Below are 142,465 nucleotides of genomic sequence, written 5' to 3'. Positions count from 1 at the left end.
GGGCCGAAGGGGCGGCCTCCCCTGCACCGTCCTGTGTGTTCTGTGGTCATTCATTCAGCATTCGCTCCACGAATATGTAATCGAGCCCCAACTGTGTTCCAGACGCTCTTCTAGATGCTGGAAGTAATGGCAGTGAAGACAGATTTCCAGAATTTGTTCATATAAATTCTAGAGCTTGCATTCTAGGGCAGTTGAAAGGGCCAATGAACAAATACTGAAAATGCATACTAGAGGGTCCTGCCGTTAGGTACGGGTGGTGCCCTGTGAAGAACAGGCAGCAGGGGGAGGTGGAAGCTGGGCCGACGGTCGTGGAGGGGCCTCTTCCAGTCAGTGGTGGGAGGAGGCGTGTGGGCAGAGACTTAATGAAGACAAAGACAAGCTGCACCAGTGTCTGGGGACAGAGACTTCGGGCAGAGAGAACAGTAGGCCCGGTGGGAACAAGCTTGGTGTCCTTCACATCCTGCGGGAAGGCCCGCCCCGGCCAAACAGAAGGAGTGCAGAGAAGGGGCAGAGATGAAGTTAGAAAAACCCACGCCTGCCTCTTAATACACCTTCAAAATAGCTGAAAAATAATTTACAAAGCCTTCTTCTCTTTCTGGACCCTCCTTTTGCTAAAGAGAATAACGAAGTCAACCTACAGACTCGACCCACAGCTGGCCAGGCCCCCTTCTCACCCCAGGGCTGCAGGTTTAGGACAGCCTTGGAGCTGGAAGCTGCGAGCTGCGTCATCAGGGAGAACTGAAACGCAGATGAACATTTGCAAAATTATGCCGTTACACTAGTAAGTTTTTACCAAGCATTACAGGAGATCAGTGGAGGTGATGGCTTCCTCCAGGAGGGGCCAGCAAGGCAGCTTTGAAGGGTGACTTAGGACTGAGTCTGCAGTGATTGACCAGAACTCCGTGAAGACAACGTAGAATTGTGTCTGGACGGTCAGAATGAGGTTATAAGAGTATAGATGTTTTACGTCGTTACAATAATCTAAAACACACACACTTTTCATTGGGTTCATTGTAATTGCTGTGGACACAAAGTTCGGAAGACGTGCCTTTAACACCCAGGGCCCGGCCTCTGCCGTCCGTGGCTGGTGACTCTTCCGCGGACCAGGCGCCCCAGAGCCCCCGGTGAGCTCGTTGTAACGAAGGCTTGGTTCTCTTCTGTTCTCCACGAAACTCACGACTCCCTTTTTGTTTCTCTGCCCAATGCAGGTCCTGGGGTCCCAACGGTGACCGTGCACAACACGACAGATAAGAAAAGTAAGTGCTTTTTGGTCTTTCCTTAACTCTTCCTGCGACTATGGAGGAGAGAAGCAGAAAAGCTTTATGAGATAATCTGGGCAGGGTTTCTGTTTGGAGGCCGAGATGGGTCATGTGCTAGCAGTTCAGAATGAACCCCGCGGTCGCCAGTACTGACTCGATGTGATGGAAGTGAAGGTCCGGGCCTCCCAGCCAGAAGGCCCCGCAGCTCCACCAGTGCCGAGGCCTGGGGGCCACCGCAGGGCGTGCCGGCCTTGCCTGCGACACTCGGAGCAAAGCCCCAGCCGCACGGACGTGCGTGTCCAGCGCCGGGACCTGGAGCCCGGCCGGCCCAAGTCCTCCCTCTCCTGAGAATCTCCCCGCAGGGCCGAGGCTCCATGGGCGCCTTGAGCCCACCTGTCTCCATGGCTCTGGGGGCATCTTCCTGGCACACGGGGGACCTCGCGTCCTTGCCACTGCAGGGACGGAACTTTCCAGAGAGTCTCGAGGACCCCACACACGTTGGGGGTGACGTGTGCACATGTATAATTTATACGACAAATTGGAACGGTGTGTGCGGTCCCAGGCAGACCCTCGGGAAAGCTGAGAAGTGGAGAGAACTTGACCTTTCTCGGCCTTACTCTGCCCGAATCCGCGGGTTATCCTGAGACTTTACAGTCCCACCTCTCCTTCCCACGGTGCCACCGCCCCAGTACCGCCTTCCCTGCAGGACCCTGCTCAGCATTCTACCTTCATACACAGCGTCAAACCTCGTGGCAGTTTCTGTAATTCCCTCGGGAAGCCACTCTGGCTCCTGTCTCGAGGGCAGGGTTTCAGGCCCCAGGGAGAGCTGGTTAGGGGGAAAGTTCTGAAAAGGAGATCTCCAGCAGCGTATTAATCACTGGTTAAAAAATGGTTAAAGTGTTCAAATGTCGATAAGATAGATTTATTTAGAGACAGTGTTTAGAAAAAAATCCAAAATGGTAATATTCTGCAGAACTATCAAATAATTATCAGAAATTCAGAATTAAAGATAATTAATAATATAATCACAAGTAAATAATTAAATCATTTAAATGCAAAGAAAAAAAAAAGCCAAAAAATGGATGTCAGAATGGATACAAAGCCCACTGAAAACACTTGCACAGCATCAGAGGGAGCCCGGCTGAGAGTGAGCTGCTTCTCCTCCCCAGAGGAGGGGTGAGTTTTCCGGGTGAAGAGGTGTGCCTGGCCCCAGCCACTTCTCCAGTGTGGTCTACAGTGGGGGACCATTCTAGGAGGCTGTGCGATCCGGGGGTCTGGCCATAGTCCAGTGATTGCACTACAGTGACTGCACGGCAGTGACTACGGTACAGTGACTACAGTACAGTGACTGCACCACAGTGACTGCACCACAGTGACATGAGAGGTCACTACTGGGGAAGCTAAGGGTAGGGAGCACAGAACTCAATGCACTATTTTTGAAGCTTCCTGCGAATCCATAATTTAAAAAGTAGAGGTAACTCTGCTTAAGAAAGCCATTCAGTTAAATACTTTTACTTCTTTGGAGGGTCCTATTATTATTCTGTCCAAGTCAAGGGGTTAATACCTACCTTTTCAGAATGGATTTTGCTTTAGTCACATTCAGGCCTGGATGTGATGACAGCATTAGGGGTCCTGAGGGTCAGGAGCGTGAAAAGGTCCCAACGCCTCCTCCTCCCTCCGCTCCACCCCCTTGCCATTCCCACGGTGCTGGGTAAGGTCACCATCGCTTTCCTAAGGCTCGGGTGTGAGTGAAAATGAAGCAGATTTGTGTCTTAGGTATACAGAATAGCATCGACACAACATTTTATTTATTCCATTTATAAAATAACGTATGCGGGGCGCAGTGCCTCTAAAAGAGAGTTCTGAGGTATTTTACTAATTCTACGTGGGAAGCCAAACGCCCAGTTATTTTCATGTTTGGTTGGTTAGCTGCGTTAGCCCATCAACCCAATCCATATGGACAGACTGGAGGTTGTAGGTTGTCGTCCATACGCTATTGTGGCGCTCCAGACATAAGCAGGTATTTTTAAGCATTTTAAGCATTTTACTGTTGCAGTTGAACTGTCACTCTTGTGGCTGATTCCCAGAGGCAAAGAGAGAGGACCCAGGGAATAAGAAATAAAAAGCATTTTGCACACGGGGTGAGGTTGGCTCTGCGGTCGGTGTCCCGTTCTTCTCTGAAATTTATCAGAGAACCTGGAGGTGACACCATTGTGCTTCGTCTCAGCCACGTGCTGGTTAATGGGACACTGTGGACAGCATTTATGTCCTGTGCTGATGTGTGGAATTCTTTTTTGTCACCTTGTTGTACAAGCCTGTGCATATGGTTACATTTGAGCTCTGGTTTTCCTGCAGCCTAATGCAAACTCAGGAGATACTTCACTCTCACTTTGCCTGTTTCTGCATTTATAGTTCTCGGTGTAGCTCAAAATCGTTCAGACTTTTGACTTCAGCCACAAAATTAAGTTGGAAAAGGCATGATCTCAATGTGGCTGCTGGTGTGGTACCCACCACCCAAGAGAATAAGGGTGTTTTTGTTCAGTGTCTGATGTATGTTCTGAGATGGCAGTTTGAGGGGCTCCAGAAAGACCCCCTGGAGCACCTACTTTTCCCTGCCCAGCAGGTGCCTGAAATACTCCTGTTGTGTATTCATTCCTGTGGGTGTGGACGTCACACCTGCACAAAGGCTTCTTTTAAAATATAAAAATCTCTTACATCAGTTGGGATTACGTTTGGCTACGTGTAACAGAAAACTCAAGATAGCAGTTGCTGAAACTGGTTGGAAGACGTGTTGCTTTGTGATGCACAGTGGCATCGTGTCTGCATCCCGGGCTGGAAGACAGGAGGGCGGGTGAAGCACAGGGTGATTCCTGTAACTGAGCCCCTCAGGCTGTCTCCCCGCAGGGGCTGCTGACACTCTGCTTCCATCTAACGGTCACAGCTTGGCCGCATGTCCCACCAGGCTGCAAAGGATGCTGGGAAATGTCTTTTATCTGGCCTCCCCGCACCTCAAATAAAATCAGGATTTTGCTACTGAGTGATCACAGCTGCTGTAACAACCACCATCAAAATCTCAGCAGCTTCGTGTATGAGTTTCCTAGGGCCACCATCACACAGTAGCACGCACTGGGGGCTTGAACAACAGAAATTGATTGTGTCGCCTTTCTGGAGGCTGCAAGTCCAAGATCAAGGTGTCGGCAGGGTTGGTACCTTCTGAGGCTGTGAGGGAGACGCTGTCCCAGGCCTCTCTCCCAGCTTCTGCTGGTTGCTGTCGACCTTTGACATCCCTTGGCTTATGGAAACCTCACCCAGGCTCTTCATCGTCTCCCTGTGTGCATGTCTGTGTCCAAATCTGCCCTTTGTATAAAAGGACACCAGTCATACTGGATCAGGGCCCGCCCTAATGACTTCAATTTTAGCTTGATTTCTCTGCAAAGACCCTGTTTCCAAATGAGGTCACCCTCACCAGTCCTGAGGGTGAGGACTTCAGCATCTTTTGTGGGGATGCAATTCCACCCAACACTCAGCAGAACGAGGGTTTCTATTTCGTGCACACAAAATACAGCTTGCTCTCCTGGTAGGAACCCAGGGCTGCAGGCTCCTTCTAGAGTGTGGCCCCAGCATCTTCAAGGCTCTGCTTCTGGCCCTGGGGACAGGAAGAGAACAAATGGGAAGGTTTTGTGATGTTTGTGTTGAGGCCTAGCGGTGGTGTGCGTCCTTTCCAGCCAGAGCTCCCGCACGTGGGCCCACCTAGAAAAAGAGAAGCTGTGTGCCTGGGAACGGGGAGAAACTTTGATCAGAGTTAGCAGTCAGTATCACAGAAAGGAAAAAGGAGAGTGAATCTAGGAGGCCTGTCCCTGAAAGGAGTGACCTAGTGGGTAAGTATGGGCCACTCTTGTGTAGATTACTTTGGTCTGACCATGAAGGCCCTTTCCAGACAGGTGTGCTCAATGCCGGGGAGGCTCATAGAAGGGGGGTGACCCCACCAAGGAAGGTTCTCTGACTGTGGCTGCGAGCACCAGGGCCCAGCATGGAACCAGTAAGGACAGGGGGACCAGACGGCGGGGAGAAGGGCTGGTTGTAGAGGTGTTAAGACCTGACCCTACACCGGAAGAGCTTAGCATCACTTAGGGCATAAAAGACATAAAGCTGAAGGACAGAAAATGTAATAATAAACACAAACATCTAGGAGAAACCATAAAGACTTACATATTCATTAGTGCCTGGTTTGAGCAGTGGTTTGAGTTCTGGGTCTTTATCAAACCCAGAGACAAGGTCCCAGAAGACCTGAAAGAAGAGACCAGCTTTGATCTAAGGCTTCAGAGAAAATTGGTCAGGGTCTTTCAAATTTGGTAGGGATTTGAGATTTAGGTTATTTTTGTGATTTTTTAAATTGTCCTCATTTTCCCCACACTGCTGCGGGAAGCAAAACTGGTTTCTGGAGATGTCTCAGTGGAAAGTTGGCAGGTGATGCCAGAGAATAGGTTTCCTGTTGCCCTTCATGGCACCAGCCCCAAACGCAGAAATGCAGGGACGAAGGGTTGGCAGCTTGCGGGAGACCACACCGCTGCCTTCCTCCCCAGCAGGGTCTCCCCCGCCCCCTCCCCAGTTTCACCCAAACCTGGCCCTCCGTCCGCGTTTGGCTCTGACCTGTCCTCTTCTGGGAGTGTGTCCCCAGACTTGTGCGCCACTGCTCCTTCATCCCGTATCTGTCTTCAGCTGCAGACCACCGCCTGCTGCCCCGACCCTACCAGGTAGGCTCCTGACTTCCCCCCAAGCACACCTGCCAGGTGCATTCAGACACCTTTGATGCCCTAGCAAGTGTCTGGTAAACCCCAATTTAAGAACTCGGCTTAAACTAACATCTTATTTCTTAAGAAATGACCCAAAACAGTTAATTCTCAGGTAACAAGTGGTGGAATGTGGCAGGAATGGTTGGAATGGTGGGCAGGACACGTGACAAGGGATGGTTTATTTGTTGGCGGTACCGGGAGCTGTGAGGTGCTGCACACGCCGTGGCTCGCGGCAGAAAAGAAAGGAAACCTGTTCTGTGTGGGGGTCAGAGACTTCAGAGTGAAGACAGTGTTGACGGCGAGTCCAGCCTTTTCCTTTTAAAGACTGGGGCTCGGAGACCCCGAGAGGGGCAGCGTCTGCTCCATGTCACACCGCCCTCGGGATGCGCCCTGTGCTTACTCCCTGTTGGTCGTGTTCTTCCGCAAGGACTGTGCACATTGGTCCTGCCTGGCCGTCGGAGCTCAGCTGAGCGTCCCCCCGGCTGCCCCCATCGGGGAATAACCCGTGATCACCGCCCCTGTGTGCGTCGTAGATGCCAGACCCAAGGCCTGGATCTCACCTGCCACCCCACGTCCAAGGGCTACATCACCATGGTTACAGCCGGATGGTGCGTGACAGAGCGCGTTTACCACGTCCTCTTCCCCCCTCCCGCTCCTGACCCCCTGAGGAAGACCTCACAGGCAGCCTAGGCTCTGCTCCCCAGAAGAGAAAACCCAGGTTCAAGCTGCAAGAATACTGACAGCTAAGACTATTTCTTCTGGAATTCTCACTGTTCAAGAGCAAATACTCTCAATAAGAGGAGAAAGTGAGAAGAAATTTTTAAAAAGAGAGAAAGAGGAAGGAAGGGAGGGAGGAAAGGAAAACAGCAAAGCGTCGCAAAGTTAATCCACGAGTGAGCTCAGGTTTTTTAAAAGATTTTTCAAATGTTTAATTTCTTCAGTTCCCTCTGTCTGCCCATGAACGGCGTGCCTATCAGGTGCCAGTCACAGGGGTGGGGACAGGGAGACTGTGTGACTTGCAGCTGATGACTTGGGCAGGACCCCATGCCTCGGTCCCCGCCGTTTCTTGTGCTCTGTGCCGGAAGCGGACACCACAGGAGAGGCCTGGGGCTGCCTGGAAAATAAGAATTGAAGGTTGCAGGTCCCAATAGCGTGTCAAACCCAGAGTCTAGCCTCCAGGCCTTGGCGGCGGGGAGTCAGCCGGGGATTTTTCTGTGTGTTTAACTTCTGATGTGTCTGATGTCGGCTCTGGAGCCTCACTGGCCAACTCATCTCCAGCTGCGCCAGCACAGAACAAAGTGCCCTCAGGTTTTGGTTTGTCTGTCGAACTGGATGGGCCCCTCTCGGGTGAGGGGCGGAGCCGGTGCCCCCAGACCCTGGGCCCGTCCGAGCCTTGGGGCTCCTCTGCTGGGCTCGGATGCACGTGCGTCACGTGCAGGACCACACGGCTCACTGAGCAGCCTTCGGGCCTCAGGTGCGTTTCACATGGGCTGTGCTCTTCGGGGCTGAAAAGGCCGTGGAAACGCTCCAGGAGCGTCACAGAGGCAAGCGGTGGGCACTCCGTCCCCGCGGCTGCCCCTGCCTGCAGGAGCTGTCCTGTGAGGTTCGGGCTCCCAGAAGCCACGCCGTGTGCCTGTGCTGCCCGAGGCTGCGTCACCAACATCTGGAAACAGGACCTGGAGAAAGGCTGGAGGCCTCAGGAGTGGCGGTGACAGCGACATTGACCTCAGGCAGGTTACAGAGCTGGTTTGGGGCCAGCGCTGCTGCAGACACTCTGCGTGCTTTCACTCGTTCACCCCACCGCAGCCCGTGAGGCAGGAGCTCTTACTACCCCCGTTGTTCATGAAGACAGCCCAGGGAGAGGAGCGCGCCTGAAGCGTTGCCAGCTGGAAAGCGCTGGGGTCACGGCGAGCCCAGCGGCTGGGGCACAGCCCGTCCCTCCCCTAGGAGCGCCGAGCAGCGGGGCTGCTCAGGCCTAGCGGCTCCGTCCTGCGCCTGCCCTGAGCCGGGCCAAGGATCCTTTGCTCTGGGATGAACCCCGCTCAGCCACGGTGTGCCGCCTCGGGGAGGATTCTGGGGTCGGCAGGACCAAGCCCTTGAACTGCACCCCGAATGCTTAATCCCCATCAGCACCACATCCACCACTTTAAACATAACCAAGTAACCACTTAATACCAAGGACCAGCCTGCCTGAGGCTTCCCGGGCAGTACTGGGCGCGAGCCGCACGGCAAGTTACCTGAGATCACACGGCCACGGCCAGGCCAGACCTTGGTTCATGTGACCCTAAGCACAAGGTCCCAGACCCGGGCCCCAGGAGCCCAAGGCCTTTGCTTTGCTGTCACCTGAGTGACGTGCTCACAAGCGCAGCGTCCCTGATCACCGCTCCAGAGGCAGCCCCGGTTGAACCTGGCGCAGCGCTGAGTCCCTGATGGTGTTTGGGCCCGGCAAGCAGAGTACAGAGCTGCCTCACAAGTCGGGAGGGCGGGTCCCACCGGCCTGCGGATCAGAGGCAGGACATGGGGCCACCTGCCCGTAGCCCAGTGGCCCACAGGCAATCGGGCTCTTGGGGAGGTGGCCTTTGGGCAAACTGTGGAAAGCCTGGACGTCCAGCTGTGTATGGCCCACGTGGTGTGACAGTGACAGGCAAACAGAAGCCATGGGAACACAGCTCGGCAGGCGGCAGACGGACCCCCGAAGGTCCGGTCAGGGTCGGAAGGCGGCGAGCATTCCCTGGGTTCCAGCCCTGCTCTGAAATTCGAAACTGCTTCAGAAGTCTTTGTCTTTCCTCTTCCTCTGCTCCCGACCCCAGAGCCACCCGGGGAATATTGGACTTCTTTCCCTTTAGAAAATCTTATCTGCAGACAGAGCCGGCGGGTGTCACAGATGTGACTGAATTATTTAGAAGCTGTTTCCTTCAGAACGTAATTATGGTCGGGGCCAGAGTACGCTCCTCAGGTGCTGGTGCAGGAAAACCGGCACAGTCGCCGCGTTAGCAGTTGCCGGCTTCAGTGTGAGTGTGAGGCGGGTGTGAGCTCGGTGTGCGGACACAGTTCAGGCGCAGAGGCCTGCGAGCACCACGCACCTCCCTGCCCGGCGCAGCCCACGGGACAGAGCGCCGCGGGCGGTTTCGGCGTGGTCTGTGTCCCGGCGGCGCCCGCAGCGTCGTGACAGCTGCTCATGGACCCCAAGTTACTGGGCCCGGCGCGCCTCCTTCACCAGAACTCCTAGACAGGGCCTCTCCCTCCCACTCCCTTCAGTCGGGTTTTTACACAGAAGCAAAACCAACTCGTACGGCCGGCTGGAATCACAGGCAAGATCTTCTTTGAGATTGTCCCAGATACGGGCTCTTTGGTGTCTGTCCCCTTTCTCACTGCCTGGGAGACCCCCCCTGCCATCTTCCTCCCAGGGCCCACCCAGGGGACGTCACCTGTGCTGTCAGGCACGTGGCAAGCAGGTAGGATGGGGGGATGCCAGGAGGTGCCAGCCAGCGTGTGCCTGTCTCGGTCAAGTCCTCCGCTGTGTCTGGAGAGTCCTCCGGGTCCGCAGCTCCCCCCCACCACACACACACACACACACACACACACACACTGGCAGCCCTTCTGGAGGGACAGGTGACGGGTTTACAGACGGCTCACTCTAGGCCAAAACACGGCAGGTTTGGGGGAGAGCTGGTGTTCGGCTAACAGAGTGCAGAGTGAGCGAAGCACATGGCACCCTCTGCCCCGCAGGGCACCTGCCTCGGCGTCCCCGGGACGCTGGAGGGCCGGCGGGCCACGGCTCGGTGCCCCTTCCTGAGTTGGGATGTAGCTGATGGGGTGGGAGCCACGCACGGCCCCCTCACCAAGCCCGCCCGCCTGCTGGCACGGTGCCCACACCACAAAGGCACTCACATCGCCCTGCTTCCAGGTTGCTTAGAATCTGGCCGGAGAGAAAGAGAGACACGGCAAAAAGAACAATCACCACCCAAACTGTGTGACTTAACAGCTGGCCGTTGGGAGCTGGAGAACACAGTCTCCAGGCGAGATGGGGGTCTGGAGGGAGTCCGTGCCGGCCTCAGGCCGGGGTCCAGTCTGAGCCGGGCGGCCCCGGGTGGGCAGGCCGCGTCTGCAATGCTGCAGTCACCGAGCGGGGAGGACGGGGCCCTGATGCCGCCGGGCCAGGCGCACGAGAGGAAGCCGTCCGAAACACGCCGGGAAGCGCCCAGAAAATCCAGGCGGGCGGCCAGACCCGAGTGATGTGCGTGTGCGGTCCCCGCGCTCCCGCCCCCCTCAGAAACGTGAGAGAGGGGCGGCTCTGCTCTCCTCTAGCTCGGCTGCTTATTGGCTTCCATTTGATTCTGCTCATTCGTGTCCCCAAATCCGGCCAAGTGGCAATTCCTCCAAGGACCAGAGCCAGCGGAGTCTCAGAACGGCCCCGGTCACCGCCGCTCGGTGTCTGCCGCTGGGGCACAGCCGGGGGGCAGCCCTCGTGAGCTGCCCTGGCTCCTGCAGGCTCCGCATGCCCAGATCTGATAATAGCTGATTCCACCAAATATGAGAGGGGCTCACATCTGACTGAGGAGTGGCCGTTTGCATGCTTCAGACTGCAGGTCCCCACGGCCCCGATGTCAAAAGAAGACCCCTTCGGGAACAGGCCGGTCTTTTCTTATTTCCTCTGCCGTGCTTCTGCCGTCTCTGAATGCAATTATGGGAACAAATAAAATGGCTTAACTCAGCTCCCCTGTGGGACAGCCAGCTCTCTGCTGATAAAACCAGTTGTGTGGGCAATCATTAAATGAGAAATTTAATATTTAACTAAATTTAATAGTCTGTTGCTTTGGTGCCTTTCTGTGAAGGGTGGCATTTCAGTACAGAGGGACTAGCTATTCACACGCCATCTGCGGAGGCTGTGTGCGGTTAGAACAACCGTGTGAGGTTAGAACGCCGTGGGCTCCCGCACGAAGCCGCAGCTCCCGGATCCAGGGACCGGGAACGCAGTGCTTCGGGGGCAAGTCTGTGTTCTCGTTAACTCCACGCAAGCCTAGCTTGTAGGCTGCAAAGCAGCACGTCAAGCCTGAGCACGAAACTTCTCCTTCAGGCTCATCTGGTGTCAGAAATATCAAATCCCAGTGCAGACACGCGGAGAGAAGGTTATAACAGACCTTGAGAGGCTGCACCAGGTCTCCTTCGTTGTGAAGTTTGATCCTCCAGGTCGGCCCCCGCTGGGGCCTTGTCCACCCCCAGAAGCAGAGGCTCGGTGCTGCTTCTCTGACAGCACAGGGCTCAGCCTTGCTCTCGACCCTGAAGACATTCCTCCTGGGCTCCTGGTGACTCCCTCATCCTCACGAGTGTCCGTTTCTCTGGTCTGACCCACATTCGCACACCCCGAGTCCCTCACCTGTCTCCACTGGGACTTATCTCGTAGGCAGGCAGAGAGGTCCAGGTCGCGGTCCAGAGGGCTGAGGCTTCCAGAAGACCCTGTAAGGTCTGTGCTCCGGTTCCTACGCTAAGCTTGGATTTGGGTTGCCTCAGTGAATTCCCTCAATTCCCAGAATTAACTAAATAGTAACTTGGGTGTACCATTAGTCCTTCAAGCACTGTAAACTTTTCAATCAATTGAATAAAAATGTGCTTTGGTTTTGGGGTTTTTTGCTTTGTGCGGGAAGCAGTGGTTAATTGTCAGGCCTCAATCGCTTCAGCTCTTACCGCTAAGAGGTCTGAGCGCCAGGAACCTCTGAGAGCCTTCGGGCTTTCTGAAACACCCGGGAGGACCTCTCAGTCCTTCCCATGCGGGAAAAGGAAGAAAGACTTGGGTCAAAACCCAAACTCGGCCACTGTGAAGATGCATCATTTCCGGGGTATGAATTAGATTTCCACAAACAGCTCTATGTGCTCATGTTCCTGGAAACTCGTGTGTTTTGTCCCTGGGATGGGACTGAACACTGATATAGGGTCAGCCAGGCAGATGACCACATCTCTTAGGATTGGTGTTAAGTGCACCTGGAGAGGGGTGCCTGAGGTGAAGGGTCAGGGCTTCTCTTTGAGGAGGCGATGTTTGACTTGATGGAGGCGGAAGAGCCAGCAACATAGGACAGCAAGTGCAAAGGCCCTGAGGCAGCAAAGAACTTGAAGAATGCTATTCTTTTTCATTATCTTGTGGAGCTGCCTTCTAATCTTCCTCCCCTATAAAGTGTGGATAGAACATGGAGAATAGATAGTTAATATCTCTTAAACCAACTCCCCTCAACAGATTGTGTATGCCTGGAATGCTGTGTTAAAGGGCCGAGGGCATTTGGACTCAGGGAAACTAGTGCTCTCTCTGTTCTGTTAGGAGTGTGGGCAGGCAGTGGGGCATGCACACCATGCCAGGGTCGGGCATCCCCTCCCGAACTTGCATGTGTGACCACAAGGTCAAGGGTTCCTTCTGGCTTTCCACAAAGGACAGCATTTCTTATGTGCTATGTGGCAGGGGTCCCACTTCAGATTTCTTTTTAACTCTACCTGTTTGAGCGTTAGTTTCACCATTTCTCCCTTCACCTTTTCACCAAAGCTGAATATCCAAATACGTGTTCAGCAAACTTGAAAAACATCTTCTGTTTTGTTTACTTGCTTGTCACCAGCCCTGGGAACTTTCAGTTGCCTCTGCCCCCGTAGAAGTTTGCTGGTCCTGCTCAGAGGCCATCCTCATGGCTCCACAGATAAGACACTCATTGCTGGAGGTCCTGGTCGTGAGCAGTGACTCACCTGCCCAGCCTGTGTGGAGCGGACGCCCGTGCAGGGCCCGCTGTCCTCAAAGGCAGTTATCATGGAGGATGCTTGTGAGATTAGCTTATTCTTTAAAATGTTCACAAATGTTTCAAAGTGACTTGTCGAGCCAAAGGTCGAGCCCCTTAAAGATAAAACTTCCTTTCAAATAAACCACAAGTTGTCGCCAGGTAGGATTGAGGTGAGAGGGGAGAAAAGAAGTGGGGTGGGTTCTGTTACGTGTCAGATGGAGGAAGTCTGACACATAACAGAAGGGCCACTTCCGCAGGGGATCAGTGAAGAGGACTGATGGGGGTAGAGGGTCACAGCCAGGGCCTTTTGAGCTGCTGCAACCTAAGGGTCACGGAGCTGATGTGTCTACGGTGCGGGTCAGGGTAGAGCCGCCTCTCAGACTCCAGGGGAGATGGGCCAGTCCCCCTGCACTGCGGCTCATGTGGCTTCACTCCCAGCTCGAGTGACCGTCCAGACCAAGGTCCCCAAAGCCAGACCCCCTGTGACTAAGGCAAGAAACCCAAGTCCAACTGCTTTTCCTGGAAAACGTAATAACGGTCACGCTCCAGCTTCTACTCTCCTTTTATAGTGTAATCGAGGCCACTACATTTGTAAAACCGCTTGTCCTGACAGGCATGATGTCGGTCTCCCAAAACCAGCAGTCTTGAGACCAAGCACACCTAAAGCAACATGTGTGTGAGGGAGAGGGAGAAACGCTGTGGAGAGTGAGAATCACCAGGGGGCAGGGGCGCTGGACACAGTGGAAGAACCTGCCGTCTGCCTGGACCCCCTGCCCTGAGCTAGACTCTCCCCTCGCACTGGGACCTGAGCACACGATCTAATGTGTGCAGCTCTGGTCCCAGCCGTGGAACCAGTGGCCCTCTCCTCTGACGTAGGAGCTAGTGACAGGAGGTGCGTGAAGACTCACGGCGTCAAGAAGCGGTTACTGAATCTGAGTGTGTCATTTTTTTCTCTCTTTCAGAAATTTTTGACCTAGAAACAAATGAACACGTACAGAAAGCCATAAACGACCGGCAGATGCCTAAAGTCGAATACAGGAAAATCGAGATTGACGATTATAGTAAGTGCTACGTATTCTCCTTTGAACGGGAAAACCAGCATGTGCTCTGAAACAGCCCGACCATGATTGCCGGGTGGGGGGTTGCGGGGAGCACGGGCTGGAACTGCATCCTCACCAGCAAGGGGGACCGGGGCCGGGGGAAGTTCACGCTGAGCTGACTGCGCCCACAGCCAGGATGCTCACCTGGACACACGAAAAGACAGGAGCACGTGATTTCTGTCCTCCAGAGGCTGACAGTTTAGACAAGACCCCAGACGGAAACTCCCTCCTTGTTGGGGCGGAACAGGTCATGACACCATCCAGGAAACGTCTCCACCTGGAAACTCCCCTTCTGTGCCATTGATGTTGTTACTGCTTCATCATCTTACCTCTAAATGTTGCTCGTGGGCTGAGGGGCGTCCTGGAAGCTGGAGAAACACAGCATGAGGGATTGGTGGTCAGTGCAGCCCGAGACCATCCAGCGCTCTGCCTTGGCCTGTGTCCTTCTTCCTCTTGAACTGTCCGTTCAGTCATTCAGTGAGCTTTTACGAGCACTTGCTCTGCAGCAGGTACCCCTAGGCCCCGAGGACCCCAGAGCAGTGGCTGGAATGGGGCTTGCATCTCCTGGAGGGAAGCAGGGTTCTCCTGGCCTCCTCACCTCTGCAGACAGTCCCCCGTCAGCCCAGCCCGGAGCTTTGCCGCCACCGGGCGTCTGCCCTTGGGAACCTCAGATGCACAATGCCCCAAACTCATCTCACCGTCCTTCCCCCAGCACTGTGTCCCCCTCCACGCTCGCCTCCTTTTGAGGGTGACACCCTTCGGTTGTGTTGACTGGTTTCAGATAACTTAGATTTCAAACCTTGAAGTCCTCTTTGAGTCATCCATTCAGGTACCACTGCCCATCGTCTCTGAGGTTGGCGAATAGACTTCATCTCCTGAGCTAACTTAGAAGGTCGCCAGGGATCAATGGAAAAGAGTGCGGAGATTGACTAGTGATGCCTGAACTGCAGGCCTGGGGCGGGGGGCGGGTGGTAGCCCGAGCCTGTGTCTGCCGCCCCAGCCCATGTCTGGAAGCTCCTTGTCTGCCCTTTCCCTTCAGTGGGACAGCGGCTTGTCACTAGGGCTGGTGGGCCCTGGAGTATCACTCAGCACCCCTTGTTAGATTGGACCCAGCCACCTGACAGACCGTGAGCCCCTAAGGACGGGAACCAAGGCTCAGCTTGTGGAACAAAATCAAACCCACCCAGACAGAGCATCCCGTAAAGCTGTGTCCTTCAGAGCAGAAAGGAATGCCCAGGAGCTCAGGGGAGAGCGTGAGAATGGACTGGGGTCCTGTGAAGGTTCCCAGCAAGGTGGGACTTGAAGGGGTTCCTGGAGTCGCTTTCGGTTGGCAGAGAAGAGGGGAGAAGGAGGGAGAAGCGTCAGCGTGGTCGGTCGTGGGTGGGTCGGGAGGCTGGTGGAATTCCAGCCGCGGGGTTGTCCCAGGTGGCAGCGGACACGGGGGCCCTCACCCTCCAGCACCTTCATCCTGGTCCTATCGTTGGGCCACACGGAATCACACTATATCGGAACCTTTCTAAACATCGCTAGAGATACAGGTAGGGAGAGAGATTCACCTGCGACAGTCAGAAAAGTCGGAAAATAGGATGTGTTTCAACCCCTCTCCCCCGGGCCCACGGGTGCAGAGGCTTTCTCTTACAATGGCCCGTGTGCACTCACTCTGATGAGGGGCTGATGGAGGAAACAAGAAGGAAGGGCCTGAGGCGGGAGAAGAGGTAGACTTAGGAGAAGCATGAGTGGAGCCTGCAGTCGTGCCCGGCGGGTACATCGCTGCCCGCAGGCCAGGGCCATCCCCACCGCCTCTCCGGGTCTGGGTTTCTCTCAACGTCCCTGAGACGCACGCAGGTCCCACAGGATGCACTCGGCTCTGGAACCGAGGGCAGTTCTGCGTGTCCAGGGGGCACAGCCTCAGGTGGCTGGGTTCAAGCCCGTCCAGTCCTGAGCCGGAGAGGAGCTGTCAGTCAGAAGGAGGGAGACAGAGGAACTGGGCCGCCCACAGATGCCCATCCTCAGGGCTTGGGGGAGCCACAGACAGAAATGAGGGGCAGGAAGGACGCAAGTCCAGGCCGAAAGTGGGCTCAGGAGACCTGCAGGAGTCGCGGCCCTAACACGATAAGGAAGAGCGGGGAGACCCGGGGAACCCATCACAGGAGCCCATGAGCTGTTTCACTGGGACAGAAACAGGCAACCCCGAGTCAGGCAGGCCTGAAGCCGGCTACCCGCAGGCAGGAAGCAGAACCTCTGCTGCCCTGGGGCGTGTGCACTGGAGACGCGGCTCCTGACCTGTTCGTCTCAAGTCCCCGCCTCTTCCCTGCTGAGCTGCTTTCTGTAAAGAGAGTGACTCTGACCATACGGGGTGTCTTGTACAGACAGCCCCATTGCTGAGACTTCGTACTGCCAGGAAATGGGTCAAAGGAATGTCTGGGCTGCCCACGGGGATGGCATCAGTGACTGGTCCGAACTGCCATGCAGAACCTGGAGTCCAGTCACTCAGGACAGATCCAAGTTCATGAGAGCCCTCAAATTAACTGGATATTTATCTTCGTGCTTTCCTTTTATAAATAAGGAAGAACCAGAGGCAAGAAAACAAGATGACTTCCGATTGATAGTGGATGGAGGGATGCAGGGAAGGATGGTTGGATGGATGGAGGGAGGGATGGATGGAGGGATGCAGGGAAGGATGGTTGGATGGATGGAGGGATGCAGGGAAGGATGGATGGAAGGATAGGAGGGTGGATGAGTGAGCAAACAACCTCCACAGGTCTGGCCCCACCCCCTCTACCCTCGTCTCTATCTGCAGACCTCAGGCAGGCCCCGTAACGTGCAGGGCCCGAGCAAAATGAAAACGTGGGGCTCATTATGACAGCAGAGCTTCCAGTACAGCCAGGGCTCTTGCACAGGCCTGCGTGACTGCACGGGTCACGCCCCGTAAGGCCAGTCAACCTCCACCGTCAGACCTCAGCTTGCTGCCCGCCCCGTCCCCCATCAGCAGGTTTTCTCCCATCTGTCACTTCCTACCACAGCCTTGGAGGCCAGGTCATATTCCTTCGCAGGATCCTTTCTCAGCTCTAGCCCAGGGCCCTCCTCCATCCACTCTGCACACAGTGTTTCCCAAACCCCAGAGCACTAAGGGGTGCCTGCCATCCCCTCCTCCAAAAATGCAGAAAAGGGTCTTTAGAAACAAATAGCCAACTCCCGGCCCCCCTTGCTCATGAGGTTTCTTTCCAGGGTGAGGTTTTACTTGCGGGTAAACGGGGACGTAGATGCGAGGAGAGCAGGAACAGCTGTGTGCAGGGCCGGCATTTGCTCATCGCCCCTTGGGGTCCCAGGACATCTGAACGATGTCGCCCTATGGACCTGTTTTTATTTTGTTATGCTTTGTTTTTCATTTAATGCTACTGGAGGCTAAGGCTTTCCTTAGAGAAGCATTCCAACTCCAGGAACACTCTCTGAATGTATTCAGCCGCTTGTGGCCAAAGCCTGCCCATGGGCTTATCAGTGGCAGAAAGCAGCCCAGACCATGTTTTATGGATATTTCAGTGATAAGTCCAGGGTCCCTGGGCCATTGATCTAATTTGCAAGCCATTAACATTCAGCCAGAATCAGTAATGAGACCCTGGTCAGAGCAGGCTGCTAAGCCAACCCCCAGCCTGGGGTGTATCTACAGTAATTGTACTGAAAAGGCCACTAATTCCAATTTCATTGCTCATCTGGGCTGTAGTTAACATCAATAAACAATTTCTAACTTGGGCAGGAAGGTTGGTTTGGTGAAGAACAGAGAAAGCAGTGAGGGAAACGGCCCCCTCCCTCCCCGACTGGATCCTGGTTGCCAAGGACCAGATCCAAAGGACCTTGGCTGCAGGACCCACGGCTGCAGCAGCTCCCCCCCGCTGGCTCCGCGGGCAGCCAGACCTGCCCAGTTCCCGCCTGCAAACGGGGAGGCCCGCACAGCCCCTGGCTTTGCACGGAGGCTCCCCACAGCTCTAGCCTCTCCCTCAGGGCCACTGCCCCCTGCCTCACCCCACCCTGCCCTCAGTCTCCGCCTGTCCCCACTTAACTACTTGTTGGGGCAGTGCTGCCCGGCAGAGAGGTGCACGCTGCCCTGGGGGTTCATTCCCCCCACCCCACCCCCGCCTGGAATTTTGCTGTCAGCAAGCGCTCACAGTGGTCCAGGCTTTTCTGCTTTTCAACACTTTTCTGTTTGCAAGATTGCAGTTAAACTTCAGATGGAGAAACTAAGCCTCAAAGAGGTTGGGTGCTTTCCCCAAGTCCAAAGTGAGCCGGAGTCCCCCTGTCTGTCTAGGACCGGCCTTAACCCTCCAGGGTGCCCGTCTCCCAGGCCCCCGGGAGCACACCCCAGGGCGGGCACACCCACCCAGCACCCATCCCGCCCCTCCCTTCCTGGCCCCTAACGTACTGCCCTGTGTTCTGTTTCTGCCTAGACTTGCCCGTTCAGATCCTCAAGCCCGCGACCTTCACCGACACCGCCCACTACCCCTTGCTCCTGGTGGTGTAAGTATCCCAGGATGAAAACTCAAGAAGGTGGTAAGCGGGAGCCTGATACCCGTTGCAATCTAAACACTGGAAACAATTTAGCACGTTCTTTCTGTAACAACCGCTGACCCCAGACATCAAAGGAAAGTGGGGCCCCCGTCGATTTCAGGGGATTTGCGACAGTGAGTGCAGGACTTGAGTCACATTCCGGGGGTCGTGCTTCGGTGGCGGTCAGCGGCCCCAGGGACAGCAGGAAAGCTGACGGGGAGCCCAACCTCACCGTGCAGGGCGGACGCACCCGAGGTCACCCCGGGCCCCGGGGCCCCCAGAAACGGAGGCGGGCCTGGCAGGGTCTCACTGGGGCCAGCGGCTCCTCCAGTGCCACCAGGCGGCCTCGAACACCAGGCATTCTCCCACAGGATGATTTCAGATCTGCCTTGTGCTAACTAGCAAGCCTCTGGTTCAGATGTCGAGAACGACTTAAGAGCTTTCTAAGCACCTCTGACGGTGTCGGGTCCTGATTAGGTCTCCCGCTCGCTGGGGTGCGTGAGTGGCCATGGGACAGAGGAGACACTGAGCCTCGGGGCCTCTGGGGACGCAGCCCCGTATTCATGCGAAGGCTCCAGGGGAGAGCAGAGGCCTGCACTGGGGCTCTTGAGGGACCACAGCGAAATCGCCCACCCAGAGCCTGACTAACCCTGTGCTTCTTGCCTGGCGCCCGGCCTGGGGCCCAGCCCTCAGGGACGACGGCTGCATCGTGAGGACGCCTGGCCGCGACCCCCTGTGCTGCTGCAGCTTGTCACAAACCCGCTGTCCTCACTGTCTGGACTTTGCCAGCGACCACGCACACGCATATACACACACTCACACCCACATACACATACACTCTCACACACACACTCTCACACACACATACACACACACTCACACCCACATACACATACACACCACACGAATGTACAAAACAACAGCACACACACATATATACACACAGGCACACACACACACTCACACATATATACACACATACACTCACACATATACACACATACACACTCTCACACATACACACATACACACACACTCACATATACACACACACATACACACACTCACACATATACACACACACTCACATATACACACAACACATACACTCTCACACTAACACTCTCACACTCATATACACACACTCACACCCACATACACATACACACCACACGAATGTACAAAACAACAGCACACACACATATATACACACAGGCACAACACACTCACACATATATACACACATACACTCACACATATACACACACACACTCTCACACTCACACATACACACATACACACACACATATACACACACATACACACACTCACACATATACACACACACTCACACATATACACACAACACATACACTCTCACACTAACACACACTCTCACACTCATATATACACACACACACCACATGAATGTACAAAACAGCACACACACTCACATATATATACACATGCACACACACTCTCACACATACACACCACACGAATGTACAAAACACAAAAGCACACACACTCACATATATACACACGTGCACAACACACATACACACACTACACAAATATACACATCACACACACACACGCTCACATACACGCACAAACCACATACCACATACACCAGTATACACAGCACATACACACACACACGACACACCAGTATACACAACACATACACACACCACACCCACATATACACACACACACACGACACACCAGTATACACAGCACATACACACACACACACATACACCCCACACCAGTATACACAGCACATACACACACACCACACACCAGTACACACATACACACACCCCTTGCCTGCACTCCTGTCCCGGCAGAAGGCCGGGATGACAGTGGTGTAGTAGCTGTGGCCTTGGAGGGGCGGCCAGCCTCAGAAGGGGCGGTGCGTCTGTGGCCGGTTCTGAGCGCCCTGGGCCTGGCGCTGGCCGTCCCTCCTGCTCACAGAAGGAAAGTCACTTAGACGCTTCCCCACCCCCGTTAGTGCTAGTGAACACTCCACAGCCGTGTCCCCATCTGCAAGGCCCGTCGGCAGCTCTGGCCAATTCCCGGGTGACAACACGCGCCGTGGGTGACTTGAGCTCACACGGTCGTGTCCCCAGGCGGGAAACAGGGAAGCCACGAGAACAAGGGAACCCACACCCCACCCAGCTAAGTGCTTGGGCGACACTCTGCGGGGGACAGTGCACAGGCTGCCCCGCGGAGACGCGGACAGAAAGGCCGCCCAGGTCAGCCGCAGGCTCTGCTCTGGGGCGAACCCGAAAGGAGGGGATTCCTTCAAACCAGGTGCCGCCAGAAGGAGCAACACGTGATGGGGACCAAGGCGGCAGCCTGGGAAACTGAACCCAGGAAGGGCAGGCCGAGTCAGGCCGTGTGGGGAGGCAAACCAAGGGGGGACGTGGAAGGACTTTTCCAAGTTCCTCTCCCCGAGAACATGCCCCTCGGTGGCCTTGTGCTCGGGGTGGCCCTGGGAGCTCAGGTTCCCCATCGCCCTCCGGGTGTGCAGAGGTGTGGAGCCGGGCGTGGGGCCGGGGTCGCAGGCGCCCTGGGGAGGGCACAGCCAGCCCCTAGGGGAGCATCATGGGGCCTGATGTCGGCTGGACCAGCCGCTGCTACAAGCCACGTGCCAAGGCCTGGCCTGTCTTTCCAGGGATGGCGCCCCGGGGAGCCAGAGCGTGGCCGAGAAGTTTGAGGTGAGCTGGGAGACGGTGATGGTGAGCAGTCACGGGGCCGTGGTGGTCAAGTGCGACGGCCGCGGCAGCGGCTTCCAAGGGACCAAGCTGCTGCACGAGGTGAAGCGGAGGCTGGGCTCGCTGGAGGAGAAGGACCAGATGGAGGCTGTGAGGTGAGGACCCCCGGAGGCACCACTGGAATGGGGGGAGGTGGGGAGTGGGGCGGCCGCAGCTCCTACCTGGGCTGCACCATGGTCCTCTCCAGACGCGTGTTTCTTGTCAACACACATTTCACCTGCGATTTGCTCGTACTTACAAAGTCTTCGGGCAGTTCCGCAGTGAATTCCTGCTAGTAATCTTCTCCCGAAGACTTGTATCCTCGCTATCACATAGCTCGGTGGCCTGTCCGTTCCGCTGATTGAAACCGGGTGCAGAGACCGTGACGTGGGCGTGCTGTGGTTGTAGACCTTGGCCGCTGATCACGGGGGGAGAGCCGGGCTGGGGGCACGAGAGAGCGAGGACTGAGTGGGGCTGGAGCCACGCAGCGGGTCACCGCGTTCCTGAGGAAGGACCCCCTGCGCTTCCAGGCGGCACGTCAGAACCCCCGCTCAGCCCCACTGACGGGCACGTTTTGTCCCTTGGTTTCTTCACATCTCTGTCACCGAGGCAGCAGGACTGATAGAGTGTCACTGAGAACAGAAAGGGGCTTAGTGCAGGGGACCGATGCTCAAAGTTATTGAATTTTATTGTTGCCCCGGAATAAGAGACATCAAGAACCTGTGCCCGACTAACTGGCCTGCAGGCGCATCTGTAGAAATAGAGTTTTCACAGTTTTACGGCACAGCGGACAGTAGGGCCAAACATGACTTCACCCGGGAGATGCAGCCAGGCCCACAGACTCCGGTGCTCGGAGGGACAAGAAGGGCATGTCGCACGATTGTCATCCTCATTGTGAATCGGGGTGTGCGATGTTGGACGCTGGGCATCTGGAAAGGGCGGCATACGGCACCCAGATGAATAAGTGTTGACTGAAGGGCTGTAAGAAAGCTGGACACTGCATCCCATCTGTCATCATGACTGTATGCTCTGCAGGTTTAAAAGATTTCACTTTACTGACTTTTCAGAACATTTTCTTTCTTGTTTTTAAAAAGATTGATGGCACGTGGTGTGTACTCAGTAAATAATTTCTAAGTGGATGAAACCATGAGTGCATGAACGAATGGCCCACTCTGCTCAAGGGAGTCGTAAGCTGGTGAAGAGAGGCGACCTGATCAGACCGGCATGTGTTACAGGCAGAGAACAGGGGTGGGAGAGATGGCTGAGGACCCAAGAGTCTGGGAAGGCGCGCCCGTCAGGATGCTTTTGCCTGGAAGTTAACAACAGCACAGACACAGGCGCACACACACACACAGTGTTAAACGTGCTTTAAAAACACGACACTGTATTGGCGCTGGAAGTCCAGGGGGACATCAGGCCTCAGCTTGGTTGCTCAGGGACCCGACGGTGCCCCTGAAGGCCCGGCTCTCTCGTCTCTCCGCCCAGCCAAGCACAGGGCCTTGTGCTGAGCCTCTTCTCCTCACGCTCACAGGACGGCTGCCAGAGCACTGCCAGCAGGTTGAGCCACTTCCAGAAACCTCCAGGAAGGAAGGGAGGAGCCTCCCCAGGGCCACCCAACAAACTCTCCTTCTGTCTCCCTGCCAACTCCAGAACCCAGAAGCATCACCCAGGGGCAGTGGGGGCAACCCCCCGAGACCCGGTGGGCTGGGGACCGGTCCACCGCCCCGGGCGGAGGAAGGAGGGGTGGTGACAGCACAGCCGGGGAAGGAGAGGCAGCAGTGGCACGTGGGCCACAGGGAGCCCTCTGGGGAAGCACGTGGGCCCAGGTCAGGCTCGGGAGGGGCGTGGGACAAGGATGACCGCAGAGCCCCGTCCCTCGGACCCCCCCTCTTTTCGTCCTTCCCCACCTGCCGCCCTGCTCTGACTCCTCCCAGGAAGCCCGGAGTCCTCGCGGGCCCCCCGAGGCCCTGGGGTAGGACACGGCGTCCTTCAGACATCCTGCCAGCCTGGCTGGTGTGGCCGCCCCACTCTGAGCAGGGGACGAGAGGGCACAGGCTGTTTCACACTCACGGTGTTTCTAAAAATAAGGGATTGATCGGCCATCTGTTCAGAAACAGGGCAGAACCTGTTCCAGAACAACAGTAAATAATGTCAGCTCTTAAGCCACTGAGGCTTCCAGGAACAGGAACACAAACCTTCGCAGGCCTTACAGCCGTCAGCAGCCACGCAGAGCTTCTCCGGAAGCTGATGCCCAAGTGTCTCAAGCCCTGGAGAACTCTACGAAGCTTTGTTTAGGAGCTGGGTCTGTATTTTCATTAGAAAGAACTGGCCCAGTCTGTTCAGTTTAAGAGACCTTGAGACCAGCCCCCCACCCTAGCTCCCCAAAGCTCCCCACCCCCGGGCAGTTGTCCCAACGTCCTCCATCACCTGGAGGAAGTCCTGGAGCCCAGGGGGTCTCCGCCGACCACAGCTGCCAAGCATGTCCCTCCCAGGCCAGGCTGAGGGCCATGCGAACGGGTGGTCTGGGAGCGGAGGAGCACAGCCCTGCCTGGAGGGGCTTCTAGGGGGAGGTGGCTTTCTGCCAAGACCTCACCCCAAAGGGTGGTGGGGATTTGCCCACAGGAGTGCGAGTGTGCATTCCACACAGACAAAATGCTGTGAGCAACGGTCCTGGTAACACAAAGGCGCATGAGGTCCAGGGCCCCCTGTAAGCCCAGTGTGGGCCGTGCTGGGGCCAGGGGACTCCTGGAGACGTGGGGTGGGCTGAGACCTTCCCACACCATCTTCCGGAGCCGCCGCCTGCCCTCCCAGTAGCAGAGGTCCCTCAGGGGAGTTTAGCAAGGAGGTGACAAGGCCACCTTTATTTTTCAGAACCGTGATGCTGGTAGCGGTGTAGCAGGTTTTATGGGTCAGAGTCCTGGCAGGAAACATTCAAATGGGGTGATTTAAGGAGAGAGAAATAACGTGCATGTCTTCAAAGGCATGGGCGGGGTTAGGAAGATCCAGGGGATCGGTGGGGGGTTCGCTGGGGCTGAGGCCGGGCAGGGGCAGCACCATGCCGTGGAGGAAGCATTTCTGCAGCAGGGTCAGCGAGATCTGTAAGTGAATAGATACGGAGATGGACGTGGAGCTGGGCGGTGAGTTCTGTGTCCCTCACAGCGCTCTGCTGCCCCCCGCAGAGGGCAGGACAAATGTGCTGACCACGTTCCTCCCGCGGGCCCCACCTTGTTGCCCCACCGAGTCTCTGGCTGTGAGGCTCCCTGACTCCGAAGGTGCTGAGAGCAGCTGTGTGGTCCGCGACACCTGTGTCAGCGTGGGTCCCCAGGAAGCGGTGCCAACACACACTTAGACGTGCAGAAGGTGTGTTTGTGCAGGATGCGGGGCCCAGAGCGCAGCAGGGGCTCTGACACGGGAAAGGACGGGACACAGAGAGCGGGCTTCCCGTGGCAGCTGGGCTTTGAGCGTCTCTGCCAAGCTGAGGCGGGCCTCGGAGGACCCCGTGCCGGTCACTGGCGGGGACAGCTTGAGACGATGTGGACCCGTGGAAGGTTGGAAGGTGCGAGCACTGCTGCTCCCAGGGTGTCAGCCCACGGGTCCCCCAGACGCGCTCTGGAGGCCGGAGCCTCCCCCGTCCTCCCTCGGGGCCTCTGCGAACCCTGGCGTGGGGCAGAGCTCAGCGGTTGCTCCATCGAGAGGGACGCCGGGGTCTCGCCGCGCCGCAGAGCGTCCCAGCGATGGGGCCGCCCACGCCTGCATCGCGCTCCTCCGTCTCGGGGCTCCACCGCTCACCCGGAAACAGCCGTCACGCAGGCACTGCCCGGCTGATGAGTGGAAATACAGCAACACGATAATGACAGTATTTGATATTGGAAAAAACTATTTTCCTTGGGAGACTCCCGAGTACTTTACAAATGAGGATCATTACCAAGGCCTGTGGTTTTTAGATCAGGAAGTGAGTCGCCAGGTAATAAATGAAGGGGTTGCCGGAGACCAGAGGCTGCCTGCGAATGTGGAAGAAGGGCTGAGAATAAAAATCCGAAACGTTTTATGAATTGGCGTGGCGCCTGAGACCCCGGCCCCATGCCCTTTGAGGTTCACGTGGCTCACTCCACGCTCCGTGGCCTCCGCAGACTGCTACACGATCCCAGCAACTGTGGTCTGGACCTCAGGCCGTGGGGCAGAATCCTCATGGGGCCAGGTTGACCATTTCACCAGACGTTCCCAGACGCACGTCTGTGTATCAGGGATTTGGGTCATGAGAAGAGGATTCAGAAACTTGGAGAAACGTATTCAGTGGTTCCACGTGTGTAGGCATGCCTGCTGTGCTTTGAGGGTCAACCTAGGCTGTGTGTGAGTGTGTGTGTGTGTGTGTGTGCGTGTGCACCTGCACACACCTCCAACTCCTAAGCCTGGAGACGTGACTTGAAGTCTGCCAGGCTATCCTGTGATACCTGCACAATGTTTTTATTTTGTTTTATTTTATTTATTTATTTATTTTATTAATTTATTTATTTATGGCTGTGTTGGGTCTTTGTTTCTGTGCGAGGGCTTTCTCTAGTTGTGGCAAGCGGGGGCCACTCTTCATCGCGGTGCGCGGGCCCCTCACTATCGCGGCCTCTCTTGTTGCGGAGCACAGGCTCCAGACGCGCAGGCTCAGTAGTTGTGGCTCACGGGCCTAGTTGCTCCGCGGCATGTGGGATCTTCCCAGACCAGGGCTCGAACCCATGTCCCCTGCATTGGCAGGCAGATTCTCAACCACTGCGCCACCACGGAAGCCCTGAACGATGTTTTTAAAAAGCAAAAGTATTAAAGTGTTGTGTTAGTTTCCTAGGGCTGGAACGCCAAAGTCAAGGTGTGGGCAGTGCTGCACTCTCTCTGACACCTGCGGGGGAGGACCCTGCCTCGCCTCTTCCAGCTCCCGGTGGTTGCTGGCAATCCTTGGCTTGTAGACGCGCCCCTCCAGTCCTGCATCTTCGAGTGGCCATGTCCTCCCTGGGTCTGTGTCTCTTCCCCTCTTACAAGGACACGAGTCACTCTAGTGTGACCTCACCTTAACTTACTAATTACATCTGCAGTGGACCCTGTTGACAAATACAGTCCCATACCGAGGTTTGAGGGATTAGAAATTCAACGTATTTTGCAGAATTCAACCCGTAACAAAGGCTTAAATGATCCACACAAATTCCCTTGCCCTTCACCCAACCCCCCACCAGCCCTGCTTCGCGGAGACAACCACCCCCAGCCGCATGATCCCCTTCGTCAAACGTCCATCTCCGCTCTTCTGAGCGCAGGTGTCATCATGTCGCGATTTCTCATCACAGGACTTCCTGTTGTCGCAGGTGAGGATTTAGCTGCTCTGTACCAGCATCTTCCCAGAACTGTTACACCAACTGCCTGGTTAGATCCACAGTCTGAGGCACAGGCTCACTACGTAAACGGTGCTGACCTCAGACCCCGGGGGTCTCTTCGTGCCCTGCTCTCCTTTACATCACTTGATATTTCCTGAAGTGTTGCTTTGTCTTTGATCTGGGTAACTTTCTATGTGTTGGTACCTGCTCACAATACTCGCAGTTGTTCCTGCGGGCCGCTCGGGCTCCTGTTCGTATTCTTCCCAGATGCTCACACGCACTGGTAATCTGTCAGCGCCAGCGTTCTTTTCTTGCGCTGGAGTCCCCTTCCTTCTGGTCCACGTGGACCACGTGTCTATAGGGTCACTTTTGAGGCCCTTTTCACAACTCTCCTGTGTTGGCTCCTTTGCACACACCCTGGGTCATGGGCCAAAGAGCAACAGATATATGTCTCCCTTTTTATTTACTTTTTCCTTCATATATCTAGAAAGCATCTCAAAATGTCTTTATTCTATTCCCACATTTGAAATTATTGTTTATCTAAATATAAAATCTACAAAGAAAATAATTTCTATCTAGAAGGCCCTGGAATCGTCCACCATGTGTTGCTGGTGAGAAGAACGATGTCATTCTATTTGCTGATCCTTGTAGATGGCCTGCTTCTTTCTCCTTTTCAGAAGAAGGACGTCTTTAATCCTGGTATCCTGAAATTTCAGCCATTGGTATGGGACTTTTCAATCTGGGGAATAATTGTTCTTCAGTCTTGGAAAGTTTTTACTATAATGTGTTGATAATTTCTCTTTTCTCTGTTGTTTCTTTCTGGAACTTTTATTGTACTGTTTTGGTGCTTCCGGTTTATTTTCATCATACCTTTTCTCTCCTATATTCCAGCCTTTCTGTTGAATGTTTATTTTCAGGCATGACACTTCAAATTCCCTAGCCTTCTCTCTTCATCCAAGAGCATATTATTCTTGTCTGATTGGTTCAATATTTTTTGTCTTTCTAGATATATTAGGTCGAGTTTCTTCTGTTCACTGAATTATCTCTGTTCCCTCTGGATTCCTGAATTTTTCTGGGTTTTTTTGTTGTTGTTGTTTGGGTTTTGGTTTGGACTCTCTCATCTGGAAGATTCTTTACATTTCTGATGAAACCTGGCTGCCTCTTCATTCATAAGAGAGGTACTAACCGGGGTGCCAGTTCTGTGTGCAGATTGTGAGCTGTTGGCAGGTGGGCTTTACCGAGGGTGGTGGAGGGCATCCAGCTCTTCATTGGAGAGACCCACACCCCTTGATGTGGTGTGTATCCTCTCCAGGGGCGGTCAGCTTCTCCAGCCTGGGCATCCCATTCCCGAGTACCTGCATCTGGGAGAGGCCGAGGGAGGCCCATGTAGGATGCAGACTCGCAGTTGGCTTGCTTATTGCAATCCTGCACCTCACCCCGCACTGAGCCTGGCGTCCCAGCGTCTGGAGCCTGTTCTCTTTCTCCCCAGAAAGTTTCAGTGACATGTCTGAAGGTCCCACAGCCCCTTAGTAGCTGAGCAGGAATTGGACACAAGATACCCTGACTCTCAGAGTGGAAGCTTCTGACAATAAGGCCTGTGAATTAGCCTTTGTCCCTAAGACTTGGCACTGAGGCTTACAGATGACACACGCTCAAGGGATGGATGGGGAAGGGGTGGGGGGAGGAGGACGAGGAGGAGGGGAAGGTAGTAGGGCCAGTTTTCTTGCTCTCACTAGTATTCTGAAATGGAATCAAACAGATCAATCCACAGAATGAACATGCATGAATCATCAATTTTCCACAAATACTCTGGGGAAACTCGTTATATTAAAATAAACAGTAATACACAGTTGGCCCTCGTTATCCTTGGGGACCGGTTCCAGGACCCACGTGGGTACCACAGTCCTCGGATGCCCAAGCTCCTTCTGTAAAACGGTGGAGCATATGCACATAACCATCACACATCCTCCTGGGTACTTAAGATACACACATCTCTCAATCCCTTATAATGCCCCCTACGTGTAAATGCTATGTAGACAGTTGTAAGTACAATGTAAATGCTGTGTAAATAGTTACCAAGGTGCTGCAAATTCAAGTTTTGCTTTTTGGAATTTTCTGTATTTTTTTTTCAATATTTTCAGTAAGCAGTTGGTTGGATCTGTGGGTGTGGAACCTGTGGATACGGAGGGCCGACTGTAATAAAAGTACAAAAGTCACCTGAATTTGTATCATCGTGAGAAGTCAGGACAATTGCTGCTCCGCGCTGGGCCCTCCCTCTCGCCCCTCCCACCCCCAGGAACGGGGTCCGTTTGCTTCCAACATCATAATAGAAGCGCTGCTCCAACCATGAAGGGCAGGCCGGGTCCCAGGACGTGGGCGTCCTTGGAGAGTTGGCTGGAGAAGGATAGGGCACTCTCAGGGCCCAGGACCCGGAGGTTTACAGTCCCCCAGGCTGAGAAGGGCAGTCAGAGGGGATGGGGTGGCTCCAGACAGCAGACGCAAGAAAATAATCACCGGGCAATACCCAGACTGGGGTGACAGGAAGCTGGGGGAAGGAGGCTTCGCGGTGGTGACAGATGGAGAAAGGCAGCAGGAAGACTCAGAAAGAAGCCAGTTACTGGCCAGCAGGTGGCAGGACCCCTGCTGCCGAGTGAGGGTCCAGAACCCAGAAAGATTCCAGCCACTTTGGGGGGGAAACAAGGGACCACGAGGAGAGCAGTGAGATGCGGGCAGGGACAAGGCAGGACCGGGCAGCGCCAGCCTGGGCGCCGAGCTGGTGGCATCCAAGGCAGAGCTCAAGGCAGGAGTGATTCTGCCACCAAACAGGTCCAAGACAGGGACCCCTCCCAGGAGTTGGGGACAGAGGACTCTGCAGGTGAAGGGGGACCCAGTGCCCTGACTCAAAGCCGACTAGCACCCGGAGAGCCTTTTCTCCCTGCTGATCCCGGAGGACCCTCCCAGAGCCTGGTGGCTGGGAGTCACGTGGTCCAAGTGAGGGAGACGGGGACCCAGGCGGGCCTGCGAGTCTCCAGAACAGCCTCTGCTGCTTCGCGTTCCCGGTTCTCAACCAGCAAGCTTTACTCGCCTGGCCGCCCCACAGTGATGGCAGGGGCGCTTTGAGCTTTGCGTGTGGGCATACGGCTCACTAAAAAAGTAAAAGCAATGATCAATGATATTAGAATTCCAATATTTCCTTTGATTAAAGTAGGGGTTTTCATCGTTGAAATGGTTGGAAAACACGACTCTAGACCCCAAGGTTGCACGACTCAGCCGTGGCATGCACTAACTCCCCCGTCTCCTTGACCTTGCAGGTTGATGCTGAAGGAGCAGTACATTGACAAGACGCGCGTGGCCGTGTTTGGGAAGGTGAGGTTGCTGGCCCCTGTTTGCACACCCCCTGCTCAGGCCCTGACCTGCACCACCCCCAGGCCTGACCCTGATTCACTGGGAACATCTCTGCTCTGGCCGCCTGCGAGCCTTTTTTTTTTTTTAGCATCTTTATTGGAGTATAATTGCTTTACAATGGTGTGTTAGTTTCTGCTGTATAACAAAGTGAATTAGCTATACGTATACGTATATCCCCATATCCCCTCCCTCTTGCGTCTCCCTCCCACCCTCCCTATCCCACCCCTCTAGGTGGTCACAAAGCGCCGAGCTGATCTCCCTGTGCTATGCGGCTGCTTCCCACTAGCTATCTGTTTTACGTTTGGTAGTGTATATATGTCCATGCCACTCTCTCACTTCGTCCCAGCTTACCCTTCCCCCTCCCCGTGTCCTCAGGTCCATTCTGTACGGCTGCGTCTTTATTCCTGTCCTGCCCCTAGGTTCTTCAGAACCTTTTTTTTTTAAGATTCCATATATATGTGTTAGCATACGGTATTTGTTTTTCTCTTTCTGACTTACTTCACTCTGTATGACAGACTCCAGGTCCATCCACCTCACTACAAACAACTCAAGATGTTCAGTGACTCCAGCACAGGGAGCCCTCATCTGAGCAGCTCATGTATCAATGTTTTTTTCACACTGTCTGGAAGGAAAGGGAAAAAGAAGCCAGATCCTTGTGGGAGCGCTCTGTGAGGCTCCTGATTACTTTTCAGATGAGCCTGCCGTGGTTCTCGGGGTGGTGCCCCAGGAGAGAAGGGGAGGCAGGAGTCTTTATTTCTGTAGGTCTTTCTGTGCAGCAGCCGCGTTGATTTAGCAGGTTCACTTACGTGGTAGGGAGGGGTAGGGAGGTTCGTGCCCTGAACTGTCAAACCAGAGACGCTTCCAGGGGTGGCCCACGTCCGAGGGCCGTAGCCGGGTGTGGTGGGGCCGTGGCTGGGAGTTGGGTCCCTGGAGGACCACCTCCTATCGCCCTGGCCCCCTCCCCCGTTGCTAGGTGGCCTGGACCCGCGGCCTCTTGGTCTCAAGGCAGGAGCACAGAGAGGTAGACACAGACCTGTCTTCCCTCTGAGAGAACAGGCCCTGCAGAGGGGCCTCGCAGTGACCCCATGGCAGGTGGAGGTTTGAACAGGTAACCGGAGAGATACCTGTTACGTCATCACCTCTGAGCCCAGGGTTTCGAGGGAGCCGTGTGCATCTGAGACGAGGCATCGCCCTGTGGAGGTACCAGCACACGTGCTGTGTATCCCAGACCCGCACGGGAGGCGCAGCAGCAAAGGGAGGGCCCAGGGGATGGATCAGAGCCTGGACGCCGAGTCCTAGGGCTCATTCTGTGCTGGCGGAGGCCACTCCCGGCCTGCGTGGCTCAGAGCCAGTTGGATCACTTACAGCGTAACTTGGGGGGTCAGCTCTTACCTCCCGTCCCCATGGGAAAGTTACTGCCCCACAGACTGCCCACGGCTCAGGGCAGGGCGCCCGGGCCCAGGTCGGCCTCTGTCCAGTCTCGGCTCTTCCCCAGACATGCCCTCTGCTCCTGGGAGCTTGGCCTCCCTCCCCTGGCTGCTTGCCACGTGGGCACCTGAACATGGCCCCAGCGCCTGGACCTGTCCAAGGTCCCTGTGGACGCAGACGCAGGAGTCAGGGAGTGGCGAAGAGGCTTTCTGCACAAGTGGGAGGTTCAGCTGCCGGGGCGCCGTGTGCTGTGTGGACGGGGGCCCACACGCCCTTCAGAACGCGGCCCGCAGCCCCGTCCCAGAGACAGGCCGAGGCTGTGTGTGGTACTCTTTGCTGGTCGCCGCCCTTATCCACTCTGCCTGATGGGTCCCCGCCTCTTCGAATGGCGCCTCAGATACAGGGTCGTGGACTCCGTGATCGCTTCCCCTCCGAGGCAGTAAGCCGTCGATCCCTTTAGCTGACGGGCATTCGGCAGTTTCAGGCTCACAGCACGCTTGAGGTAATGCCCCCCGCCCCCCCAGCACGCACGGGCTCCCCCACTATCAAACCCCACCATTCGGCACCTTTGTTACGGTCGACAAAGCTGCACTGACACATCATCACCACCCAGAACCCAGAGTTTACGTCGGGGATCCCTCTTGAGGTTGTACCTTCTGTGGGTTTGGACAGATGTGTGATGGCGTGTCTCCATCATTACGGGGTCGCACAGAGCAGTCTCTCTGCCCTGAAGATCCTCTGAGCTCCACCTCTTCACCCTTCTCTCCCCTCCCCCAGCAGCCACTCCTCTTTTTACGTCGCCACGGCTGTGCCTTTTCCGGAGTGTCACAGAGCCAGAATCACACAGTGTGGCTCCTTCCCAGATGGCTTCTCACGTAGCATTTAAGGTTCCTCCAGATCTTCCCATAGCATCGTAGCTCATCTCTTTTCAGCACCAGATAGTCCACTGCCTGGACGCACCACAGTTCATCCACTCGCCTGCTGACGGGCATCTTGGTTGCTTCCTAGTTTCGACAATTACGAACAAAGCTGCTGTGGTCATCCATGTGCAGGTTTTTGTGTGGATATAAGTTTTCAGCTTCTTAGAGTAAATACCAAGGAGTGCAGTCACGGGATCGTATGGTGAGGGGATGTTTAGTTTTGTAGGAAATCACCAAACTGTCTCCATAGTGTTTGTACCATGTTGCATTCCCACCAGCAACGGATGAGAGTTCCTGTTGCTCTACATCCTCACCAGCATTTGATGTTGTCAGTCAACATATTTTAAAAAACAAACTGCAGAATGACTGGTAAGGCTTGGAGATTCCATTGACCATGAATATTATTTGCCAGAAACCATAAAGACTCTTATTGTCATTAAGATATTCCTGTTCTACTGAAGGAGCACTATTATAATATAACAAAATTAAATATATTGATCAAAAACAGTTAATTCTACAGTGAGTTTGGCATGGCATGGACATGACAGACAGTCTCCATCAGGTATGTGGGTTCTACACACGCCACCCTCTCACCTCAGCACACACGCACTCACACACGCCCACACCTTTGACAGTCCCCGTGCCACACCCTGGTTCTCTGGGCCTTCGCTCCTCTCCCCGCCCACCTTTGCTCAGCAGGACATCACATCTGTGCCCCCTTCCCTTTGGGTCTTGCAGGAAACAGGCGCATCTGGACCAGCCAGCACCCACGGCAGATATGGTGTAATGCTTTACTCTCTCTGGAAGGCTCATATTGAAATTGGGGTCTTCATGTCAGCCCCAAATAAGCGCAGTACAGGAAAGGAAGGACTGACCCACGTACACGACACGTGCGGACAGCTGTCCCGAGCAGACCCCTGAGCTGAGCATCATGGCGACCAGTGCTGGAGCCCTTTGAGATTGGCTCCTCATGGGCCCGCCCTCAGAATCACAGAAAACGGGCTGGCTCTGCCTGTAGGCAAGGGAGAGGCAGCAGGGAACGCTGCATCAGACGCTTGACAGGTGTCCCATGCTACACGCTGCACTCCAGTCCCCAGTCACCCTCCACAGTCCCTGCCACGTTTCATCCTCGTGTCACTCGAACACGAGGCCCAGGAGGGGGATACTTGCCTCACGTTATATTGAGCTGGAAAGGCGTTTGCTTTCATCTTTTTACCTCCCTTATAATTTTTCAATGTTAAATTTTTTTTAAAAAACGAACTACGTGACAGTGGTTGCTTGAGCCACTGACCTCTTTGTCTGAGGCTGTTTTCATGGGTGAGTTACTGACTTTGCTCCTGCCCCTCTCTCTGTCTTCCGCTCGTTCCCAGGATTACGGTGGGTACCTGAGCGCTTACATCCTGCCAGCGAAGGGCGAGAATCAAGGCCCGGTTTTCACGTGCGGCTCTGCGCTCTCCCCGATAACAGACTTCAAGCTCTACGGTAGGGGCCCCGACCGGACGGGCGCTGGTCCCATCCAGCGCCCCCCCCAGGCCTCCCTCCCTCGGCACCCAGTCCGATAACCCGCCGGGTGGCGAGGCCCGCGGTGGAACCTCACAGACAGGGCCTGGGGGAGCGGGGAGAGGGGTGCACGCCACTTGCTCAGAAAGTGGTCAACCCACCGCCGCCCCTCGGTCGCGTTCCCGACACACGAGGCCAGGAGCCAGAACGCGCCCAGCGCCTCTGCTCGTGCGTGCAGTGATGGGGGTGGCGTGAGCGGAAGGGAAGGGGACTCCGGGCCGCCCCCACCCCTCCTCTCTGACCCCGAGTGCGGCGGGGGCCCTGCGCTGGGTCTCTGTCCGGCGCGGGGTGTCTGGGGGCGGGTGAAGGGCTGGGGGAGCTGCTGCCCAGGGGCCTGGGTGGCTCTGGCCCGCCCTCCGCCCGCCTCCTCCCCGGCACCTGCCAGCTCCTTTCTGCGGCCGGACTCCCGGTGTGGCGGGCAGACCCCGCCTGCAGCTGCACGGACGTGGCTCTGTGGGCACTGCTGGGGGTCCTCCCTCCGGTCAGCCAGCCTCTTTTCTCTGAACGTGAAGGGCTTTGTGACGTCACCCTGCTTTTGAATATCGGCGAGGCCCTCTCTGTGGGCGCTGGGCGCTGGGCGCTGGCATTCGGGTCAGGGCGGCAGGGAGTCTCGGCCGTCGGCCCCAACTGCCGGCACCGAGGCAGGCTGACGGGGATCCGGGGGCTCCTGGTCGCTGGTGTGCGGAGCCCTGCTGGGGGCCTGAGGTCCCTTCGGGGCAGAGGAACCAGCGTCGCTCCGGGGCCGCACCCTCCCGCGCCCCAGCTCGGCACCCGTGGACCCCGCGGAGCCGTCCAGGGGCACCGGCGCGTCTGCAGCTCACCGGCTCTGGCAGCCGAAAGGCTCACCGCATATGTGCTGATTTTTGCAAGTGCTCAATGCACATTCCAACTCAAAATCCTACAGGAACTCCCCTAATTCCAAATTTTAATAATTTAAAATTATTGTCCCATGGGAATCCATGTAACATATTCTCTATTTTTCAAATTCAGTGAGACTTTCTCGGGGTTTTTAATCAAGCTATTTCAAATCTGCCTGAGTTGAGTGCACACAAATGCGCCCAACCCCGCGCCTTGATGTGTCACTGTGCCTGGGACAGCGGAGAGCCCACGTGGTCTCCTGGACTTAACTAAGGGTTCCCTGCACCTGTAGAAGGAGCTCGGTGCCCTGGGCTCCCAGACTTCCTGACGGGGCGGCCTGGGTCCTCACGAGACCCTGGACCTGAGCCAGGGGGCAGGCAGAGCGGAGGCAGCCGACACTTTCTGAAAATAAGGGAACCCTGATGGAAATTTGCTCTTCGTATCTGTTCCCCCTTCTGGGCGTTGAAATGAGGTGGGGGCGGGGTGTGAATCCTGTTCATTCCGGGATCAGATCAGTTCGGTTTCCGTCGTGCTGCAATCCCACCACCAACACTAGCAGGTCTAAATGTCACTGTGGCGCCGGCTGAGCAACCCCGTAAAGACCCACGAGGTTGAGGTGCTTCTTGAGAAGCAGACGTTCCCCGGGCAGATGGAAGGGAGTCCGGCCCCCAGCCCCGTCCCCAGGGCGGCCCCCGGAGCCCAACGGGGCCCCGAGGCCAAGGGCTAACGCTCTCCTCTGCTTCTGCGCAGCGTCTGCGTTTTCCGAGAGGTACTTGGGCCTCCACGGACTTGACAACAGAGCGTATGAGGTGTGTTTGGGGCAGAGGCACCACTTGGCAAACACGAGGAACCCGGCGACGATGACGCGGGCCAGCCTCTTCTCCGAACCGCTCCCTCCCTGCCCCCGCCCAGGCCCCGCCCCCTCTTAACTCCCGCGGCCTGCGTTCTCTCCCTCCCGCGTCATTCACCGGGGCGACGTGACCGCTCCGAGGTCGGTCTGGTTGCGCATCCTGGAACCGGAGGGACAAGGCGGCGGGTGGGGACGGCTTAGGGTGGAGGAGTCCGTCCCAGGGTCGCTAGGCTCGGGGGTGGATGGCCGCTGGCGCCCTGCCCCCGAGGCGGCTGCTGCCCCGGGAGGAGAAGCCGCCCTTGATGGCGGGGCAGGAAGCTCCTCTGACACCGCCTCCTGCTCCTCACCGTCGGTCGGCCGAGTGTGGACGTCACGCACGCATCTCCTCACTGGCCCTGAGGAGGCCAGAGGTGTGCTGCCGGCCGGGCTGCGGCTTCAGAGCTGGAGCCCGGGCACGGACACGGGACGGTCTGGCCAGGGCAGCACCTCCCAGTGGCGGCAGTTGAATGAAGGCCCCAGGCCACCTGCAGGGGGAGGAGACCCTCTCTCCCTGCTTCCTAGACCTTCTCCTTTCCCTTTCCTCTTTAAAAGGGGTTGAGGCTGGGAAAGCCCAGGCCCCTGAGAGCTTCCACAGGGCTTCCAGGAACTGTGCCCGCCACACTGCACGGTCCTCACCCTCCGGGTCACGGTCCCTGGGCTCATCCCCTACCCCCGCGGTGGGCGCTGACCCCCCTCTCGCCCACGTGCAGATGGCCAAGGTGGCGCACCGGGTGTCCACGCTGGAAGGGCAGCAGCTCCTGATCATCCACGCGACGGCCGACGGTGAGCCCCCGCCGCTGACCACGGCGCCTCGGCGAAAGCGTCGCCCTCCGTGGTGTTACGGCTTCTGACGCTTTCCTCTTTTTTTCTTTAAACAGAAAAAATCCATTTCCAGCACACCGCAGAACTCATCACGCAGCTCATTAAGGGGAAGGCGAATTACAGCTTACAGGTACAGCGCTGCACGCCTGGCCTGCCTCACGCGTGCCTTTCCGCGGAGGAGGGGCTGAGTGGTACCCGGCCAGCCATGACTGCACACACTCCTCTGTCTCGGCCATCGGAGATGCTCGGGGACACGTCAGATCAGACAGATGGGCGGTGCTTGCTTTTTCTGCCGATTGATGGCGGCTCGGTTCTGCACTCAGGCTGTGCTTAAGCCCCTTTAGGCTCCGCCCCCGCCCCCGCCCCCACCCCCCACCCCCGTCCCCGGCTGATGAGCAAAGGCGGGGCAGCAGCCGCACCCGCATGCTCGCTGAAGAGGGGCCGCTGTCCCACACCGATGAGCGCAGCCTGGGCTTCACTAGCCTCCCCCCGGAGAGCACACCTCTGCTAAATACTGGCTGGATGTTCCAGAACCTTCGGTGGTGCAGCAGTAGTTAGAGAGCACTGTCCTTCCCAAGAGCCCGACTCACAGCCTTGACCTCACTGGCATCAAGTGCTGACCCACCGGCTCTAGTGTAGGTGCTTTCCAGCGATGCATGATGCTGCTTCTGGAAACTTCTTCCACCTCCTTCCCGCTCTCTGGTTCACTTGGTGAGACAGGTGTGACCCCGGTGGTCTGCTCAGGTCCAGGATAAACGGGAGACTTCCTCAACCAGGGCCCCGTCCCTCGGAGCAAGGCAGCGCTGCCTGCCTCTGTCTCCCAGCCCTGGCTTTGCTGCGTGTCTGTCTGGTACAGGGCCAGTGTGCGCTGGCCGGTCGGGGAGCGCTTCCCGCAGGGAGGGAGGCCGGCTTGCGTGCTGATGAATGTGGAGGGAGGGGCTTAGTTCACGTGACACTGGAGTTCCTTCTGAGAACGCTCAGGTCACAGTACAACGCTAAGTACGTCGTATGCACGCGATGCAGCCGCGGTAGGTCCGATGGCAGAGCTCTGCCTGCCGGTGTGGACCACTCCCCAGATACAGGCGAAGCGAAGTCAGCAAGGTGCTGGGCGATACCCACCCTAGGTCCCACTGGACACTGTGCAGGCGCGGCGAGTGTCTGAGATACTCGATGAGCTTGTAAAGGTGACAACTCCAGGTGAGGTCTCCAGGCAACCAGGACCCGGGTAGGAGGAGACGTACTTCCGCTCTGTAATCCTTTGTACTATTTGATGTTTGAGGTACATATAATAGCTCAATGACCACCTTCATAAATACGAAAATAAAGGTGAGTGTCATCACCTGAAGACGTAAGAGGAAGACAGGGTTCAAAATGCAGGAAGCAGCCTGGTGTCATGGAGAGAACACGGGCTTTGGGGCCAGTTGGACTTGGCTTTGAATCCCTGCTGGGACCGGCCCTTCGTGTGGAAGTGGTGCAGTGCCCCTGGGTACTCAGAGTCGTTACATTTGGGGACGGAATGATCAGCTGCCGTCTTTTCAGCCCTGCCTATGTCCCAGGCCTTGTTCTAAGCATTTCAGAGGTATTCCATCATTTAATTCTCACAGAGCTCAATGAGCTAGATTTTATGATGAGGTCATCTGCATTCGACACCGGGATCCAGGAAAGCGCCCTGTGCACGGCACACGGTGAGTCAAACGCAGGTGCCTGTGGGAGCGAGGGTTTCCCCACACTCACCAAGGCTATAGAGGCAGCACGGAATTCTTCCCATTTCTTTGGGAGTCCTGATGCCTGGAGGCCTGGGCCGCTCGCTGCCTCTGTGGTCCCCGAGCCTGGATCCCTGTTGCAAATTCAAACAAGCGGAGCGAGCGAGGCATTGAGAGTCTGTTAAACGATGTGTTTTCTGATTCCTTCCCTGATTTGCTGAGGGCACCCTCCACCTGGCAAAGCCGCGAGGAGAAGCAGCCCTGAAATGCCCTCCAGGCTGAGAGTCCGGCTGTGCGGAGCCCGGGCTGTGGGGCTGGGAGTCTCACCGGCGCGCCAGCCCACGCGGAGGGCGGCCACGGGGGTAACTCCTCACGCCTCTCTTGCAGATATACCCGGACGAGAGCCACTACTTCAGCAGCGCCCCGCTGCAACAGCACCTGTACCGAGCCCTCATCAGCTTCTTCGTGGAGTGCTTCCGGATCCAGGACAAACTCCCGGCAGCCGCAGCAAAAGAGGACGAGGAGGAGGACTGACCGCGCCAGCCCGAAGCACAGCCTGGCGCCTCCTGGGACGGTGGCACCGACCGGGAACCCCGCCTCGCTCTCCCTCGGGGGCCTGGGCTGCGGGCGGGAAGCGCCGCCTTCCCAGCATGCGTGTTTCTGGTCCTGAAGGCAGTTTTGCCCCAGAAACAAGCTCCTTCCCGGGTGGAGATGCATCGTCGCTCACAAGGGCTTCCACGGAGCCTGGAACCATCGCCACCCCAGCGTGACGGGTACCTCCCCGCGACCCCTCCCCGAGGAGCAAAGCAAAGGATGGATGGCAGTGCAGAAGCTGGGTCTGGAATCGGAGCTCGCGAGCGGGAGCGTGTAGACCCGGCCTCCGCTCCACTCGAGAGCGTCACACCCCGTGTGACGTCACCGCGCCATGGACCAACTAGAGCACAATTATTTTCCCAGTACTTGTTCGTAGATTGGCTTGCTCCTTTCTGTAATTAGGAGATTCTGCATTTTAAGGGGCTGTACGAAGTGTTACTGTAGCTGCGCTAATGGTTAACCTTATGGAATTAATTCGTATTTTTCTATGGTTTTTACCTGACACTGTCTCTGGTCATGGGGTTGCTTTGCTGTGCCTCTTTTTTTTTTTTGCTTTGTTTTGCTTTGTTTCGTTCAGTCAGTATGTAGGCTTTGCACTTGTTTGGATAAAGAAACAGATCAGAAGTAACTAACTGCTCTCTCCTCAACGTCATCTTTAGACTTTGTGACATTTCAGAACACTGAGAGGGAACAAAACATCCAGTACTGTTCACTAAAAAAAGTCATAAAGAAAACCTGTCTCCCACCAGGCCGCATTAGGATCTGGCTTAGATTTGCATTGTTCATCTCCCTGTGCCCTTAGGCCCATCCTTTTCCTCCCTGATAAGCCGTCAAGTCTTTTCAGGTGATGTTTGGTTAAAAAACATGAACAGACAAAGTGTTGATTCCACCTCCAGGTCTGTCACGTGTGCTGGGGTGACAGGAACCCTGGAGGCAAGTGAGGCCCGCGCCGGTGTCACCCCCGCCCTGGGGTGGCTCTGTCCCTCCCTGCCGCACGCAAGCAGTGTCGTCGATGTCCCTAGCCTTGTAAGACATCCTCTGACCAGGTGCACAGCCAGCAGCCCGTGTATATTTCACTTTGTTGTAGATAAAGACGGGAATGCGGTCAGGCGTCGCACCGCATCCCCTGCCCTCCGCCCGGTTTTCGTCGTGTTTTGCCTGCATGCCCACAGCCTGGCTGAGCTGCTCTCTCTACAAGTGCTTGTTGGAAATACACTGACGACCGTCATCTCCTCTGGAGCTTGTTGACAACCTGAGTGTCCGTTCGGATTTCTCCAGCTCCCGGTCCCCCTGGGAAGGGGTGCTCCGTGACATTCTTATCAGCAGAGAAGATACGTCCATGTCACTTTTGGTGTTTGGGGGTTTGGGTTTCATCTACACGAGCTTTGAATGTCAGTTGTACTTAGTTCGATTGGAAGCTCTCCGTCCCAGGGTTTTTTTTCAGGGGATGCGTCACCGTTTGGGAAAAGGAGGAATGTGCCGACCTGCAGGACCACTCAGCGCTACGTGGCCATGCTTTTGCTATTTCAATGGGCTCGACCGACTGCAAAGCCAACTCAGTCTGAAAAGGGAGGCCAGCTCTGGCCACAAGATCTGGCAGGAGGGAGCGAGGATGTGGCATGGTAGTGTTTGTTCATCCGTGGAATAAAACATTATTTTACCACTTGGATAGCTCTTTTCTTGCTTATCCTCCACCATCTCACCTTAGAAAGTGTACAGATGTTCAAGAAGTCTTTCAAGTACTCATTGATGCGTCCTCAAGGGCCTGTGTGCAGCACATAAAACCTGCATCTGTGGTAGCAGCGGCTTGATGGTAGGAAGAACAGGACCAGTCAAATACATCAAAGTCCCAAATCAACCAGAAAAGAGAATTTGAGTTTCATCTTAAAAGTTTCAGTGTGAAGCCACAGAGGTATTCCCTAACACTGAGAGTAAAATTGGCTGTCAGTTGAGGCCACTGCATTGCCTGCTAGAAAACTTCAGAAAAACCTGCCTCTGTTGGAAATTCACTCACTTTTGTTGTTGTTAATTCAGTAAGTCTGATGTAGCCCAGCCTGAAAGCAGAGAGATTGGTTAAATAAACCCTTCCAAACCATCAAGCAGCTGCTGCCTCAGAGAAACTGGCTGTCAGTCCAGTCACCCCAGCTGAATGCTGTCACCCTTCTTGACCAAGAATCAAGAAGCAGAGGAGATAGAACGAAAAAGCCAGATGCAGCGGAGCTCACCCCAAGCCCAGTGTGTCAGCCTCCCACCCGCGGTCACGCGAGCAGCCCCGGCCTCTCCCCACTTGCCCAGGAAGGAGGCCACCTCCTCCCCGCTGCCCTCTGCCAGGACCGGCCCTGAAAGCAGACACTGGCCTTGATCACTGGGACCGCCCCAGTGCCACGCGGTGGGAAGCCGGCCTGGGAGAGCCCGGAGCCTGCACCTGCCCTGTGTGTGTGAGGTGAAGTGTGTGACACATGTGACTGTGGTTGCTTGTTTCCATTTTTAATTAGTTTTAAAATGTTTTAATAAGACCATGACGCTGTGGAACTCCAGAGCCCAGTACAGGGAGCACAGCCCTAACCCGGGGGCATCCTTCTTCCCGGCATCTCCTGGGACACAGCTGCCTCGTTCACAGGGGCGCCGTGTGTGTACCCCTGGCCTGAACACACGCTGCCCCCCCCCCTCTTGCCTGACCTGTCAGTCCCAGAAAAATGATTTCGTGAAGGATCAGTTGCCTTCCCGAAGCCCCTGTTAAAAATCTCAGTGTCATAGGAGAGGCTGGAAGGATAGTTCAGAGATGCCCTTGAGCCTCCTCTGTCAGCACGTGGCTGTGAGCTCTCAGGACAATCAAGAGGAAGGAACAGGAAGCCTGTTAGCGCGTGGTACACACACTTAGGATGTCCAGACCGTGTATACACGTAGAACTCTGCCCCGCGACCTGCAGCAACCAGCCCCGGGCAGCCAGGACTCGGTCAGCATCTGACAGTTTCCTAATGTCTGCCCCTGCTTCCAACTTGGGACCAACTGGGGAAAACCTAATACATTCCCTAGGCAGTAAGAGCCCTGCCCCAGCCCCCAGGGCACCCCTGAGGCCCCTCTCCCACCGAGAAGCTGTCCCGCTCCCCCGTCTGCCTTCAGTCTCCGTGGAGCACCCGTGAAGGTGGTCGGCCCCCACACTCCAGCCGGCTCTGGGGAAGCAGACTCTGCTTGCTCTGATTTGGGTGTGCATCAGTCAGCTAGGGCTGCAGAACAAAGCACCACAGACGGGGCAGCTTAAACCACAGGAATTTATTTCTCACGGTCTGGAGGCTGGAAGTTAAAGCTCAAGGTGCCAGCGAATTAGGTTCCCAGTGAGAACCCTCTTCCTGGTTCATAGATGGCCACCCTCTGGCTGTGTCCTCACCCAGCAGAAAGAGGGGGAGAGCGCTGGTCTTTCCTTGTCTTATAAGGACACTAATCCCATCATGGGGGCCTCATCCTCACAGCCTCATCTAAGCCTAATCACCTCCCAAAAGCCCATCTCCAAGAACCATCCTATTAGGAGTTAGAGCTTCAACATATGAATGGGGGTGGGAGGGAGACGCACGTTCAGTCCATAACACATGGTTCTCATCTTCACGCAGGCATTCTAGAGAGAAAATAGAGCTGCCGAGGAGCAGGTGGGGACCCTGGGGGCAAGTGGGAGGGAGAGGACCCAGCCTTGGGGACACTGCCTCGTGGGTGGGGCTTCTCAGGGGGTCTGGACGGGCAGGTCTCTGGGCGCTGGTCCTGAGAGGCCTGGGCTCCCTTCTGCAAACCACAGGCTCCAAATAGCCATTCACCATCTGAATCTCATCACTCACACTACACAGACAGGGGATCAGAAGCCCTGAGAAGGCAAGGGAGTTGCCCAAAATCACACAGCAAGGCAGCTACAGCCCTACGTTGCTTTCCCCTTGCATTGTTTTCTTTCAGGATAAGCGAAGCCCAGGCCTCCCTCCTGGGTCTAGCATGTTCCTCTGGGCACCAGCACTGGGCCCCAAGCACAGCCCCTGGCCAACACAGAACCAGGCTTGCTGGAAAGGGTGTCAAGGTCTAGATTCTGAGCCAATGACAAATCCATGGATGCTTCCAATTCCTGTTCAGTTCAGGCCTCTTTTCTAGGAAATCTCTCATTGGATCAGCCTGCCAGACATCCTCTGAAGCAGTATAAGCTGTGTCTTTAATGTTTCCCAGATGGGCTCTGAAGCCACTACAAGTATGGTAGCAACATTTGGAAACAGAACAGCCTGAACTGGTCACACCCTCTAGATCAAAGACCCTCAACTCTGATGCACATCAGAATCCACCAGGCCCTTTGTAAAGTAGACCCCTGAGCCCCAGGACGATGACGTACACGTGTACACACGCAAACACACACATGTCTGAGAAGCACTGCACTGAATGATATGGCCCCACAGAACCTGAGCAGGAGTCCCCAAGGCTGCCACGTGGCAGCTCCCACGACATCCTCCAGAGGCCCCTGTCTGTCCTCTCCTTCCTCCTCTCTGGTCCCTGAAGGTCAAGCAGACTCCCGGGTCACAAGGTGGGCACTCCATGCTGGGGGCGGCAGAGAAGGAGGGACATGTGCCTGGGCCCCCAGAGCATGTGAAATCCCTTCTCGGGCCACTTAGAAGTGGTGAGATTCCTGGCCGGGGACCCTTAATTGTGGCTAATGTGGTAAGTCAATGGGACGGGGCTTCTAGGGCCGGAGGATGTCAGCAGAGGGAGGCGTTACGGGCGGTTAACAAAACCACACTCTCCATCGTGGCCCTGTGTCTTCAGTGGCACCGGGGATCTTCCTGAAATAGAGCCTGACTCCTGCCCACCCGACGACAAACCCCTGGGGGCAGGGAAAGCGCTGATTTCTTCTGCGTCCTGTCCTCCCTCCCCGCACAGGGCCAGCGCTGGGCTGTGAGCAGCAGGGGACAGAAGGAGCTGGCAGGACACGATGTGGGGAGCTGCCCCCGGAGGTGGGACCACCACTTGCTCTCAAGCCTTGGGAATCCCACCCCACAGGCGGACCCTCTGCTGTTCTGGGAGGGGGGAGCACTTTGAGGGGCTGGAGCGTCTCTGGAGCTTCACTGAGCTCACTAGCTGGCACCAGGCTGTCCGGGGAGCCCCGTGCAAGTCAAAGGCCATGAACGGTGGATGGGGCCTCCCCGCTCCGGGGCCACAGCCTCTCAGCAATACTCGGGCTCGTGCAAAACTCTTCAGGCTTCATCAATCTCACAGCACGCAGCTGTGGGCACTTCAGCACAAACCCGGCAAATGTGTCTTCAGTTATTCAATCACTAGGCTCAGGGACCTAATCAACTGCTTGCAAGTTCCGTTTGTATAAAGAGTCAGTTACCGAGGCGTTTCAGTGCTGAGCTCCTCTGCCTGGAAGGGTAAGATTCTCTCTCTCCCCCTTTCACCACCCTCTCCCCAGAGCCGTCCTGCTGACTCCACAGCTCAGAGGGGCCCAGCCCGGCGGGAATAGGAGAGCGGGGGCGGGCACAGGAGGGGGCCCGGCGCAGGGGGTGCAGGGGTGGCAGCAGGCCTGGTGGGCTGTCCTTCTGGATCGGGGTGGGCGCGGCTCCACCGTGCTCTGGCGGCGGACCGGCCGCTCTGCTGCTCTTTCTGAACTTCCGTTGCATTATTTGTAAAAAATGAACGGCAGGGGTCCTAGTTGCCTGGGGCTGCTGACAACATAGTGCCGCAAACCGGGCAGCTTAAACAGCAGAAACGTGTGCTCTCCCGATTCTAGAGGCCAAAGTCCGGATGGGGCGTCGGCGGGGCGGGGCTCCTGAAGGCTGCAGGGAGGGATCTGAAAGCCTCCCTCCGGCGTCCGGTGGTCCCTTGGTTGGGGCAGCTGAACTCCGACCATCACACGGCATCGCCCCTGTGGGCCTGCCTGTGTCCACGCTTCCCCTTTCCATGAGGACACCCCTCCCACTGGATTAGGACCCACCCTAACGAGCTCCTCTTCACTTGCTCATCTGTGGTGATGAAGACAAGACCTCCAAATTAGGTCCCCTTCGGAGGCACTGGCGCTAAGTTAGGACGGGGTTGGGGGGGAGGCAGCGATGCGGCTCAGTCCCTCAAGCAGGGTTTCCTACCAGGGAATAATCTGGGCGTGGGGGGAGGAAGAAGGCAGCGGGGCTGGCGGGCGGCCGCAAGGACAGAGGAGCCCTCGGGGGTGCAGAAGCCTGTGGCTCCGGGAGCAGCCCTGCCCCTCCCACCCCGTCCTCGGCAGGAGAGGCAACTCCAGCGGCGAGGCTGCTTCTGGAGGGAACGGGAGCTGGGCCCGCCGTGTCCTCTGCGCTCCTGGGAAGGGGGCGGCCGCAGCACCGCCGGGCCCTGCAGGGCTCCCCCCTTCCTCAGGCGTCTCTGAGAGCCCGGATTCTCCCAACATGCACCTCGGGGAGAGCCGGGAGGCGCCAGGAACCGTCCGCAGGCCTGCCGTCGGCTCCCTGGTCGGGGAAAGGCCACAGGGCCGGCTGCACACGCCCGGAGGAGCCCGGTGCAGGGTGGGGCTGAGTGGCCAGCTCCCTCTCGAAACCCAGGCAAGTGCTCCCGTGTCTCTCAGGGGTTCACCCATGCCACTGAAGGCCTTTTAATTTTAGAAAATCGCAAAATGCAGCTTAATGGCAAAGGGGAGGCGCAGCCCTGCCCCCAGTTTGGCCTGGAAAAACCCTTCCCTGAAACCCGTCGGGGGCTTCCGGCTTTTTGAGCGTGAGTCGCCCATTCTCCTTCCTTGGCCCCTGCAATGAAACTTTCTCTGCTCCAAGTTCTGTTCGGCCTCACTGTGCGTCAGGCACACGAACTTGGGTTCGACCACAGTTTGTCCCGAGGAAGCCATCTTTACTACCGACAACTCGGTTTTACCGAAATATCCTGCCAGTCACGGAGGGTAAATGTCCTAAGAACACCCTTGGGAGAGTGGCGGGCTTTCTGCTGGTGGGGATCCGTGGCTCACTGGCACACGCTCTCCCACCTCCCAGGACCGAGTGGACGGACACAGTTCCGATGGTCAGCGAGTGAGGTACAAACCCAGCCAGCAAGAATGGTTTGACACCTGCTGCGCCTGGCAGGCTGGGAGCTTCTCAGAGGAGCTGGGCTGGCCCTGGACCAGCCATCCGGTCCCCTGGCCTCCCAGAGAGGACGACTCCGACAAGGAGAGGCCGTGAGGACAGAGAGGCCGGGCACCGCGGGCAGGCCACAGGCTTCAGAGTCAGATGGGCCACCCTCCACCTGCCTGCTGTGTGTCCGGGGACAAGTGTCCTAACTAAGCTCTCAGGGCCCAAGCTCCTCCTTCGTGAGGCAGAGACTAACTCAGAGGGAACGGTGATGTGAGCGTCGGTGGAATCTCCTGGGCTGCAGTCGTCAGTAAACTGAAGCTGATATTATTCAGAACGACTAGAATTCTTTTTTTTTTTTTTAACCAAAGAGCTGGAAAGATGCCTGGCCATTTGCATTTCAAGTTTCCTGAACTAAAACCTGAAAAATCTCTGGGAAACAGGTTTCCAGGTGCTGGAGGTGGGCGGGCTCTAGTCCGCGGGAAAGTGATGGGTGGGCCGAGGCTCCCCGGGAGCGCGGGCCGCGTGAGCCGGGCGCTGGGTCACCGGGTGGCCGCGGGGGGCGGGGGCCCGGGTGAGCCCCGTCTGCGCCTGCGCCGTCCGCTCCCACCGCGCCGGGGGCGCCGCAGCCCCCGCACCGGGAGGGGCAGGTGGGCCCCGGCGGCCGTGAGGCGCGGAGCCCGGATCAAGCGGGCGGGACTCCGCCGGGCCCCGTCCGAGACCCCGGGAGCCGAGGGCCGGGGTCACAGCGAGGCTGCGCCGGGGCCCTTCCCGAGGCCCTTCCCGAGGCCGGGGGCGAGCGGCGCGCGGGCGGGCTCGGCGCCTGCGGGGCTGCGCGCCCGGCCGGCCGGCAGGGGGCGCGCGGAGCCTGCGTTCCGGGGGACGGCCGCCCGCGGGGGCCACACGCTGGGAGCTGCAGGGGCGGGCGCGGGGGCGGCGGCTGGGTGAGGACGCAGGCCTGAGTCAGAGCTGCGGCCCGCGAAGCGAGCCCGGCCTGAGGGCAGCGGCGGGCACTTGGGGGCCACCCCGCCCCGGGCAGCGCCCGCCGGCTCTCGGCTCAGTCCGGCTCATTCTTCCCGGCCGCCGCCTCGTGCTCCGGAGCTGGGGACCCGGGGGCGGGCAGGAGAGGCCTCGCTCGCCCAGGACCTGCTCGGGGACCCCGCCCGCGCTGGTGATCGATCGTCGAGTCCCTATCACAGGCCTCCTTGGGGTGAGGAAACAGCTGGGGACTAAGGAAAACTCGAGATCCCAGCAGGGCAGATTGGCCCTCCACCCCAGGGCCGTGTCCCTGCCTGCAGCCTGAGCCTGGATTCCATTTCCAGGCCGACTGGTGAGCGCCCAAGGTCCCGGAGAACGCCTGGGGTACCAGCGGCGGGTCGGGGCCTTGGGTGGAGGGGGGATGCCCACACCCCCCCCCATGACCGTACAGCTGCCACAGGCCACCTGCAGCTCAGACATCTGACTGCGAATCCGTGGGTCACGAGTCAAATCCTTTTCACCTGCCCTCACTAATCAAGGTTAGTTAAGACTTGAGTGTCCACCAGGCAGCACGTAGCCTAAGCAATAAGCTGTTTGCCTGGGTTGTTTCCAGGCAACTTGGAATCAGCTGCGTCCAGTTGGAGCTGAGCTGGTTGGGGCCGGATGGGACCACCGATTCCCGAGCCGGGCCTGCGCGAGGGCCCGCCGAGCGCCCTCTAGACCGTGCAGGGGCCTGTAGCCCAGCTACGCCTGCGCAGAAGGAGTCCCGCACCTTTCTCCAATCATCAGTCACCTTTCCCCGCGCTCCCCACGCCTCAGGTGGCCCTGCTTCTTTATTCGTTATCGCGTAAATACCCCGAGCCCCTTCCCTTCCCTTCCGGGACGCAGAGCTGAGATCTGCCCTCCTATCTCCTGGCTTGGCCGCCTCGCCAACAGACCCGGGCGTCTCGGCGTTTGGCTTGCTGTGCATCAGCCAAGAGGAACCTGGTTGGGTACCAACTGCACAGGGACACTGCGCTCGGGGCCGCTGACTCTGCGCCACCTGAACCAGTTTGTGGTTTCGAAAACATCAGGTAATGTTGGCTTCAGGCAGAATTTCCTCATTTGGGGCTTCTCCGTGAATGACACGCCTTGCCCGGGTCTTGGGGCGTTCAGGGGGGGCCCTGCAGCCCTCCCCTCACAGGGGCTGTGCCCTCCGCCAGGGCTTCCTGCTCCGAGCTGTTCACTGACACTTGGAGTGCGTGGTCCCTGCGGTTTCTGTGGCTCTTCTTTCGGGACAAGCAGTGTTCTTACAGGCGCTTCTTCTCAGGGAGTGTGACCAGGGCTGTTAACTGAGCAGTTGACCAGCATCTGTAAACTCCTCCATCTGTGCTGAAATCTGGTGATGTAACCGTCTTCAGGATTAGCGGGTAGGCCCCCTCGTCCATGCTCCATTTTAAGGTATTATTCCAAAGAGGCTGCTTTTGTTTCCTGCGCTTCACTGATCCCAGAGCAACTGTGTTGCTGGTTTTCCTGGGCTGTTGAAATGAGCTTTACTAGCTGTGAAAAAGAGCTGTGAATTGTGCCATCTTGTCACCAGTTCTTAAACTCTGATACTTTTGTATCTACACTCAGAAAATAACTTTGTTTCTTATTATATACAGGCAGTGGCTTTCAAACGTTCAACTGTTTTTCTGGGGAAAATAGATTGTGTGTGTGTGTCTAGGTGCCAACATAATTAGCATGCTGTCTATCATTCCTTCTCTAGATAACTTTCCATAGAAAAGGACATTATTCTAAGGAAGGGAAGTGTCACTGTCCACAACCCAAGACTGGCATCATCTTCATTCTGTTGTCTAATGATACCAGGTGATGGTGATGACAGCAATCATACCTCATTTCTGTATTAGGAAAAAATCCAAAAATAGTAAATTGAAATAAAAACCAAGTATCTTACATGCATATGCAAAACAAAGTTTACCAATGATAAATCCCGACTAAAAATAATCAGGACAGCTGGGGGTGTTTTATTGGTTTTTTTTTTTTTTTTTTTTTTTTTAAGCAATTTCAGGGGAGGTGCCCAGTGCTCTGTTCACCATTACCCCTCCAGGGCAGGCGCTGCAATAAAGTCATCAGAAAGAGAAGACTACTGCTGGGAAAGTGTACAAATGGTGCTCAAACAACACGTTAGCAGTTGTCAATCCGTGTCAATACAAGCCACGCCCCTGTCTCTGACACACCTGTCCGGCGTGTCACGCTGGCGGCGAGTTAGTCTAAGGTGCAGGTGATGCTAGAGTTTAGGTCTCGAATTCTGGAAGGTCGCACTCAGGATGTGACTGGGAGGGGGGCCTGTTTTGTTGTTCTTGTTAAGATGGATCTGTGGGTCTCAGTAATGACCTTATAAAATCCCGTCTTTTCCCCAGATTGTGCACAGCAAGGCAGCTGCCTCGTTCTCAGAACTCTCCGGGCTTCTCCACACGGGCTCTGGGCTCTGGGCTCTGGGCTCTGGGCTCTGGGTCGGGCCTGCGGTGCCCTTGAGCCTGACCGCCCGGGGTCAGGGAGGCAGCAGAGGTCAGACGCGTCTCCTTCTCTGTTCCGCTCAGGGTCTGAGGCCCAGAGGGAAGCAGGAGGCCGCTGTACGCTGGCGGGGACAGTCCTCTGCTCGGTGTCGGGGACGAGGACCCGGGAGACGTGCAGTACGTCCGGTGTGATGCTCCTGTCACGCCGATGGGACGTGACACCGGGAACGGAGCCGTGAGGCCCCCGACAGCCAGGGCGGCGCAGCCCGTCTGCAGAGTCCCACCTGCTTCCCTGAAGCCTCTGCACATCCCCAGGAGAGCGGACCTTCCCTCTCTGTCCAGGACGCAAATGGAGGCACGTTTCCCCTGCCCGGTGATGGAAGGGAGTCCAGGAGCCGCGCAGGCTGCTTTCGGGTGGGCACCGGCCCCACGGAAGGTCCCAGTGGGAAGCTGTGGGCACATGGGGACCCGAGCAGGGCTGCCCGCGCTGCCCTCGGGAGGGGCCGGGCGCTTTGGCTGCCGTGGCTCCTCGGGACCACCAGGTCATCAGACGTTGCCCACGGAGTGTGCCTCTAAGATCTAGATGCATAACCTCAGAAGCTCTAGAGCTTTGAAACCTAAAACCAAAGCCCTACACGGCTCAGTGGACAGACAGCCCAGCCTCCAAAGTCTGAAAGTTGGTTTTGACCATTGAAAGTTGGTTTTAACCATTGATGTTTTGACCATTGATGGGTTCTCGTTGCTTTTGTGGAGCCCCAGCTATTCAGAGGGCCTCCTTCTGTCTCTCCAGAACTGCTTCTCCAGCCATTGTTCTTTGGTTTAGCACAGTAAATGCTGGCTCTTTTCTGGGTCAAAACCCTTTTCGGATGTGATGGAAGCTACAGAAAAATGTGGACGTGCACGCACGCGCACTCTCTGATACATTTGGTTATAATTTAATTCTACGTGTGGATTTGCGGTTTTGAAAACCTGGTTTAAGAGCGTTCAGTGACAGTCTCGAGGACAGAAGAAGGTGCCCACGGTAGAATCTTTCCGATCTCCACTGCTCACTGGCTTAACTAGCGTTGTCTCCTTTTTCTCTTTTTTAGAAATTATGAAATACACATAACTTCCCATTTTAGCTACTTTTAAGTGTACAATTAAGCGGCATTAGGTACAGTCACGATGTTGTGTGGCCATCGTCACCACCCATCTCCAGAATTTTCCATCGTCCCAAACTGAAACTCTGTCCCCATTTAAACACTAGCTTCCCCTTCATCCCCCACCCCCAGCCCCTGGCCCCCACCATCTACTTCCTGCCTCTGTGAATTTGACCTCTCCAGGCACCTCATGTGAGTAGAATCTTATAGCATTTGCCCTTTTGTGACGGGCTTATTTCACTTAGTATTACATCCTCAAGGTTCAGCCACATTGCATTTCCTGAATTTTTTCCTTCCTTTCAGAACTTCCTTCCTTTTTAAGGCTGAACCGTATTCTGGTGTATGTATGGACCACATTTTGTTTATACATCAGTGGGGATACACTCGGCTTGCTTCCAGTTTTTGGTTTTTGTGAATAATGCTGCTACGAACATGTATACATGTCTCATGGAGACGTTGCTTTCAGTTATTTGGGGTGCATACCCAGTAGAATTGCTGGATCATATGGTAATTCTTTTTAAAAAATGTGAGGAGCTACTATAATGCTTTCCGCCATGGCTGTACCATTTTACGTTTCTGCCGACGGTGCATAGGGTGCCAATTTCTCCACATCCTCACCAACACTTACTGTGATTTTTTTTTAATTAATTTATTTATTTTTGGCTGTGTTGGGTCTTCGTTTCTGTGCGAGGGCTTTCTCTAGTTGTGGCGAGCGGGGGCCACTCTTCATCGCGGTGCGCGGGCCTCTCACCATCGTGGCCTCTCTTGTTGCGGAGCACAGGCTCCAGACGCACAGGCTCAGTAGTTGTGGCTCACAGGCCCAGTTGCTCCGCGGCATGTGGGATCCTCCCAGACCAGGGCTCGAACCCGTGTCCCCTGCATTGGCAGGCAGACTCTCAACCACTGCGCCACCAGGGAAGCCCCTACTGTGATTTTTGTTTTGTTTTTGGATGGTGGCCATCCTGATGGGTGTGAGGGGGTGTCTCGTAGTTTTGCTTTTCCCTGGTGATCAGTGATGGTGAGCATCTTTTCTTGTGCTTAGTGGCTGTTTATACGTCTTCTTTGGAGAAATGTCTGTTCAAGTCCTTTGCTCATTTTATTTTATTTACTTATTTATTTTTTAACATCTTTATTGGAGTATAATTGCTTTACAATGGTGTGTTAGTTTCTGCGTTATAACAAAGTGAATCAGTTATACATATACATATGTCCCCATATCTCTTTCCTCTTGCATCTCCCTCCCACCCTCCCTATCCCACCCCTCTAGGTGGACACAAAGCGCCGAGCTGATCTCCCTGTGCTATGCGGCTGCTTCCCACTAGCTACCTATTTTACATTTGGTAGTGTATATATGTCCATGCCACTCTCTCACTTTGTCCCAGCTTACCCTTCCCCCTCCCCACGTCCTCAAGTCCATTCTCTAGTAGATCTGCGTCTTTATTCCTTTCCCGCCCCTAGGTTCTTCAGATCCTTTTTTTTTTTTTTTTTTTAGATTCCATATATATGTGTTAGCATATTTTTCTCTTTCTGACTTACTTCACTCTGTATGACAGTCTCTAGGTCCATCCACCTCACTACAAATAACTCAATTTCATTTCTTTTTATGGCTGAGTAATATTCCATTGTATATATGTGCCACATCTTCTTTATCCATTCATCTGTCAGTGGACACTTAGGTCCTTTGCTCGTTTTAAAATCAGGTTGTCTTTTTGTTGAGTTGTAGTAGTTCTTTTTATATTCTGGATATTAGCCCCTGATCAGATACAGGCTTGCAATATTTCCCCCATCCTACGGGTTGCCTTTTTACTCTGTTGTGCCTTTTGAAACACTAAGGTTTTAGGTTTTGACGTGGTCCGACTGATCCGTTTTTTTGTTGTTGTTGTTGCTTGTGCTTTGTCACAGCAGTGGAGAAATAGATTGAAGAGTAACTTAGTGCCATCTCCGAGGCATTTGTTATACTGTGTCACAGCGCTAAAGCTATGAAGAGGAAGAAGCTACAGAGACAGCCTGGGAGCATCAGGGAAAGCTTTACAGGCCTTAGTGAGGAGGGGAGCTTGCCAGGTGGGAATGGGAGTTCCCTCGTACAAGGAGCAGCGAGGAAACCCGTGTGACCGCTGGGAATGAGGGGGTGGGGTGAGGATGTCACAAGAGATTAAGAAAGATGTGAAACATCACAATTTGGGTCCTTCCCTCTTTCTAGCAGGCATGTGACAACCAGAATTTCAGATAAATTGCTCTTGCAAAAGTCTGGAGGACACTGGGAAAGGGAAGAGACCGGAGGCCCGGAGGCAACTAGAAGCCTGTTCAGATTTCCGGGAGGGACAGGAGTCCGCCAGCGGTGACGGTGACGGGGATGGAGCAGCGTGAACGTCTGCGCAGCCGAGTGAACGAAGCAGGTGAGGCACAGGCAGGAGGTGTGGGGAGGGGACAGTTGAAGGTGACATGCTTGTGGCCGAGTGTGACCAGGACACGGCAGATGAGTGAGTGAGGAGCGGCAGGAGAGAGCAGGTTGCCTGGGACAGGTTGAGATCCATGCAAGGTGCACAGGAGACGGCGGGACTCCCCACAAGCGTAGACCTTTGCTTGAGCGCTTTTCAATTCAACAAAATTAGGTAATTTCAGGAACTGAGTAGCACGTGGTTTAGCGGTGAGGGTAGTTGTCTCATCAGCCTCGTTCTTTTCTGCGCTACAATATTTAAGTAGTGTTTTGTGGCTGTTATTAAAGTATTTTTCTTAATTACTAAACATTTGCAGGATTAAGACATGTAAACTTTTCCTGATGAGACTGTAAAACCCCTGGAGGGCGAGGATGCTGGTTATTTCTTCCACGTTTCTCCTCAGTGCCTAGTCCGCCACAGGTGATCTGTCACGTACGAGGGGAAACGTACTTTTTTAAAAAAAAATTATCTTATGGAAACATGGTTGATTTACAACGTTGTGTTAATTTCTGCTGTACAGCAGAGTGATTCAGTTATACACGTAAATACATTCTTTTTCATATTCTTTTCCATCATGGTTTATCACAGGATATGGAATACAGTTCCCTGTGCTCTACAGTAGGACCTTATTTATCCATTTGCTATATAATAGCTTACATCTGCGAATCCCAACTCCCAGCGCATCCCTCCCCCACCTCCCTGCCCCTTGGCAACCACAAGTCTGTTCCCTATGTCTGTGAGTCTGTTTCTGTTCCACAGATAAGCTCATTTGTGCCGTATTTTAGATTCCACATATAAGTGATATCATATGGTATTTGTCTTTCTCTGCCTGACTGACTTCACTTAGTATGATAATCTCAAGGTCCATCTTTGTTGTGCTGCAAATGGCATTATTTCATTCCTTTTTATGGCTGAGTAGTATTCCACTGTGTATATATAGCACATCTCTATCTATTCATCTGTTGATGGACATTTAGGTGGCTTCCATGCCCTGGCTATTGTAAATAGTGCTGCTCTGAACCCTGGAGAGCATGTATCTTTTCGAATTAGAGTTTTCTCCGCATATATGCCCAGGAATGGGATTGCTGGAACCTATGGTGGCTCTGTTTTCAGTTTTTTGAGGCGCCTCCATACTGTTCTCCGCAGTGGCTGCACCAATTTACATTCCCACCAACAGTGCAGGAGGGTTCCCTTTACTCCACACCCTCTGCAGCATTTGTTATTTACAGACTTTTTGATGATGGCCATTCTGACCTGTGCGAGGTGGTAAATCGTAGTCTTGGTTTGCATTTTTCTGATAACTAGTGATGCTGAACATCTTTTCATGTGCCTGTTGCCCATCTGTACGTCTACTTTAGAGAAATGTCTATTTAGATCTTCTTCCCATTTTTTTTTTATATTGAGTTGTATGAGCTGTTGTGTATTTTGGACATTAATCCCTTGTCAGTTGCATTGTTTGCAAATATTTTCTCCCAGTCCGTAGGTTGTCTTTTTGTTTACAGTTTCCTTTGCTGTGCAAAAGCTTATGTTTGATTAGGTCCCATTTGCTTTTGCTTTTATTTCTACTGCCTTGGGAGGCTGACCTAAGAAAACATTGGTACCTTTTATGTCAGAGAATGTTTTCCCTGTGTTCTCTTCTAGGAGTTTTATGGTGTCATGTCTTATGTTTAAGTCTTTAAGCCATTTTGAGTTTATTTTTGCGTATGGTGTGAGGGTGTGTTCTAACTTCATTGATTTACATGTGGCTGTCCAACTTTCCCAACTGTCTTTTTCTCATTGTAAATTCTTGCCTCTTTTGTCGAAGATTGACTGTAGGTGTGTGGGTTTATTTCTGGGATCTCTGTTGTGTTCCATTGGTCCATATATCTGTTTTTGTGCCAGTACCATGTGCTGTTTTGATTACTGTAGCTTTGTAGTGTTGTCTGAAGTCTGGGAGGGTTACATCTCCTGCTTTGTTCTTTTTCCTCAGGATTGCTTTGGGAATATTTTGGGTCTTTTATGGTTCCATGTAAATTTTAGGGTTATTTGTTCTAGTTCTGTGAAAAATGTCATGGGTAACTTGATAGGGATTGCATTAAATCTATAGATTGCTTTGGGTAAGTACAGCCATTTTAACAATGTTAATTCTTCCAATCCAAGAGCATGGGATATCCTTCCATTTCTTTGAATCCTCTTCAGTTTCCTTCATTAATGTTTTATAGTTCTCAGCCCATAAGTCTTTCACCTCATTGGTCAGATTTATTCCTAAGTATTTTTTGATGTGATTTTAAACAGGATCGTTTTTTACATTCCCTTTCTGATATTTCATTGTTAATGTAAAAAACGCAACCAACTTCTGTATGTTAATCTTGTATCCTGCTACCTTGCTGAATTCATTTATTAGTTCTAGTAGTTTTTGTATGGAGTCTTTAGGGTTTTCTATATATATCATGTTATATGAATATAATGACAATTTTACCTCTTACCTACCAGTTTGGATACCTTTTTATTTCTTGTCTGATTGCCATGGTTAGGACTTCAATACTCTTTTGAATAGCAGTGGTGAGAGTGGGCATCCTTGTCTTGTTCCAGATCTTAACAAGAATGCTTTTAGGTTTTCGTCGTTGAGTATTATGTTGGCTGTTGGTTTGTCATAAATAGCTTTTGTTATGTTGAAATGTTCCCTCCATACCCACTTTTGTAAGCATTTTTTTTTATCATGAATGGATGTTGAATTTTATCAAATGCTTTTTCTGCATCTATTGAGATGATCATGTGGTTTTTGGTCTTTTGTTGATGTGGTGTATTACATTGATTTTTGCGTATGTTGAACCATCCTTGTGACCCTGGGATGAATCCAGCTTGGTCATGGGTATGATCTTTTTTTATATGTTGTTGGATTCTGTTTGCTAATGTTTTGTTGAGAGTTTTTGCATCATATTCAAACATATTGGCCTGTAATTTTCTTTTTTGGTAGTGTCCTTGTCTGGTTTTGGTATTGGGGTGATGGTGGCTTCATAGAATGTCTTTGGGAGTGTTCCCTCCTCTTCAGTCTTTTGGAAGAGTTTGAGAATGATTGGTTTAAGTTTTTCTTTGTGTGCTTGGTAGAATTTGCCTGTGAAGCCATCTGGTCTTGGACTTTTGTAGAGAGTTGTTATTATTATTATTATTACAGATTCTATTTCACTTCCAGTGATAGGTCTGTTCAAATTATCTTCTTGATTCAGTTTTGGTGGGCTTTATGTTTCTAGAAACTTGTCCATTTCTTCTAGGTTGTCCAGTTGGTTGGCATATTTGTTCATAGTATTCTCTTATGGTTTCGTATGGTTTTCTGTGGTATCAATTGTAATTTCTCCTCTTTTATTTATCGTATTTGGGTCCTCTCTCTTTTCTTGGTGAGCCTGGCCAGAGGTTTGTCAATTTTGTTTACCCTTTCAAAGAACCAGCTCTTGGTTTTATTGATTTTTTTTTCTATTGCTTTTTAATCTCTACTTCCTCTCTGATCTCTATTGTTTCCTTCCTTCTGCTGACTTAGGGTTTTTTTAATTTTTTTTTTTGACTTTAGGTTTTGTCTGTTCTTTTTCTAATTCTTCTAGGTGGTGGGTTAGGTTTTTTATTTGAGATTTTTCTTGTTTCTTTTTAAAAATTTTTTAATTTTTAAAAATTATTTAGTTATTTTTGGCTGCGTTGGGTCTTCGTTGCTGCGTATGGGCTTTCTCTAGTTGCGGTGAGCGGGGGCTACCCTTCATTGCCGTGTGCAGGCTTCTCATTGCTGTGGCTTCTCTTGTTGTGGAGCATGGGCTCTAGGCCCGCGGGCTTCAGTAGTTGTGGCTCGCGGGCTCTAGAACACAGGCTCAGTAGTTGTGGTGCACGGGCTTAGTTGCTCCGCAGCATGTGGGATCTTCCCGGACCAGGGCTCGAACCCTTGTCCCCTGCATTGGCAGGCGGATTCTTAACCACTGTGCCACCAGGGAAGTCTAAGATTTTTCTTGTTTCTTGAAGAGGGTCTGTATTGCTATGAACTTCCAAGAACTGCTTTTGCTGCATCCCATAGATTTTGTATGGTTGTGTTTTCATTGTCATTTGTCTCAAGGTATTTTTTAATTTACTTCTTGATTTCATCATTGACCCATCGGTTTTTTAGTAACATGTTGCTTTGTCTCCATGTAATCGTTTTTTTTTTTTTCTTGTTTTTCTGTGGTTGATTTCTAGTTTCATGCAACTGTGGTCAGAAAAGATGCTGAAATAATCTCTATACTCTTAAATTTGTTGAGGCTTGTTTTGTGCCCTAGTATGTGGTCAATCCTAGAGAATGTTCCATGTGCACTTGAAAAGAATGTGTATTCTGTTTTTTGTTGTTGTTGTTCTTTGTTTTTTTTTTAATCTAATGTCCTGAAAATATCATTAGTCTGTTCTATTGTATCATTTAGGATCTCTGTTGCCTTACTGATTTTCTGTCTAGAAGATCTGTCCATTGATGTGAGTGGGGTGTTAAATTCTCCAGCTATTTTATTGTATTCCTGTCAGTTTCGCCCTTTGTTAGTATTTGTTTTATGTATTTGGGTGCTCCCATATTAGGTGCATATATGTTGATGAGTGTAATATCCTCTTCTTGTATTGATCCTTTTTATCATTATATAGTGTCCTTCTTTATCTTTCTTTGTAGCCTTTGTTTTAAAGTCTATTTTGTCTGGTATGAGTATGGCTACCCTTGCTTTCTTGTCATTTCATGCAATGACAAGACATCTTTTTCCAGCCCCTTGCTTTCAATCTGTGTCCTTTGCCCTATAGTGGGTCTCTTGTAGGCAGCATGTTGTAGGCTCATGTTTTTTTTTAATCCAGTCTGCCACTGTGTCTTTTGATTGGAGCCTTTAGTCCATTGACATTTAAGGTAATTATCGATATGTATTTATTGCCATTTTAAACCTTGTTTTCGAATTGATTTTGTATTTCTTCTTTGTTCTTTTTGAGTTTGATCTTCTTTTATATTATGCTTGTGTTCTCTTCTTTGGTTTTTGTGAATCTATTATATGTTTTTGATTTGTGGCTACCCTGTTTTTCAAGTATGTTAACCCCTTCCAATATCTATTTGCTTTAGACTGGTAGTCATATAGGCTCCAACACATTCTGAAAAATATATATATACATTTTCTTACTCTCCTTCCCCACATTTTATGATTTTGATGTCCTCTTCTACATCTGCTTGCCTATCCTTTTGCTGTTCATTGTGGTTGTCATTGCTTTCACAGAAATCTTATTTTTTAATTTTTTTTTAATCTGTGTACTGGCTTATTTAAGTGATTTACTTTCCAGTTGTGATTTTCTCTTTCCTATAGATTCTTGCTTCTTTTCTATTTAGAGAAGACCTTTCAATATTTCCTTTAGGATAGGTTTAGTATTGCTGTATTCTTTTAGTTTTTGCTTGTCTGAGAAGTTATTTCTCTCTCCTATTCTAAATGATAATCTTGCTGGGTAGAGTATCCTAGGTTGCAGATTTTTCTCTTTCAGGACTTTGAATATATCTTCCCTCTCCCTTCTGGCCTGTAATGTTTCTATAGAGAAATCGGCTGATAGCCTTATGGGGTTCCCTTGTCATTAACTCTTTGTTTTTCTCTTGCTGCCTTTAGAGACCTTTAACTTTTGCCATTTTAATTATGTCTTGGTGTAGGTCTGTTTGGGTTCATCTTGTTTGGAACCTCTGTGCTTCCTGTATGTGGATGTCTGCTTCCTTCTTTAGGTTTGGGAAGTTTTTAGCCATAATTTCTTCAAATACATTTTCAGTCCCCTTTTCTCTTTCTTCTCCTTCTGGGATCCCTATTACGTGTAGATTGGCATGCTTTATATTATCCCATAGGTCTCTTATATTTCTTTCATTTTTTTTTTTTCATTTGGCTTTCTGTCTGCTGTTCTGATTAGATGATTTCCATTATTCTGTCTTCCAGATCACTTGTTCATTCTTCATTATTCAATCTGCCTTTTATTGCCTTAAGCTTAGCTTTCATCTTGGCAAATGAATTTTCTAATTTTTTTTTGGTTCCTCTTTATAGTTTCTAGTTCCTTGATAACAGTAATCTGCATCTCTATCAATAGCCCTTCTTAATTCCTTTAGTATTTTCATTATCTCCTTTTTGAATTTGGTGTCTATTAGACTGAAGAGGTCTGTTTCATTGTTCTTTCAGGGGAATTCTCTTGACCTTTTAACTGGGAGCGATTCCTCTGCTTTTTCATTTTATTTATGCTTCTCTATGAGTTTAGGAGAAACAATTATCTACTGTGGTCTTGGAGGGCTATTTTTATGTGGGAGATTCCCTGTGTAGCTTGCATAGGTTTAATATTTTTGGTGCGAGGACTGTTTTGAGTACGGATGCCTGCCTCCTCTTTCCTCAGTGTGTCCTGGCTGTTATCCCCTTGAAAGGGGGTGTGACTGGTGTTGTGGTGACCAGAGCCTGCCCGGATGTTGAGCAGGGCCCCCTCTTTGCTCTGTGGTTGTCATTGCCCTGTTGGAGGCAGGGTCTGCTCCCCAGCTGCTGGAGCAGAAGCCCCTGGATCTGTTTTTAAGCTGCGGTGTCGGGCGGGCAGGATTGCAGTGCTGCCACTGAGTACTCCCCCGCTGGAGCAGTCCCCGTGTGCAGAGCACACTGCCTGGTGGCACCTGTCACCCATTGCGTGGGCTCCCAAAATGCACTGTTGTTGGCACTCCTCTCGGCCTCGCCTCCATGGTGGGGATGCAGACAGTTGGCCCTGATGTCCCTCAGGCACTGTGTTCACAAAACCACCAGTGCAGGTCCACTGAAGTCAGGTACCAGGACTGCAGTAGTTACGCACCTAGACCTGCCGTGGGAGCTACGGAAGCAGCCCAGACCCCGGCCCCGCCCCACGTGTGCACCCACACAGAGCCCACAGCTGCTAAGGCCAGGCCTGTCCCAGCCACGGAAGCGCCCGTTGTCCACTCAGCACTGAGTTTGCAAAGCTGGCGGCAGTGGCACAAATCTGTGGATTGTACAGCCACAGGGAGAGGGCTCTGATTTCAGCCCCACCTCGGCGTGTGGACAGCCCACTGGCTCTTGCACGTGCTCCCAGAGCCGGTGAAGGCAGCGCCGTGTTGGCCGAGAGCGCGGAGAAAGAGGCTGCCCTGGGGGGCCCACCCCTCCCTTTGCACGCGTGTTAACAACGGGGTTCCAACGGCGGTGCGAGCTGGCTGTGAGCACGCAGGGTGAGGCTGCCCTGGGGCCCCACCCCTCCCTTCATGTGCCCCTTAACAGCGACGCTTCCCTTCTGTGGCGGGTTGGGCTTCCTCTGCGCAGCCCATACTGCACTCCAGCCCCTCAGGCTGTGTCTGTGCAGCCGACCCCAGCCCTCTCCCCTGGTCTGTCCTCTGAAGCCTGGGTTTCAGCCCCCAAACCCCGCACGTACCAGCAGGTGTGTGTTTCAGGCTGGGGTCTGCAGGGAGGTAGCACGGACCCTCTGTGCTGGTCTCTCTTCTGCCTGCCGCACACCGGCTGCCTTGCTCTGCTCTGAGCCTCTGAAGCCCCCTTTCTGTCCCGGCTGATCTCCCCGTGAGCGAGGGTCTTCCCGGGGTGCGGGAACCTTTCCTCTTTCGCAGCTCCCTCCCAGGGGCGCAGGTCCCGTCCTGCTTCCTTTTTCCCCTTCATCCTACGGGGTTACGTGGAGATCTTCCTTGCATTTCTGGGTGTCTGAGATTCTCTGCCAGGGCTCGGCAGGTGCTCTGTGAGAGCTGCTCCACGTGTAGATGTACTTCTGATGTATTTGTGGGAGGGGGCAAGCTCCATGTCTTTCTACTCCGTCATCTTGATTCTTGATTCAAAGTCCTGTGCTTTTGTCTGCACAGAGACACGATCCTGGGCTTATTTGGATGCAGCACGTATGTCGTCTTCAGTGGCGTTCACATTTCTTCCACCCTTGTTTGCAGAGTGAGACGGGATACAGACGGCTCACACTCCTCACAGGTGACCAGCTACACCCGGTCACCGGGCACTGGAAACGCGCCTGGCGTGAGTGAGGAGCTGAACTGTCGATCTCGGTTTCGTGAATTTTAACTTAAAATTAACACCGATGGAGGAAGGATAAATTGGGAGATTGGGATTGACGTACACACACTACTATATATAAAATATATAATAAGAACCTACTGTACAGCACAGAGAACTCTATTCAGTACTCTGTAATGACCTATATGGGAAAAGAATCTAAAGAAGAGTGGATATATGTATATGTATAACTGATTCACTTTGCTGTACACCTGAAACTAACACGATATTGTAAATCAACTACACTCCAATAAAAATTAATTTTAAAAAGTTGGCACTAACTCAGTTACTGGAAAACACCTTACCCTTAGAATAACGGGTATATAAATCTTTTTAAACTGTAAGTGGTATGAAATATAAAAAAAGAAAAAAGAGTAAAACTCAATTAAAAATATTACTTGTAAATGAAACAATATTTTAGATATATCAAATAAAATTTTAGAAACTAAATCTAAAAGCTTTTTTACTGTGGCTACCAGGAACTTTAAAATTACGTATGTGGTTTGCATTTCTATTAAAAAACCTTGAGCCAGACGAAAACAACAGGACTAAGTGAAAGACTTCTATTCCTAGGAGAAATAATTTTCTAATGTAATCAACTTCTCTAAGAAGTTGATTTACTTTATTCTTAAATGTTCACATGTAACTTCCTCTGAGCCACCAAATCAATGCTTAGCAGCTGTGCAAGCCAGTTGGCTGCAGACAGCTCCTGGAGTTTTTAAGGATTATTCTTGGCAGCTTTTGAAAAAAACACTCATTGAAAGGTTAATCAAATCAGTCATACTTGCATGTTGGTTAAACAAACCCCATCTCCACTGAAGACTGAACAGATGCATATACTCTACCCAGAAGGCCTTTATTCCATCATTATCTTCACTTTTCTTCAAGGTGTAAGGAGGAGGGCCGTATTCTGAATACTTTGCGATCAAGATTTTGTTCCAACTTATGAAACTCTTCTGTACTTCTGGGATTTTACAGATTCTAAATTATTTCATATCAACACTCATTCCACCTGTTGTACGTGAGGAGAAAAGGTCAGTTCTACAGGTAAGTATCCCTAAGTTTGCTTAGGTACAAAAGTATGAGCTAAAATGTACACACAGTTTGAGATACAGTTTGTTAAAAATACAAGTGCCAGCATGTGGTACATCTGAACAAAACTGCTGTTCGGGTGTATTTTAAAGAGCTCAACAGATAAATGTTTCCAGTAGACAATCAGCGTATCAATCACTCGTGTTGAGAGAGAGTGAAGGTGTACCCACACGGCAGCAGCTGGGTCACTAGGAAGTTGCCACAGGTCAAGGCTTTAGAGACGGCACAGGTAAGGTTGAAGGTGTTGAGCCTGACTTTAAAATTGTGAAGTCGTGGGTGATTTCCTTCCCATTGGTAGGAGTAACTCCATGTGGTTCCACCATCAGAGTTGGGAGAACACCTAAAGTAATGATGTCTTCAATGTGTGTAACCAACGTCAGAGCCTTACGGGAATGCTGAGAATTCCTGGGATGGGGAGTTCACTAACTTTTCTAATGCACGTGCTCCACTTAAACTGTGTTCAAGAATTAAACTGTAGAGACTGTGCAATTGGCGAGTAGACTTTGGAGTAGATCACAACTACTTCTAGGGAGACATCTCAGACATTGCTATGGAGGCAAATCCAGTGTTTCAGGAACACACCTGATGAGCAGTGATGTGAGGGCAGTGCTGAACCTCTGTGACAGTATCGTTCTTGAATATATTAATAAATGTAGTGTATTATATATTCATATGTTAGTGGTTACTGATAAGATGGTAGTCTCCAGTATGCTTCTGTACCTACAACCCAACAGGACGTGTATTAGAACCATACCTGGAATAGAAGCGGGATATATATATGGGTTTTTGTGGTATTAATGATTCTGGCTGGTTGGTGCCTGTTTGTTTGTAGTAATTGCTAAATATTCTGAATATGCCTCTGCCCAGGAATTTATTTATTACCTTGACAGAAAATGGCTACCTTCCAGAAATTATTTCTTTAGGAGAAAATTTACTAGAAAATATTTTGCCTTGAAATTACTTAAAATGGGATCCAGTTTAATGCAAATCATATAAATTATACAAAAAACGTGTAATAACAAAGGACCACTCAATTCTAAGTTCAAAAGTACATTTATTTAAAATGTGGGCAAGATATCAATATAAAAGAAAAGAGTGTAAGAAATAAAAGTACAAAACATTTCAAATCTTTAACATCCATAATTTAGAGATAGCAAGGTCTTTATTTACACCATTTTATTTGCAGCTAAAGTTCCATTAACAGTGTTGTGAAAACATTTAAAAACCCGGCAAATGAATCATAAAACCTAATCTGGGCTCTTAAAGTCATATAATACAAAACATAATTTATGTTTCATCAGAATAAAATTGCACATCTTAATAAGATGCAGTATATTTAATATATTTGTCTTCCTGCTTTAAAATGCTTGTCCCCGAAGAAAGCAGCTGGAAAACAAGGGCGTCTGTGAAGGGAGCGGGGGCCACTCCATCCGGCAGCTGACACAGCCAGACCCGTGCGCCGGGCTCCAGTCACCAGCGCAGGTACGTCAGTTAAATTTATATGTAAGCTTGTTGAGGAAAACAACTTCCAAACAAACACAATGCAAACTAGTGACAGCATCCAATACAGGCCGCTGAGGTGGTGCGCTTCGGGCGCCCAAGCCCTCGCCAACCCCTGCGACTCTGAGCCATCCACCCGGGCGGGGCTCCAACCATCCGGGGGCAGAATGACTCAGGCTCCTTTCAGGCTACAGACGCAAGAAAAGGGGCCCTGAGATGACACCCACCAATCACCCAAAGGTAGGAAAAAACCTGGAGAGAGGTAAGAGCAGATATCGTATAGAAACAAAATCTCCAAAGATGTAAGGGGTCTTTTATCACTTTTATCACCAACCCTGGCAAAAATTCCCTCATTCGTGGACACACGGAGCACACAGGCTCCGGTGTTAACGACGAGAGGCTTGCCGTGCCACACGTCTGTCTGTCAAAGGATATGATTCGTAGTCCAGTGTCTGTGTGAGCACGCCAGTCAGAACAAACTCTGCATTATGAACGTCTGAAAGGAGTGAAAACAAAAACCGTTAAACAAATGCGCTGCTGTGTGTGCACTGACACACTCTCAATACAGGGCAAGAGGAATAAACCGTACCTATTCCTCTGGCAAAATATTCTCGACACAAGTGAAGGTCATTTTCACAGGATATTAAAATTATTTCTGACAAACTCTAATGAAAAGAAAATCATTGGTTACTAAACAACGGCTCGTATACGTGACGATGATGAATTCAACAGCGTATTTTACTTCTGTCCACCTTATTTTGCTTATGTTCCATGAGTTTCCGGAAAGACGGCTGTTTAGACAGTACTTTCCCTCCTGCACATTCCACAATCGCTTTCATAGTTGAAAGACTCGGGCAGATTCCAGGAGTGATGTAAAAATATTTCGCCTAAAAATAAAATGAAAATATGGGTATTATGTTTTTTAAATTGAATTTTTAGTGTACGTAATTGCTCATTCTACCCTGGGATTTTTGACAGAATGTCTAATTTCATGGGGATACACGTACTAGCCCCTGCTAGTCCCAACCTGAAGTGGGCCTGGGAGACTCCAGGCGTGTAAATTCGGAAATAACTTCAGCACTTTCATATGTTAGGTACGACCTATACTTATTGATAGCAACTTACATTCTTACAATGTAAGCAACTTACAATTACATTTTAGGAACTTACATTCCTAAAAGACATGAAGTACTCTGCGGTAAAAGCAAGAATAGGGACGTTTTCTCAATTTCTGTAAAATTCTAAACTGTAAAGCTCAAACAAACAGACAGGAAATGATTTTGCTGGTTAAAATTTTCTAACAAACAAACACCCTTGCTCCTAAGTGTACCCAAAATACTATCTTGTTTTAAACTCCTCAAATACTTAGAAAAATCAGACTATCTTAGGTAAAATACTCTTAACTCAGTATTGCAAATCATTTCTGATTCCTAAATTGGCTCCTTAAGAAGGATAAAAAAATGATTATCTTTATTAATTTACTAAGCCACTGTTTGATACAAAGACAGTTTTCCAGAGTGTTCTATCTTATCTAACAAATATTTAAATATTCTAGTCTAGAATTATTAGGCACAGATTCAATTAATATGTTCCCAAGAATGGTTTCCATTCTCTAGCTGAGTATACATTTAATGAGAATAGTATTAAGTAATGTAAGTTGTTAAAAGCAAAAAAATCAATTTAAATGTCTCCTACCTATTCATACACATAACTCTTTGAACCGGGTATCTGTAATGCATACCTCTAATCTATTTATTTAACTCTGTATGGATTCTTTTAGCTGTGGTAAACAGCAGGACCCTGCAGGTGCCGAAGACCTCCAGAAACACCGTGCGCGAGGAGGCCCGCCCGTGCAGTGGGGACGGGGGCCCGGCTCCCCGGAGGCCCTCGCTGTCGCCCACAGCTGTAGCAGCTGTCGCGTCCGGGGGCCTCATCTCACTTCCCTTCCAAGCGTACCTTGAAGAGCGGAGACACGCGTGCCCTCCTCAAGGACTCCTCCAGACTGAAAGAGAAAAGCACCTCGGCCTCAGCGTCTCGGAGAAGGTAGTTCTGCTCATCTGGAAAAGAGAACAGCCCACTGTGCCAACAGTGCACGGCGCCCGGGACGCACAGTGCCACCTGCTCCAGGCCGCCCCCAGGCAGGTGCGTGTGATTCACGGCTCACAGTTACCTGTGACACCTGGGAACAAAAGCCTCATGTGTTGTATTTGTCAGTTACTTTTCTCCTGAAAACAGGCCGAAGACACTGTCCCTCCTCGGTCAGTGTTTCTTAGCATACTGAGAGCTCTGGCCCCTCCACACCCCTCAGCTGTAATGTCACACTGTCCCAGGGCGCTCACAGCTCTGCAAGCCCACAGACCCGGGGCAAGAGCTCCAGTCCTGGCTCCAGAGCCATTAGACTCAATTAGCTGAGATTTACCAAAAACACGTTCCTTTTAAATCTATGAATATGTACAGCGATTTATAAAGAATGTTTTACCAAATTTTGAAGATGTAAGAATTCTTAATTAAGAAATATCTAATTTGTCAAAAGGTAAAGATCACAAAATATTTTAATCTTCTTATGAAATACATCTCGTTCAGAAAATTATTTCTTCTTCATTTCATCATAATAACCAAACTGTGTAACACAGCCCAAAGCAGGGTGAGTCTAGGGTCAGGGTCAGTCGGGTGACACACATTGTAGGCCACATACTTTTGTGACATGCCCTTCTTTTTTTGAAACAATGCCTGAAAAATGTAAAAACCAGTCTGAGCTCAAGGACCACTGGGCAAGAGCAATCATGTCACTAAAGAAATGCTGAAATCTAACAACTGCTAGAAATACAAAATGGATCAGCTATCAGCAGATAAATACGGCACTAGCTCTACTGGTTCAGGTGGAAGACGGTAAGAATTCCTAAAACAATGAATGAAAAAATGAACAAAAACGTACTGAGGCATGAAGTGATGTATTTGTTTTGTTTTAAATATTTATTTATTTAGGGTGTGCCAGGTCTTAGTTGCAGCACGTGGGATCTTTTTTTTTAGGGATCTAGTTCCCCGACCAGAGATCGCACCTGGGCCCCCTGCATTGGGAGCACGGAGTCTTAACCACTGGACCACCAGGGGAGTCCCTGAAGTGATATATCTGAAATGTAAGTAAGTGTCCACGGCAAAATCAAGGTTGATATGCCTTCTGGAGAACTATGAGGGAGTACCAAGAAGTAGTTCATATTTATGATAAGAGACAATGACACTGAAATATAACAAAGTAGCTAAAACAAATCCTGTCCCAGAGGAGATGCTGACATTTTGGTTTTCTAAAAGGAGCAGCAGAGTTGCATTAACTTGCTAAGAATCTGTAGAAAGAGTCAACCTGAAAACTAAACTTTTCACAGCAGCACAAAGGACATGGGTCTTCCAGAAAGAGATTATAAAATTGGTGTCTCAAACTATATAAATTAAATGCAAAATTCCAAAATTACCCCCTACCCCTTGTTGAACAATCCAGCTTTAAAGCTGTCAGTCGGGCCCCGAGGGCGTCAGAGCCCAGTCGGGGCTGCAGGGCCGGGCGCAGCGGTGGCCGGCATGGGGCGGGCTGTGTACAGTGCAGCTGATCAAGTCACTTAACGTGTTCACTAGGACACAGGAAGCCGGGCTTCTCACTGTTGCTGGAGAAAGGATTACAGACAAAGGACGGGAGGAGACAAGGACGAAGCCTGTGGTGGCAGATAGACTGGCATCGGCCAGACAGACACAGGAAGTGGAAAGAGGCTGCAGCAGGAGCAACACCCAAGGGCCCCGAGCACCGTCCGTCCATGCCCAGTTTACACTGAAAGGACTCGGGGATCCTTGGGAAAACGCTGGTGCGGAACCAGGGCAGAAGAGCATAAGGCGAGCCTAGAACATTCTTGTTTTGCCAAAAGCTACCAGGTGGTCAACTCGACAGGAGAGGTGGACACGGAAGCCAGCCTGAGCGGCAATCCCTGGTCACGGTGGGGACCATGTGAGGGTCGGTGACAACAAGACGATAACAACGAGATAGAAAGGAGAGCGTGTGGGGAAATAAGGGAATAAATCAAAAGTCTGACAGGGAACAGCAGTATCTGCAAAGTTTCAAAGTGCTTCCCATAAATGACTCGTCAAGAAGCCTGGCCGGCTTGCACCTGCGCCGAGGGACCACCGTGAAACCACCCGCAGGACAACAAGCCCGCACCGTGCAGCCCCTGGCAGGATGCGAGGTGGGGGGAGACGGCAGCCATGTGACGGTCCCACCACAGACGCCACCTGCCCCCCCTCGGGAGGAGACAGCACACACACCAGACGGAGGGCGTTCTGTACAGTGACCGACCTAACTGACCAGACGTCGTCTTCTTCAAGTGACAAGAACAGACCAAGGGGCCCTTCCCAGACTCAAGGAGACTAAACGCAACGTGTGATTCACAACTAGGTCCTTCTCTAAGGGGCGACGCTGAGACAACGGGTGGATCTGAATGGGGATGAGGACGTCAGGATGAGGCGGCAGCGATGGATCGATGCTGATTTCCTGACTGACTCTGGCCGTGCCGCGCCATCTACGAGCACGTCCTTGTCTGTCTGTAGGAAACACGCGTTGAGGTGTTGGGGATAACGGAGCATTATTTGGGCAATGGACTCTCTAATGGGTCAGGAAAAAGAAGCTATGTCTGTACTATATAGGCAACTGGGTGATTGATGATTGATTGATTATTTCAAAAAAATTTTTTAAATTCAAAAGCCAAATTGGTTTTAAAAAAAATCCATAAAACGTTAAAAGATGGAAAAAAGTAAGAAATGAATCAGAATGCAAAATTTCAGATACTAACAACTGCCAGAACTAATAACCTAAGGTTAGTATTCTTCTTGAGAAATTTCAGGAACAACCTCAAAATGTCAACTTTTGGCAAAACAAAATGTCTCAAGTCTGTATTAAAAGTAAATGACTAGTGGATATCAGCTAAATGATTTTAAAGTTTATATGACAACACAAAAGGCACAGCACAGCCAACTCAAGAAGAGCAAAGCTGGGAGACTGAGGACCCGACTTCCAGACGCACTGTAAAGCTCTGGGTGAAAGGACAGATGGATGGACACCACGAGAGCTCAGTGCAGACCCCCACTCTGCCTACGAGCACAGGCAGCGAGCACAAGGGGACAGACAAGTGGATGTTCACACACACGCTGAATCTAGACACAGACCTTACACCTTCGCAAAAAGTAACTGAAAACAGACCACAGATCTAAATGTAAAACACAAAACTAAAACTCCTAAAAGGTAACAGGAGAAAACCAAGATGGCTTTGGGTACAGTGATGACTAGATACAAAACCAAAGGCATGACCCATGGAAGAAATAACTGACAACCTGGACTTCATTAAAATCGAACACTTCCACTCTGTCAAAGACAATGTCAAGAGAATGAGAAGACAGGCCACAGACTGGGAGAAAATATTTGCAAAAGATGCATCTGATAAAGGACTGTTTGTTACCCAAAATATACAAAGAAAGAACTCTCAAAACTCAACAATAAGAGAACCCAGTTAGAAAATGGACAAAAGATCTGAACAGATGCGTGAACACAGAAGATATACAGATAGCAAATAAACACATGAGAACACGCTTAACACGGTATGTCATCAGGGAAATGCAAATTAAAACAAAAATGAGGTACCACCACACAACTATTAAAATGGTCAGAAACTGACAACCCCAAATGCTGGCGAGGATGTGGAGCAACAGGAACTCTGCTGATGGGAAAGCAAACTGGTACCAACGCTTTGGGAGACAGTTTGATGGTTTCTTACAAAACTAAACCTACTCTCATATGATTCAGCAATTGCACTGCTTGGTATTTAGCCAAACGAGTTGAAAACTTACATCCGCACAAAAGCTGCAGACAGAATACAGCTTTATTTGTAATTGCCAAAACTTGGAAGCAACCAAGATGCCCTTCAGTAGGTGAGTGGATAAATAAACTGAGGGTATCCAGACAGTGGGATAGTCTTTGGTGCTAAAAAGACATGAGCTAAGAAGACACAGAGGAAACATAAATGCATGTGACTAAGAAGCCAACGTGAAAAGGCTGCATCCTGTGTAATTCCAACTATATGACAATCTGGAAAAGTTAAGAAATCCTGAAATTTGAGGGATCAAATATGAAATGTGTTTGACTATTCAATATTGAATATTGTTTATAATAAGACCAGAACCACCTCATAAACCCTCAGAAATCAACACAGCAAACATTAATAAGGCCATAAAGAAATGAAAGTCAGCTAAAACTGCCCATCAAATATGAATTGTTATAACTTTCATAAACAGGTAAAAAATGTTTGTTTTCACAGACTGGTATGCTTGATAAATTAAGCAACTCAAATTTCAATTAAAGAACAGACTCTCTCATTCTGAACTTTATAACTCTCATGCAAAATTGAGAGCTAATCTACTTTTATGGTATTGTTTCTACATTTTTCTTCTTCTGCCCGCATTGTTAGGTTTTATATTTCATAGTATCTTTTAAGAAAAAAATTTCTAAAATCTCAACTGAAAATTTCTAAACACTACATAATATAGTTGATCCTCGTTATTTGTGGATTTTTGTATTTGTGACTACGCCCACTCGGTACAATTTATTTGTAACCTCAAAACCAGCATCTGTGGTGCTTTCCAGTTCTCTGTGGACGTGGCAGAGCTGCCCACGTGGCGCTTCCCGCTGGGGCCGACACAGCGGTGCTCGCCATGGGTCAGCTCATTCTGAGAACACGGGTCCTTCTGTGGTCCGTTTAGTGCTACTTTCCTCACATTTTTGTGCTTTTGTCAGTGATTTTTGCTGTTTAATCGGCCTGCAAGCACAGTGCTGTCCAGTGCCCTGAGGGCAATGGGCTGTGAAGTGCCCTCACAGAGGAAACACACGTGAGACGAAGCTGCAAATCTATTCCGCGGAGAAAAGTCACTTGGAATCATATTCACTCTGTGCTGATTAGCAAGGTTCTAAAAACACTTGGGTGCACTGACTAATCTAAGAAAAAACCTATCTCTAAGTGTCACTGCCAGTAACAGGATTTCACTTTCGGTGCCCTGGACGGCGGGAGACGGGCAAGGGAGGGACACGCTGACCCTCCCACCTGCCCTGACGTTCCCAGGACGTTGCCGGGCTCCCCGCCGTGCGCTGTACTGCGTGTGGAACCTCATTCGACAGCCAGCGTTCCAAACAAAATACGCTCACATCAGGAAACAACATGGCAGGGATGCAGAGCTTATTCTTCCCCCAATACCTTCCAAATTACCAAAACCTCTACATTTCATGGTAAGATGCAAAGATATCAATCAGATGACTGGACCACGGAATAAGTTTATGAATTTACATGGATAAATAACAAAGAGTTGAAAAATGAACTAGATGTTTGCTGGGATGCAAATGGAGATAATGCCAAATTAAAAGGGTTTTTTCTTGGAGTAAGTTCACTGAGGTGCGGATGCTGCTACTCACCAATGAACTTCTGACACTTGAAACACTCCTCCAGCCACTCCGGAGTCACGATGTGCTTCACCACGGAGACGGCCGTCAGGAACTTCACGGTGCGCGTCACCTTGCTGGAGACGAGGTGGGTGCACTTCTGCGCAGACTCGGCGACCTCCCCGCCAAGAATGTAGAGCTTCTGGGGGTCACACACACAGACCAGAGGTGAGAGCTGGGCCTACGGAGCCGCACACGGCCTGGGACGCGTCTAAGACTATGAACAGGTTGTCGGCCATGGAAAATGGTGCAGCAGGTGAAACCAAACCCACGCCATTGTAGGCGGAAAGCGAAAACTAGGCTTGACGATGTACACTTCCCTGATCAATGCTGTGCAGATCAAGATTAAATAAGACATCCCTACAAATAAGTAAAATTCTGAAAACAACACAGCTCGTTTCATAAGGGGCAAATCTGCCCAGGCTTTCTAAGCTGAAATGAGTGTTATTGAGGCATGTTAAAATACTGTCTCTATTTTAAGAAATGATGACCTAAGAATTGACTGAGAAGACATAAACATATAAAAGATGATCTCTTTAACTATACTCAAATTTAAAAGTAAAGAAAATAAATTACACTAAACTTATAGCATTTATAATTTTTTCTTTTCCTTAAAAAAAAAAAAAAAGTAGACCGTATGAATCCATGTAATACAGGTCAACTCATATTCTTAACCATCACCCTCCCCTGTCCCCAAAATAACAAAACAAAATCCCATAATCCCTCCTGGTGTTACGTCCAAGAAGTTTATTTACCTAAATACACAAATACACCACTGCCTCTTGGGCCTACACTGCTACCCAAGAAAACAAGTCTTGAAAGACTGTAGATTCAATCAGAAAACCTGAAGAGGCACAACTACTCTTTTAAGCTAATGTCTTTATGAAAATGATGTCCGAGCGGCCTTGCTAATAATGTTCACATGATTATAGAAATGGTTCTCGGTCTACTCACCTAAATCGTTTTTCTCCTAATAAGAAAGCGAGTATCTAAGTACGAAGCAGTAGCAAGAATGAGGCGGGAAGTCAATGATGAGGTAATGATGACCCGCAGTTTATAGATACACACTGTAAACACTTATAACATGATATTCCTGATTAAATGTTAGTTTAATTAGACTGCTGGCCTAAAGCAAATATAAACAGAAAGGAACATTCCTAAAAATCCTTATGCAAAATAGAATAAAATTTCACCTTAATATACTGTTGAACTTGAACAGGCTCAAATCCAGTGAAAAGCACAAAAGGGGTCAATTCTGGTGTTAACTTCTTAGTGGGAGGTGGTATATCTTCAATTCTATAAAATACACATAGAAAAGAACGCCTATTATTTACTTAAAAATGTTCTTTAGCAAACGGGATTTTAATAGCTTTAACAAGCTTTAAGTGTGTGGGGTTTTCTTTCCTTAAAGGGAAAATGCAATGACTTACCTGCTCTTTTTCTCTTTCCCACCATTTACACAAAGCCACCCCCAAAAGGACTGTGTGTGGCACCTCCAAGGGCAGCAGCCAATCAACGCCCCACTTCCTCCTCAGTCCCGCCCCCGCCCTCTCACTGGCCTTGCTGGTCCTGAAGAGTGGGAGCCCCCCACCCCAGGGCTCTAGTCCCGTGTCTTCCACCTGCCCTGTCTCAACCCAGAAGGCACAGAACAAAGCTGTTTGACTCAAGCACACATTTTAAATTAAACCTCAGTCTTTTTCATTTCCTTAAATTTTCTCAAATCCTATTTTTAGCTTATATTTGAGACAGTCTATTCAATTAAAAAAAATTTACTTGTGGCATTTTAATGACATACATAATCACATAATTAGGCTTTTACTAAGAAATCCAACAATTCCCAGACTGTGTGGATGTGGGGAACGGCGAGAGGGAGAGCGGAGGAGCGGGGCGAGAGGAAGACCTCGCTCAGCGCGGCTGGAGGGCCTCTGGTTCTAACGAAACTGCCGGCTTCTCTCTACCAGGTGAGGCCAGCGCAGGTCTGCACACCGCCACTCCGCACCGACCCGCGGCCGAGGGGGCGCCGTCCCTCCCACCCCGCCGGGCCAGGGGTCGGGACGCAGGCTCCCGGGGCCACACCGAGGACGCCCGGAGCGGGTCCCAGTCCCCCACCCCCGTTCCACCACAGCAGCTCATGTTTTACACACCGGGGGTCCTGGCGCGCTTCTGGTTAAAGGAGACGATTCAACTGTTTTTTTAATAAGAAAGGAAAAAACACTGGCTATTCCCTGTTTATCTCCAGCAACGAAATGAGACGTGCCACGATAAAGCTGTGATGTAATCAGCAAATCCTTCCAAATCCTATTCACTGTGAACATTTCAGGAACTTTCCCAACTGCCACCATTTTCTAAAACAAACCTGTAAAAGCTCATCAACCATTAAAAAAAAAAAAAAAAAAGGCGATTGTTCATACCTGGCTCTTTTGGAAGAGGGCTGGATATTAGTTGCTTCATTCTGCTTCAGTTTGGGAGGTAGTCGTACACCCTGTGATTAAAATATGATTTCCTTTAATCAGTCTCCCCAGTCATACAGTAGCTCCCGAGAGCTTTCCACCTACCCCACCGCGTACGAGACACACGCGCCCACCACGCCTCGCCAGCCGAGAGACAGGCACATGCGAGCCTTCCAGGGAAGCCCTGGGCTGGCGCCCTCTTTATTCACCAGACGCAGCAGTTCTTTAAAACGTCTCACCCCTCTCTCTGTTCATGTTACGGATTTAATCCTCAACCTTGAACTTTTCAGAACACTTTTCACTTAAATATTTTGTCTTGTGTCTCAGTTTGGAAGTTAGAAAACATACTCATTGCAACTACATCCCCAAAACGAGACCCTTCCTGAACTGTCACCCATGAGGGTTCAGGACGATCGGGTCACAGTGCTCTGGAGGGCGGGGCAAGGTGCTGAAGGCCGCTCCGGTCCCCAGGCGCGGGGCGCCCACGTTCCTGGAACCAGCTGGAGCCCCTGACCTGCGGACACGCTGAGCCGAAGGGCGGGGGGAAGCCAGTGCCCCGGAGGAACCCCCCCAGTCAGCCTTCACCCCTGCCTCACCTCTATGCAGACCTTCGTCCACAAATACACTTTCTCTCTGTTTTACTACTTGAAGCAATGACCTCTCAATCTGAGATGAGAGTGCAGACGGCCCCCCTCACTTGTTGGGTAACAAACAACGGCTGGCCTTCAGGTCCAGAACGGACCCTCCTGAAGGTGCCCTATCAGAGCTCAGCCAGTGGGCTGGAACCCCACCTGGGACATGTGGGGACGGTCCCATCACGGTGAGGTCCGGGCTCCTGCAGAGTGAGCTGTGGGTCCAGGGCTACTGCACTAACGCCCCAGCTCTTGCCTCCCTGACCCTATGGAAACATGTCGTCTCACTCACTCAGCTCTCCAATTCTTTAAGCAATCGTATAGCTCTTTGAAGCGATAATGTTCCTAACGTGTACAAATATGAATAACTGACAATATCATCAATTAAGAAAAAAAAAGACGCAGGGTACACTAAACAGCTACGACAGGCGAGAAGGTACAGCCCTCATTTGTTATGGTGACAAACTACTAAAAGAATTTTTAATTTACAAATACAAATGTATCCCTCCTGCATGTGTATAATACACAGTAACAGCCAAAGTAAGGTTATTAGCTTGACATACCATCAGCAACTCTGCTGACACTTTCAATGGAACTCTCCAAGCATCTAAAGAGAGAAACGGGTTACTTTTCAGATATACTGTGTAAATAGATAAGCCGTGTTACAAAAGCCTTTTCATGACACATACACACACTACTATATATGAAACATAACTAACAAGGACCTACTGCAGAGCACAGGGAACTCTACTCAATACTCTGTAATGACCTACATGGGAAAAGAATCTTAAAAAAATAAAAAAGAAGATACACATATACGTAGAACTGATTCACTTTGCTGTACACCTGAAACTTACACAACACTGTAAATCAACTATCCTCCAATTAAAAAAAAAAAGGAAGTGTACCATCAACAAGAACAACAACAACACAAAAAGCCCTTTCAGGAGGCAGGTAATCCTGGACACACGGCGGCTTGGCGGACAACCTTTAAGAAGGGGAAAGTGTGAGGACTGTTACTCAGCAGCTGCAGTGAGGGGTGGCGGCTCCCGGAGAGCCCGCGGGGGCCTAGCTCTGCGTGCGAGGCAGCCCTGAGCGAAGCGGGCACGCAGCGCGGCAGAGGCTGCCCGGCCCGCATGTGCTGTCCCCCCGGCCAGTTCTGGGAGCCACACAGTCCGGCTTCTAAGAAACCGACCGCGACGAGGGGGCTGACACCACGGACCACAGCGCGCCGGGCGGCGACCGCGCTGAGCAGCGAGGGCGCGTGTCCGCGGAGGACCCGGTGGCGTCACACCAGCAGGTGCGCCACAGGGAAGCAAGCAGACCACAGCTCGAGATGAAGACGAGCTTTCTCGTGACTGAAGCCGTTCAGACCGGAACTTAACGGGCTCCTCTGAGGGACAGCACGTTAAAGCCGTGTTCGAACTGAACACCCATTTTCTGGAGTAACGTCCAGCTCAGTGACTGCAGTAACGTCGAGTGCTGTAGTGTGTACAGTCGGGCCACGGCTCACGGGGCGCCGTGGACAGACCAGAGCCGGCTCAAGACATATCAGTGGGCTTCTGTGCGTCCCTTCTACCTCTGAGAGCCCATTTAAAAAAAGCAAACCAAAATACACACCAACAAACACTCCTGGGCAGAGCGCAGAGGAAGACAGGGTGGCGAGGAAACGGGAAATGCAATCAGAATAATGAGAGGGCCGAAGCCAAGACCGGTGCTTAGCACGCAAGCCGGCGGCAACGTGGACCGGCCCCACTTACCCAGAAGGTTTGAAACCAAGTGCGGAGCCGGGGCGAAGGGGTCCTGCAGGCTGAAGGTGGTGTAGCGGCCGTACTGGATCTGCCGCAGGGCCTCCAAGTTCCCCAGAAGGATGTCTCCCAGCCACTGGGCGTTCACGCACGGGATCCTCCACTCTTTGGCTTTCTCATACTTTAAACCAGTTGGTCTTTTTTTTTTTTGGAAGAGAAAACACATTTATTAAACGTTAGAGTTCTCTGTGTTCAAATTTATATTTATATTCAGCAAAGCCAGTCCACATTTTCTCACGCTAGAAGTGGCAGGGATGTTTCTGCAGAGCCGACCCTGGCTGGGAAGGAAGCGTACACATGGGTCACGAGATCATCACTAGGCCTACCTTTACCTTACTGCTGTTACCTAGGCTAAACTGCACCTCATTAATTCATCTAATTTCACTCTTCTGCTAGCATTATCATAAATATCGTTGCTATCCTGTTAACAGACTTTGGTTTTCACACCCTGATTTCCGTCACAAAACTATGACATATTAAGAAATGCAGAATTGCTGAAACAGCCGCTACAGCGTGCATAAACCGAAGATCAAGGACGGCTTCAGAACCACGCTTACTCTTTACAGACGAGCACCGTGTTGCTGCGGCAGAGGTAGCCCGTGTACTTGGCACCTGCCAGGTAAGCCATCAACTTCAGGTCGTCCCTGTCGCGGTCGACAAATCCCGTCACAGAAATAATCTGAGGAGAAAGAGCAAGTAAGGCCAAAATACAACGACAATTTAACCCAGTTAACACAACTCTTTCTTCTACATTTTAGTTGTTTTATAGACACGTGTGTTTCCGTCCCTTCTCTGGCATCACGAGAGGTACCCAGTGACATCATCTCTAAGAATGTCAAAACCAGAACTTTGTTAACGGTGAAAATGTTACACACACAGCCAGCAAGGAGACGGAAAACAAACATACCAAATGTGGGAAAACCATTTTTGTGTTACTATGACACCGTTCAGATAATCTTAATGAAGTTATACTATTAAGCGTATAAATAGTAGTCAGCTCTCCTCACTGATCCCAATTTTGAGCTCAGCCGAGTGGGAGAAGCCACAAGTGACAACGTCTGGCCAACAGCAGCCACTTCTGGTGTAAGACGCTTGCTTTATTTCAGGAATTTATGAAACGGGGTCAAAAGACTTAGGAGGATCAATGAAAGAGCGACTCTGTGCAGGAAGCCACGACTGTTACAGGAGAACAGAAGGAAGTAAGATGCCTAACGTGCTCGGCACCGGCCAGTGGGCCGTTCGCAGCCCACGGAGGGCACGGGAGCAGACGGGCCCGCCCGGCAGAGGAGGAGGGGTGAGCCTTACGTGCTGGGAGCACGGCCTCCCCCCGGGCGGGAAGGCCACGGGGAAGTGCAGGGCCCGATGGGGCGGCACAAGCCGCTTCTTCTTCAGCACCGCGTTCAGCCAGTGCGCCGTGACACACCTCTTCCTCTCCTTCACCGCCTGCGAACGCAAGAGCACGGGCTGGTCTCGGGGGTTTTCACTGCAGGCTAAACACAGACTGTAAGGCTGGACAGCTAACAAGGCCACCTTTAATGGGAGTCCTATAAATAAAGGAATTTCACGAGCTTAGCACTCAATTTACTGAAGTCATGAACTACAAGGGTGTCGCAGGTTAATTTTAACACACCCCGAAAATGTTACTGGCCACCCAAGAACAAGAGCCGACCACGGGAGAAGAGCTACACGTCTGACAACCCTGGAAATAACTGCAGTCATGGAAGGAGATGACATTTCTGATCATCAAAATTAAAACCGCCCCATGAGAACACAGAGGGCCCTGCACACAAGTCATGAAAGAAGGTAACTGCTCATCTAAAATTAAGCACAGGGCACCTCCCCAGGGGCACCACTACCTACTCGGTAACAGGGGTTCCTCAGAGGCCGTGTGTCACACACACTGACACCCGTCTGTCTACAAATAACGTTTTTAAGCAAAGAGAAGAAATGAAGCTTCAGGCGATGAGAGCAGGCGATACTGAGGGGTAAGCTTCTGCTCTGCAGGGGCACAGAAGCTCGGGGGACGGACCGGGTCGGGCCTGCGTACGAATCCCCCAGCAGCTAAGAAATCCTGCTTCCGCCCGCTCTTCGTTCAGCGCGGCCCTGGCCTGGAGCGGAAGGCCGTCTACGCTCCCCTAGCACCACCTGGGACTTCCCCGTCTCCGTTCCTCAGACAGAGAGGCCTGGTGGCCACAGAGGTACCTATCTATCCCACCAAAGACCGCTGAGAATTAGTAAGACGTAATTTTCTGTTTTTAGAGGTAGAAAAGAGTCCTTTCCAAACACGATCATCGCTAGAGTCACTCAGGACGCTAACACGGTCCAGAGGAAGGGACAGACTGGGTCCCATCGCAGCTGAGCCCTCACTCACCTGTGCGAACAGCCCGCTCACTTGACTCTCACAGAGCAGATGCGTGCAGCGGTTCGAGAACGTGGGGTCCACGGCACCTCCGTGCGCCTGGATTATCTAGACACGCACAAGACCCAGAGTTACAGTCAACTGCCAGTGCCCAGGGGAAGGGAGAATTGTAATTTCAAATAAGACGGCTATTAAAAGAATCCATTATACATTTTCATAGTCTAGTTCCCCAAAAGTATAAAAGATACGTTATCAGTTATATCTACAGACTTTTCCACCCTGCACTGTACAATAAAAATGAACTTTAACACCATGTCATCTGAATTTCCAGAGGGAAAGTGGAATGGTCTTTCTAAAACAGGGTTTCTCAACTGGGCACTACAGACCTCTCCCCCCGAGACGCCAACAACACTCCCCCAGCTGCGACAGTGAAAAATGTTTCAGACATTGCCAATCGTCCCCCGGGGCTAGAATCACTGCTTTTAAGAAACTTTATTCTAAAAGGGGGAAGAAAAAAAAAAAAAGTCAAAATGAAGTCTGTGAACACCAGAAAATTATTTTTAAAAACAGATTCAGTTTTTTGGGGTGAGGGGACTGTCCCGTACCTCGACTGCAGTGGTTACGTAGTTGTGTGGCACTAAGGGGAACTGGTCAAAATTTAAAACGCTGTATACCAAAGGAGCGAGAATTTTATATGTTAAAAAAGACCTGCCCCACAAAACAATTCCATTTCATTTACGACTTCTTAAAATTTTTTATTAAAAAAAAGTTTTTTAAACTGGAGTCTAGTTGATTTACAATGTGGTGTTAGTTTCAGGTGCACAGCACAGTGATTCAGTTACACATACACATATACAAATCCTTTTCTTACAATATTCTTTTCCGTTACGGTTTATCACAGGACGTTGAACGCAGCTCCCTGTGCGCTACAGCAGGACCCTGCCATCTGTCCATTCTCTGCGCGCTCGCTTACACCTGCTGACCTCACACTCCCTCCCACTCCATCCGCCCCCGCAACCCGCTGCCTCTTGGCGACCACAAGTCTGTTCTCTGTGTTCATGAGTCTGCTTCTGTTTTGTAGATAGGTTCGTTTGTGTAGCATTTTAGATTCCACATCTAAGTGATATCATATGATATCTGTCTTTCTCTGGCTTACTTCACTCGGTATGATCATCTCTAGGTCCATCCATGTTGCTGCAAATGGCATTATTTCATTCCTTCTTACGGCTGAGTAATGTTCTGTTGTAGATATGTACCACGTCTTCCTTATCCATTCATCTGTCGACAGACATTTAGGTTGCTTCCACGTCTTGGCTATTGTGAATAGTGCTGCTATGAACACAGGGGTGCGTGTGTCTTTTTAAATTATAGTTTTGTCTAGGTTTATGCCCAGCAGTGGGACTGCTGGATCACACAGTAGCTCTAGTTTTAGTTTTTTGACAAACCTCCATACTGTTTTCCATAGTGGCTGCACCAACTTACATTCCCAACAACAGTGTAGGAGGGTTCCCTTTACTCCACACCCTCTCCAGAATTTGTTATTTGTATTTGTTATTTTTAATGATGGCCATTCTGACCTGTGTGAGGTGGTACCTCATGGTAGTTTTGATTTGTATTTCTCTAATAATTTGTGATATTGAGCATCTTTTTGTGTGCCTATTGGCCATCTCTATGTCTACTTTAGAGAAATGTCTATTTTAGGTCTGCTACCCCATTTTTCGATTGGGTTTTTTTTTTTGTGGTTGAGTTGTATGAGGCTGTTTGTGTATTTTGGAAATTAAGCCCTTGGCGGTTGCATCATTTGCAAAGATTTTCTCCCAGTCAGTAGGCTACCTTTTCATTTTGTTTATGGTTTCCTTTGCTGTGCAAAAGCTTGTAAGTTTGATCAGGTCCCATTTGTTTATTTTTGCTTTTATTTCTACTGCCTTGGGAGACTGACCTAAGAAAACATTGGTATGATTTAAATCAGAGAATGTTTTCCCTGTGTTCTCTTCTAGGAGTTTTATGGTGTCATGTCTTATGTTTAAGTCTTTAAGCCATTTTGAGTTTATTTTTGTGTAGGTGTGAGGGTGTGTTCTAACTTCACTGATTTACATGCAGCTGTCCAGTTTTCCCAACACCACTTGCTGAAGAGACTGTCTCTTCTCCCTTGTATATTCTTGCCTCCTCTGTTGAAGATTAGCTGACTGTAGGTGTGTGGGTTTATTTCTGGGCTCTCTATCGTGCCCATTGAGCCACTGATCCATATGTCTGTTTCTGTGCCAGTACCACATGCTGTTTTGATTATTGTAGCTTTGTAGTACTGTCCGAAGTCTGGGAGGGTCATGCCTCCTGCTTTGTTCTTTTTCTTCAGGATTGCTTTGGCAATTCTGGGTCTTTTATGGTTCCATATAAATTTTAGGATTATTTGTTCTAGTTGTGGAAAATGTCATGGGTAATTTGATAGGGGTGGCATTAAACCTGTAGATTGCTTTGGGTAGTATGGCCATTTTAACAATATTAATTCTTCCCATCCAAGAGCATGGGATAGCTTTCCATTTCTTTCAGTCATCTTCAATTTCCTTTATTAATGTTTTATAGTTCTCAGCCTGGAAGTCTTTCACCTCCTTGGCCAGGTTTATTCCTAAGTATTTTATTTTAGGGAGTACGATTTTAAAAGGAATTGTTTTTTCTACATTCCCTTTTTGATATTTCATTATTAGTATAAAGAAATGTAACTGATTTCTGTATGTTGTATCCTCCTCCTACCTTGCTGAATTCATTTTTGTGTGGAGTCTTTAGGGTTTTCTGTATGTATGTTATATGAATATAATGACAATTTTACCTCTTCCCGATCAATTTGGATACCCTTTTATTTCTTGTCTGATTGCTGTGGTTAGGACTTCCAAAACTATGTTGAATAGAAGAGGTGAGAGGGCATCTTTGTCTTGTTCCAGATTTTAGCAGGAGGGCTTTCAGCTCTTCACTGTTGAGTATTGTATTGGCTGTGGGTTTGTCATAAATAGCTTTTATTATGTTTTGGTTCCTCTATACTCACTTTGGTAAGAGTTTTTATCATGAATGGATGCTGAACTTCGTCAAATGCTTTTTCTGCATCTATTGAGATGATCATGCGGTTTCTGTCTTTTCCTTTGATCATGTGGTGTACTGATACTGATTGATTTGTGTATGCTGAACCATCCTCGTGAACTTGGGCTGAATCCCACTTGGTCGTGGTGTTATCATCTTTTTTATGTTTTGTTGGATTAGGTTTGCTAATACTTTGTTGAGCATTTCTGCATCCATCTATGTTCATCAAAGATACTGGCCTGTAATTTTCTTTTTTGGCAGTGTCTTTGTCTGGCTTTGGTATCAGGGTGATGGTGGCTTCACAGAAGGTCTTTGGGAGTGTTCCCTCCTCTTCAGTCCTTTAGAAGAGTCTGAGAAGGATTGGTGTAAGTTCTTCTTTGTATGTTCGGAAGCTCCCTTTCTGTCCCAGCTGATCTCCCTGACAGGGAGGGGCCTCCCAGGGTGCAGGAACCTTTCCTCTTTCACAGCTCCCTCCAAGGGGCACAGGTCCCATCCTGATTCCTTTCTCTCCTTTTTTTCTTTTTTCTTTTGTCCTACCTAGTTACGTGGAGATTTTCTTGCCCCTTCAGAAGTCCGCTGTCTTCTGCCAGCATTCAGTAGATATTCTGTGAGAACAGTTTCCACATGTAGATGTATTTCTGACGTATTTGTGGAAGGAGGCGAGCTCCACGTTGTACTCCTCTGCCATCTTGATCCACTCCTCTCCATTTACTACTTTTAAAATTTGATTTTTATGTTGATTACAGTGATGCATAAACATAGTTTAATAAGGCCCAGGACAAAGCCAGCAGTTTGCTATCCCATTCACTTTCCACTCCCCTAAGGCTGCCATATCCAGCTCTTTAACTCTTTCTTCTGGTAATTATTAATATACTCTAACTAATACATTCTATGCTATTTCTTTGTCTTTTAGCTTTAGGTGTTATCTACCAACCTCCTACTGTGGAGGCCACATTCCCCCCAGAAACTAAAACACACACACACACACGCACGCACACACACACATGCACACACGCGCATGCACATGCACACACGCACGCATGCACGCACACGCGCATGCACACACACGCACACAAACACGTGCACCTTCCTAATTTGGCTCTATCACAGTCCCTATTTCAATCAGCCTTTGGGATTTGATACGGTACGCCTCGCCACCTGGTCTATCACAGCACGCCAGGACGAAGTTCCTTTCTGGTACCAACTTTTGCTTTCCCTGGTGTTTACAAATGCCTCATTCCCCTCCTTCTCACCTGTCTTCTTCTTAGCTTTCCATGTACCTTTTGCTATTTCTTTCCCAGACTCTTCAAAGAAATGCAATGTGCTGGCTCAAAAGCATGTCTCCGGACCCTCCTCCCTCCAGGGGCCAGGGCTGGACTCGGCCTGGAGCGTGGGCCAGACCAACAGAGCACGGCGGGCGACGGCACGCGGCCTCAGCAAAGCCACGGGGGAGCCAGCGCCATGCTGAGCAGACGCGCTCCCTGGAGAGGCCCGGGGCGGGGGCGTGGGCCCCCCAAGAGCCACGGGGGCGGCATTCTAAGCGGTTCCTGCAGCCCAGCAGAGCCCTCAGGTGCAGCCTCCTGGGGGCCAGGGCTCTAGCCACCTGCTAAGCCGCTTCAGGACTTCCAGCCCACACAGGAACCACGGGGTAGTAAGCGTCCGTTGTTTCAAGTCACTGAGTCTCGGGGGAGTCGTCACACAGCAAAAGAAGACGAACGCAGTGTCACCTCCGCTTAACACGGTCCAGCCCCTCCGGTGACCTGTCTCCTCCACCCCGTGCCGTCCCTCCCGGAGGCCGCCCCCCGCTCCGGGGTTGGCCGGTCCCTCTCCACCCACTCTCACGCCTGTCTGGACGGCCCTGCACCCTCACCCTCGGAATCCCTTCCCAGCTCTGGGTCACGCCCCACCCTTGGCCACACCCTCCTCTCGGCTGGCACGGCACGTTTGTAAGAACGGCACACGGCAGGCACAGTTTTTGACTGGGGGAGTCCGAAAATATCTTCATCCCACAGTCCCATCTGACTGACGGACTGGATATGGCATCCCAGGCTGGGAATCTCGGGCTGCCTTTGAGAGCCAGACACCCGCCCAGGTCCCGCTGGTAGCCTCCTCAGCCCTGAGCCCGGGCGGCCCTCACACGCTGCGCTTCCACGGCGGCCCCAACAGCGCCCTCTTCTCTCCTTTCAATCTGCAGAAACGCCCTTCAGTTGTAAGCGACCTTCTTTCAACTTTCTTGCCTTCATTTCCTCTGTTCCCAAACTTCTAGGATTTAATTTTGGACCTCTCAAACTAACCCTTTAACTAACAAACAAAAACAAAACCCCCCAAAACCAAAAGCAAACCTCTTCTTATCTTTGAATTTTGTTCCACTTTTTTTTTCGGGATAGTTTCTAAATATCATTACCCCCTACACTTCCATAATTAAAAAAAAAAAAAAAAGTCCACCGTTGTAACTCAGACAGGCGTCTCCTCCCCTGCCCCTGGCGACTGCCCTCCTTCGCGTGCTCAGCGCTTCCCAACCAAGCCCCAGCCCAGCCACCTCCCCGGCCTCCCGTGCCCAACATCTCACGGCCAAACGCGCACCTGCCCACGCTCCACACGCTCTCAAGACGATGGGGAGCAAACTCCGGTTCCTACAACGTGCCAGGTAAGTCCGGTCTTGGAAGGGACGGCCTGGCCTTGGTCTCCGGCCGTCCATGCCTCCTGGACCCCGACCCTAACCCCGGCCCCAAGAGTGTGCTCTCCCTCTGCCGCGCCCCTTCCGCAGCCCCGCGGCCGTGCCAACGCCACTCTCTCCACTGGGACCCCTCCCTCCCCTGAACTCTTACTCGGCCTCGGCCTCACAGACGGGGTCCTCTGCTTAACAAGCACCCGCCCCGGCTGGCGCCTTTCCCCAGGCTCTCCCGCACCCAACGTGCTGTTCACCGCCACCTGAGCGTGCGGCTGTTCCTCCACCCGTCTCACGGTTTCCTCGCTCCTGTTCAGTCACCAGCGTTCCCTGCGTCTGACAGTGTGCCTGGCACGCGGCGGGGGCTTAAACACCAACAATGCTTGCAGGGAAGCCCACTGAAGATGCATCTGAAGCACACAAACTCATGTTTTTAAAGAAAATTGGACTCAATTTTGATTTGTGGCACTGCAAGAGAAAGTGTTTACTTTTCCTTTTCTTTAAAGGCCACTGTGCAAACTAATAAATCAATCAACGGACTCAGTTCCACACCTGGGCTAGAAGACTCTGAGGTCCCTTCCAACCACTCGCCTTTGGAGAACAGAGATGACACAGGTACATGTAAGTCCAGGGTCCCGACCCGAGGGCACCAAAACCCGATCTTCTTCCCACACCCCCGGTTATACACAAGTCATCCGTACCACTCAGAATTTCAGGACTGAAAATAATCTTAAGAAAGTCCAACCTTTTCCCCTTACAGTTAGGAAAACTGAAGCCCAGACAGCGGATCTGCCCAAGGTCCTGGGGGGTGTTAATAAAAATGCCCATAACACCTTCAGATATTACATGTATGTGTATATGTATATGTATACGTATCTGCATCTCGGTAACCTTACCCTTTTCCAGGTGGCCAGCAGCTGTTTGTCAGACATCTGCTCTGGATAATCCGCAACTGCGAACACACATCCCAGTAAGAAGCCTTCTTCTGGAACTAGAATAGAATCATAAAAAGTAAAGTCCCAACCCCATGAATGTGTGCACAAAACATAAGCAAGCTCATTTTGCAGAGTTCACTATGAACGTGTGAAGCGAGTCACGCCTGACCATCACGTATCCACCAGTACGGTGAGGACCTCGGGCACACTGCTGCAAACATAGCTGCTCGCCTGTCTACGTCAAGTGACCGAGAACATGAAACCAACGGCTCCTGCCTGGGCACTGAGCATCCCGAGCTGGTCCCTGCGGCGGCCTGATGTTCTATGGACGCCAGTGTTCACCTCAGGGTATGGCGTCCCGAAGTACCAAAGAAATCTAACTGTTCCGTCCTCGTAACTACCTCCTCTGTTAGGTAACGAGACCCCCATTCCCCGTTTTCTAAGCGTTATTTTGGCATGAATCCTTACCCTACCCGCAAACACTCTCCAAGTAAGTACGAGACTTTTGGGAGAAGAAAAAGGAAGAAAGCACATTACTAACTCTCTACTGCTGGGTCGTGTCCGAACAGCTGGTGCTGCGGCTGGCACGGCAGGGCCTGGGGCGCCTGCGTTTGCATCTGCTGCTGGTGCAGGCGCTGGAGCTGCTGCAAGTGTGCGAGCTGGTGCTGCAGCGCCTGCTGCTGCGGGGGGAACTGAGGCTGGTGGGCCTGCGGCGGCGGCCGAAACGGGTGCGGCGGCGGCGGCGGGTAAGGCTGCTGCTGGAGCTGCAGGGCCTGCTGGGGCGGCAGGTGCAGGACGGGCGGCGGGGCCGGCGGCGGTGGCGGCGGCGACAGATGCGGCTCCGGGGTCACTTTCGCCTGGCTGAGCAGCGCTGCGTTCGCGTGGCCCTGCTGGCCGTGGTTCACCTGCGGCTCTAAGGTCTTCGTCGGAGCTGCGAGGGACTGTAAGATCTGGAAACAGAGATCAGGCGAGGCGGTCAGCAGCAGCTGCTGGCGGGCGCTCCCCGCCCTCGTCAGGAGGGCAACGGCACGCCCTACACGCCGTCAGCCAGACGTTCGCTAACCGCACGGTGCAAACACAACCGCCGTCGTCTCCTGTGCACTAGGCATCGCCAGTCTCAGTGAAGCAGATAAATTCATATTGTGAGACATCTTCACCAAAATGTGAAACTAACCTAAGTGAAATGGAATAAGCTGATGAGTGAAAGTTGACCGACACAAGCTCAAGTGGCTGACGTGCTCTAGAGCAGAGGGACGGGTGTCCGGCCACACTGACCTCACCGGCCCCGGGGCGCGGCCTTGTCCCTCTGGGGCCCCCTCCTGCCCGGCCACGAAGGCACCGGCAGCCGGAGAGCCGGACCCAAGCCTCCTTCCCACAGCTGCCGCTTCCCAACGGAGCAAGGGGTCCGGCAGAGGCAGACGGAAAGAGCCCAGCCGAGTGAAGGCACGGGACACAAGCGGCCCTGGAGAGCAGCCGCCGGCCCCTCCAGTCTGCGGTCGTCCTGCTCTGCCACAAGGACAAGGGGCGGAAGAGACACCAGCACCAGGCTTGCTCGCGTGGTCGACCTTCCCCCAGCTGAGAGCCCCTCAGCACAGCTGGTGCACTCGCCTTCCTCAGAGGTGATGGGAGCTCCGCACGTGGGACAGAACACCTTAAGCTAGAGAACCGCCGCCAGCCAGCCGGGGTTGAGTTCACCCTCCCTCCCAGGGACAGGAGTCGGCCGAGAGCTGAACAAGCTGCAGGGCGGGAGGGGGCAGGACGGGGAAGCAGGAGACACCAGCTCGCTGAGCGTCAGATCGCCTGTCATTTTACTACCCTGCGCAGCGCTGGATGTAACAAAAGAAACGTGTCATATGATGAATCTTCCCAACATGCTCAAGTAACAAAAATTGGAAGCCAACTTCCCATGGTCAAGGAATCCAGTAACAAACAGATTTTACCAAAAGTCAATCGATACAATTTATCCCTATTAAAACATCCTTGTCATTTAAATAAAACTCCAGAAATGCAACTTTCACATAAACCAAAAACCTATACAAAAATCTCAAATATGTTTTTGACATGTGTCTGGCACTTAAAACAGACTCCAAAACATAAAGGTTATATAATTTGCAAGAGTAACAGACTTTGGATTTAGTGGTGAAACAAATTAAAATTGAAATAAGTTAAACTCAAGGGTTTGAGTACATCTGTCTTTGAATCACCCTATAGGTAAGACATCTCTATAAGGAGACTCTTTGGGTACTTCAAAAACTCCTCAAGTTGAGCTCTGAACAGGAAAAAAAGTTTTCAATACGTTTGTAATTAACAGGATAACTAGTTCTTCTCTATGCAAGTATTAAAAAATACCCAGGAAAGTGGAGGGAGAAATGAACCCCACCACATCCCTGCCCAAGTATACGGAACAGCCTTTGGGATGAACATTTCCATAAAAAAGCAGGCGGGAGTGGGGAGGAGACCCTGCTTGGATATCTGCAGATAGGCCACGCGCCCACACGAAGGACGCTGGTCTGGCGCAGGGGTAACGGGGTCGGGGTGGGAGGGAGGTGTCATCACTTTACAGCCTGTGGCGCCATTAAAATGTAAACTTTTGTCCATATATTACTTTCTCACCCCCAGAAGTAAACAGCCTGCCCGTCTGCCGTCGTGAACAGGGCTGACCTGACTGCTGCCCGGGGCGCATTGTTGCTGCCCCCCAGCTCAGGGGGCTCGTGATGGCGTCAGGTGGGCCGCCAGGAACGCCCGGGGCCAGGACCCAGCTGGAGGCCCCTTCCGTGGCGACCACGATCTGAAGGGGCTGGGGGAGGCCAGGACGCGACAGGGGGGCAACTGAGAGCAGACAGAGATGCTGGCAAGAGCCCAGCCGGGCTGAAAGGCGGACAACGGCCTGGAAAGCCGTGCACGCACCTGGCCAGCCCGGCTGGGGAGCGGGCACCCCGGCAGGCCGGGGGGGTGAGGTGCCCCTCAGGACACCGTGCACACTCATCAGACGGCTTGTTCAACCCTCTGATCTGCCTCTGGCTGAGAACCTATGTTAGTCCTGAAGAATCGAAGAGGAAAGGTTCTTAACTGCTTGAGCACGTAATTCGCCACATGCAAACTACAATTTTTAGTGAACGTCGAGTCTGAATCCTTCCCTCCTGGTTGTCACAGTCATTATTTAAACGGCTTAATACCGAGAGCCACAACGTTTTACATAAAACAGCATGACACACACCACACGGCTCCTAACCTCCAGAAATTTGCAATTTAAACAGGAGTTTGATGGTTGCTATGTTTCCTCAACCCCCGATCTAATTTTAAACCAAATCTTTTACTTCTAACATTTCCAAGATTCATTTTCTTCACATCTAGCAGCAAAATGTCCTAGTGTTCTGACACTGCTGAAGAACCCTCAGAGGATCTCTTCGTAAGGGTTCTCGTTAGTGATCAAAACCATTCCCTCGCTAGAACTGGTCCCGCGTCTGCACGCGGCTGAGTAGATCAGGTCCGTCTTCTGCGGAGGTCTGGCCTGCAGGACGATGCAAAGGCAGAGATACGCCCAACCCCCCCCCCCCCCCCCCCCCCCCCCCCCCCCCGGTGTAGTCAGCATTTCCATTTCCAATGAGGTGAGTTTACCTCTACATCCGAATGGAGGGAACTTGGGATTTAAGTCAACATCCACTGTATCTGAAAACTGCGGAATCCAGTAGAAATGGCCAGTCACTGATCCGTGGTGCTTTCCACCCGCCAGTGAACGGAGAGCACCGCACATCCGTCCTGTTCCCACTCCTAGATCCTCAGCTGAGGAGGTGGAAAGAGGCTTTGCACACCGGCTCCTGCATCCTCCCAGCGCCCACGTGGGTCTCCGCCTGCCAGCAGGGCAAGCCCCTTGGACGGCCCAGGTCGCCTCTCCAGACGGGCTGGCCCTCCAGCCTCCCCCACCCCCAATTTCTGATCTTCTCTCCGCTCTGCCTCTGGCCTGGCATCCGCATCCCGCCCTCCCTGCGTGCTCCGGCTTCCGACCACCTCCTCGCTCCCCCTGAGGTCCCTACAGAGCTGGGTGCTGACAGGCGGGCCCAGGCGCCCACAGGTGTGCCCACTCTTTCCTGGGCTCCACCTTCCCCCCGAGCCTTGGTGACACCGTCGGGCGAGGCCTGGCCCTGCCATTCTCTGACCACCTCACCTCAGGGGCCTCCTCCTCCTTCCCTCAGCCACTCACTGCCAATCACCCTTCAGACTCAAACTCACCTCCCGGCCCCGCGGGTTAACACAAAGCGTGACGGGCCGGAGCTCGGGAAGGCTGGCGCGTGGGAAGTGAGCACGCGGACGGAGCCCCACTCCACGGGGCGCAGCTGCTGCTCAGCCCTGAAGGACGGGCACCGTCCAGACTTCAGATGCCAGCTCCGTTCTGCGACACCCTCCACTTCTCAAGGCAGCCCAGAAACCCCATCGTCACGGACAATCTCACGATTTGGGCAAACAAATCAAATTTAAATTGTCTGGGCCAAACTAAACGTGTTGAGCGGAACGCGGCCCGTCAGTGACTGGTGCGTGACCTCGCTCTCCGCCTTCATCACCAAAGCCACCGCACCCCCAAAACTGCTTTCCCTTCCGGGCTGCCAGGTACCCGTCACCGCGGGGCTGCTCTCCACGGCCCCCTCCCCGCCTGGGCCAGACCCCACTGGGCTCACGCTCGCTGACGGCCCAAGCCGGGGTCGCCAACTTACACTGGCTCCTAACCGGCTGCGGTAACACGTCTTCCCAGAATCTCGGGTCAACTGTCGGAACCTTGCCCCCGAAGTCCCTGAGCCCCGTCTCCCCCCACACACTCTGCCCGTCTTTCTCTGATGCCACCCCTCCGGCGTCTCAAGGACCAGGCGCTATCAGCTGGTCACTGGGAACCCGAGGGAGGGAGGGGAGGAAGAGCACTTTTCATGCATCTTCAACCAATAAAGACTCGTTAAAACCACCCCCACCATCAGACTCGATTGTGGTGCTGCGACTTGTGATAAGCAGCAGCTACTGGCCCCCCCCGACCAGATCCCCCAGTGGCTCCTTACACGGAAGAGAAGACCCTGCGTGTCAACCTCCACCCACTCACCTACGTTCAAGCCTCACTGACCCTCCTCCCTTAGAACAGGGGCCCCAACGCCCCGTGAGGAGTCGGGCCGCGCACAGGAGGCTTCATGTGCCACTGCCCATCGCCTGCGCCACCCCCCCCACCCCCGTCCGCGGAGAAACTCTCCTCCACGAAACCGGTCCCTGGTGCCAGGAGGGTTGGGGACCGCTGCCTTGGAACACGGCAAGGTCACGCCTACTCCGGGGTCTCCACAGCTGCCGCCCCTTCACCCGCAGCTCTGCCCTCCGTCCTGCCAGGGCTGCCTGGAGTTGAGTCTCCACTTAACTTAAGGAGCCTCCTCCGCCAGCGGCCCTTATAATACACGGCCCCTTGTTACTGCCTTCCAAACACCTATGCTGACCGTCGGTCTGCTCCCCCTCAAAGGAGGGCGGGGGCCCGTCTGTCTCATTCACCACCTTGCCTCCAGGGCCCACAAATACGCAGACGGGGGCCAAAACACCACCCGACCACCTTCTCTCCGTCTTCAAGTGGAAAACGTTTACGAAAACTTTCAAGGTCCATCCTGTACCAACAAGCTCCAATCACAAAACTGTACATTAAAATTAAGGCTTCGTCAACGAATGAAATAATTTACGTTATGCTATTTGTCTACCGTGAAGTTCGGTATAAGCAAACAAGGAACAGCTGGCAGACTGCAGGCTTCTCTTTGCTGCCACTGCTAATGAAACTGAGCAAGAGTGGAAGCCGTTGTCCGGGACAGCGCCCGCCACTGGCGTCCTGGTGCCAACTCAGCAGAGTCAGGTCTCCAACTACGTGCCCGCCGTCACCCTCTCGTACACGGAATTTATGACACTGAAATACGTATATGCGTAGGTATACACAGATAGAGACTGTAGGACACGCTCTCAGGCAAATAAATACTGCTTGTAAGCTACTTGTCCTGAAGAAGCAGAAGACAATAAAATAAATATTTGAAAAGGCTGTAAAATCCAGTATTTAAATCTTCGTTTTTCAAAGAGTGACTTACGTGCGCCACGTTGGCAGGCCGGTTGATCTGCTGAATGTCAGCACTGTTAGTGATGTTTCGCAACGTCCGCACAGCTGGACTCCAAGCGGCTATCATCTCTGACCTTTCGGAACTCTGGAGGTTTTGTCCTGAAGCCATTAAGTTACCGCGGGCCTCGGGGGGCAGGATGTTCCCTGGGACCGGCGGCACGTTGGCACACAAGTTAATTAACCCGGGCTCCTGGCCGGGAGGCAGCCCGCGCTTCGCCGCCGCCAACTGCGGGACCTCCGCGGGGGTCCAGTTTAAATTTCTCTCTTGTTTTTCAGGGGACGAATCTGAAGAATCGTCAAACATCAATTCCCCTTTAGACTTTTCAGCGTTCGATTTGGGTGAAAACTGCTGGTCCCCCGAGGGGGAGCCTTCCTGAGAACTGGCGGGGCTCGACTTCTCGTCGGTGCTGCCCTCATTCTGGGAATCTTGTTCCTCATTTTCCACCCCCTCCTCGTCCTCGTCCTCCTCCTCTTCCTCTTCATAAACGATGAGACGAGGGTGGTAAAGTGCTTCGTCCTTCTTCGTCTTCTCAGATATGCAATCCAGGACCCAGTCGGGCGTCACGATTTTAATACTTGCTCTCTTTAAAGCACATTCATATTTCTCCTGCGGGTGAAGCACAAACACACACAAACAGAACTGCAAGTTTTATCAGATTTCCTAGAAGTATGCACTCGAAGCAAGAACTTTAGGAGAGGGATACAGCTCCTGTTGTTGCCACTTTACCCAGAGGAGAAGCTCACATCCCTTTTAGACAGAGAACATGAGACACAACGAACCGTGTATCAACGGTCATAGGACGGCCTCAGGTCTGCCGAATCAGCTTTTACAAAGGCAACTTTAGATAACGCTACGCACAGCTAGGAATCCTGCGAGAGACTCTCAGGAACGCAAGGCGGCCTGCCGTCCAATCTGGTTGTCACTGACTGCCGCTCTGTGCAAAGTGTCCCTGAGGACGGGGCACCTTCAGGGCCACAGGCAGTCCTGGGAATGCGGGGACGCTCCTCAGTCAGGTGGGCGAGTGTTTATCGAGCTCATTCTACCTAAGACACAAAGGCCGCAACGATTCTCTGACCTAGTGAGGCTTCTGACTTAGTTCTGGACGGAAGTTAAACATGCAACGGGAATACAACAGAAACCCAGCGCGAAGTCCCGCGGGCACAGGGCAGGGAGGCCTCGCTGCACGGCGGGGTCTGGCAGGGTCTGGTGGGGGCAGTGAGCTGGGGGCACTGGGCAGGGGCGCTGACAGGCAGGCAGAGGGCGCTCCTGCGCGGTAGAGGGCGGAAAGGAAGGAACGCCCGAGGGAAAGGGAGACGAGCAGGGAATCTTAAACGAGAGTTACGTGATAAAACAGCTTTAAAATAAACAAGCTTGGAAACATGGCTCGGTTAACCGACAGAGTCTGACCCACCTGCTCTAAAGCCTCGGAAAACAGCAATTCTCGGGAAAACACATAATTGGGGCCCTACGCTAAGTCCAATTCCTGCTGTTGGCAGGGGGCCGGGCTGGAGGATCCGAGGGTCTCTCCCCAGCTCCACCTTCAGCCTTCAGCGGGGGTGAAGTATTTACACCCAGAAACCAGCTCCCTCCTCCAAAGACTAATCAACCTACTTTGTTTTTCTATTGATTGTTATGAAATTCCTTCATTCTCCTCAATTTAAAACATTTAAAAATTCAAGAATACAAAGGATAGTTTCATCATGCCATTTACATATTTTCTCCATAAATTTATCAAAAAATGCAAAAAAATGAATTTGCTTTAAACATGACATTTATTTTTTGTGTGTAGTCAGCTAGTCTGTTTGACAAATCCACTCTATTCATATGCTGCCTCAAATTATAATTTGACTCTTCAGAAGTACTCACTCATAGTTTTAAAAGTTATAAAGACTTCATTCCCCTTAAAGTAGCTACCTAAAATCAAATGATTTATTTTTAGCCATAAATGAATACTGATATAAAAAGAAACCCTACACTATTTAACCAAAGAATACTACTTATCTCTTAAATTGCTATGTAAAATATAATTTTTTACTCAAGTAGATTTTAAGATTCACCTCAAATTTTCAGAGCCTCCGCTTGGACTGTGCAGCTTACTAAGTTACAACCAAACTCATGGGCTGACAGGTTATTTTCTTGTCGGGAAATGAGCATGAGGAACAGCACACATTTACGGGCTGCCTCTGCTTCAAAGACGCCCTAGAAAGGGACCCTCTTGGCAGGTGGGTGTGTCAGCCTTCCACACCCCCTCGCCCAGGCCCGGCCACATGCCTCCCACCCCTCCTGTGAGTCAGTGCACTCAGCTGAAACATACACAGCGTTGATTCAGACTGAAGGCAACAAAAAAAGGAGGTAGTGACTGACATGTGGAAACATGAGCTACTCAAAAGACTTTCCTACTATAAATAGGTTTAATTCTCAAACTTATAAATAATTGTTCATGGAAGGAAAAAAGCTTGATTTCCACACAAGTCGTTCTCAAACTTCATGCACCTCAGGGTCCCCGGGCTCCCCCTTCCCTGGCAGGTTCTGATTTACTAGGTCTGGGGCAGGCTGGACAGCCTGCGGTTCTAACAAGTCCCGGGAGGCTGATGCTGGTGACCTGGGACCCCACCTGGGACCCCAAAGCCCTACGGCCCTCCAGTGCTTAGAGAGAAGAGCCCTGTGCTTAAGGAGATAGACACAGTTTTAAATACTCCAGATTATTAAGAAGGACAGTACACTGAGAGCTTCACCAAATGCATGTTTATAACTATCCTCAGTACAAGCCTTTTAAAAAATTGTGAAGAGGACTAATACGTATTTTCACAAAAATGAACTGAAGTTTCAGTGGACATGAAAGGAAACTCTTAAGAGATTCAAAAAACTGTCCTATTTTCAACATGAAATAAACCCAAATTTCTTTGTATTTAAAAGTCACATCTGGCTCAAAACAAAATTTATAATCATCTCACGTCCTTTGTGGAATGAAGCTGTGTATAAATAATATAAACTAATGTTGTCAGCTTTTGTAAAACGGAATCCAGTTAATTTAAACGAAGTTCAAAGAAGACATCTGATTACTGGGAATACTTAAATCACATTCAAAAAAGGAGAACGTACATGGGACGCTTACCCCCTTTGGTTCTGGAACAACCAGGTGCGTGCACTTCTTGTCGAGAGTCAGCTGGCAGCCCCCGCCATGGAAGGTGAGCATGGCCCACAGGGCGCTTCTGTCCTCAGGGGACACCTGGCAGGAACCAGAAAGCAAGCTTTCATCAGGCAGCTCCACCTCTGCTTACCTACTTGCTCACTTTATGATTAAAATACACTGTGACATCATAACAATTTTGCTTTATCTACTTTCCCCCTTACTGAATGAAATTAACCTGAGGGTATTAGTGGGAAAAACAGATGAGCTTCTAGCTATTTGCTTGTTATAATAAAAACTTTTACTCCTATCGTAAGTTTTATAATCGTCACTTTTTTTGCCTTGTCACCAAGTAAACTGAAAAATACTTATATCCACACTCCAGAGATTGAATGGAGGATTATTTCGTTCTATAACAAAACTGATAGGAAAAAGAACTAGTACACCACTCTATCTTCCACCTGTGTCATTTTTTAAAATGTTTAAATACAACAGTATCAAAATCATATTTAAGGAACTCCTTAATAATTAATGGATAACAAATAAATACTAAGTATGAAATGGATAAAATAAAAGGTAAAAATACAGTGGTGCGTAAGCTCAGGGGAAAACGTAAGTATCAAACACACAGAAAATAAGGCAAGCATAAAAGGAACAATTCTTATGCTTGCTGAGCGATGAAGTGGAGACTCCAGATGGAACGGCTCACGTGGTACAACAGGTTTCACTACAACAACCGACCAGCTACCATTTATTGCCTGCCTCCTCTGTGCCAGGAACTGTGCCAAGGGCTCCGCGTCCACCCCTAATCCCCGTGACCCGGTGGTGGGCTGCACACTCACAGAAATGACAGCTAGTAACTGGAAACCCAGACCCGGCTCCAAGCTGTATTTTCCCACTGCTCTAGACTGCTTCTCTAAGGGCGGTTACGACCAAACGTAATTACTAAAAAATAAATTTTAGCGTCTCAGAGACAAAAGAAACATTTAAGAAAAATAAAGGTGTTAATCCTAAGATAATCCTGTAAGTCAATTTTTTTCTAGATAACTTATTATAAATTGTGAATTATGGTTAAGACTTCTGAACTTTGTCTCAAGTTAATTTTTTTAAAGTGTTGACAAATAGCATGTTTTTTCCTTGTTAACTGCCATTATTCAGCCAGCCAAAAATCTAACATTCTATAGCTACTCTCCATTTTACAAATATTCCCAGAAATTATTTTGCATTCCATACTACTCTGTGAATACTAACAAGAACACATTAATTTTACAAAATCACTTTAAAAATCATTATTTTATCTCTCTTTAATTTAGTAAGGCAGTGTCACATTTCAGGATACTGGATCAGAAGATGTTATTTTTCTTAGAGACTTTCACAAAAACATTTATATCCTGCAGCCTTTGGAGGTGAGATTTAATTACGTGATAATACAGATTACTCTAATGAATCATTACATAATCTTTACTTAAAACGAAAGAAAACCCATAATCTAGATATGCCTTTATCACAAAGACTGGTCACCCATCAGTTAGGTATTATTTTTATTTCACTGACGGCAGTAACTCTAGTCCTGTACCCTGCTGGCCTGGGTCCTGGCCCGGGTCTCAACAGGGCACAGAAGTTGCTGTGGAAAGAACATCACATCGGGAAGAAGGGAGGCCTGGAATGGACACAGGGCCGCCAAACTCCAGCTAAGAGCAACTCGGAAAGCCTCTGAGAACCAGGTTCTTCGTCGGTGTACGTTTGGGTCAAACGACTGAACGTGCGTAACCAGCTCATTCAATGAGTCTGTATCAGCATAACTAAGAATGCTCTTTCCACACCAAAGTGTTAATGATAGTTACCTAGTGGTGACAGGATTATGGGGACATTTTAATTTTTATACTTTTCTGTATTTTCCAAATTTGCAAGAGCATTAATTTTATAACTGGGGAAAAGTTTTTCTTTTTTATTAAAAAGTAATCTTCCTAAACTACAAATCTACGGTCTCAGCTAAGAAAGCCTAGATGTCTCCTCAACACCTTACGGCTAAGGTCTGGAAGTTTCCAGGCGGTGTGTCGGGCCTTCCTGATCTGTGTGTGCCCCGCCCCTAGCCTCAGCTCAGCGCCCGCGGCCCCTGCACTCCCACAGCAAGCTGCCCCTCTGAATGCGCACCACCGTCCCGAGCAGAGGCTACACCTCCACCCGCGTCCCTCTCCAGGAAAGGCTTCCCTCTGTGCCCCGGGGGCGCCCTCCTTCTCCAGGTCTCCCCGCCAGATGCTCCTGGCCTGCGGCTCCACCAGCTCCTCCTCGTCCCGCCTTGCTTACGAGCTACCACCCTACCGACTGGAGCCTAGAGTCTCAGGTGAGAATCAACGTCCTCCACTTTGGTACCTTCGATAGGACCCAGCACAGTGCCAGGCACATGGGTAGGCAGTCAAGAAATATTTGTTGATTGAGATGCAGAACGGAAAGGGCTTTGATCTCTTTAGTCTTCGAGATTTAAACGAGGACCCTGGCCAGGCTCTCCATCGGACCCGCGACCTACCCAGCCCACCACAACAGAGGTCTCAGCCTGCATCGGTACCGGCTCAGAGGAAGGCAGGCGATGTCTGTGCTTCCCAACTTCTGCTGGCACAAGCTCCCTTCCCTACCTCTCCCTGGAGAGCTCTGGAAGACTCCAACAAAGAGCTCCAGCTTGTGTCAACACCCTGACGGGAAAAGACAGAAGGTCACTGAGAACCGCCGAGCAAACAGTCCTCGCACAGCGCCGGAGCCCTGCCGTGCGCACGTGTGCGTGTGCAGCTGCTCCAGAGGCCTGCTGGGTGCCAGCTAACCGTCGTGATCGTCCCTCCTGGTGCTGCTCCCACACCCTGCACCCGCTCCACCTCCGCGTATGTTACAGTCCCCTTCTGGACCGGGCCCTCACCCGAGGGGGGAACCTGTATCCTCATTTATCCGCACCCCTGGGCGTTGTTCCTGTCACAAAGCATCCTCACGTATTTGGTGAACCGAAGTCCTTTAGCTGCACACTGAACATACGTTTGTATGTCTCACAACTGAATTCACATTTTTTAGCAACCACAAAATACTAGTGTCCCCAGTGCACTTTTCTGAACCAGCGCTTCTTCGTATGAACTACTATCAAGTAAAGCCTTCCCCAGTCTTAGCTGAACAATCTTTATTCAAATAAAGCAGAGCTTTCTTTTCACCGTCACGAGTGGCGAACTGTGAGAATAAGTGCAGTAACTGACCCATAAAGATCATACCGACTCTGATTGTTATTCCTAACGAATGTACTTAAAAGGCTATAAAATTCTGCCAGAGCGCTTGCTGCGTCCGCCTTGGTCCACTCCAGGCCCAGCCGCTCCCCACCCGGAGAAACACCTGCAGCCGGGCTGCTTCCCAGACGCCCACGCGTGCCCCCCCTGCTTCCTTCACGGGGTCCCCGTTCTCCTCCTCCACTGACCTCACCTGTAGCTTCTCAGCCCAGAACCCCAGGTCTACCTAGACCCCTAAGCCTGTGTGCCAGCCCACAGCCCTGCGATGCCGTCTTCCCACTCCCGGGTCACCGAGCAGCGCGGAGGGGCACCAACTGTCGCTCCGCACTGCTCCCTGGGGCCCTGCTCTGTCCCTGCAATAAAACCAACCACTACGTCTGACTTCACTCTCCGTCCCTAAGCATAACACCCCTCCTCCGGTACCACCTCTGTCTACTTCCAAGTCCCCTTTCTCCCCAGATCTCCCTAACCCCACATGTTACTCGAGGCTCTCTTCCTATCTGCTCCCCTCTCTAGCCCCTCTGCAACGAAGCAGCAGCTCTCAGCCCCTCACGCTGTATCTCCCAGGCCCGACACTCGGACAGTGAGGGGCTTCAGTCCGACTTCATCATCTTCCCTCAAAAGTCAGGTCCTCTCTGTTTCCCACGTCTGGCGATGTTCCTAACTTGGAAAAGAAAGTCATCTGACTAGTGGCCTCCTGCGGAGCACCCGCCACAGGCTCTGCACGCAGAGGTCCACTGTGAGCACCGGCTCCTCTCTGCACAGCTTCCCCAAGTCCCCAAGACCTTCCGATTCCCATCCGTTCCTTAGGTCCACGCCGTCTTCTTCTACACGGTGCTAACCTGAGTCCAAGTCCTCATCTCAAGTCTAAAGACTGTGACTGTCCCTCCTGCCCACATTCCCATCCTTACCCTGCCCTCTCTGTCCTGCTTAGAGCTCCCAGACCAGTTCCACCTACAAGATTGCAGGTGATGTTAATTTGTTTTTTTCCTGTGTTTTCCAAATGTTCTGACGTAAACGTCTGTGTTTGCAATCCAAGATTAAATATGTAAGAGTGAAACAGCCGGCTACTTTATCGAGTTTCCCGTATTCTCTGCCCGCCTGCCTGCGCGCTTGTTCTTCTCCCCTCCGCCCAGCCACACGGCCTGTTCTGAGGCCGGTCCCCTCGCACGAGCCTCTGTGCCCCCATCCGGCTCCGCTCCAGTTCTGCCTGTCGTTTCAGGCCCCTCACATCTTGCCACCTCCACCAAGGCTTTCCTGATCCCACGGTCTACACCAGCGCCACCTTCTCTAAACTCACACCCCAACACCCGTGCCCCCGATTTAGCACATCCTGCATGTGTGCCATGCGCACTAAAACTGTAGATGTTAAGTGTACTGCATAATAACCTGTTACATATGCCGGAACCTTTGTTAAATGTAATCTCAGCTCCATTTCTCTCCAAGACTAAAAGGTTCTCCAGTGCTAAACTCATAGTTAATATTTAATCATGCCTAACCCCTAATTTTAAACCCTGTTTTAAATTCACATGCTCTTGATGTTCTTTTTTATTTCCTGAGTCGGGTCCGCTAAGTACCACGTCACTATGACCTTGATCCCAGAAAATACCCACAGGACTCCCTGCCCCGGCTTCTTCCTCTCTCTCTGGATAGCGGGCTCTGAATCATGTACCCAGAAATCCAATCAGTACAAATATAATTAAATGCAAAATTTACATTTTAGCCACAGTACACTGTGTTTATGCATAAGGAATAATAAAATATTTTCATTTAAAAAACTTTTCTGATATTTACTATACATTTGGAACATACAGAGAAGTATAAACAATAAAAATTACATGTAACCACAGTATCCATCATGAAAAGATTTTCATCTTAGCCAACTTTAAAGATCATCTAAATATACATTTATAGCTAAGATGTGAAAAATGCTGAAAAATACAAATACCAATAAAATTCTGGTTCTTAAGGGGGAAAAAAGCCAACTTTTCAAGGATCTCTATTAAATCAATGTAGCAAAAACAAAAAGAGAGGATTTTATAATTTTAAAGAACTTTCAGAATTTACAAGAGACACAAAAACACAGTAACAAAATTAATTTTACTTATTGCTTGGACAGAGAAGGGAACATGGTGATACCGTTTGTACGAAAAGCTAAGTCTGGCCGATAATCTAACAATATTAAACTAATATTACCTGGTTCCATAATCCTCTACTACGAAGGTGTAAGAAAAAGGCAAGATTATAATCAAATTCCTTTTCGTCTCACCTAATATTCTTGATACACCCCTTTCTCAAAGGCTTCCACAGAGATGGAAGACTAAACGCCTTCTCAAAACTATCACCTTAAGAACTACAGACAGGGATGAGGCCTATGAGGTCAGAGAAAATGGGAGCCCTCTAAACTGTGCTTTTTCCTGCCCAATGGCTACTACTTGTTCCATGTAATCTAAAAAGTGCGTTTAAACCAACACCAACTTGATTTTTCATAATAACTGTCTACAGTTTGAGGGTTTTTTACCTAGGGGGTTGAGAGGACAGAATACCATAAAAGAATATTAAACATTCACTTCTCACACCACCCAGAATTCAATGCCATTAACATTTTGGTCCCTCTTACAGATATTTCTTATACATTATATTTGGTTGATGTAATACTGTACATAACTATGTTATATCCTGCTTTTTCCCCAGTTAAAACATTCCCCATGTCTTTACATATATTCATAAAACAAAATTCACAACTGGCTACATAGCTAGATTACTATGTAAGTGTACAGAACAGGTTTCTTAAACATTTCCAAATCGTGGGTCATCTGATTGTTTCCAAATTTACCCTCTTATAAATAAAGCTGCGCTGAACACCTTTATGCATCAATCTGCCCTCATTTCTATCAATTTGGGATAAACTTCTAAACACAAGAGAACTGCAGGGGAAGCAGAAAGACTATTTTATGGCTCTGACCCGGCTCAACTTTTCTAGGAAACCACTGCACTCCTGCCGGGGGAGGGGAAGCTTGTCTGAAGCTCCGCCAGCACTGAATATACTGTTACAAATTTGATAAGCAGAAAATCTTATCTCAGCGCTATTAAAAAGTTCACGTCTTTGTTTATAAAGTGTATCAAATGTTTTGTTATACTTATTTGTAATTCCTCTTTATAAAAAGTTGTAAATTCATTTTTCTGCCTTATTTACTGAGGTCTTATTTTTTTCTTTTATTGATCTGCATGAGCCCCTTATTTATTAATAAAATTCTCTGCCTTTATTTCTGAATGAATTTTCCTTGTCATCTTTTAATTTCATTTTTACTATGTTTTCATATTCAAGTTTTAAATCTTTGTAATCCTTTAGAAAGACCACTTTCACCCATTAAAGCTCTAAATCTTAAGATTAAGTATGAATATTTAAATCATTTTAAGTGTGTCATAAGGTCACAGTGAATATGCAGTTTAGTAAATAACACTGGTTTACAAATACATCATAAATCCGATCATATAAAAACTCAGAACTGTTATGTGTAAATAACACAAGACTAATTGTACTATGCTTACCTGAGAGAGGCAGGCAGTGATTCCAAAGAAAATCTGACATGACTCCGGAGAAAAGCCATTTACTCTGTTTTACAGTTATTAAGATTCCAATGAGATGAGATTAACGCAAGCTCTGTTTCACTAAGAGACATTTCCTATTGGCCCGTTTGGACATTGCCCACCCTCTGCTTCCCATTCAATCCATTTAGGAAAGAGACAGACTTAAGTTGACCAAAGAAGAGTGCAGGGCAGACTGGAAAAAAGAGAAGTTGACGGCACAGAAAGAACTGACAGGTTTTCCGTAAAGTGCATTTTCAAATCCAATCTCTCCACTTATATCATCAATAAAATGGGCATAACATACTCATGGAAAAAACATCTAACTATATACACATATATAAACACACACATGCCTATACATGTACACAACCACACATGGCATGGTGATCATTTTAAAAGCAAATTGAAGGTCTTAAGTTTACTTTAACATGATTACTCTGTCACACAACAGAATCTTTCGTAAAAGAACGTGACTTCTAGTTTTATTACCATCATGAACTCTGTGAATTTGGGCAAGACAACCCGGAGCTTCAGTTTTCGCTTTGTTAAAACAAAAGTCAGAATACGTAACTCCCAAGATTCTTCCCAATTCTAAAGCTCTGACTTTCAAATTCATTCCACACGTTTTCTGAGAGCTTACAGAGTGCAGACACTGGGCACAGGGCTCTCCATACGCAGGCATGACCTCTAGGTGCCTGTACTTTACGGTCTATTCAAAGCAAGCATGACTTTTTTAAGAATCTGGAGTGTCTAGAATTCAAAAGCGGTAAAGTATTACTTCTCTTTCCCTACAGGAGAAAAGTACACCTCCTGAGACAGGTGAATTAAGAAAAAAGATCAGACTGAAAATTCTATTGCAGTTTGGAAGTCTCCTACACAGGTCTGAGAAAACCTCATAGAGATTCGGGCCTGCTGGGCTGCCCTGAGCTCTTCAGACCCCAACATCACGCCTTCAGCCCCATCATCCAAGCTCCGTTTCCATCCTCCTACCTTAGTTCAGGGATTGCCTACTTCCAAAGACTTGGGGAAACATGAACAAAGGCTAAGAGTGTGTTGCCTAACCAAGTCTCAGGAGTTCTCTTTCTGTTCCTTTAACCTTCTTTGGGACAGGCAGTAAGAGCTCAAACAAAATGACAACTTCTCAGGAAATCCTTGCGTAGAGAGTACACGAGCCAGGCCAGGAAAAACTAGCCTCTTATCCTCAAAAACACCCCTTCCACTCCCAGTCTTTTTTCACCTGTGCTTGTAAAGAAAACAAACAAAACTCAAACTCCTAAAAAACCAAAGCCAAAAACAAACCAGGAACCAATTTCCTTTAACTCTTTAGACTGTGGAGGAGAAATCTTAGAATTTTTGAGCTGGAGTTGCCAGAAGTTCTGCACATCCTCTAAGAACTGCTTAGAAGGAGGTATTTTCTCTGTTTATTTGAAGTCTCCTATAAATACTTAATACAGGAAGATTCCCTCCATCTGCATCGATTCAGCAATAAATGCCTGGCAGAGCCGCACAACACGGTAAATAACATCTCCTCTGCCGGGTCTAACGCTAGAACATCATGACCGCACAGTATCAGGCACCTTAACAGAAGTGATCTCCAAAATCAGATTACGCTTGGAATGACCCTGCAGGGAAGCGTCACACCTCCAGGGTGAAAACAGCGACTCTGAGGCCTAGAACACGGAACAGCAGGCTGCAGAGGGCTCACTCCTGCTTCCAGCACAGTGTGTGTCGTGTGTGTGTGTGTGTGTGTCAGTGTGTGTCGTGTGTGTGGGGGGGGGGGTCAGTGTGTGTCGTGTGTGTGTGTGTGTGGGTCAGTGTGTGTCGTGTGTGTGTGTGTCAGTGTGTGTCGTGTGTGTGTGTGTCAGTGTGTGTCATGTGTGTGGGGGGGGGGTCAGTGTGTGTCGTGTGTGTGTCGTGTGTGTGTGGGTCCGTGTGTATGTGGGGTGGGTAGTGCCAGGGCCACACTCAGGAAACGCTGAATGAACCAACACGTAGTGCGGGGCAGCTCCTTGGGGGCAGGAACGAGGCCCTGTCGACCCCACTGTTTTCAGAACTGGGCCCACAGCAGGTGATCAACATGAGTTCTGAATTAATAAACCAATGTAATTAAAAAGAATAACGGTGCATGATATGAAACTAAAAATGTCTTGATGTTCTCTTCTCCAATTCATTTTTCAAACCATTCATGATTTGGTTCACACAGCCTTAGAATTTTAGAAATAGTCCATCTAACTAGACACCACAAAAACCATCTGTTTCAAAGATAACAGAACTGAAGCCCAGACCAGCCGAGATCCTAAAGCCAAGTCGCAGAAGAACTAGAACTTGGGCCTTGGGTCCCAGCCTAGAGCTGCTTCCACACAGCTGGTCCCCCACCCCGCCCCGGCCCCCCAGGGGTGATGACAAGAATCAGGTACATACAACTGGACACAGGATGGAAAGAGCAGGGATAGAGTGAACACAACACCACCTCCCCTGACTAATGAGTCAGTTCAGTAAGTGATGACCACTTCAGTACTAAACCCATCCTTTCCCTTCCCCCTTCCCCAAAGAGGATACGGCAGAAGAGCTCCACACTGAACGGACAGAATCACCCACGAAGGCTGAAAAAGAAAAGATTAACGCAAATCAAAACACAGTTCCAGCTCATATTCAAAATATCATCACGTTACTAGTGCTGCTCCTAGAAATTAAAGGCTCTGTTACAACTGATTACACAGCATCCAGATTACAATCACGAGTCTTCAAGTAGCAGAAACATCAGAGTGGAACATTAGTTATTAGCTCCCAAGGCAAAAAGCCCAATTATAGAAGGAAACACTACCAGATCTTAAAAAATTATTATGTATAGAAATTTATTTATTTTTGGCTGCGCTGGGTCTTCGTTGCTGCGCGTGGACTTTCTCTAGTTGCGGCGAGCGGGGGCTACTCTTCGTTGTGGTGCACGGGCTTCTCATTGTGGTGGGTGGCTTCTCTTGTTGCAGAGCACGGACTCTAGGCGCGCGGGCTTCAGTAGTTGCAGCACGTGGGCTTCAGTAGTTGTGGCTCGTGGGCTCTAGAGCGCAGGCTCAGTAGTTGTGGCGCGCGGGCTTAGTTGCTCCGCGGCATGTGGGATCTTCCCGGACCAGGGCTCGAACCCATGTTCCCTGCATTGGCAGGAGGATTCTTAACCACTGCGCCACTGGGGAAGTCCCTGGAAATTTAAACTGTAGGTTTACACACTTTCTACTGCTTAAGCCTCTAGGCCGGCTAGAAACTCTGTCCTCACAACTGGGGGGACAGGGAACTGACAGCCCTCCCTACCCCATCTGAGGTACAGACGGCCCCCCTACGCTTCCTTCTGGAGTCCTGAATCCAGTCAAGTATGAATTCGTGAGTTTTTTTCAGTGAAGCCAAGTAGATACAATGTTTGTAAATCACAGAAAGAATTTCTGTCTGGTAATCTTTTTATGAATTGCAAAACTCAGATTAATTATAAAACCTTAGACTAATTACTACCTTTTTGGGTAATTTACACTTTTGAAAAATTATCTTATTATTTCTACATTTAATTTTGAAAATTACATTAATCATTATCCTGATAGCTCTGCCTCACAGAATTACTATGTAAAAATACAGTAATAACCCATTTAGCTAGCTGACCTCCAGAAGCTTCAGCCACCTGAAACATACATACACATCCATTTCTCATGCATCATATACACCTTGAAAGAACTTTAGAAATCAAAGTACCCCCTTCCTCATTTTTCAGGTAGCATCAACAATTTCTCAGCATAAGTTTATAAGTTAGTGTAACATCTGTGAAAGAGCGTAGAAATATTACACATTTTATAAAATAAAGACTGGCTCTACTTGGGCTAATCACTCCGTGATGATTTGATAATTCTGCCAGGTGTGTAACTAACTTCGCGGATGAAGTCACCAAGCTGGAAGGGAGTGTGCGACGTCTCCACGCGCAGTGTCTCCAGGGGCTGTTCGCTTCTCGCGGTCCTGGGGAGGCTCCAGCCGGACGGGAGGGAACTGGCCACCACTCCTCCGGCATTCAGGACACCCTCGCGTGGGCGGAGCCTCATTCCCAGCAGTGACACCAGAGCCCTCCGCCGTTCCCCGGCGGCGTGGGAGCACCAGGGCGGCGTGCCTGAGACCGGTTTTCCCGGCCACCCCTGTGTCTCACGTCAGCGGGAGCCTCAGAGCCCAGGTCAACGCACTGCAGTACGACTCGGAGGGTGGGGGCACGGCTCCTCCCGCGTCCCGTGGCAGGGAAGCGCCCGCGACCGGAGGAGCTCACACTCCAGACGGGCAGCCCTTATGACTCTGCACGCAGCATGCACCCTGGAAAGCTGTCCCTGGGGGCTGGGGAGCAGCGAGCACGCGTGTCCCGGCTGCAGACTGCGGGGCTCGCAGCAGTAAAGCAGAACTGGCTCCCTGCGGCCCTCCCCCAGGTAAGTCTAGATAAGATAACGCAGCTAAGAAGGAGGACACACTAATGATAATAAGGCAGAAACGGAGAGCGAGAAAAGCACAGTAATAAGCAGCTATTATCCCAAAGGCAGATAATAACATATTAAAATAAATTCACTGCTGAAAGTCAGCATAATTAAGAGGCCCCAAGGCCACTGAGGAAAACATTTCCATTAAAAAAGATTATTTTAAAAATCTTGGTGCCTAAAGAAGCAAGTTTTAAACATCTATAAAATTCAAATATGAGAAAGATAAACTGTCCCTGGGCAAAAGGATGCCTAAATTTTTAAAGTATTTGTCAAATTTAACATTAAGGTAAAGGCCAAGGGATATGCACTTAAGAGAACCAGGCCTCCGCCTTCGGCTGGACACAGACCGCACTACCAACAGCAGCCCCCAGTAGGAGACTTACTAGGTTCAGACAAGAACTCGAGGGTCTACCAGCACTATCTTGGAATGAGCGCAAACTGCTGGATGGGTTCTGGAAAATTCTACCATCCTGTAATGCAACACTGCAGTCGCTGGACAGTATAGGTGCTGCCACAAATGAAAAGCAGGCTGGAATGCGGAAAGAAATCGAAGAGTAGGATGCCTGGAGTCGTTTTAAATTCTACCGCCAAAGGGAGAAGTAGGACGGGGAGACATTCAGGCAGACTGGGAGAATGGTGACCGCGGCCGGAGCTGGGTGAAGGCTGCTTTTACGCAGCCGTGTTACAGACTGACTTTCCTGGGAATACAACTGCAGTGTAAGACGAAGGAGGCAGCGCTGTCTGGCCCAGAATCTCAGCAAGGATGGGCCACCGTTTTGCACCGTCACCTCGCAGCTGGCACCTGCGTCTGCAGGACAGAGGGTCAGGTCCGCGGTGATTCTACACCCCCTCCTCCAGGGTGTTTACACACTGAAATGCAGACTTTCTGTTGGCTGTTTTCCTTTTTTACATTTCAGATTGGGCAATTTATATATAAATACAAATATATATTCAAGTTATATGATGTTACTGTACATAGGAATTTCACTTCGGGATCATAAAGGGGGTATTACAAAATATTTGCTGCAAAAAGGGGCCTGCGGCGTCGCTGGGCTTCAGAAGCTCTGCGGTAAGCGGTGTGGGGAAGCCGCCTGCGCGCCCCGAGCGCGGTGACGAGGCCGCCCTTTCACGGTGCGCTAGGAAATCCACACAACACGTGTGAAGTCACTTTGATAACAGGCTCCAGGCTACTGTCTGAGGGGAAAAAAGTTTGTAGACAGGGGAAGGGATGAGATACAGTCCCTCAAGGCAAGGAAGAGCGGAAGCGAAGCACAGGCCGGAACAGGGCCCCAGGGAGCCGGTGCTGGGGTCCACAGCCTAGTGTCCGTGGCAGGTCCACCCCTCCTACAAGGCGGCAGCAGGTGAAGCCGGCAGGAAACCTGCTGTCAGGCCTCACAAAGGCTCGGGTGGAGTGAGCCCGCTGGCCAGGCAGAGACAAGCACCCAGCCAGAAGCACGACCACCGTCCTCACCGCCGCCAGTCAACAGTCGTTCCGACTTACACAGCAGCCTCGCGAGAACCTTCTCGGGAGCCAGATCTGCTTTCAGGCTTATGTTCCAAACTCAGGCTTCTAAGCCTGCAGGGCAGCGTTTCAGACCCTGGACGCCGGTGACGTTCAGGACTCGCAGAGGCCAGCCGGACTCAGCGGCACCCTCTCCTAATTCCTACCTCTCTCCTTATTAAGCCACAGTAACTGCCATGTTGGTTTTTTTAAGATAACACATGTAAGAGCGTGGAAAAGAGAAAAAAAAGGGTAGTGGAACAGAGCCATTTTAAAACAAATATACACTATAAATGATGAGAAAAAACGGAAGGGTCGAAATTATAAACTTAAATTCAAAAAACCCACATTTGACAGCAGTCAGTTCAACCAGCAGCCATAACAGAGCAGCACAGTATTTGATCAACAAAACTGAACAATTCACCCACCAGCTGAGACTCTACTTTCTAGGATAAACTACCCACAGGTCAAGCTGGATAGTGGAACAGAGAGCCACCAGAGGGATCATGGGACAAGTGGTCACTGTGACCCTTGTCGGAGAGCAGAGACATAGCCCAGATAGGGCAGGGCTCCCCTAGACTTGTCTGCCTGGAAATCAGGACCCCCGGCCAGTGGGGATGGAAGGGAGCCCTGTTCCAGGAGTTCCTCTTGGAATCAATACACTTTCTTAGCAGAATTCACCCACGTCATCTGCTTCAAGACAGCACGTCCACTGCCTTCAATACGTTTGCTTGGCTTAGACAACTTCCAGACGGTGACAAAATGCGGCCACCCGTAGCAGGTGCGTAAGCTGTAACGTGCAGAAACCTTGCTATAGCCTGATTTCATGTACAGGGCCTTATGCTGGATGGTTCCTGAGATGTCAAGAGCATTTCCCACCCAGAGCCGTACCTTAGCAAACAGTGTCAGAAGAGCTGCACTGAAACTTCAATGTACTGCTTTCAAGATACTTGACGAAGCGTACAGAATTCATTAAATTTACTACCAACCTTGACTACAGGCAAATCAAAGACTTCCCGAGCTTCTCCCACCTCCGGATTGTCCCCGTCTTCTGAAATGATGTGTGAGGCGAGTGCATTGTACGACACTTCCTTAGCTTTCCCAGCTTTTAGAAGCTGAATAACCTTTAAAAAACCACACAAATTAAAATGGAAAATGCTGCATTTCATTCTCAATTTATACAAATTATTACAGTGAAAATTCTAATAAACGCACACCATGTTCTCCACATCGGATTAATAACCTTGCACTAAGTCACGTGCAATGCAACATCTGGGGGCAACAAAAAGCAGCAAATCTCGATTCACTGACAGGTAAGCACGGAGGCTCCTGGGACCCAGGTACTGGACAGGGTCCGTCTTGAACACAGGACTGACAGACAAGGTGAGCACAGCACCGTAAGTGCTGAGACTGGCCTAGCACGCGACACGCCATGTCTCAAACATAACGGCCTGGGGACAGGTAGTTTCTGATAAATGGAAACGTTTCTGGAAGAGGAGCTACAGGAGCCGAATCCTTATGAACTTAAAGGCGTCAGCAAGGCAAAAACACGTGCACCGTGTGGACAGAGCAGCGCTCCACACGCTGGACAGCTGAACGCGGATTAGACCGTCGACTGTGGCTCACAGATGCTGTGCAGAAACCTTTGCATTTCTTCCTGAAATAAAATACAGAGTGTCTCCTGGAGAGACACGGAGGGCTGGTCAGCAGGGAAGAGGCATGATCAGACTTCACAGAAAGATTATTGTCAGTGTAAGAAGAATGCACTTACACTGCAGGACTGCAGCCATGACACCTGTTAAGAAACAACTGCAATAATTCAGGTGGAAGGGGCAGGTAACTGAACTGGAGGAAGGTCATCAGGGGCAAGAAGATGATGTGAGAGAAGCAACAAGATCTGGTGACCGAAAGGGGCACGTGTAAGAGAAACTGGGGAATGACAGCACTGCTCCCGACGACCACGTCTAAGAGCGGATGGCGGGGGAAGGCAAAAGTCTTAGTTTCGGGCATGGCCTTCTTTGGTGCCACTCTAAGAACTAGGAAGACACCCAGCGCGTTGAGGATGAGACCTGGGTCCCACCTGAGTGGAGCCATCAGCCCGCTACAGAGACGGGGCAAAGCTCTGGGAGTGAATGAGACGCCGGAGCGGGAAGGGAAGGGAGGCCACGGCCAGCAGTGGAGGCTGCGGGGAGCGGGGAGGCCAGGAGCCGGACGCCAGGAGCACGCTTCCGGCTCAGAGCGGCCGAGGGCACCCCACACGTGGAGGCGAACGAGGTGTTCATCCAACGCACGTGAACTCTCTGAACCCACATTTATAAGATTCAGAGAATCGAATATCCTGGCTCTAAACTTTTTAGAAAATATACTGTTTCAGATCAAAGTGGTTTGCAAGGACATTTTTGAGCCCTTAGACTTGATTCACGGTTAAGTAAACACAGTTCCAGTGCAGCGTGCTCCAGGTTTTAAGTAACGTATGGTTCAGGTCACTCTTAAGAGCCAAAGTCCTAAAGTAAAATAGGGGGTGGGATGAGAGAGGGGAAGAACGGTGGACAGTGAAGAAAGGGAAACCCTGGAAGGGAGAAGCCGCACCTTACAGGCACTTCAGCCCTCTGAGCTCAGCACCTGTTTACCTTTAAATTCAAAGCCTCTTTACCTTAGAGTTACAGTGGAGAAAGGACCCACCTAGGTGGTGATCCAAGGGAGTTTAGTTACTAAGATACCAACAGGCAAGCCTCTGTAAGGCCAAGGCCCATCAGCCTTCCACAGATCCTTTTAGGCCACCCAAGTTTTACTTGTTAAGTATCGGTCTCCACTCAGGAGGCCCAGGCCGCAGGTCTCCAAGCTTAGCACTCAAGGCCAATGAGACACCCAGGTGATAAAACTGTAAAGATAAACTTTAGCAAAAAGAACAGTGTGAAGAACCACCTTAAGACTCAACTGCGGTTCATTCCCACAGCGGAAGAACAACATTCTAACGTTCAAACACATGTTCTACTTAGAAAAAGCTTAGGAAAAGCCACAATATCCTTTGGCATGAGCCCAAACGACAAAAAAATTCAAATGTTTAGTGTGATGGCGTTACCAGGGTATTTTTCCATATTATTGTATAATTCACCCAATTAGGGAAATCAAGAAACACGTATCCGCTGGTGGTAAACTGAGGGTTCACGGCCGCACACGAGATGACCGACCCGCAGACCTGCGACCCGGGGTGGCTGCCACACCAGAGCGGCTAACCGTCCCCTCAGCAGCCCGGGACCCACGTCCTTACCAGCTTCACCGGCCGAAGCTCCCGCCACGCTCGGACCCACCGTCTGGGCGTCGGGGGAGCCCAGACCGCCGAGGCTGCCGCGGGAAGGGCGGCCCTGTCCGAACTCCGCCCAGAAAGGAGCGGAGTGGGAAGCGGGCGAGGCGGCCACGAGACAGCACCCCGGTCCCCCCCCGCGCGGGGACGGGGACAATCGGCGCAGCGCTCCAGGGCAGACCCACCTCCCCATGCCCTCCTCCCCCAGTCCGAACACAGCCCCTTCCTGCCGCGGATCCCGCAGGCCCCCAGGTCCCCTCCCCCTGTTACAGGGGTCAGCACCCCTCCCAGGTTTCCTCCCTCCCCGACCGCGGGGCCCGCAGACCAGCTCCCTCTCCCCTCCCTCCCCTCCTGCCCCGCTGCCGGCCTGCTCGGCGCCAGGCGGCCCAGCCTCCGCGCAGCCACGCCGGCGGGCACCGGGTGGCCGGGCCCAGACGATGTGCGCCCTGGCGCGCGCCCGCGGCCGGAGCGAGGACGGGCCGGGGACGCGGGGGGCGGGGCGGGGGCGGCGCGGTACCTGCGGGTCGATGTCGCCCACCGCGTAGTACTTGACCTCCTTGAACATCTCCTCGGGAACTTTGGGCGCCTGGTCCGACATGGTCGCGGCGGCCCGAAGGCTCCGCGGCGGCTCCCGCCCCGCCCGGCCCGCCCGCGGGGCCCGCTCCCGAACGGCGCGGCCCGCGCGGCCCCGGCCCGGTCCTGCGAGTCGGGCCCGCTCCCCCGCCCTCGGCGCCCCCGCCCGCGCCGGGCCGCCCAAGCGCGGGAGCCGCGCGAGCCTTGCGGGCCGCACCATCCCGCCCGCCGCCGAGGGGGAGCCGAGGGACGGGCGGTCGGCCGGCGCCGCCCAGCGCCTCTGCTGCAGCCCGCGGCCCCGCGGACATTTGCACCGAGCAGCCCGCTCCAGAGACGGGGGCCCGTGGCCGCCGCCGCCCCCTTAGGAGGAAGCCCGGGGGTCGCAGGGAAACGCACCCCCCTCGGTGGGGCCGGAGTGGGCCGGTCCCGGGAAAGAAGGGAACGCGGAGGCCCCTCCCGTCAGCACGCGCGGCCGCAGGGGCGGCGCATGCGCGCGGCGAGGGGCGGGCCCGTGGGGTCGCTGGCAGGCGGCGGCGGCGGGAGTGGGTCACTGGCCTTGGGCGCCGGGGCGCGGAGCGTCGCTGGCTGCTGCCAGACGGGACCCGAGGTGACGGCTCAGGCCCTGGAGCTCGGGTCCCGGGTCCCAGCTGAAGGGCGGGGGCGCTGGGCCGAGTCGGAGACGGAGCGCTGCGGGCCGGCCGAGGCGCGCCAGTCCCCCGGGCGCGGCCACTGGGCTTCTCCCCATCGCCCGAACCCGCTCCTGCCGCGACCCGGGCCGTCGGAACCAGCCCCGCTCTCCTCCCTCCCGGTACCGCTGACGCCAGCCGGCCGCCACGTGTACCCGCGCTCTGACGTCATCCGGCGGCGCCGCGGCGCGAGGAGCACGGGGGTCTTCGCGCACCTGCGCTCCGCGCGCTGCTTCCGGCTCACCTGCGCGGGGGAGGGGGGCGGCGCGGCCGGCCCGACCCCCGCCTTCCCTGGGGGCCAGGCTTTGGCCTAGGCCTGAGAATGGAAAGGGACGTGAATCAGGCCCGCTGCTGCTACCTGCTAAGCGGAAAGACATTTTAAAGTAAATGTTAGTGAAATTGGTCGAGAGAGAAACCTTGCAAAATTATTGCGGCAGCCTCCTATAACATTAACTCATTTTTGAGGCCCTTGTATTACTTTTAGTCTGCGATAACAGAGAGGTTCTGAAAGTGACAGTTGACATGGTTGGTTCATTGACCAGGACTTAATACAATGGACACTGGCTCTTTTTAATCGGCGAATACGGTTTTGATTGCACGCACGTATGTCATAAGTGATTTTGTATGGGCAGAAAGTAAGCACACATTAAGCCTTTTAAGTATCCTTACGTTTTATCATTCTGATGTTTTCTGCTTTTTGTCTTTTTCATTTGTCTTTTGAACAGTCTGAAACAGCCCTATTCTAAAGCTAACAATTTTTTTTTTTTTTACAAATAATAAAAACATTCAGTACTTGCCTGAATGAATAAGAATGTACTGTCCTTCCTTTGAATACCCAAGCATATATTTGGTATTGACCATTTGTAACATTTTACCTTACATGTTAAGAAAATGTAGGAGGGATAAATTAGTTCTAAATACCAAATCAAAATTAGCATGCCCTTTTATTTACCTGTGTGAGAAAACTTATTTATTGATAGCTTTTTTTCTTCCTTGGTTAAACAGGAACTAAGCATGTCCTTTTATATTAAAAGACTTAAAACATACCTCAACCGGGTATTTTATTTTGTAAGTTAAAAAAGAACTTGTAACATTCAGCAGGGCAAGTTTACCCTACTGTGACTTCTGATAGTCAAGAAGGCAGATTATGGGACTAAGAAATCTGTTATTTAAAATCTCATCAACCTGTCTAGAGATTGTAAAACATGAAACTATGCAAGGTCAGTGTTGTACACATATGTGGGCCTTATCGCACCAGCATCAGGAAGGCCCTGGGTCAATGGCCTACAAAGAAAACATTCGGTAGAGTGTATCAAACACTGCTACTTTGCCAGTAATGTACAAGAAACATCTTTAGATGAAATCTAACTTCATGTGGATAATGGATGTTCTGAGGAAGTATCAGTTCATTTAACAAAAGCTTTGTATTTCTTTAACTGACACGTGTATGACCCCAAACGCGACACTGAGCATTACTATATTTACAATTCTCCCAACTAAGTTCAAAGCATGATCATTTTGTTGATAACCTTCAGAGAAAAAACAGCCTGTTTAATACTAATTTGATAAATAGGGTAATACATTTCTCATTTTTTATTTTGCAAAATTAGATAACAAAGCTAGAAAAAAATAAAAGTTAAATGTGAAATTAGAAAATGGAAAAGTAACGTTGGGAATATTTAACTCAAATTGTACTTACTGGTGGGAACTTGAGGCAGTTATTTAGATAAGTATTTCCAAATGGCTTTTAAAAAATGCATCTCTGTATTGTATATAGCAATCTCAGTCTTGCTCTCATGTTACGTTCTATTCAGTTCAGCTAATCACATACCCCTTGAAGTTAGATATTACCAATGTTTAGTAAATCTTTAGTTTGGGTTTATAGACTACAACATTTAACCTTTCCACGAAAGGGAGTACTTAAGTTAGAGACATCAGCAAGCCAGAGTTTTATCGAAGGAGAACCTGGGAGCCAAAAAGGCATGTTTCTTTATGGGACAGATCAGTCGGCTGACCCACAGGACACAGTTACCACCAAAAGTCATCTATTCACTGTAGAAAAACTAGAAAACGTGAGTAATGGAAAAAAAGTAAATTACCTCAAATCCTATCCCAGAAGCAGCACTACTGAAATCCTTCCAGACATTGTCCCATACAAATACATTTTTCCTTAAAAAAATTGTTGCCGCCTAAAAAACAGACAAGAATGAATGTCCTTCCATGTCAGTAGATATTGGATCCAAATCATTTAATGGATATGTAATACTCCATTTTTAAATGTACCTTAATTTACCTAATCAGTTATGTATTGTTGCACTTTTGTTTCCAATTTAACAATGACAGTGCTGCAATGGAGCAGTCATCTTAAAATAAGCACGCACGTGTAATGTATTATACTGGTCCGTGCTCTAAGGGCAGACACGGTCCCACCCCTCTCCCCGTTCGCTGAGCACACAGTCTATTAGTCAAGAGGACTTAGATCAGTGGTCCCAACTATGGGCAGTTTTGCCCCCCAGGGGGCATTTGGCAATGTGTGGAAACATTTCTGGTTGTCATGGCTGGAGGGGAAGGGGAACAACTGGCGTCTAGTGGAGGAGGCCAGGAAGCTGCCCAACACCCTGCAATGCCCAGGACAGCCCTTACAGCAACTACCCTGTGCAACGTGTCCATAGTACTGCTGTGCAGAACCTAGTTTAAGACGACATAACAGACTACAGCATTCCATGGGATTAAGACGTTGAAAGTTTCTTGCACATAGCTTAGTGGCTTGCTCAGACAGTGTCCCACCAAACGGGCACTCAGGGCTTTTGTCATCGTGTGGCTTTGCTATCTGAGAGCCATTTCCTTCCTCCTCTACAGGGGGAAGGAAGCAAGTAGAGTATCATTCAGGAGGCTCTACGGCCACGCCTACAGACGGCCACCTAAGTCCAAGTCCACCCACTTCCATTGGCCAGATCCTGGTCTTGTGACCCCAACTTAAACTGCAGGGGAGGCTGGGAAATGTAGTCTTCCTAAGTATCCAGGAAAAGGAAATGGGATTGATGGCATTTTGCCAATTTCTGCCATCTTTAGTTTCAAAACAATTCTACAAATTAAGATTATAGAATACAATAAAACATAAAACAAAAAAATTATTAAAGATAACTTTAAACAACCATGCTTACACATAGCTACTCAATAGACATTTGTTGAGTTGGGGGTCGTTGGCTCTGTATGGAAAGGGTGAGCAGTGCTCTCTTAGAAAGCATCAGGTATTTGTTGAAGCCCTGCAATGGACGTGCTGGGTATCTCCGCTCATCTTTCTCCACCCCAGGTCTACACTCCATCCTCTGCCTTGCTTGGTCCAGGATGCTGACCTCACTGGATTATATTAATAGGCTCCCTTGTACTCTGGTTGCCAGTTGAATCTGCTGAATGAGGAACCCCAGCAGAGACCCAAGAGGGGAGGAGAGTAGGACTAGAGTGTTTATTTCTCAGGCTCCTGGTCAGGTTGCCTAGAGATGGCAAAGTCATCTGTTCTATACAACTTTCTCCTTCCAGGCTCTGGTCAGCTTTCCTTCCTCTCATCCCTTTGGACCTAGGTTCCCTCACCATCCACACATCCTGCCTACACCTTTGTAGCAATCCCTTTATAAATCAGCTTTCTCAGATGATCCTAATTTGAATGTGCTGCTTCACTTGTGACCCTAATTATATAATGCACATGAAAACCTGGTAGGACATTGAGAAATTTTTTTCTTTCAAGTCAAATGGTATGTTTGCCCTCATAAAACTAACAAATACTTGGATACACAAGCCTAACACTAGTGGAATTATTAATGCAGCAGAAATTTAGACAAGAAATTATTAAAATTATTAAATGCAGCAGAAATTTAGACAAGAGGTCCCTGTGTGCCAGGATAGCTGAGGCAAACTTCTTAGATGGGGCAGATGAGAAGGGAGCAATTCTTGGAGGGGAGGAGGCCACAGATAAGAGGTGTGAGGTTAGAATGCTGGTGTTGCTGAATAAAAAGTTGCACATTTTAGATATTAAGTAATTGGCTATTTGATACAAGGGGAAAATGGGGAATAATGCAAAATGAATACCAAGTATATGAAGATCCTGGAGTCCCACCAGAGCAGGTTGTTGAATTTGAGGTGTAGAGTAATCCTGTAGCTCTGGTAATAGGAGAAAAGAAAGCAGCTTACTGGCTATTGAAGGTTAACTGCTTTGTGGCAGGCTGGCTATCGAATTAACTATTGCTTCATTGATGGCCTTTGAAGTGTGTAAAAATAAAATTGTCATTACGAATTGTATTGGCCATTTGATGTCAAGCACCCAGCAGCACTGACATGCCAAGGAATTAGAACACATTTGTTTATAGTAGTTAAATGAATGAATGAAGCCTTCACATTTGGCGGAAGAAATTGTTCCCCATCAGTGGTTTATACCACCATGCCCACATTGGCTGCGTGTAATTTCTGGCAGTGTTCACAGGCACCAGGTACTGCAGTAAGAGCCTTGAAACTTGGGAGGTTCCCTACAAACTGGGGCTACTCACTTTCCTGTAGATCAAGTGTCTATCAGAGATTCCTTCTGTGCCAATGATCTTTGGTGCTGGCTTTGAGGAATCCATATTAACTCACCTCCCCAGAATGGATCCCAAAACAGGGCCTGGACCACAGTGCTCCGTGTCCTTGTCAATTGCGTGGAGAGTGAGAACAATGTCAAAAGGGTGGAGAGTCCAGAAACTTCTAGCAGGATACCTGCCTAGATATTTTTAAGCTTGGAAACACCATTGCCAATGGCACTAAGCACCACAACTTGAATCTAATTCTGTTGTTATTCTGAGACTCTTCCTGGAGGTTAGAAATTATATCCAAAGATCATGTTGATGGGCATGACAGTTTCAGGTTGTGGAGAGAGTTGGGCTCCTTTGAAAACGTATCCTTAGTTTTATCTCAGATTGTTCACCAACTAATTCATGAAGATCCTAGGCTAGGACCTGGTTCTCTACTATAACACACTGACAAAGATTTTAACAATCTTCTCGGATTCTAGCTTCTTAATCCGTTCCTCCTATTCAGATGTATTTCCATCTCCAAGACACTGTGAGTCAATCTCACTTTTTACTAGAGTATACTGAGGATGAGAAAACTGAGGCCTAGAGAGTTTAAGTTACTTGTTCATGATGAGAGTTGCTAGCAGATTTGGGGCTAAATCCATCTTTTTTTACTTACTCTAATTCATTCTTTTAAAAAATTGAAAGAAACAAGATTTAATTTCACGTATAACAGAAGTAGAAAAAAGGTAAACTCTCTAAAAATAGTATTTGTGGTATGGAAAGTTTAACTTGATATAGGTTGAAAATAGTCCACTGATTTATATTTTTGTAGCTAATATATATTCATTCCTCTTTTGGAACTGGTTGAGGACGAAGAGATGATTGTTAGATCTAAGTTCAGGGTTTCCCTATTTTAATGTCTTGTGTCAGTTTTAATTTTCTGATTTAATTAGTTTCCTAATTAGAAGGGGTTAAATTAATTAATCTCATTATTTACTATATATTTAATGATTTCTCCTCTATAGGGAGTTACTTAATTTTCAAAAATTGGAAAGCTATGACAAGAGGGAATATTGCCACGTTCTAGACTTATCGCTTTACGATCAGTGGCAGGAATAGGACAGACTGAAGGGAACTTTAGGTGAGATATCGGATACATGCAAAGGCTAGTCCCCGCTTGTTCTGAAACATGGTACAGGTAAAAACATGAGTTAGGATTCAATCATTTCTATCAAATGAGAACTCAGTGGATGTATCCTTTAAGGTTAAAATATCCTAGAACATAGGATTTTTTTTTTTTTTTTAGTTAATTTATCTATTTAATTTTGGCTGTGTTGGGTCTTCGTTTCTGTGCGAGAGCTTTCTCTAGTTGCGGCAAGCGGGGGCCACTCTTCATCGCGGTGCGCGTGCCTCACTATCGCGGCCTCTCTTGTTGCGGAGCACAGGCTCCAGACGCGCAGGCTCAGTAGTTGTGGCTCACGGGCCCAGTTGCTCCGCGGCATGTGGGATCTTCCCAGACCAGGGCTTGAACCCGTGTCCCCTGCATTAGCAGGCAGATTCTCAACCACTGCGCCACCAGGGAAGCCCGAACATAGGATTTTATAAGAAATAGCCCTACCACATGATTTTAGTTATTATAGACAGTAAAACAATCATGAATCATTGAATAATGCTAAGTAATTCTAATGAAAAGGAGACTCTCTGACATTATCATGTGGTATAATGGCATATTAAAATATTGTTTTTCCTCAGGTTTGTCAATGCACTAAACGGATAACATTTGGGGAAGTCATAGTAAAATCATAAGCCTAATATCTGTATGATTTATGGAAATCAAATAGGCCTGTTCTTTCATGTTTATAGATGTAGAAATATAAACAATTTGTGGATAACTATGTTCTAATGTAGCGATACACCAAAAAGATTAAACAATTACTTTTTAGAGAAAATGAGGCTGTATCACAAAATGGCCGCGTTGTTCTTTTTCCCACTCGGCAAGTGCCTTCTAGCGTGGGTGTGAGCAGTCAGTCCTCTGCAGGGAGGGGGCTGCTGGGCTCAGTCGCTCCTGTACCCCTGCCTCTTCACTGCCACTTGTCCATAACACCACTGCTCCCCGGGAGAAGCCCAGGCCCACCGAGAGTTACATGAGGAAGGCTTGGGCGGCGGTACAATTATAAGCACAGACCGAACATATTTAGTAAAATGAAGTGGTCTGGTTATCAGAAATTCACTTCAGTTGAACAAACACTGATTGAGCACTTAGGTGCACTGCAAATAGGCCTGGCTTAAGAAGCAAGGCTTAGCAAGATGCGCCCATGGGATGACTGAGTTCCAGCCTAGAAGCAGCATGTTACATGCCAACATGAGTAGTATAAGGTAATGGAATTGAAAGCAGGGAGATACCGCGGGGACTGGGATGAATACAGAGGGCCTCTCTGAGGAGGTGAGCTGTGAGAGGGCTCTGAAGCAGGGGGAGGGGGAGGGGGGAGGGGGGAGGGGGAGGAGGGGGGAGGGGGAGGGGGAGGGGGAGGAGGGGGAAGGGAGGAGGGGAGGAGAGGGGGAGGGGAGGAGGAGAGGAGAGGGGGAGGGGAGGGGGAGGAGGGGAGGGGGAGGGGAGGGGGAGGGGGGAGGGGAGGGGAGGAGGGGAGGAGAGGGGGAGGGGAGGAGGAAGGGAGGAGGGGGAGGGGAGGGGGAGGAGGGGAGGGGAGGAGGGGGAGGGGGAGGAGGGGGAGGGAGGAGGGGAGGGGAGGAGGGGGAGGGAGGAGGGGGAGGGGGAGGGGAGGGGAGGAGGGGGAGGGGGGAGGGGAGCAACCCTCCTTTGGAGGAGCAGCCTGAGCAGAGGCCTGGCCTGGAACGAACGTGAGGCGGCAGACGAGGCACAGACCCCCCAGCAGAGGAAGACGACTGGGCGGAGCTGAGGAGACCCTACAAAGGAGGAGGCTGAAGACCTTCAGGGAAAAACCACGTGCGAAGAGACAGTAAGTGCCCACGTTTCTCACGGAGTAGGATCCATCTATTAGAAATCCCTATCCGAAAATGGAGAGGCTGAAACCGAGGCAGTAGCAGCTGGTCTTTCATTTGATCCCATGTGGGAAATGCCCGCTCCTGCTCAGTTTACGGCGGGCAAAGTAGCACTGCTAGTTCCGCAGTACTCAGAACAGTACTCTGCAGACAGCCGCTACTGCTCTTGTCCCAGAACTTCCAGCAGCTTCCCTCTGCTCGCGGAGCGAAGTTCGTCCTTCCAGCCTGCCGTCCGTGACCTCCACCATCCCCCATTACCTGCGGCACACACCCACCTACCCACTCCAGACCCCGAGCTCCGAGGCTTGTCTCCTGCTCCCTCCCCTTTGCTCATGCCTCTTCCCACCTACCTGGGCCACTCGACGCTCCTCAGACACATCCGAACTTCTCACGCCCTTGGCTTTGTCGACTCTGGACCTCTCCACCTGAAACAACCCTCCACGTACGCGCCTGTGCAGACCATACCTCTTTCTCCTATGTCCATGCTCAAACGTCCCACTCCATGAAACATCTCTGGTGCCTTGAGAGAGAATTTCTTTGGTCCCTTCTATTTGTGATTTTGAAGAAGTTACATAACGGGGGGCTCTCTGGATGGATCAAGGCTGACTAAGCCAACCAAGGGCAAGCGAGCTCATCTCAGCTCAGTGTAATGGCTGCTTGACGCACCTGTAAGCCATTGTCAGGGCAGGGGACCTCCAGTGTGGGAGCCTGCCTTCCTCCCAATCCTTACATTTAAAATACCAAAAGACTTGATTTAAAAATTCTTGGCCATCTCACACGGCATCCCCCTCGCACACCCACACAATCCCTCCTCTACCAACTGAAATGGGTCTTACTGCTCTTGGCAAGTGTATCCCCAGGTGTTCAGTGTGGTGCCTGAGGCCAAGTGGATGATGGGTAAATAAAGAGCAGGTGGGTGCATTTTGAATGTATTAACATCACTGCTAGGGATTCTTCACCTTGGTTTTAAGGCACCATCAGACAGTCACAGTTGGGCAAAATTGAAACTTGCCTCATCTAATGGAAGTTGCTATGCTATTGACTATTGCATTTTATTTTACAGATGGGGAGACAAGTCCAGAGGGATTAGGTCTGGGGTCAGCGAACTTTTTGTGCAACGGGCCAGACAGAAAACATTTCAGGCATTACGGCCCGCGAAGTCTCTGTTTTGACTTCTCAACCCTGCCACTGCAGTGCAAGAGCAGCTACAGAGGACACGTGTGTCAGCAAGCGGGGCTGGTTCCAGTGGAACTCTATTCACAAAGGCAAGTGGCCGGCCACACTGAGCCTGTGGGCCTTGGCTTGCCACCTCTGGGCTGGGGCATCCAAGGTCACAAACTCAGTCCCAAAGACCAACACCCAACAGGTGTGGACTAACTCACAGGTCTTCCGACCCCCAGCCGGTACTTCTTCTACTTGGTTGTGCTCTGTGGTCTCGGGAGGTCTGTCTGAGTGCTTGACCATCAGGAGAACAGGGGAATTAGGGCTAATTAATTAGTCCAGACTTTGAAGTCCAGAGAGAAAAGGGCCTCATATTAAGTGCAAACTATCATCCTAAGTAATATATTTGTGGCACTTTCATTAAATTTTCTCTCAAATCTTGAAAAATATGTATCTCCTGGCTGCCAACATTTTCATCTTAGTATAATTATGAAGCCTCCCCAAATAATCCTTTTTCAGTTTGTGATACTCAGTGGGGCACAATGCCAGCTGCTGAGACTTGATGGAGCTGTTTAATTTGAGACTTATTAGCACAGCACAGGTGGAAATGAATAAAGTCAGTGAAATTTATTCAGAATATATCCAATGCAGATGCCTACTGTGTAGTGAAGTTCATGGAAAAAAGGAATAGTACTAATCTAAAAGAAGTTAAAATAATTCACTGTCTATCAAGATAAATATAGGGATTTTAGGAACACTGTCCCAAGATATTAATAAAAATCATTTTTACTACAAAAAGGGCAGACATTTCAACATGAGATAACCATTTTTATGAACATTTGTTCCCAAAAAGAAACTGGTTGCAAAATTAGGTATATGGTTCCTTAAATTAGTTAAAATACTTTTTTTGGTCTTCTAACATGACCAAGAATTTTGAGCTTTAAGCTTAGAACAAACTTAGGGGCTATGAATTAAAAGTGTCACTCTTTGTTTATTAACATTCTATTTCCAGCCAATTCTGAAGATAATTTTTTGAGATATTAAAAACCCAGCTACACCAAAGTTCTAATACAGTACTCTATTTCCTGACTAGGGTTCAAAGTAATCCTTTCCTCGGTTGTAAACCAGTCATTTTCCTCACTTAAAACACTATTCCTTATAAAGAAAAAGACAAGGATGAGAGTATTAGTGGTCAGGGATGAGGAGGCCATAGGAAGAGTCAAACAGAAAATCAAAGGAAAGAAAGCACCAGTGTGCTTTCACTGGGCGTCATCGACTTTCCGCTGTTTCAATCATAATATGAGAAAAGCTCCTGGGGTGAATGTTAAGGATATCGGTGCTCTTTCTGCTTCTGCGTTACTCACACAGAAGAAAGAATCTGCTCTGTACCTGTGCAGAGAAAGGAAGGTGAGACTATGGAAAGTAAAGAACCACCTCACTGAACACGAAAGCAACCTATTTTTACAGCTCTTCACACATGCAGGCATTTTAAGCATTAAATGATTTAATAGAGTTCTGGATAATTCTAATATGTCTCTAAGGGGGAGAATTTACTCAATCTATTTGCCTATGTCTGGCAGCTATGAGAACTTTCACAAAAGCATTAACAAAAAAAGCAGAGAAGTATGCAGATAGTATTAAGTTCCATGTTCCTTTCCTATAGAAAATTTCAATGTATTGGAGGATATGTGTATAGTATGATCAGAAATGGAAACTTTCATTTTATTTTAGGCTTCATGATTTATGTATTTCACTCCACTTATCTACAACATGTTCATTAGAATCAGAGAAAGAAGCTTCAGTGATCCTTCCTTTACCAGTGGTATTTACATAGAGTCATCAGAAAGAGCACACTTGAAACCCAACCCATCCATGTTTGCCAGTAGTTTGCTATTCTAGGCAGTCCTTTCTTGGAACACATCTTAGGAGCAGTTGCTTTATTGTGCATCAGATATTTTCAGATATAAAATTATTAATTCCAGCCTTCCTAATGCTAAATGAAGATCCAAAATTGAAAAAAAAAAGAAGAGACTTTGTCAGGGACTTGAGCTGATCCATGTTAGGATTTTTCTTTTCTCCCTCTCGCCACACTTTTGTCCTTGGCTCTCTCCCTCTGACCCTCTCTTCTGTCTTGCTTGGTTCAATATCATCCTTCCTCTTCATGTCTTCATTGCTAAGATGGGAAACTTGGAGAAGTTGGGAGTTGGTAAAGTAAAACATGCTCAAGGAAGGTTTAAATCAGGGGAATTTGACCGTTATCACCTTGTACACTGCAATACTAACTTGGCTCATAATAATTAAGCGTTTGTTGACATTTGTTGCTTATCTGTACTGCCACTTATCAAGTTCCTCGATGGGTCTCTATTAACTTTCATCAAGTTCCCAGGCCTGTTTTTCTCGCATTCCGTCCAATAATCATCTTGGGCCATCTACTGCTGCCTACAGCTGACCTGTTTACCCCTTGCCCTACAACTCCACATTTCCATTCGGAATGCAGGTGACTCTCAGTACTCCCAGGCCTTGTGATTAAAGCCAATGGAAAGCTACACAGCCCATGGCCAGCCAGGGTGCTTGCTAAGGGCAAAGGAACTGCGGACTGGGCAGCAGGAGAAAGCACCTGTCAATTCCAGCTATGACCACGTGACTGGCTGTAGAAACAAAGATCGTCGGAGCTCTGCGTATCTCTTCCTTATTGTGGTATGGTCATATTTGTGTATATATTAGCTGAGTTTTTTCCCTCCTCCCTTCCAGCCTCCTATTATCTAACATAAGATGTATAGTTAAATTCATATCTCAGTGTCTAGTTTACAGGATATCAAAGGTGAAGAATCAATTAGGAGAGGAATCATCATCATCTAACGTTGAACAAGGGTCTTTATACCCAGTTTGGGGGGGAAGAATCAGCGCGTTTTTCTTCGGTGAAGGGTAACTGCTCGACGTGAACACGGTGGAAGCGGGTTTGCTACTGTCCGTACTGGAAGTATAGTGCGGTTAAAGCTGGAGTCTGTCTTCGCCACGTGGGCAAAGGCCGGGCTGTGGTGGAATCTGTGTGACGTCATTTTAGCTAAGTGGGAACCACGCCTCCCACAGTTGTCTTCCCCGCGTGGTTTGGGGTGAGCCGAGGCCACAGGAGGCTTTGCTCCAGGTTTGGAAGGCAGAGTGCAGCCGCCGCCGCCGTTTTCTTTTCTTGCCCCAGAGCGTGAACGCGCTGTCGCCGCAGCTTGTTTGCTGCCCCCTGGGCGGGCACGGGCGGCAGCTGGGCCTCCTTCAGCTCCTCCGCCTCCTGGGCCTGGGGTGTATCTACGTCCTGCAGCGTCTCGCTGAGGCCACCCCTGCAGTGAGGGGCCGAGACCAGCCCAGCTGTGCGCGTTCTGGTCTGTCCTTGCCTCCCCCGTGTCACTTCCCGACCGCCAGCCCTGCGGGCTTCAGATGCCGGCCCAGACACAGCAATGACTGCCTCGCCGCGACAGTTTTATCAGCTCCACTGTGGTGTAAGGTTCAGTCGCCAGAATAAACTCCTGATACATCTCCTGGCTGCCGCTTCTCTGATTACAGCAGATTTGGCGTCCATGACACACACCTTCACCTGCATACGCAGCTTCCTGTCGTCTTCTCTGTTACAACAGAGAAACCGTCCTGAGTCCCTGGAGCCTGGAGTCTTTCCCGTCTGCCAACGTCCTCAGGAACTTATCGGGTATTCCTCCTCCGCCCGTATGTGCAGCCTCTTTACTGGGCCCTCCGAAAAGCTTTTAAATAAGCTCATGCTTTTAAACGTTCCCACTTCACAAGGGCCTGGATTCTGAGCGACCACAAGAGCAGGTCATGATACAAGCAGCGTGAGAGTCAGAAGAGGCTGTCAGCCGGGGAGCTGCAGTAGGGTCTGGCCTTAAAGGGATGCCTGGAGATGCAAGTGTAAGGGCGGCCCGGAATCAAGCCAGCTCTCAGCTGCCGTAACAGTAACTGAGGACAGTCCTGCCAGCATCCAAGCAGACCCCCCCACCGGGATAAATGACAGACAACCACTGCTTCCACATCCCCACCTTTCTCCCAAGATCCAGTCCTTGGAGAGAGCATCTAACTCAGCAGACCTGGGTCAGTGCTATTCTGGTTGGACCACGGGCATCAGAGGGGGGCTTTGAGCCTTTCAGCACCTTTAGTTTAGGCAGGTGTCTCAATTTCTTGTTTCCCTAACAACTATCTACAGTGGAGGATGGCAATTATGCCCAAATAGCTGAGGTTTCCTCTTAGGAAGGAAAAATGGATTACTGTGGCAACAGCAAACAAATTAGTGTATCTTTTATACCTTTCTCTGCTTGCTTATACAGATATGCAAAACATAATCATGAAGATTTCTGTTCCCTTTTATTTAAAAAATGTAACTATACAGCTAGTTCCCACTTAATATGTCATGGCGTGACTCAATATGGGTGTACCTAACTTAAAAAAAATTTATATATTCCTTATTGTGGTTCTACCATCACTAGAGCCACAACCCGAATGCTCGCTTACAGCGATATCGCTAGTTTTTTGCCATCACAATGTTGCAATAAACAGCTTTGTACTACAGTTGAGAACTGGGGCTTTTACTTCTGTAGGATCAAATTCTAGTCCTCAGAGAAAGATTGCTGAATCACAGAACGTAAGTATTGTTGGTCTTAATAGATCCTGCTAGATTATTTCCTCCCCAAATTAATTTATATTTCCACCAGAAATGTTTATTACTCTTGGCAATGTATAAGATAGCTCATTTCCCTACACCCTCACCAGCTTTGGATGTTATACTACTTTTCACCCATCAAATTAGGAAAATGAAAAAGATTCTTAAAAGTAAGTAAACTATAGCACTTCCCTATCTGCAAGTGAGGTTCAGCATCTTTCATGTATTAATTTGCTTTTAGCATACCAGTTAACGCTGATTTTCAACTCAAGTCCTATATCAGGAATGCCTTGCAAATTCAATACTCTTAAGATATCTTTCTTGGCATGTGTGTATGTGCCCTGTGAATGAAAAAGTGAAATTATATGGATATATACATGCATATACCCGTTTGTGTGAAAGACAATGTAGCAAAATGTTTCGATAAGTGCTCCATGTTATGATTGAACATTTTTCAAAATAAATTGTGGGAGAAAGGTGGTCTCTCCAGTTGCAAGTGTGGTTATCTCTCGTGCCTCTGGGTTTTCCGAGACTTAGACACAGGCTGCCCGACTTCTTTGTCCATCACCGTTATGTGTCATTTTCATCTTCCAGCCTTCCTGGCCCCTGATCTGTGCAGTATCTCAGCCTTTGGTTTTCACCTGCCTTCCAATGCCACCCATGTGCTAAGTTCATGCAGATGTCCAAAGCTTAGCATGTCTTCTCTGGGAGCCAAGCCTCTCCTTATGACTTGCTTGGGGGACCTGGGCAAAGTGGTGTCAGGTACAGGTTACACTCATTGAGCATAAGCTCCAGGGTGGCCAAGAGTCCAGATTTGCCTGGAACTGCCCTGGTTTTACAACTAAAAGTCCTGCATCCTGGGAGACCCCTCAGGCCAGAGCAAACTGAGATGCTTGGTCACTCTAAAAACTGCCTACTCAATCTCTGTTAAAGAGAAAATTATTCTAACACTTGTTAAAACGGCAGGGAAGACTTTATTCAAGACTATTGCAATCTAGGAGAGAGATGGGGCTCAGCTCCAAATACAGCAAAGACAGCTGGGGGTTTGCCAAGGAGCAGAGTGAAGGGTCAGGGGATGGAAAATTACTAAGAGGAGACATGAAGGGGGGAGGGGGCTGCTAAACTGACCTAACAGGGTTCTTGCTAAAGACAGGCCAAGACTCAGACATCAAAAGTGGGGACGAGAAACCTGATCAGGTGACAGGGTGGTCAGATATCAAGGGTGAAGGGATGACTTAGCATGATTCTTGCTCAGATTGGGCTGGGCAGGCCAAACACAGGACTAATCTAAAGCTTGGTAGAGGAGAGAGCCTCTGCCACCTCCACGATACTGAGAAGGAGCAGTCAATCAAAGTCCCTAACTGAATAGGTGGCCCGAGGATTGCTACTGCTGTCCTAAAATGAGATTGTCACTTCAGGGTGGGCAGGCAGCTCCCACCATCCAAGGCCAGCCTTGCATTAAAGCCACGAGATCTCAGAGTCTGGATAAACTGTTAGGAAGTGGTTTTCACAAATATGTTAATTAATCAAAATGGGTTTCAGATAGATTTTTGAAAGGACATTTACACATCTAGGGAAAGGGCCACTTAAAGAGAGAAGTTTTATGACCTGAAGAAAAATATTTAAAACAAGAATTTTTACTTATAACATCATTATGGGCCTCAAAAAATGCTTTTTACAGGAAGATCTACTTTTCTCTTATTTTACCATGAAAAGCTCAGTAGCTATTCTTCAAAGCTGTCCTTGTGGTCACTAATTTGAGATTAGCGTGACTGGATACAAACTGGTCCAGGCAGATAGCGTTAGAGTCGAACAAACAAGTGTTGTTGGCAGTGATGAGTGGTGGGAACCACAGCAGGCTCGGGTCTAATTTATTGACTAGTTAAAAACTCCTTCAGCACATAAAGCTTAATTAGGTGCAGAGAGGGCTAGGAAGCCAAGACCACAATGACAAAGGCAGCAGCAGCCGATGTAGTTCCACTATGACATTGGTTCTTGGTTCCTAAACAAAGGATGCGTGATTATCTACTGAGCACAGACTACGGTCAGAAGCACATGCCTGAAGCTGATGAATCTGCGGTTCCAGCTCCAGCTCTTGGGGAAGGTGCCATCTGGCTTCTCTGCAGGATGGACACCTTGCCTGCGAAAATCCAATGGCAATGCTTCTTTGATGAGTGGATTGCGGGTACTGTCCCCTGAAAGAGGGGTCACCTTGCCAGGACGACTTTTTGGATCTTAGGGGTCAAGCTGTTAAGAGTTCTAGAGTTGATCAGTGCTGGGTATAGTAAAAGAAAGCCTTATAATATTAAATTTTTAAAAAGCAGGAGAAACTGCACGATACAGTAGCAATTTCTGCAAGCTGGCTCACTTAACTGTCACTCCCAACCTTCTGTGTCCTCTCCTTCCTCTACTGCACAGATGAGAAAGCTAACTACTAAATTTCCTAGCTTCTTCTGGACAAGTAATAACGTTCTTGTCAATGAACTATAAATAGAAGACTCCTCAGGAGGCATTCTGGGGATGTGCACCCCTGATTTTGAGGGGGGAGGCACAGGCGAGCTGAGGAGAGCACTGCCCTTGTTATCACCCTTTCCTCTCTTCCTGGGAGTGGACGAGTTGCTCGGATGTGCAGAGCCTACGTGCAGCTGGGAGTGTTAAGCCAGCCTGCAGAGGGCGGGGCGCGAGGACAGAAAGAGCTGCGTCCGGAGGATGTCACCCAGTCACGGCTGCGACCCAGACCACCGCCACGGGATAACCCAACTTGGAGTCACTGCTCATCGGGCGCTCTGTTACTCGTGGCCAACCGCATTCTTGGTTCTCTACAGTGGTTTTACAGTGGCTGCCAAATAACACATGAAGCAGCAGGTGGTTCTGGTAGGCGCATGGCATCATGACTTTAAAATTTCATTATAACTACTGAAGTAGGGTAAAACTTAATATTGCTAAGGGGAGTGCGACACGTGACACTCTTAATACTTTTAAGTAAGTGGTTTCGTAATAGTCACGACTGCTCACCCTGCTGCAGGGAGCAGTGCTGGAGGCGGGCAATACCCTGGAAGAGACCATTCTAAGCTAGAAGACGTAAGCTGCTGTTTCCATGAAGTTTTTATTAAAGCACAATGTAAGCATCATATGGATATACGGCAACGTGCACAAGCCGTACACGTGGAGCTCAAAGCGTTTCACAAGGTGGTTACACCTGTGTAACCAGCAAGAAATAGAACACTGCCAGCATCTCATTCCCCACCCCCAGAGCACAGCTACCTGCCCTGACTTCTGATACCTTATAGCCATTTTCCTGTTATTAAATGTATATAATGGAATCACATGTTTTGCGTCTGTCTTTGGCTCAGAATTGTGCCTGTGACAGCCATCCGTATTGCTGCGCGTCATTACAGGCTCTTCATCCACACTGCCGTGTAGTGGTCCATGCTGAATGCACCACAGTTTATCCATGTAACTATCCCTGGGCATTTAGGCAGCTTTGTTTTTCATTATTACAAACATGCTACTATGAGCATTTCCATACGTGCCATCTGGTGGATAGACGTATGTGTTTACGTTGGATACACATATAATCTGGCAGTGGAATTGCTGGGTTGTAGAACGTGCATGTGTTATGTTTAACAGATGCTGCCAAACAGTTTCCCGAAGTGGCTGTACCATTTCCTTCCTGCCAAAGGTTGTGTTGTCTTCCTCATTTTGGCCATTCTGGTGGGTGAGAAGTGGTGCTGCATTACAGTTGTAATTTTCATTTCCTTTATTAATAAGGTTGAGGACTTTGTTTAGTGTCTACTGGCCATTTGGCTATTTTCATATATAAAGCGTCTGTTGTATTTTTACTCATGTTTTTAAAATTCCGCACCCCCTCCCCACCCCGTAGCTTCATGACACTGGGATGAAGCTTTGTCTTTCCTTGTGACTAACCTGGCCATGACCCTGGGAGTCCTGTTCTGTCCACTGCCGCTGCAGTCCCAGGCTCTGCCATCTCCTGTGGAATCCTTACTATGACATGCAAGTTCTCTTGGAATGCTCGTGTCAACTTTGGCACTCTGGATACTTAGTCTTAATTACTGAGAAGGAAAATACGTCAATAGATGTTTCAGAACTGTTATCCCCGATACAACGTTTTGGTTAAAGTTGTTAAAAGTTAGTTTTAGATATCTCTTTACTGATTTCTGATCAAATATAATTTTGTTGGAAACTATACTTCTTATGCAAAGTATTTTCCCCCTTTTACAATGAAGTGCAGTATAAAACTAGTAAGGAAAACATGAAGTGTTTGGAATTTAAAGCTTCGAGACATCATGTTCTAATAGTCATGCCATCTCTTTCATTTATAGAGATTTCTTTTTCTGGGTGAAGTACATTAAATTCTTTAAAAGAACTATGGAAACCTGAAATGTTTTCCCTGTGAAAAGTGATTTTTGAATACTAATGTGAGAGAGAAATATATTAGTTTTGTCAGCTTTGGAGAATCTGAGCCCAAATACTTGAAAATTTGATTTCTTAAATATTTTATGCATATTTACACACACTATGCATATATATGAATATATTCAAAACATATACAGCACTTACTTAACTATGCCTATAGATCCCCTCCTAGTATGACTGAGCTTAACCTTGGAGAGATCTAATAAGTCTCATGTGTGGAATATAAAAGATCTTGACCCATTTTCATGGTTTCACTTCATCTTCTACTCAGATGAGCATTAGCCACCGGGCCATGGGTCTCAAAGAATGTACTCATAGCTTGTTTCCTCCTGGAAGAGCTGAAAGGAAAGCGGACCTTTTGAGGCTGAAAACAAGGAGGCATTCTGATTGTGGTGGAGTTCTCCTTCTGAATCAGAGGCTGGGAGTCTTAGTGGGACAGTGAGAAGATGGCCTAAGATTAAAAGAGACAAAATTAAGACCAGGACATTCGATACAGATGCAACGTCTTTCTTTGGTCCAAGAGTTGGGAACTCACGCATTGCTCGTTTACTGAGGAAGGGGGCAGGTGCTCATATTCAGATGAGCATGGGAAACAGGCACAGACGTGAGACTTTTTTTTTTTTAATTTATTTATTTTTGGCTGCGTTGGGTCTTCATTGCTGCGCACAGGCTTTCTCTAGTTGCGGTGAGCAGGGGCCATTCCTTGTTGCGGTGCGCGGGCCTCTCACTGCGGTGGCTTCTCCCCTTGCGGAGCACGGGCTCTAGGCGTGCGGGCCTCAGTAGTTGTGGCTCGCGGGCTCTAGAGCGCAGGCTCAGTAGATGTGGCACACAGGCCCAGCTGCTCCGTGGCACGTGGGATCCTCCCAGACCAGGGCTCGAACCTGTGTCCCCTGTATTGGCAGGTGGACTCTCAACCACTGCGCCACCAGGGAACCCCAGACATGAGACTTTTGTCAGATGAGGGCATGAGTTACATGCCGAGAAACACTCCACTAGATGGAAGTTTAGTAACCCTCTCTCCCGCCTGTGGGCCAAGTCTTGGTGGGGCAAAAATTTCAAACATTGCCTGTGACAGCCATGACACCAACTATACTTAGTTTCTTTCTCGTTTTATTAGATTTCCCAACCAATTCAAAAGAGGAAGCACTGGTTGGACCTACATGTGGTGTGTGCAGCAAATGCTTGTTTTTGCTGAGGAAACTGTTCCCATGGTTATGGTTAGGTCTCCGGTTTTGCACAACAATCCTTCCCGAATTGGTGATGGCTGCCCGAGGTTGTTAGCACACCATCAGCATCAGGACTGTGGTCCCTGCCAGTGGGCATGGTTGGGGAACGCTTGGTGTTAATGAGGTCAAGTTAATGGGACTGCAGGACTTTGAGTCAGGGAGAGACCCAAGAGATTATCAAAGAAAATGGTGTTCAATTATTTTTAAAACAAGATCTTATACAGAACTCCAAATTGGCTCCTGGAAAAGACACTCTTATGGGAAAAGAATTTCAGGGTCTAGGTAATTTGTATTGGCAGGAACCGGGACAGGATTTGTGGAAATGTATTCCAGGTGCCAGACTAAGAAAGATAAAATACATGATTGGATTGCGGTGACTCTGTTCATGCAGGTGTCCTCTCACGGGACTCAGGGTTCACCAGAGCCACGGGGAATGGCTCCTAGTTCCCTTGATTGGCTTCCATGAGGTGCAGATATTGGACATTCCCTGACATACTCTGGAACTGAGCTGTTCAACTTAAATAGTATGTGAACCACAAATGTGAGCCACTATGTAATTTAAAATTTTTCTACAGCTACATTTTTTAAAAAAGGTACAGAGTAACAGGTGAAATTTAATTAAACTCAATATATTGAAAACATTATCACTTCAACTTCTAGTCAGCATAAAAAATAATTAATGGGATATTATGCGTTCTTTTTTCACACTAAGTCTGAAATTTGGTGTGTATTTTACACTTATAGCCCATCTTAATTAGGGCTAGCCACATTTCAAGTGTTCAACAGTCAGAAATAATTAAATAAAGAGAAAGAATAAAGCACTTATCCTACCTTGCTATGTTAACTGTACTTCAAGGTAAATAAACAGTTGATTAAAAAAATCTTTTTATACAAAAAGATTCCAGCTACTAATTGAAGAAGGAATGATAGATATCACCATTTTGCAACCTAAAGTGAAATAATAGATCAAGGTGATGATTATTAATGGCTAAAAAAACCTGATAAGTGAAAAGCTGAGGGGGACCATTATAATGGATTGATCAGGCTGACAACACCTGAACCCTGATTAATTGTATCACAATTTACTATGTGTCTCTTATAACACAATCCAGAAAGTATTCTTACCAAAAAAGCCACAAATACGTGCAGGTTAAATAATATGCTACTAAACAGCCAATGGATCACTGAAGAAATCAAAGAAGAAATTTAAAAAATACCTGGAGATAAATGAAGATAAAAACATGGCAATCCAAAATCTATGGGACGCAGCAAAAGCAGTTCCAAGAGGGAAGTTTAGAGCAATACAAGCCTACCTCAGGAACCATGAAAAATCTCACACAAGCAACCTAACCTTACACCTAAAGGAATTAGAAAAAAAAGAAAAAACAAAACCTAAAGTTAGTAAAAGGAAAGAAATAATAAAGATCAGAGCAGAAATAAATGAAATAGAGACTAAAAAAACAATAGAAAAGATCAATGAAACTAAGAGCTGGTTCTTTGAAAGGATAAAAAAATTGATAAACCTGGAGTCAGACTCATCAAGAAAAAGGGAGGGCCCAAATAAATAAAATCAGAAATGATAATGGAAAAGTTACAACCAACACCATAGAATTACAAAGGATCATAAGATATTACGATGAACAACTACATGCAATAAAATGGACAACATAGAAGAAAAGGATGAATTCCTAGAAGTGTACAATCTCCCAAGAGTAAATCAGGAAGAAATAGAAAATATGAACAGACCAATTCCCACTAATGAAATTGAATCAGTAATTTTAAAAAGCTCCCAACAAACAAATAGTCCTGGATCAGACAGCTTCACAGGTGAATTCTACCAGATATTTAAAGAAGAGTTAACACTTATCCTTCTCAAACTATTCCAAAAATTTGCAGAGGAAGGAACAAATCTGAACACATTCTACAAGGGCAGCATCACCCTGATACCAAAACCAGACAAAGACACTACAGAAAAGAATTACAGGCCAATATCACTGATAAACATAGATACAAAAGTCCTCCACAAAATATTAACAAACAAAATTCAACAATACATTAAAAGGATCATACACCATGATCAAGTGGGATTTATCCCAGGGATGCAAGGATGGTTCAATATCCACGAATCAATCGGTGTGATACACTGCATTAACAAATTTAAGAATAAAGATCCTGTGCTCAGACTCCTCTGGTGGTCCAGAGAATACTCCGCGCTTCCAATGCAGGGGGCATGGGTTTGACCCCTGGTCAGGGAAGTTCGGCATGCCGCATAGCACGCACCCCATGCCCCCGAGAAAAAGATCCTGTGTCATCTCAACAGATGCAGAGAGAGCTTTTGACAAAATTCAACATCCATTTGTGAAAAACTCTCAACAAAGTGGGTATAGACAGAATATACCTCAACATAATAAAGGTCATATGTAACAAGCCCACAGCTAACATCATCTCAACAGTGAAAAGATGAAAACATTTCCTCTACAATCAGGAACAAGACAAGAATGCCCACTCTTGCCACTTTTATTCAACATAGTACTGGCAGTCCTAGCCACAGCAATCAGACAAGAAAAAGAAATAAAAGGAATTCAAATTGGAAAGGAAGAAGTAAAACTGTCACTGTTTGTAGATGACATGATACATAGAAAATCCTCAATATGCCACCAAAAAACTACTAGAGCTCATCAATAAATTCAGTAAAGTTTCAGGATACAAAATCAATATGCAGAAATCTGTTGCACTCCTATACACAACAATGAACTATCAGAAAGAGAAATTAAGAAAACACCCCACTTGCAACTGCATCTAAAAGAATAAAATACCTCAGAATAAATCTAACTAAGGACATAAAAGACTTGTACTCAGTAAAGTGTAAGACACTGATGAAAAAAAATTGAAGATGACACAGAGGAAAAGATATACCTACCTCATGGATTGGAAGAATTAATATTGTTAAAATGATCATACTACCCAAGACAATCTACAGATTCAGTGCAATCCCTAACAAAAGATCAATGGCATTTTTCACAAAATTAGAACAAATAATTCTAAAGTTTGTATGGAAACAAAAAGACCCTGAATAGCCAAAACAATCTTAAGAAAGAAGAAGAAAGCTGGAGGTATCACGCTCCCTGATTTCAAAGCTACAGTAATCAAAACAGTATGGTACTGGCACAAAAAGAGACACATAGATCAATGGAACAGAATAGAGAGCCCAGAAATGAACCCACACTTATCTGGGCAATTAATCTATGACAAAGGAAGCAAGAATATACAATGGGGAAAAGACAGCCTCTTCAATAAATGGTGCTGGGAAAACTGGACAGCTACATGCAAAAGAATCAAACTGGACTACTTTCTCACACCATGCACAAAATAAATTCAAAATGGATTAAAGACTTAAATGTTAATATCTGAAACCATAAAACTTCTAGAAGAAACCATAAGCAGTATGCTCTTTGACATTGGTCTTAGTAAATTTTTTTGGTTATGTCTCATCAGGTAAGGGAAACAATAGCAAAAATAAACAAATGGTTCTACATCAAACTAAAAAGCTTTTGCACAGTGAAGGAAACTATCAACAAAACAAAAAGGCTGCCTACTGAGTCAGACAAGATACTTGTAAATGATATATCTGATTGAGGTTAATATGCAAAATATACAAAGAATATATTTGTATATATAATACTCATACAATTCAACATCAAAAAATAAACTACCCAATTAAAAAATGGGCAGAGGACCTGAATAAACATTTTTCAAAGAAAACATACAGATTGCAAACAGGCACATGAGAAGATGCTCAACATCACTAATCACTGGAGAAAGGCAAATCAAAACCACAATGAGATAATGCCTCACAGATGTCAGAACAGGTATTATCAAAAAGACAACAAAAAACACGTGTTAGTGAGGAGGTGGAGAAAAGGGAACCCTCCTGCACTGTTGGTGGGAATGTAAATTGATGCAGCCCCTATGGAGAACAGTATGAGGGCTCCTAAAAAAATTAACAACAGAACCACCATATGATCCATCAATTCCACTCCTGGATATTTATCTGAATAAAATGAAAATACTAATTCAAAAAGATATATGCACCCCTGTGTTCATTGAAGCATTATTTACAATAGCCGAGATATGGAAGCAACCTAAGCGCCCACTGATAGACAAATGGATAAAGAAGATGTGATATATACAAGATACATACATTGGAATTTTACTCAGCAATAAAAAAGAATGAAATCTTGCCATTTGTGACAACATGGATGGACCTAGAGAATATTATGCTAAGTGAAATAAGTCAGACACGGGGAGGTGGGTAGGGATATGAGAGAAATAGGTGAGGGAGTTTAGGAGGTACAAACTTTCAGTTACAAAATAAATGAGTCACAGGTATGAAGTGTACAGTGTAGGGAATATAGTCAATAATAATTTGATATATTTAGATGGTGACAGATGGTAACCCGACTTATCGTGGTGATCACTTTGAAATGCAGAGAAATATTGAATCACTGTGTTGTACACCAGGAACTAACATAGTATTGTATACCAATAATACTTCAATAACAAACTCATAGAAAAAGAGATCAGATTTGTGGTTATCAAAGGTGGGGTGGGGGAGGGGAACTGGATGAAGGCTGTCAAAAGGCACAAACTTCCAGTTACAAGACAGGTTAAGTACTAGGGATGAGATGTGCAATGTGACAGATGCATTTAACTATTTAACATACACTGTGGGTTAACGTATGAAAGTCATTAAGAGAGTAAACCCTAAGAGTTCTCATCACAGGAGAAATTGTTCTCTCTTATTTTGTATGTATATGAGATGATCGATGCTCACTAAACTCATACTAAGGGACTGGTGTTCATCTTTTTAGGTGTGATAATGCATGTGATTATATTTTTTAAAACAGTCCTTATCTTGGAGATACATACTAACATATTTATGGATGCAATAATATGCTGGGGTTTGCTTCAAGATAACTCAGTGAGTGTACAGGTACGGGGAGAAAGCACATGGGGTAGAGCTAGGCACGAGTGGCCGTGAATTGATGTGCTGAAGTGGAATGATGGTATGTGGGAGTTTGTTATACTAAACTCTTTAGTTTTAAGTATGTTTAACCTTTTCCACAACAGAAGAGACTTCCCTGGTGGTCCAGTGGTTAAGACCTCACCTTCCAATGCAGGGGTTGGGGTTCAATCCATGGTCAGGCAGCTAAGATCCCACCTGCCTCATGGCCAAACATAAAACAGAAGCAATACTGTAACAAATTCAATAAAGACTTTTAAAATGGTCCACATCCAAAAAATCTTAAAAAAAAATTTCCATAACAGAAAAGTTTTCCGGAATCAGAAATGCATTGTTAAAGGAAGCATAGACATCCTTGAGAAGTTCTGTGAGATAGAGGACGAAAGGAAAATGGCATATGGAAATGAGCTCCCTGCTTTGAATTGAAAAAAATGGGATCCCAAAAGGGAAACACTTGCCAGTGACATGGTTGACAACATTTATCTAACAGACCATGAGGACAGACAGCCCATCAAAGTGTTTTGACCAACAGGATCCCAGGGGGTAGCTGATCAATCATGGGGTCCCTGGAAATAAATACAAGGGCAACCCAATAAGGTGTTACTTTCATCAGAAAACAGTCCAGGTCTGGTAGGCAGAGATTTGACTCCAATTGCCGTGGTGAAGCGTCAGAGCCCCTGATACAGAATCCAGACCCAAGCCTGATCACAGGCAGACCAGAGCCTCTTGACCAAGGAGCAGGCTGGGCCCCTTTGAGGAATCCCTGCAATGTGGCCACACGTGTACACTATAAATTTTCCTTCAGGCCTCTTCAGAGGGACCTGTGGCCCTTTAACAGGGTGCAAGGAAAAACCTCGGACTCTACGGGAAGTGCCAGCTCTGGCTGCTGCAAAGCGCTCGGGTCCAGCTGCGATCTCAGCTGCAGATGGGTGGACGAAGCCTGCGCGCACTGGCCGCTGACAGCGTGGCCGTGTGAGCTGCTCCCCACTCTCCTGCCCTGGGGCTTTCGTACAACCGGGGGTACTTACCTGGTCTGCACACAGAAGCCTGCCCAGAAGTAGAGGTGGTGGGGAAGTTGACACCCCTGGGGCAAACTTCAACCAATGGGGTCTGAGAGTCAGGGGACGAATATCTGACACCTGTCATTCGGTGAGCCCACCCTTAAGGGCACTCCTCGTCTCCAGGCGGGTGGAGCCCTGGATGTCTGCAGGGAGCCAGCTCGAGGACCACGTGCTGGCTCCTCCTCTCTCCCTGCCCCTCTCCCTGCTCCCTGAGATCAACTCCCCCAAAATTACCTGTACCCAAGGCCCCACCTCAGTTTTGTTGTGGGAGCAACTCAGATAAGAAACTGTATCCTCACTGACGTGGATCTCTGGGGCCTCCACAGGCCATCACGGTCCCCCAGCCAGAGTGGGGATTACAGAGGCCAGGCGGTAAAACCTGAGCCCCAGTCCCTCACAGCACGGGTCCAGCGAGTATGCAGACACAGTTTCCGAACGCTCAGTCAGAATGGGGAAGCCAGCAAGTCGCAGAATATCCAGGTCAACTCCCCGATCCACAAAGTACAAACCAGGATGGGAAGGAAGGGCGGAGTGAAGGCGTGTGGAACTGTCCCCACCCTACGCCCGCCTCCTTCCCACGGCCGGCCGGGGCGGGGGTGGTCATTACAGAGACTGGCTTGAGAAAGGCGACATCTGTGAGCTCTGGGGTTCAGGGATTCTCAAGGACCCACGTCCTTTTCTGTGCAAAGGAGGCTGTGCCGAAGAACGTGTGTCTCTGCATGGATTTTCCCCAATAGTGCACTCAGTCATTTGAGTTTCGGGGCCATCCTCCAAAATGCCAGATGGGGGGAGGGAGGAACTTCCCTGGCGGCTCAGTGGTTAAGACTCCGCCTTCTGATGCAGGGGGTGCGGGTTCGATCCCTGGTCTCCCTGGTCGGGGAGCTAAGATCCCACATGCCTCGGGGGCCAAAAAACCAAAAACATAAAACAGAAGCAATATTGTAACAAATTCAATAAAGACTTTAAAAAATGGTCCAAAAAGCCAGAGGGCTCTAGTAACTGCAAACAGACATGACCTCACCAAATGCCACGGTTGTTGTTGCTTTCCCCATGGCCAAACAGGGAAAATGCCTGTTTTTATAGCAGCTTCCTGAAATATGCCTGGTCAACCAACGAAGCAATTAATCACCTGTTACAGGCAGGAGGAAAAGGATGCAGCTTATTCTACCTCTCCCCACGTGGTACTGTTTTCTCACTTTTATTCAGATACTTGAGGAACACACAGGGGGCTGGGGAAGGTAAACTAAGAATATCTGTGTTTTCTGCACCTGCTCCAGGAGTAAAACATACTTGCTCGTTTACAGGAAATGTTACTCATCCCACTCCTAGAGGCCTCCCAAGATGGTAATTTAACTTTACAAATGTAATGACAATTTGAGCATTCATGCTCAGCCCCTTATATCATAGGAAACTTCAAGGCTGAAACAAGAATTGTTCTATTCTTCTAGCATAAGCTAGTTCAAACGTCTCATCACAATCATTAGCTTTAGTTCATTAGCTTTAGGCTAGTGAGCAACTTCAGCCAGCAGAAAAAAGTCTCAAGATTTTTCTTCTCCAGAAAAGCGCCTCTCCTGTGCTTATGTTCATCTAAGCATTTGCACTTGCCAAGGACTGTGATAGATGTTAACAGTGTTAGCGACCCGTCTTTTAACAAAATAATATTCTTCCATGAAGGAACTCTGTGTGAAGTGCTGCTCTGAGATCGTGTTCCCTGGAAACAGATTTTGAGACAGAGGATCTCGTGTAGGTTTACTGGGAATACTCTTAGGAGGTACACCCACGAGGAAGTGAGGAAAGCAGGGCTGGGGGAGGAAGGAGCTGACCACCATGTGTTTGTAATTGAGGCCTCAGGCAAGCCTGTGGGAGCTGCCTGCTGGAGTTGGTCCAAACTGAGGCAAGGCCTGGGGCCTGGGACTCTCTGTCTCCCTGCATCGGATGGAAAATGGCTGAGGGCCACCCATTGGGATGGGATGCAAGCTTGAGCAGGGCAGTTTCCTGCAGCAGAGAGCAAGTCCCAGGGAGGGATGCGCCTATGAGCCATGAGGAGCTGACACCCCGCCATCGGGGGAAGGCAGCCCTGGCGCAGAGGGAGGGAGCTGGAGAAACGCCGTGGTGTCCACCACAGCCCACTCCTTACGCTCCAGGGTTCTTCCCAGTAAGCTCTTCCCAGCCAAGGTTCAGCCCCCTGCCCCCACTGCAGCTGGTCTCCAGGCTTCACGGATGCTGCTCTTCATACGTCTCCTCCACTACTATTCTTCGTCCCCTGAACCTCTGCTTGCACCTCTGTTGATCTGGATGTCAGAGGTAGCCCGCCAGATAAACCCTCATCCCTGAAGGACTGATCCACTGGTCACCAAGCTCTTTCCAAGCCATGCCAGCTACATCTATCTCTTTACACTTAAAAGCAGACACACAGCCCGACCCTGTGACTCTCTTATTAGTTCTCACCATCAAATCTGCGTGCAGTCTTTTCCCGTTACAGATACATATAGTACCACAGGGTGTGCCGAGTCTCCAGGCCCAAGCAGAAGGACCTCTGGTGGAGCCCTTTCCTGCTCTTGGCCCCAAGAAAAGCTTTCCTTTTAGTGGCGAGAAGTGCATCCACTTTCCTTCACATTAGAAGGAATGTCCGGGCATGTGCCAGACCACTGAATCCCAGCATCTTTACTTCACCCTGCAGATGCCTGAGTCTTCAAATGGCTTATCCCCACCCTTTGCAGGATACGTACTCACCACGGGCTTTAACACTCTGCATCAAAACAGCAGACCAACGTGAGGTTCTGATGAAGGCCTAGAACTGCACTCCTCAAACATTTTGGTCTCAGGCCCCCCATACATTCTTCAAAATTGTGGATTACCCCAAAGAGCTTTTGTTTACGTGGGTAATATCTATTTATATGTGGTGGAATATAAATTTAAATGGAGATTTTAAAATATTTTTGTGTATTAATTCATTAAAATAAAAGAATAAACCCATTAAATGTTTACATAAATGATGTCTTTATGAAAAGAATTATATTTTCCAAAACAAAAAAATTATGAGTGGCACTGTTTAACATTTTTGCAGATCTTTTCAAGACAGCTGGAATCACATATCTGTTTCTGCATTCCATCTGTTGTGGTATGTTATTTTGGTTTAAGTTTATAAGGAAAATTCAGGCTCATACAAATATATAGCTGAAAAATAGAGTATACTAATAGTCTTTTCAAGACAATTATAGATATTTTTCTGTGATGGTACATCAAAACTCATTAAGTGGTAGTTTATTAAAGGTTTATTGCAATGTGGAATCTGAAACCATATTATGCACCTGTACTCTTAGATTAAAATCCATTGATCTATTTTGCTCTATGAAATGGATATTTTATCCTCTCGTGATTTTGTAAGCATCATGAACCGGTCACTTGGATAATAAAGGCTCACTGAGTTATCCAGATCTTCCAGATACTGACACCTTTCATTATATAATATCAAAAAGTCACTTTTGTTAATATCACCACCAAACTCATCAAAAAACTCTTAAAGTACTGGGAAGTGGTCAAGTTCACCATGGTGGATATGAGTTTTCCAAAATTCTCATTTTCACTTGAAAGCTCAAATTTTATTATGGGCAATAAGTACTGTCTGTCATTTTCCTTGAAGTAAAGGCTCACTTTATTCATTTTTAAAGAAAATATCTGCCAAGTACCCAAGACTGAATAATGACAGTTACTATCTGTTGGTAGTTCTGTCAAGTAAAAAAGGTATTTCATAAAGAAAAAAAAAAAAAGCTGCAAGTGCTGCTCAAACCTAGACAATCACACAAGTGCTTTTCCTCAAGAAAATCATCTTCTTTCAGAGCATATTGGAAATGCTGTGTGCACACCCTCCAGCTTGTTACCAGAGTATTAAAAAGATGTGTGTTCAAAGGTCAAGATTTAATATAATTAATAACTTTACTGCTTCCTTAGGACATCCTTAAGTGAAACTGGCAGTTTTTTCTTTTCTTCCTGTGAGAGCATGGCAGTGAGGAGTGCGAGGGATTAGTGCTGTAATTTCATACCACTGCTCTGATCTGTGCTCAGGTGTCCACAGGTTTCCTCCTCATCACGTCTGCATCCTTGATGAAAATGTCAACACCGTGAAAAGAGCAAACAATATCTATCTATTATTGTGAAAACAGTTCGGACCTTGCAGACCCACTGAAAGGGCCTTCAGGGGCTCCCTGGGGCTTATGAACCACACTTTGAAAACCACTGATCTAGATGATCCAGGGTCCTTCAGATCATTTTATGACAGAGGGGGGTCAAGTTAACCTAGCCCCGGAGCAGGAACATAGATGGTCGCCGCTGGCTGTTCCAAGTGAGCTGGAGCTGCTTTGCTTCTCCTGTCTGATGGGAACGGAGAGAGCTCAGTAGCCAGATCGGTGGCTGCGTACCAGGTACTGAAGGCTACGCTCATCGACTCGAGCAAACATGCAGTTCTACCAGCCCTGCACTGCCTGCGCAACTGTGCTAATACTCCACTGAGTTTGTGGTAGATCACTGTCATCTGCCAGGACCCAGCTGGTGTTGTAGGGACCAACTAGTGAATTGCACGTGGCTAAGACAGGGAGGCGATAACCTCTGCCATTTCCCCTCCCTGTGTTGCTGCTGTTTTTGTTGTTTGCTGTCTTGGCTGCCGGGTTGGGGAAGATGTTTTGGAGACTTCCTCTTGGCCTTCCTTAAAAAAACATCTTTTACCCCACCGGTCAAGGAACCAATGTGGAGGTCTCCCAACTACCATTAAGTGCATTCCAATTATATGCTTGGGATGGAGAAATAACCCCGGGTCGGGGGGAGGTTAACTGACCCAATGCATCCACTCTGGGCTGGACCCTGACCGGCCTCCATTTATAAGCTGGCCTCCAACTGCCACTGCTCCAACAGGGAGACCATAGCGGCACTCTGGATTTCTGAGTATTAGTGTCAACTCAGATTTTGTGCCTATCAGTCCTCTAAGGATGGATGTTTCCTCTCCTCCATGCACAGTAAACTGAACACAGCCATAGGTTCTCTGGGGGAAGGACTGAGGGTATTTCTAGTGACTACACCTAGTGCTGTTGCAGGATCATTCATCACAGGCACCTGGCCTCTCCTTCGGTCAACGGGTTCCGGGCCTGAGAAGTGGTTTAGGTCTGACAATGGGGCAGGGGGTTGTGGCTTCTTTATTAGGCTAAATACTTCAGGCCTCCTAACCATCCACATGTGATTTGTTTTGAGTGCTTACGTTAAACGACGCTCTTGCCAATGGCCCATCTATCCAGCCTCTCAGGTCACTGTGCTCTTTTTACCACCTCCATAGCTCTCTGTGAATTGGCTTCTGGCTGCCACTCTGTTCTTGTCACTTGTTGCCATAATTATGGGAGGAACATCATATAATCCAAGAGATGCAATTTCCATAACCATGTCCTAACCTTATTTTATAGGAGTTCAATAAAAGTTAGCATCTATTCATTCCTAACATTTCACCTTCCTTATAACTATACTTTAAAAATGTAAAGCATCACTGTTCTGAGGTTCCCACAAAAAAGGTTAACTTAACTTCTATGTTGCAATGCTTCTGCTCAGATATCCTGCCCATGTTTAAGCCAAAATCAGTAGTTTACTCAAGAGATAATTAAAAAAACTTTTTTTTGCTCTTTCAGCAAATATTTATGGAATCTAATGTATTTAAGGTTCCTTGCTGAGTGTGACAGGAAAATAACAAGGAAAAGTTTTCTGACCCAGAAATTGTTCAGCCTAATGAATT

General features: G+C 49.7%; 2 protein-coding genes and 3 long non-coding RNA genes across 23 annotated transcripts in view; 4 read left to right on the top strand and 1 right to left on the bottom strand.

Moving 5' to 3' along the window:
* DPP6 (dipeptidyl peptidase like 6) overlaps positions 1 to 40,401 on the top strand; it is a 1,079,206-nt gene extending 1,038,805 nt beyond the window's left edge. For all 5 annotated transcript variants that reach the window (XM_036863614.1, XM_036863613.1, XM_036863617.1 and 2 more), the window contains exons 17-26: positions 1,209 to 1,256; positions 13,770 to 13,868; positions 18,350 to 18,419; positions 21,133 to 21,327; positions 29,871 to 29,925; positions 33,683 to 33,794; positions 35,481 to 35,539; positions 36,330 to 36,402; positions 36,498 to 36,571; positions 38,532 to 40,401. In XM_036863614.1, coding sequence (XP_036719509.1) covers positions 1,209 to 1,256; positions 13,770 to 13,868; positions 18,350 to 18,419; positions 21,133 to 21,327; positions 29,871 to 29,925; positions 33,683 to 33,794; positions 35,481 to 35,539; positions 36,330 to 36,402; positions 36,498 to 36,571; positions 38,532 to 38,678 — 932 coding nt within the window. In that variant the 3' untranslated portion in view covers positions 38,679 to 40,401. The remainder of the gene's footprint in view (positions 1 to 1,208; positions 1,257 to 13,769; positions 13,869 to 18,349; positions 18,420 to 21,132; positions 21,328 to 29,870; positions 29,926 to 33,682; positions 33,795 to 35,480; positions 35,540 to 36,329; positions 36,403 to 36,497; positions 36,572 to 38,531) is intronic.
* A 6,289-nt stretch (positions 40,402 to 46,690) lies between these two features.
* On the top strand, positions 46,691 to 65,393 carry LOC118900465. 10 transcript variants are annotated; one of them, XR_005021153.1, is made up of 10 exons: positions 46,691 to 47,132; positions 47,394 to 47,853; positions 47,983 to 48,189; positions 49,363 to 49,692; positions 52,644 to 52,813; positions 54,569 to 54,573; positions 61,778 to 61,929; positions 62,094 to 62,203; positions 63,354 to 63,714; positions 65,255 to 65,393. It is a non-coding gene; the product is annotated as an uncharacterized LOC118900465 (long non-coding RNA). The 10 variants fall into 10 exon arrangements; XR_005021154.1 differs by having other exon boundaries at positions 62,091 to 62,203; XR_005021155.1 differs by lacking the exon at positions 62,094 to 62,203 and having other exon boundaries at positions 46,691 to 46,973.
* PAXIP1 (PAX interacting protein 1) lies at positions 63,115 to 111,005 on the bottom strand. 4 transcript variants are annotated; one of them, XM_036862824.1, is made up of 21 exons: positions 110,824 to 111,004; positions 107,992 to 108,126; positions 103,571 to 103,614; positions 100,973 to 101,036; positions 94,146 to 94,259; positions 91,001 to 91,636; positions 85,453 to 85,861; positions 84,873 to 84,967; positions 78,252 to 78,347; positions 77,186 to 77,323; positions 76,438 to 76,559; positions 75,833 to 76,017; positions 74,636 to 74,679; positions 73,402 to 73,472; positions 72,184 to 72,286; positions 70,964 to 71,132; positions 65,431 to 65,531; positions 64,227 to 64,361; positions 64,064 to 64,139; positions 63,910 to 63,970; positions 63,115 to 63,477 (listed from the first exon to the last, which is right to left on the bottom strand). In XM_036862824.1, the coding sequence occupies exons 1-21, from the start codon at positions 110,902 to 110,904 to the stop codon at positions 63,462 to 63,464; spliced, it is 2,895 nt and encodes a 964-aa protein (XP_036718719.1). In that variant the 5' UTR covers positions 110,905 to 111,004; the 3' UTR covers positions 63,115 to 63,461. The 4 variants fall into 4 exon arrangements, with proteins under 4 accessions (XP_036718719.1, XP_036718718.1, XP_036718721.1 ...); XM_036862823.1 differs by having other exon boundaries at positions 63,115 to 63,970; XM_036862826.1 differs by lacking the exon at positions 77,186 to 77,323 and having other exon boundaries at positions 63,115 to 63,970; positions 110,824 to 111,005.
* LOC118900467 lies at positions 65,478 to 68,141 on the top strand. 2 transcript variants are annotated; one of them, XR_005021162.1, is made up of 3 exons: positions 65,478 to 65,616; positions 66,505 to 66,611; positions 66,968 to 68,141. It is a non-coding gene; the product is annotated as an uncharacterized LOC118900467 (long non-coding RNA). The 2 variants fall into 2 exon arrangements; XR_005021161.1 differs by having other exon boundaries at positions 66,505 to 68,141.
* LOC118900466 lies at positions 83,798 to 85,444 on the top strand. Of its 2 annotated transcripts, none has more exons than XR_005021159.1 (4): positions 83,798 to 83,955; positions 84,483 to 84,591; positions 84,883 to 84,946; positions 85,044 to 85,444. It is a non-coding gene; the product is annotated as an uncharacterized LOC118900466 (long non-coding RNA). The 2 variants fall into 2 exon arrangements; XR_005021160.1 differs by having other exon boundaries at positions 84,294 to 84,591.
* Positions 111,006 to 142,465: the final 31,460 nt, after the last annotated feature.

Source organism: Balaenoptera musculus, chromosome 9 (genome assembly GCF_009873245.2).
Source record: "Balaenoptera musculus isolate JJ_BM4_2016_0621 chromosome 9, mBalMus1.pri.v3, whole genome shotgun sequence".
NCBI lineage: Eukaryota > Metazoa > Chordata > Mammalia > Artiodactyla > Balaenopteridae > Balaenoptera > Balaenoptera musculus.
This window is presented reverse-complemented; position numbering and strand designations above follow the sequence as displayed.

What these genes read in the sequence shown, in the direction of transcription:
- PAXIP1 (XM_036862823.1), bottom strand. Translation starts at nt 110,904, where the DNA reads ATGTCGGACCAGGCGCCCAAAGTTCCCGAGGAGATGTTCAAGGAGGTC. An exon ending in TTGATTTGCCTGTAGTCAAG is followed by an intron (nt 103,615 to 107,991) that starts GTTGGTAGTAAA and finishes TTTCTTTTTCAG; the next exon opens with CCTTCGTGGGTGATTCTGTC. An exon ending in GCGTGTCTCCGCTCTTCAAG is followed by an intron (nt 64,362 to 65,430) that starts GTACGCTTGGAA and finishes TTTTATTTTTAG; the next exon opens with GCGAAATATTTTTACATCAC.